Genomic DNA, 144179 nt, shown 5'->3' with positions numbered 1-144179 from the left:
AATAGTTATATTTTCATTTGAATTGGTATTTTATCACATCCAAAACGTCTTTTCTAACAACTAGGTCTATATACAGGTAGATTTATCTACATCAAATGAGAGTGGTCTAATTGGGACTTGTCATTAGTTGATCCTCCCTTGGTATTGTTGACATAATTTTTCTAACCAACAATTTGGAGCTAGAATGAGTGCTAGAAATAAGCAATTCCTCTACAATATTTCTTTGAATGTAAGTAATTCATAATAGATCCTATCTTTGGTTTAGAAAATGCTTTTAGTTTTCCCACACCTACTATAATTACCTACAGAAAGTTATTCAATTTCTTGTTGAAAATGATTTTTAATGGAGAAAATAAAATTTTTTTTTCTATAATGTTTTTGTTTTTGTTTTATTTTTATTTTTTGTTTTCTTTCTTTATGGTGGTTCACAAGAGACTCGGTGGTCGCTACATCCATAGGAAGACTAGGTAGCCACTACATGCATAGTAAAATCTAGGCATATATGATTTTTAATGGAGAAGGTAAAATTTATTATTTCTATAATGTTTTTGTTTTTTGTTCTTTCTTTATGGTGGTTCATAGAGATTGGGTGGCCGCTACATCCATAGTAAAATCTGGGCATATCAACCCCCAAGGAAATCAAAACCCTTTGACAAGAAAATTTGGGATATCAACCCGGAATGGCCGCTACATCCATAGGAAGACTGGGTGGCAGCTACATCCATAGTAAAATCTGGGCATATCAACCCCCAAGGGAATCAAAACTCTCTGACTGGAAAATTTGGGATATCAACCCCAAATCAAAACCCTCCGACCGAACTAGCAAGGCCTAACCCAAAAGGCATTGAGGAGAATTGACACTGTGACCGTCCTAGTCAACAATGGACTAAGAAACGAGAACTCAACTAGTTAAGCTAACCCTTGGGGTTAAATCCATAATGTTTCTTAATTTAGTTTTGTTTGAAATTATATATATCTATATATATATGAAATTCATATTTTGTTTATGCTTATTTTACACAAAAGAACATGTGCTTGATTTTAGGTACGATTACTTAAATCTATTCATTAATGGAAGTAGTTAATGAAATTGTTTCTTGTTCCACATTAAGAATACAATTATGACCAATTATGATTAGAATTATAAAATATTTATAAGACAATTTATAGAATAGAGTCTTTTTAAATTTAGATTTATTTTTTTTAGATTTTCTGTTTGTGAAAAACTTTTTGGTGCATATTGAATGGAAAGATTTCTCATTCTTTTATCTTTTCATGCATACACTGATTAAAAAAGATTACGAAGAACATAACATAAAAAAAGATTACGAAGAACCTAACATAAAGATAACTCTTTTCCTAATATACATGTTGCAAAAGATATTAGGTCCAATTCCTTTGAATTTATCAATAATATCGAGAATGTTGTTCGAACAATTTTATACACAATATGTAAGAATGTTTCCAAAGATATTCATACTTCCGTTATCTCTATTAGCACTACCTAGGCTGAAATAAATATCGGGGAATTGAATTTATTAACTCAAATGTTAAACCATGATAGTGATTATCGTGTATGCTCTTAAAGTTATCATTGATTATATATTGATCTTTTGTTGATGGTAATCCATATAATAATTAGTATTTTGATTTGGAAGTTCCTTTACATACAAAATGCATATTCAAAAGATAGTGAAATTGTTTTAAATGAAAGTAAGTATGAATTTTCTATTAGGACTTTTCAGGATTATGAAATAATAAATTATCTTTTTGTGGAAAGTTCTAAAAATTTAGATGGATGCAAATTTAGTTCATATGATGATGCTTGCTTGTATATAGCAAGGGGATGAATATTTGTTGATGAACCATCGGGCATTGATGACATTCTGGCACTTCACTTTACGGTAATGGTTTTATAAGTTCTCATATTATTAATTCTAAAGGTAAATTTATATAACAAGATGAGATATGTTTTACTATAAAAATGGTTGTTCATTTTGTTCTTATTAAATTCGAGATGATTTCAATTCTATTTAGAAAGCATCCATACTTAAATTTGATTTTAACTTACAACTTAGTACCTTGATAAGATATGTGATTTTCTTGCAAGTATATATTAATGCTCAATTTGATATAAACATCTCAATAGGGGCTTGTTTGCAAGAATTTTTAATAAATAGGTTTCCATTACTTACTGATGATATTTTATTTTTTGTGAATAAAAACATAGACTAAAATTTGTTAGCATGTTAACATTGATGTCAACCTACTGGTAATGGCTTCGTGATCCTGATGAATTGTTGAGGATATAAGTGAGAGACATAATGTGTTCTGCCTGAGGCTTGAAGTGAGAGTGCAATGGAGAATCAAATGAAGTATTATGTGACCTACGTGCAGAACCTTGGGCAAAGAATATGATCATGGTTTGCTCAACTAATTGGGACGAGAAGTATGCTGCTTATATATTGAGGATAAATTGTGATTGTAGGGGTTGTATTATCAGTATGCTACTAATGCATACATCTTATCTCAGGGTTCATATGTATGTCATTGTTGATGGGTGTGATACTTTGTATTTTGTATGATTGGTGCTTTTTAATGGTAGAATATTATGTTAGTGTTAGTGTTGCAGATATTGTGCTAATGATTCAGTGTATGTTAAAGGCTTCACAAGTAGATTTCCCAGTGAGAGTTGCCTTGAGTGTATGTTACTGGAATTGTTAGTATGAGTTGATGTATTGTTTGAGGCTGAGTGAGATAGTTTTGTTGATTTCTGTTGAAAAGTTTTTTTTAGCAGAGCTTGAAGTGTATTGTATGCAGAGATTGTGGATCAATATGAAATATTGTGAAATGAGGTCCATAAGAGTAGTGTCTCTTAGGTGGTATTAGCTAGCTAAATTATATAAAGAATTTATTGATTGATAATAGAAGAAAAAGAAGCAACGTAGCAGCAACATGGTGATTTTCTCCCTTGAGGGTTTCCACTAGAATCGCCTTATGCATGATTATTTTTTATGCATGTCATAGTTCATATGTGTTGATTCTTTGATGATATTATATGCTTTGATCTACTGATGTTATGCTCTATATTGGTTGGGTAATGAATTAGAAAAAATGTTTAAATAATGTATAAGTGCTATCATTATTATTCACCTCTCCCTTAGTAGTGATCCGATTCCAACAAAGTTTATGTTGGTTTATCAATCATTTTAATACTAGAGAGCACATATTTAGACCAGTCCATCGACATTTTAAACCATTCTTCCATGTCAAAATATTTTTTGAGAGAGTAATCCAAATGGTGATGTTGAACTTAAATGTGGTTCTAGATTTCCAAATCAATTCATGCTTCCATTTTTCCTATACTTGTCAATTCTTCTTAGTACATGCTTCATAACCCAACTTTGTAGTGAACTCCCCACTCCCTAGGTTACTCAACCATACTTATTATATTTTTTATTTGAAAAATCAATTACACCTAGAAATAGCAACATTATGAAATTTCCACATTCCTCTCATTGAGAACCTTCCGATTATAAATCAACATTCATTAATTGATCTTTGTTCCAAAGAACATTTCTATCTTTCTTACTAACATCACTTAAATAATACAATTTAATTGTATTATTTAAATAATATTATTATAATTTAATTGTATTATTTAATTTAATTAATATAATATAATTTAATTATTTAATTTAATTAATATAATATAATTTTATTATTTAATTTAAATAATATAATATAATTGTATTATTTAAATAATATAAATTTTAATTAATAGTATGTTATACAATTAAGAATTTATGAATTTATATTTATAATATATTTTAAGTTATTTAAGTACAAAGGACAAATTCATTATTTGTTAAATGATAATGACTTTTTCTTGAAAAGCTCACTCTTATTTATAGTTTTTTTTTTCTCGGTAAATACTAATTCTATTAAAAAAGGGGAAAAAATATGTACAGTGAGGTTAAGACCTCAGAGGAGGCCGAGGCCATTCCTCAACCAAAAATTCAGGGACTTTACAGTTTAAACTGTCCATCAGAATTACATTACAGACCTCAGAGATTTGATTTCGATCCCCGACAGATTGACAAAGTTTACCAGGACTACAATTAACATAACCTTCAGTGACCTCAAAAATACTGTAGCAACTAGCATGGTTGTCTTTAAAACAAAAATTGAAATCTGGATTGTCTGATGTTGCTAACTGAAGCATGAGATTGAAACAGACAATAACATTTAACTTCAAAAACAGAGACACAGGACCAAAATTGCAAATCATGTGAGCCAGAAGGCGAACCGACAGACCGAAGTAGAGATTAATCCGCATGGCTTGAAGAAGCAGACAGAGTCTTCTTTGCTTGGCTTGGTGAAGCAACCCAGGTTACGAGCCCTTCATCGTCCAGAACCGGCATTCCGTCAGAATCAGTAACCAAATGTAACAAACCAGCAACTTTTTGAGATGGCTCTCCAACAATGTCATTTTCCTGAGCTGGGACAGGCTGCTGAGGCGCAGCCGAGACAGGGGCGTCCTCCTGCATGCGGTCAGCATGAAACACCAACCCAGTCATATCCCCAAGAAGAATACTGTCATCCTGAGAAGGTGAGGAAGCGGGTGGGGTTGAACTGAGCTGGTAGTTTTCCTCCTCTGAGACAAAAACTGTAAAATTCACCGTCACCACAGGCCTATTGAGCCGACTCTGGAATATGAACCTGGAGGTCTGGTAAGAGTTATTAGGGATAATCCTATCTTGCTCTAAAGGCGGAGATGAGGGAGGGGCTAAGGCAATGGGTGCGACCTGCTGAGGAACAGGTGGAGAGCGACCCCTGATCCCTGACCGACCTCCACGAAGCGGGATGCCACGGCTGCGAGGCATTGAAACAGCAGCAAGAAACCTGAGAGAACGAGTGAGACAGAGTGAACCTGAGCTGGTGGGAGCACTGATGAAATTCTGCCTATTCCAGAGCCGGGCAATTGAGCAGACGGGAAAGATCAGACAAGAGCACTGAAGCGGCATCGCTTCATAAAGAGCAGAGGCATTAACTGCAGCATCGGTGTTGAGCCGATCCACGTTAATGAGCCGGACTGTGAGCAGAGTAGCCATGCTCGCATTGAACTCCATCGCACTTCGAGACTGAACAGACCTTAATTCGCTTACCGTGAACCTGAAATATCCTCCTGCACCGCGTACCTGGTAGATCTTCCGCCTGCCATCCGTCAGGCCAGGTGTCTGCTTGGTGTGGTTTGTCATTATATGCGGTTGTGATCACCCGCATCCGGGTCACTCTTATTTATAGTTACATCAATACAATTTTTTTATTAATTTTATTTTGGTACAACTTTCCAATTGAATTTAACTATGGTTACATAGAGTGTGGTGCAAAAACTGAATTGTAAATTAATAAATATTATTTTATTGGTTTAGCTATTATTTTATTATTTCCTTAGGAGACCCATTTTAGACCTCAAAATTCCCATAATGGGATGTCATTGGAAGAAGTTATCTTCAAGTAATATCAACCTCTAGAGAGTGGTTCATGCCTTCTTCCTTGAGTCTCTAAACCATTTGTAACATTTTCATAATTCTTCCATTCCAACAAGTCCCTTCTTTAGAGAGAAAGTATTTCAAATGAAGTTTACCAACTTCATCCTTCTAAGCTAAGGACTTCACCATTCCTTGACCCATATTCAAGATTTCCCAAGTTGTAATGGTCTTCTTTTAGAAGTTGGAAAATTTATAAAATGAAAATACTATATTGTTGCAGCCTTCAAGAATCCTACAACAATAATTATTTTATATCTTCTTTAATTCCTCCATTTTAAGCAACAAAACTTTCTTAGACTCTAGGTATTTTAATGGTGTTTGATCCTGATTTGAGAAGATTCCAACTAAATTTTGTTAAAAAATAAATCAGATTTTGTCTTCTATCTCAACAAGTTCTTCTTCATTTTTTTCATGTTCCATAAGCCACCTTTTAATAACACCCTTTCCCCTAGAAGGATTATATAATACATGATTCATAGTTGAGTCCTCATAATTAGAATCTATATGATTCCATAGAAAAATAATCAACATCTTTAAATCCTCCTCCTACAACTAGGAAAGAGTAAAATTGAATTGATAGGGGTTTTCAATCACATTTCTCCAACTTCAACAAGATGAGAAAATGATTTGACATCCCATGTGATCTAACGTAGGATTTGGAAGGAAAATCTCACCCTATAGATTAAAGAAAAAATAAATCATTAGTATGGCTAGATATACCTTCAACACCCTTCCTAGAATTTCTCTAGGTAGGGAGCAACTTAATCAACTCTATATCTACTAGATCCTTTTTCTAAAAATCATGAGAAAAATAATCGTTTAAAACTTCGTAACTAGCATGTGCCCCAAATGCTTCACTGGGAAAGAAAATTAGGTTTATGTATCCCTCAATGATAAAATTTAACAATTCCAACTTCCCATCCCTCATCAAATTCTCCCAGTAATATATTATTTCTATAGAGAACCCATTATGTATTACTACCATTATTCTTTCATTTAAATCATTCACATCTAGTTCTAATTTAGTTCCATAATGAAACAAGGATGGTAAAGGACCCCCCAAAGATGTGCCCTAGATTTCCCCTAGATTGTAAGTAGATATTCAAACATACCATATGAATCTATTGAGAAAAATACCATTCATTTAAAAAGAATGAAAAAAAGTCAATAACATTGCTTCCTAAACACATAGTCTCATGAATCGAAATAATATAAAATTTATAGACCTTGATCAATCATTTGAGGGTTATCTATATTTGAACAATCGTGACATTTCTTGTGTTGAAAGATAACACAGTCATGGGAAAACACTTGAAATGAATTTTGATGCTCTAAGTACCCTTTGAATGGTTAGCTACTTACTTCCTCTAAGCTCCTTCCTTGTCTATTGTTTAGCTAGGCATACATGAGCCTTCTTAGGAACACCTGAAGCTTGATTAACATACAAATTTAGACTTCCAATGACTACTATTCCATATTTTACCTTTGATTTAGATCTTATATGATATCCTAACATGAATGAAACATACCATTTAAATATTTTATATTTTCCCTAGTCTCAGAGATATACAATAGGTGCTCCTCAAAACTGTTCTCCTCCTTAAACCTTGGGAAAAAGACATATTTAAATGATAACTCCATAAATGATTTTAGAGGTGTAGTAAAAAACTTTGATAACAAAGAAGATGACACTAACTCATCTCTATTAAACCATATTCACAATGCCTATCCTCCTCTAGACAAAACGATCAAAAAATTTATTCAACAGAAGTAATATAAATAATGAGGAAACCATAGACTTAAAACATTTCTCAACCCCACTCAAGCAAATAAATGGGGAAATGAGGCTTGCTAGATATAATACATATGCTATAATGGGATTTCACCTTCATATTAGGGTCCATGGAGTCCTTGATTAATGGAAACGTGATGCAAAATATGATATCAAAAATATTCATAACTATCTAAGAATCCATTGAAACCATAAACTTTAGGATGTCTACAAGTAAGAGATGTATCATATTTGCACTAGGCCCTAAAATGATTAAATTCATGGATGAAAACAATTAAAAGGTACTCTTCTAGTGTTAATTTTTTTGCTTGAGGATCTAATAACCATAGACAACATCAATTTTAGTCAAAATAAATTTCCTAGAATATACTTTTAGAGCAACTTGTACTCACTATTGATCAACCTGTTTTTCCAAACAAAGAAAACACCAAATTAAATCACTACATTTATTGGAAGTCCTTTCTTCGAAATATGCCAAGGTATAGTAGGAAGGATCTCCTATAACTTATGAATAATACAGGACTCTCTTCTAGGATTAAAGTTTAACTTTGAATTCTTTAAGACTAGCCCAGATGACCCCCACCTCTAATATAAAATCAACACCTTATCCATCTCTTATTTACTATGAAAAATGAATCTAATCCAATTTCTTTCCAAAATATGGTAAATAGGAATGAAACCAAGAAACATCTCCAAATTTTCTTTTAATAATGTTTTTAGGAAAGACCATGATACCACTTTTCTACACAATTTACAAACTACTACTTTCTTCATCAAGTCTCCTACTTCATTCATCTAGATGTCGTTTCCTATAACTACTCTAGATTTTCCAGGCTTACATGAATGCACATGATCTTCTTGAAACTTCACTTTTTTTTATCACCATGTCAACTGCTTTATACACTAATTGTTTATCCTTATTTGTAAGAAAATACTTCTTGAATTTTCGATTGACAAACGTCCTTAAAAAATGGTGGTTCTATAGTAAACTTACTCCCTAATCCTAAAATGTCATTTAGAGAAATGAGATCATATTTCGGAACCTCTAGCACCCAATCCAAGTGCTCACCTAACAACTTATCACATTCACATGATATAACTCACATTTCTTTTAGCTGGTAAAAATGGCTTCAATATCCAGGAGATTGTATTCATAATCAATGTCATTCTCCTGCATGTACATTTTTCCTATCCAAGCTAGTAAGCAAAAATAAATAAATTAGTATCACTCTCAGTATAATCACATCAAATGTAATAAAACATGTAAATACAATGAGTTTTGTCTCAAAATAGGTGAACTATATTGGACACTCAGTCACTTGGTTGGGAGAATGTCTCAACAAAATGCCAATCTAAGAGACTAACTAGTTAGAGAGAATATCTCAACCAACTAAGCCTAAAAAACCTTGTAACTAAGAGAAACATACTCCTTCTCATAGAGGCTAAAACTCTACCTGAATATGACCACACACAAATGACAAGCAGTAGTTACATATTCTTACACTCCCCCTTAACAAATACTTGTATTAATTTTCATCTATTGAGGTATTTTTCTGCATCTTCTTTGTAGCACACAGTCCCAAATATCTTCTTGTTCAAAAAATTATACATTTTTCCCAACCTAGCACTTTCACCTTGTACCTCGATCATGCATACATCATCAAACTATTGATTTCTATATAAAGGAACAACCATCCATAGCAATGCATGGGTATCCAACTATTGTAAGTGTTTGTATAGTAGGAAGTCCTTCATGTACATTCCTCATCCAACTTATTTATTAACTCCCCTTGAATGTAAAACTTAACCTTACAGAGTCTAAAACAAATATGGTCCACTCAAGTGTACCCAACACACGATCCACTCTTCATAGTGTTAAAGAACTCCCTAATAGATTCTACATAAATAAACTAGTAAAGAAATGTCATGTCACTAGGGAACACATGACAAAGGGGTGTGCATGCCTATCTATGTCTTACAATAACATGAAATTTTGATGTTACATAAATCCATGTACAATGCACTCCAACTTATGCAAACACTAGGTACATCAAAATTCAAGGACCCACACAAAACATCATATCAATACATGAAATGTAGACATGCTACAACTACAATGTTAGAGCTTCCTTAAACATTGCTAGAACCTGAAATCCTTGAAATTGCAAAGATCTCATGACCTCTGCTTTCATTATCGGAGAAAATGAAACGTGGACTTGGCCCTCTAAATACCCTATAAACCAATTGTGTTTCTACAAAGCAATTGGCCAAGAAATTTAGAGGAACATCTTAATAAATATATAATGCTAGGTGCATTTGCTTGGTAAATTTTCAAAGACTCCTCCTCATCCATCCTAATATGAGGACAAAGCTCTCCTTACAACACAACCTAATGCACATTTACATCAATGATAGCTCCCTCTCACATCAAAACTCCTTCATCTAAAGTAACATGCTATCTAATTTTTCTTTAGGCTTGTCATGGATTCAAACAAATATTGGATAGTGTCCAATACTATATTTCTCATAAAATGATTACTTTTGCACCTAGAACAACTTTACATGCATTCTCTATCTTTTACAACAATCAAAACTTTTCAAAACTTAAAAATGTACGAGGAATAGTCACACCAAGATTTATCACCAGAATTATAACTCACATTCATAAACATTTTCTTGAAAGTCCAATAAGACAACCATCTCTAGATTCTTTAACTCACAAAATGCCCACAAACTTCACATTAAAATCTATCTCCCTTTCTGTACCTTCTATATATATATATAATTTTAATGATTTTCTTATTTTTAATAATTTAATAAAAATTTATGATTTCTATATGTTAAATTACTTTTAAAACGTATAACCATTTTAGAAACACTAATATTAATTATGAAATTTAATTTAATTTAAAATTAAATTATATATATATATATATATATATATATATATATATATATATATATATAATTATATATATAATTTATGAAATTTTATTAGTTTATGTAAATATATCTAGTGTTTAGAATGGCTACAATGCCTTATAAATAATAGAATGAAACACAAAATAACTTTCACATAAATCTTATTCTCACAAATCGCAGGAAATATTCAAACCGTTAGGAGACAACAAACACCATGTTTATGCTCAAACCGAAATGGGAAAATTTTGAATAACTTCCCTCTTTCAGTGTAAAAAATGTTTGGTTATGATGTAGGATCCCGTGCTATATATAGGTAATGGGGACGCAGGTTATAATCTTTTATTTTTATTTTTTTACATTTTTCTGTCATTCATATATATATATATATATATATTTTAATTATTCCATATATTTATTTTATTTTAGGTATGGTTGAATTATTTTTCTTTGTTTTATGTTTTTATTAATTGTTAAATTTGTTGGTGTGTATTAAGTTATATAATCATTATCTTATGTTTAAATTTTTTTGCATTACATTTTTTCATTGAAAACATTTTTGGTGTCTAACGGTTTAGTCAAAACTAATTTGGATCATTTTTCTTTTATCTATTTCTTTTGAATCTAGCCCTATTTCTAGCTATTGGAAACCACAACAACTATGGCTATTAGCTCTAGTTATGAGCTGTAGTTTTGGCTATGTCTTTTGTTGTGGCTCTTGGATTGATTGATTCGCATTATTGTCATCTTCTAATTGATTCTCAACATTGAGCTATCTTTAGATCTAAACTATTCAATAATAATTTATTCTCATCTATAGTGTGCAAGTCCCTTTCACTTTTAGAGTTATACATAGTCTATGTTGGTAGAAACTAGATATCAAGTCAAATTATGGTATTCTTTCTGAAATGATATCGTATCAAGAATTTTCCATCACGAAGAAAGTGTACAAAAAAGGTGTGTTTTCCCCCTTCTTCTAATATACATGACTTTATATATGGAAACAAATATGCTTAATGGACACTCCATCTCTTTAGCAATGCCAATTTGAATGAAAATATTTGTGCGCAAATATGACCTTCATGACTTATTTAAAAAATATTTTGTTTGATAATTGTTAGGGATTTCAAAGGAATCCCCAAGGGAATTTAACTCCATGCAACACTCTTAAATACATGTCAAAGAAGGGAGTCCTCTTCTAGAGGACAAAGGAAACAATTGAATAAGGGCTTGCCAAAATGTGAGCATTAAGTTAATTTTGACATTAACCGCTCGTGCTACTATAGCTCCCTATACAATATTTTCTTGTTGGTTTGAAGATGCATGTAACTCTTCATCTTATTAACTTTTAATTGGGAAAAAACTTGTCTTCTTTTTATATATTTTGGGTTGAAGCTCTAGCTAAGGCCTCCAACACTCTAGGTTCTAATTCCATTATATTTATATGTTGGGAAAAGGTCTTAATATATATTACTTGACATAATTTCTCTCTCCATATTATGTTTGGTTTGATATTAGATTAGGGAAGTCTTATTTCAATTCTTCCTCTAAAAATAATCTAGCTTGTGCCATGTTGCTTACTTCTCCTAGCAAGATGTCTCAAGATGGTCTTTCTTCGCATAAAATGAACTTGCTTATGAACATCAATTTATGGAAGCTCTATGGACTTTCTCCTTGTAGTAGTTACCTACAAGGGATACCTTAATTGATCCATACCTCTTGGTACTCTTTAGTATATATATTGACCAATTCCTCTAAGTGTTGGTGTGGGTTAAATTCACAATTTTTTCCTTACTACCCTTCTGCACTTTGATACAAGAAGGATGGAGTGGTGGTGTGCTACCACCATTACTTGTTACTATATTTTTCTTCAAATGGATAGGCTAATTCTACCATGTACTTTGGTTTTAAAAATGTGATATTTTTGGACATTTATTTCTTCCATGAAAACTTAGGCCAACATGATTGACACTTAGTTTAAACTATAATGGGACTTGAGATTCCTAGTCTTCTCTTTCTTAACCCTTATCCATAGTAACATGTCTAGTTTAACAACTTCAAACCAATGCCTCTTGTATCTTGTCTAATATTATATCAACATGTTCTTAGGGAAGATTGGGAAATGATGAACATGTCATTCTCGATTTCTTCATGGTGTTGGATTTTGTATTGCAATAGAAGGAGCTTACTTAGCGTCTTGGATGAATTCTTAGAGCTCGGCCAAGGCTTCCTGCTTTTATGTCAATTTTCGTTATAGCTATCCCATCATTTTAGTGGATATCTCCTCTTTCCAAGCATCTAATTCAATAGTTTTCTCCCCTAACTACATAACCTAAACTATGAACTCATCTAAATTAACTATAACAACTACCAATGTGTCTTGACATTTCATAAACTCATTCTTTGGCAACGGAGCTAGTATTGTAAAGGCCTCAAAGAGTTTTTTCATTTCAGTGCCCGTTCTCCTCTTAAATGTACACGTTCGTGGCCTATAAGTCTTCTAAAATTTCTTTACTTTTCACTTTACCCATGAAAAGTCTTTTTTTTCTTCAAACTTTTGGTACCTGCATCACCCTCAAAGGTTCAATTACTTTGATACCTATTATTCTATTCACTATCATGGATAAATTGCATAATTTAACTGTGCCCTATCTCCCTAATACATACATACATACATACATACATACATACATACATACATATATATGGAAACAAGACCTTCCTTCTCAATGCAATTTTGAGTGAATACTACTCCTCAACACTAATTTAATTGGTGAGAAGCCATTCCTCTTGCATACAACTAACTAGATGAAAATCCTAGTAACAATTAGGACTCTACAATTACTTAGTGTATCCTACACACAAGAAACTACTAGGATTCTATCAAGTAGTTGACACTACCAATAGAAACTAGGATTCTATCTCACTAAGAATATGTCTTTGGTGAAACTCTTATTAAATGTGAATATCCAACCATATTAAATCTAGCAAGGGAAAAAGTCCAAAATATTACCATGTCTTTGAGAGTGTGTTCAGTTCCAATTATAGTAGTTTGTTTGATCAATTGAAGATTGTCCCAAATGTCCAATGCTTTAGGTAAAACATCATAGGAGATTATGCTACCTATTGATTAAGCTTATTAAAGTTAAACATAAAACACAAAACTTCATACCAACATGTTTATAATTATATGCTTAAGCATAGCATGCTTGATATGTAATTAAACTCAATTCAATTAACCAATGCAGCATAATGTTTATTTATATGTTTATGTCTTCCACCTAAATAATAATATTGCAAATCAAACACTCCCATAAAAAAAAATATAAAACACAATGACATTTCTAATATAATACACAATGATCACACTAAAAATAATGACATATTTCTTACAACATCTCCTATATTTACTTTTGTAGAGGAATCTATTTTGGAATAGAGATTTCAAAATTTTAATTGAATTATCAATAATTATTAGGTGGAAGGTTAGAATTTAACTTTTTTAGTAGTTTTCACAAATTAAATGTTGAGATTTACTTCAAAAATAGTTATTCCATTTATGTTTTTTTAATTAAATTGGTTAATTAATTTTTTTCACATAAACAAATATTATATAAAATAAATTATGGTTTTTAAACATGTGATATAAATAAACTATAATATTATAACCAAACCTATTTACAAATTAAGAAAGTTCATGATAACATGGAAAATGTAAATATCTTTAACTTAAATATTAATTTTATAATAATTTAATATAAAATTATAATTTGATTAAATTTGAAATTAATATTTATTAATATTTTCAACTTATCCTGGACATTTATCTACCTTTCCACTTACATACCCATTCAAGCAGCATATATGAATAGGTAGCTGAATAAAACACATGTAGAAATGTTCCATATAGAAAACATATAAAATATTACAACTTTGGATGGTCATACAAATTTGTGCCACGGGCACTATATAGCTTGTCATGACAGGCTAGGATAGCTAGACAAGACAAGGTAGGTTCTGGATATACTCGTGAGGAGTTCTCTTCAGAGTTAGAGATTAAAAATTGCTATACAGCCACTATTCAAATTATATTTCGAAGGTTGCTGTACAAGCCACTATGTTCCAGACTCACTTTCAGAGGTAAAGATTGAAACGGGGGCCACCATTCGCGCCCCACAGTCACAATTTATGTTTTATTTAGGAGGTTGCTGTACAAGTCACCAAGCTGCTACTGAGACGGAAGGCACTTAAAGCGGAGATAACGTAGCGTGATGATTGAAATTGGTAGTGAAATCGGTATCATAATGAGTTGACAGATTGTGCCAGTTAGCAGGCACCCTAAGTTCATCTTTAAGTAAATTACAGGTTTTATTAACGAGAACATAAGCCGGCTTTGCGTTGGGCCGAAACGGAACCCTAGAGCTTTGAAAGCCATCCACTAGGTGCAGATGGGCTTCCAGATTGTGACAGCAACTCACACCAGCATTCTCTTTTAGATATGGAGAATCCAAGGGATTGATTCTCAGCTCAGCACCGACATGAGTAAATGACATCCTCTGCATTGCTTCCGCCAATGCTCTTGAATTTAACATTTCATGACACTTCTTATGTAGCCATTCATTCATAAAAATTCCTGGCATTTGAGGGATCCAATCATGGGTATTGACTATTCTCAACGTTTTCACGCCCATATCCTCAAGCCTGTGTTTGAAATCATGGTTTCCAACTCTTGGTCCCCTAAAAGAGAACACTGCTATTGGTGTACTATCTGAGCTTGATACCAAGTTTTCTCCAATCTGGTATGCACTCAAGAGCGCCAAAGCTGCTCCTAGACTGTGCCCTGTAATGGTAATACTCAACTCCTCGCCCTCGTATAATTCTAACAGTCTCTGCACCTCTTCCAGAACCTGCTCAGATGCGCTCTTCATGCTATTATTATGAATGTCACTATGGTTGTTGCCCTTAGAAGTATACAGACTTAAAAATCCATTTTCCACCCTCGGGTTAAGATCAGCGTGATGAATATTATCACAGAGTTTAATTGGTTTTAAATCTGTCTTGAGATTTTCAGCCCATTCAAGCGGAGTCATGGTGCCTCTCCATGCAATAACTATATCTCTTCGACCTAATCTTTTGATCTCTTCCAAGCTATCACTCACAGCAACAAATCCCATCCAGTTAGACTTCTGACAATTTAGGGTATCATTCGATAGTTTCGCCAGCCAAATGGGAACATGGACATTTGGAGTTGCATGAAGATACTTGGTCACTCTGTAGCCAGTGTTCCTCAAGCCCACTCTTTAAAGAAATGAATTAATTTCACCACATGGGATGCAGCAGCCACCATAAGAGCTCGACTGGGGGTCGGAGTTAAAAGCATCATAGGTAGCCTGCGCAAATTCTCCATACTTCACAATCTCTCTTCTTAGATTTTCATCAAGGGGATCCAGAAGTTCTCTCCCTCGTTGGCACCATGATATTCCCTCCATTTACCCGCTTAGGAGAAGGATTGGGTCTACCAAGTCTGCTCGTCCAATCGCCACAGTTCCAGGAATTGCGTATGTCGTTGGATTTCCTCCGATTTGAAAGCGGGGAGTCTAATATTGTTTTCCTGTTAGGACTATGAATGTGGCGTCAATTAGGGATGTGATTTCCAGTCGTTTAGACCAAAGCTAATCTCTTTTGTGAAGGGTTCTTCACCAGATTTAGAGTGGATGAAGAACCTCTAAGAGTGCAGTTCGTATAATTCTAACATGGACATTTGGAGTTGCATGAAGATACTTGGTCACTCTGTAGCCAGTGTTCCTCAAGCCCACTCTTTCAAGAAATGAACTAATTTCACCACATGAGATGCAGCAGCCACCATAAGAGCTCGACTCGGGGTCGGAGTTAAAAGCATCATAGGTAGCCTGCGCAAATTCTCCATACTTCACAATCTCTCCAGAAGTTCTCTCCATTCGTTGGCACCATGATATTCCCTCCATTTACCCGCCAGACTCTGCTTAGGAGAAGGATTGGGTCTACGAAGTCTGGTCATCCAATCGCCATAGTTCCAGGAATTACGTATGTCGTTGGATTTCCTCTGATTTGAAAGCGGGGAGTCTAATATTGTGTTCCTGTTAGGACTTCTAGGACTGGAACCCCTGTCAAGTAGGGATGTAATATCCAGTCGTTTAGACCAAGCTAATCTCTTTTGTGAAGGGTTCTTCCCCAGATTTAAGAGTGCAGTTTGATATATTCTTGAGGCCTGTAGTGGAGTTGTGTTTTATGGCTGGTAGGGAAGATAAGGAAGCCTGCTTCAAAGACCCAAGGAGTTCCATATGCTGTTGAAAGGATTGACAAATAGGGACTGTCTTTGGGGGATTGCAATGAAGTGTGAAATTAGGGCAGCCATGCCACTGATTATATATTCCCAGTTCGCGTTCCAACAGTAACTGTCCTTTACTCGCATTTTACTCGCTTTTAAAATCGTTCGCGTAAGGATTCAGTTCGCTTTTGAAAACCTGGCGGATGAACGCGGTAGAGGGAATAAAGTGGCACGCGGTGCCGACCACACCAGTGATACTGTAAACATAAATTTGAGAAGAAGCCTATGTACTCCACATGTGATCAATTTTTAATTCGAAATTTTAGTGTTTCCGGTTTTATTAAATTTTTATTTCTTAGAAGTAATCATAATTAGCTAGTTTTCTCGAGTTAAATCCATTTCTAACTCGATCTATAAAATTTGAAAAGATTATGTAATAATCCTTAAGGAGATATTGTATTAATTAATTAGAGATAATTTCTGCGATCATTTTTTAATTTGAAGTTTTAGTGTTTCCGGTTTTAAATTCTTATTTCTTAGTAGTACTTATAAATACGTTAAATATGTTAATGTGAGCAGTGTGGCTAAAGTTAAACAAACTTCTTTCACGTTGACATTCTGTATGAGATTCGTATGGTAGGTACTGGAAAGAAGTGGAGAAAGCAATCATTACGGTTTGTGTATGTGTATATGGTTTATGTTTCTATTTTTTTTTAAAGTGCCATGTTTTGTGTTAGAAATAGGGTAATTATATCGTTTATATTTTTATTTTTAAAAATGTCATATTCAACCATAGTATTTATTTAAATTTGATAAAAGAAATTGATTTTTTTTAGAAAGAGTAAATTTTAAGAATATGATGATGTTTAACGTTTGTTGAAACCAAACAATGGTCTATCGGACCTAAAGAAACAAATTATTTATTTTGATTTAAGATTTTATTCTTATGCTCAAAAAGCTTGGAGAGAAGCCTCCCGAGCTCACTATAATTTTGACATTGTAAAAGGCTAGGAAGGTCAGTATTGTAACAAAGATTGTGAAACTGAGATCTAATGTGATTGTACGCGGGGCACTCTAAGAGGAAGTGGTTTTCATCCTAGATGTTCCTATTCTCACATATATGGCAGATCATTTCCATCCATGGCGTTTAAGGAACTGCCCAACGACCTGTTTCACTATGGAGCTCATGAGAATTCGTTCTAATCTTTGCTATATTAATTTTCTTCTTTGAGCTAGTTAAAATAGAGAGATACTTTTGATCTTCTAGGGTGGGGTTGATGACCTTCTTATAATAACTTAATTTTCTTTTAGCCGCTAAATCTTTCTCACACATATAATATATATGCATATATATATTATAATAGAAACATAAATAAAATAGAAAGAAATAATTTAAATGATATTTTTATTTAATTAAATTATTACACAATAAATATTTTATTATTTTTAAATTATAAATAAAATTAAAAAAAGTTTATTTAAATAATAAACTTTTCACAATCTTTGTTACAACACTGACCACATTAAATCTCAGTTTCACAATCTTTGTTACAATACTGACCTTCCTAGCCTTTTACAATGTCAAAATTATAGTGAGCTCGGGAGGCTTCTCTCCAAGCTTTTTGAGCATAGGAATAAAATCTTAAATCAAAATAGATAGTTTGTTTCTTTAGGTCCGATAGACCATTATTTGGTCTAAGCGGACGTTAACTATCATCATCATCATCAATAAATTTAATGAATTAATTTAATTAAATCAAAATTAATTAAATTAAATTAAAATTAAATTAATTTTAATTTGATTAATTAAATTAATTTTAAATAATTCTAAATAAAAATAGAAATAAAATAAAATTACTCAAATAAATAATAATAACCTAGAAAATTAACTGAAATAAAATGAAGATTATAAATTAATTAATTAATTAATTGATTGATTAGTTAAGACAATTAGGGCTTTTATAAGCTAAATAATGAAAAATGATAAATAATAATAATAAAATAAAATTTAATTAATTAATCAATTAAATTTAAATTAATTAATAAAAATAAAACAATAGAAAGAATTATAAATTTATTACTTAATTAATTTTAAAATTAAATTTAATTACATTAATTAAATCAAAAATTAAATAAATTAATTTAATTATTTAATTATATTGATTTTAATTAATTCTAAATAAAAATTAATAAAATTAGTCAATTTATAAACTAAAACAATTAATAATAACCAAAGATTAACATTTGATTAATAAATAAATAAAAGATTATAAATTAATTAATTTAATTAGTTAATTAATTAATAAAAAATTATGGCTAGATGAAAAATTGGTAAATAACAATAAATAAAGTTAATAATAAAGAAATTTGGATAGAATTAAAATTAAATTAATTAATTAATCAATTAATTTCAAATTAATAAAATAAAAATAAAAACAATTAAAAGGAATTATAAAATAAATAAATTAAACCTATTTATTAATTAAGCTTATCAATTAAAATATTTTTAGGTTCTAGGTAAAACAATAGGAATAAATATATTAATTAATAAAAATTTTATAGAACTATTATATAAAAATAAAATAATAAATAAAAATAAAATAAATAAGAAACCATATATATGTCGACTTCTTTATAAAAATTAGGGATCTAGGTTTATTTATACCGAGGTCAGTAGATTCTTCTCTCAATAAGCTTTCATTCATATTCTATCTAATTTAGTCCTGATGATGGACCCCCTTTGGGGTTTGACCCCCTTTGGGGTTTGAAACGTCGACAGAACGAACACCAAATTGTGGATAATCCGGATCATGCAACTGCAAAAAACTACCACAGAAGCTTAAAATCTAACATTAATTTATTTGTTATAAAATTTTGAAAAATTATTTTTTTAACATTTTCATTTGTACTTATTTTAATAATACATTTATATATTAAATTTACTTCCAAATTATATATATAAATAAATTTGATACCCAACTAAAATATATTTTAAAGTTTTGTTACTCGAGTCATTTAAAGCTTAAACTCCACTTCCTTAAAAAGGAAAAGGGATCATCTTAAAAACTCTTTCTTAACCAATAATTAATATATTTATCAAATTAACCAATACTTTCACTTAACCCTTTTTTTGAAATCACTAACATCCCCTATCACTGTCCCACTCTTAGCACTAATTTCCTTCCTATATTTTCATGGCATGACTCATCATGATTTATCCATAAAAAACAATATTAAAATTATTTTTAAACCTTGCAAAAACATTTACTTATATAACTTTTGTGCAAAATCCTACATTGAAAAAATTGCAAAGTCAATCAAAATCTATCTCAAAGAAAACATAGTTCATACACTTCATGATTGTATCACTAAGACAACTATTATGGAGCACCACAAAAGGTAAATTGTAATGAACCTCCTTAGCCTACCTAGGAATTTCACCCTTAGGCCCCTTAAATTTGGGATTTGGTCTCACCACAGTTAGAGTTTAACCTTATTCATTAATCTAAACCACTTCATGAACACTAGTATTGAGTTCCCTATTGCATGCTATAACATTTTTGGTTATAAGATTTTTCCTGTTAGTAAGATTAACAACCCTTAAGTTCTTTGTCCAGCATGACTCCTAACATGTAACCCATAACATCTATTAATTGGTTTCCCCATGAACATTGAATAACTTAATTCTAGTACAGTTAACGTGTCAATGCATCAGAATCACAATTAACTAATATATGACTACCCAACCTTTATGGAGGGCATAGAAACCCATTTCCTTGATATAGTTAAACGTTACATCATAATTCAATCGCATGCATAAGCATTTATCATCTAACAGTAAGGTCGGCTATATCCTTAATTTAAAATTATAATCATGTTAGATTCAACAACTATCTAAAATATTTATGAACATATAATAACAGGTTAATGGAAGTAGTTCTTTTCCTTTTGATGGCCCCGTGCGAAATCTATCAGCAATAAGATAGTTCCATAGCAACAATGATAGGAACCACCTAATAATCCTCTACCACTAATTTTACTTTTGAAAGTAATAGCATAACATACATAAGGATGATATCGTTGCTATAGTACAATTTACATTGTCGACTTAACTTATGTAATACGAATACAAATTCATTATCCAGATAGCACATAAGTTAGGAGTAATGCATAACCATTATCCCCTACTAATCGACATGCTATACTCTTCTACTAATTTAAATTTAAAACCATAAACACCATATGCATAAACTACAATTTCTTCCATGCCAATATATATCACATCATTTACATAAATGAAAAAAATAATCAGAACATAAGGGTAAGAGTCAAACATACAACCATTCCATGCATATAACACCTACTAAACCTCACTTGGAGGGAGGAGCAACACCACCCAGCCATGAATCACCTCGGATTCCCCCCAAGCCAAAGATCTTGCCAAGGATCAACTATCCTCAATTGACCAATGCACTGGCTATTTAATACCCTCTTTCCTAATTTAGTTACCATTAGCGGCATCCCACTTTATGGATTTCCATTTTCCTAAGTCTTATCCGGAAAAGCTCGTCTTTATCTCCCACAACGCTTTTCCACATAAAAGCTTACCTTTATCTCCTGCAAAGCTTTTATGTTTGATGGATCTTTATCTCCCATACATCTGACGGATATCCAATCCATCCAAGCTTATCTAGAATCACATCTAGAAGCTTATCATGAAAGATTCATCTCTATCCTATTCCTCATGGGATTTGGCAACAATCTCCTCTCTCTTGGTGCTCCACCCTCTAAGTGATTTATTTTATTAATTTATTTAATAATACATTTTCTTTTCATATTACATATCACCTAGCTTTCCTCAACTTAGGTGTAGAATAGTTTAACCATAAAGGATGGTATCAAACCTAGCTTCCCTCAACTTAAGTTTATAAACATTTAACACACCAGGGAGGATATCATACCTAGCTTTAACTTAGATTAGGTTTACAATAATGTAGTACACAAGGGAGGGGTGTTACATACTCCCCCCGTTAAATTTTACACCATCCTCGGTGTATCACTTCATCATATCCTCGTTCACAAGTAGCTGGTTTCCATATCAACAGCTTTCATGGTTCTACCATCTGATGAAAATTTTTCCGATGTACATCTTCCATGAGGAGTGCTCCAAATATCTCTCCTTCCATAGCTACATTGCTCTCAAGGAGTGCTACAGGCATCTCTCTTGCCATAGCTACCTGTCACACATTTTTTTCAAACTATTTGTGAGAATTATTGATTCAAAGTTTAACTATGATAAATATAATAATCTGTTAATATTAAAACAACTATTGCTTATTGTTTATTTTACCTGAAGAATGCATGTCCTCTGCTTGCATTACTACAAGAAGTAGGTGTTCTTGTCGAACACCTGCTTCTTGTAGTCTCTCTGCATACAATACATCAGTTAGCATATTTTCCACTTTAATATGCCTCCAAGCTCATAATAGATTATTTCATATAACAATATGTTTTCATATACATATATTCATCGTAATTGTATGTATGCCAAACTGTGATGAACCATAGTTATTTATACCAAACTTACTTTCCTTCTTTAAGGAAATCTCCAGGTTTGTTTACCTGGCGAGACATCCATCTAATGGCTACTACATACCTACACACAAGGTATGTTATAGACACCAATACACATTTAATTTTTCAAATTTGTAACATATGTAGTCATATGGTCCTATATGTACTGTTGTACATTGTTCAACTATGGTACAGCCTATAATACCATCCTCATGGTATCACCTGCATGAAATAAACTTTATCCACATATTTTTCCACCATGTTAGTATCCTACCAACATTCATTTATGATGGTTCATCTATGTAATTAAGAAAAATTTCATGTCATGTGTAAATCAATTCCAGATGTCATGTAACAATATAACAGTCATCATGCGCACTATAACTCAATCATACCCATAACTTTCAGTTTTGGGATTAAATCTCTCACCTGTACCAGGTTTTAACAACCATGAAATGTACCATAAGGCAGACTATTGACTATGATACTTAGCCTATCATAGATATTTAAAGTCTCATGATGACCAGAACAAATTTGGCTAGTTCTTAACAATTATTCCACACCTACACAATTTATGTCATAGGATTGACCATTGTTTTTATTTTTATACCTATAGATCTTGTTGGTCAAGCATACTTTGGTGTAGGTATGTCCTCATTCAATAACAATATGCATCCGCATACACCTCCCATGTAGAATTTATAACTGAAATCTATATTATTCATCACTTCACACCCTTTAAATTTTTATGCAAGGTGTGACCCAAGAGTATTTAGAAATTAGTTCCTTAAATCACCCTTATACTCAGAGATCAGTTATGAATTCATGGTTTATGCAACAATCATTAGGCCACCCTGAATTGTTCTCATGCATCAACCCCATCATGTTCAATTCCAGGTATACCTTACTTGGTTACAAAGATGTTGATCATTAATAATGCATGATGCCATATAAAATATATTGTATTATATCTCTGCACCTACTTCACAATCTCATCCCATAAATTGATATGTTCTTTATGCGTCTTTCATATCTAGGTTAAGTTATTAACATACTTAACTAGAACCCCTCAAGTTCCAAACTATGCGCGCTTATGCTTAATGTCCTGATAAGATTTTGTTTCCTCAAACAATCTGTAATTAAATCATTTTCTTACTAGAATAATTCATATATTGACAAACCATATCCAAAGTAATTTAAATCATTACATTGCATGTGAGCTAATCAACACAGCCACATTAAATTTGAAAAACAACTTTAAGGTATTTAGTCTTATAAAAGAATTGGCTTTCACATCCTCTATCCCTTCTTGGGGTCTTTTACACATAACTTAATTTCCTTAAGTTATGTTCTTAAATAGAAACCATACAACTCATCATTTGATTTTGAATACAATTAGAATGAGGTGATGATATTACTAATTTACCTCAATGAATTTGTATTGTATTACCCTTTTCCTTTACATCGCGCTCATGCCATCTTAGAAGAAATATGAGTAAAATATTGACCATATTCACTAACTAATCATACCATTAACATAGGTGTATTGATTAAATCTCCACTTTGCCTTTATACATAGGCATCCATTTAGAGGTTTGTTTAATGATTTTGAAGATAAACATAGTTTACTATTTGACCTCAATTACACCACATATGCAAGCGTATCCATGCAGCTCATCGCACCCTCACAATGAGATCTATATGCAAGGCATCCATGTATTTGTGTACTTAAGTACTCACTTCTTTTTGTACATGTAGTATTTGTTATCAAGATTTAGTATGCATTAATATGATGGACATGCTATATCATGGTTACCAATTTTTTAATTATCCTCTATGCATATCTGCAATCATCACTTTCCAATCATGACATATAGTCATTGTGTCCTCATAGGAACGTTCAACTATAACTTAAATTTTGAAACTTTCACAATATATGATAAAATTTTAAGCTCCTTATCTTAGAAGGGGACTCCATAAAAGTAACTTATTACCCTTAATAACATGTTACTTCTTCACTTAGCAATGTTTTATGCATGTAAACGTACCAAAAACAACTTCTGGTAACCATATACCAGATAGGCTCCCCTTTGAGCATCAGTTGATCATTACTAATAATCAAAACATATTCGCTAAAGAATCTATATGATAGCAACAATAAGTTAAACATCAACAATACTTATGTTCACATTACATATGACCATATGTGAGACTCCTCATTGTCTTCTATCAACCCTATGGCATCAAGACAACTTTAATATTCACAAATCATAGCGATATGCAATGATTAGTATTATTCCACAACACTAGAATTATTTATTCAATCTTTTAATACCACAATCATACTTATTTACAACCATTTCTATCATATTAAACCACATATACATCATGGTATATAGTTTTTAAAGCATCAATAACAACTTAAATCTATTGTTTTAAACATGAGAGATGCTCATAGTCTTGTCATGCATACCATTTCTGCTTATATTAAAAACATAATAAGCCATACAAATATGTACAATGAGGCTACAATACAATCTTTCAAGGATTAATGTAATTCAATCAATTCAATAAATATACATATTATTAAAACAAGGTGGTCTGTTTTTTTTATTATTTAGTATCATAATAACCATCAGTGCCGATATGTGCAATTAATTTTATACTGATGGTTTAAACCAAATCCAATCCTTGCACATACACTGCAGTTGAACATAATGATATAGTGACACCTAATGCAATGTATAATATACCGATGCAATTTATTTCTTATCTATGCCCGTACTAATGACCTATGCAACAGTACCTGTGAATTAACACATACATGTAACATGATACATGTTATGATGAATTTCCACCATAGTTAACTATTGCAACAATATGTCTGACAATACATGCGTGTGGTGCATATTTACATGAATGAATTGTGTATATTTCCATATATTGAATAAACTATACACATAATAAATATGCATATTGAAATATATAAGTTATATGCTAAGTACTATGATATTACATGTGACTTCTTCAACTATATATAATTACTGTGAATATACTTGTGTAGTGATTGTAGGTGTGAATGCATAAGTAAAAGATAATAACAATGTACACAATGAAATTGTGATACATGAATGAATAGAATTAGCATGGTGTAGTTTGACGATATTACTCAGGCGCATATATTAGTTTATCATGGTTTTATGTTTAAACATAACAATTTAAGGAGGCATCGATACCATTTCATTTGCATTGGATTGGCCTTGGGGTTTCTAAAAACCTTAATTCCCCATTATGATAGTGCAAAAAATCCACTTTAATGTGAGCAACGAGATATTTTAACGTTGCACCTCTCTCAAACAAGCGCAGAGCTATGGCCAAGCTCCAAAATTCTTATTCATTCGAGTTGTCGTGTAGTGTTCTTCCGTTGAAAGCCATCTGTTTGTTGCTTGGTTTCATTGGTATGATAAAGAAACCACGAATTGGTGCTTCGTTCCATATGAATTTTAACGCTTGATAGCTGCAGTCACCCGTTTTTATTTGAATCTTGACATATTTGACTTCAGTACATTCCAAACAAAAAGAAAAAAGATACTTAATACCATTTTTTATTTATGTTTTGTTGATAAATAGTTACACCACCATTTTAAATATGTGTTCAACAAATATATTATTTGTCGTCACCTTTAACAGTATCTTAATACTGCTTCAATGTCTCCTCATACCTGTTGTTCTGAGCCCTTAATATGCATACCCATTTGAAAGGCTTCCAGAACCTAGTCAATTCCAAGTTGCGTTCGAGTTTTTATCAAAGAAAAGGATCGATAACTAGATCCTCTTAGTCAAGATAGACAAGAATATTTAGATATTACCCATATGTCACATAATAGTTCTAATCAAATCTCTGTTGCACCCTCAAGCACAAATTCTTCTACAGTTGCCCCCACAGGTTAGCTTAAGGCCAGAGGAAGCACTAGTGCAAAGGAATCAAAACCTCAGTGGAAAACTACATCTTGGACACAAGATGAGAAAGAAAAGTTTATTGAAATAATAAAGTAGCATGGTAGGGATTGAATTCTTTTATCGGAAAGTCTTCCAGAAAAATCTATGATGCAGATCAAAACATACTTTCAAAATTCCAAGGCAAGGAACAAATTCAAGACGTGCGGCAAAAAGAAAACATAAAGCGAATGATTTAGAATTAACCAACATAATTTATAATATTACGCATTGTTAGGAAGCATCATTATCAGATGAATCTAGCCTAAAATCTGACCAAAATGTAAAGGGTAGCATAAGTATGATGCTTGGCACATCGGGGTCAGATGCTTTATCATTTACATTATTTGATAAGGGGAAATGACAGGCTAAAGATCCTAGATGGCAGCCATGCTAGAGCATATAAAAACGAGCTTGCACGCTTATTTATACATTCTATTATCACACTCATGACTGTAATGGTAAGAATTATCCCATCTTCCATACTTATCCATTCATGCCTCAGAGATAAAACTCGATACTTGGTCATCCTTATCTGCAAATAATCATCCAATCGCAATTGGATAGGTACCAATCTAATTAAAGAAACAACGTTAAATATGTATATTATATTTTTTATGCCAGAAAGGCAACCCACCGCTTGCTTTTGCCAATTCGCTATGATATTAAACGTTTTTTTTTAGAAAGGAAACAATATTATTGGTTTTTTTCTTTTATTGCATGCTTCCAATTTTCACCTGAGAGTAGAATTTACCAGGAAAGTAAAACATCAGAAACCTGAAATAAAAATCACTCTAATTAGTCTATGACAGGATATTGGCATTTATGTAATATCTAGATTACTCTTTCCAACTTTGATAGTACTATGATTGGCTAATTGGGTGAATTCTTCTGCTTTTCTAGGATGCCTGGTGCAATCTGTAATGTTGATCACATCCAAGCGACATGGAAAAACTTACTTAAGAAGTTCGTTCTTATCAGATTATGGTGAAACACCTAAAGGTGCCTCTTGTGGCTAGTTGTTAAAGGCCTCTTCCTGGCTTGTTAGGCTTGAACACAAGTCTCTTCTCCTTGAAAATAGTCCAAGAGCCTCAGCTCTATCACTTCAAGAGTACTTTGCCATCATTTCAAGGAATGACTCGAGCTTTCATCTCTCAAAGATGCAGAGGTGGCGAGGTCATTATCGAAGGCGACTGGTGGCATCTGCACATGTTCCCAGGCCCAGACTGCAGCTCACGTCTATAATGCAGTCATGCCTGAGCCGATTCAGTAGGAGATCAAGGGGGATCTTTGGAACTTCATTGAACTAATAATTGTTATATATAAATCTCTTTGTATGCATGTCTTAATAGAAAAGTGCCTTACCTTCTACTTTTAGCATTGCCCCATTACAAATTTCTTTCCAGGGTATTTTTTTCAGAGAAGGCTTGTATTGATGTATAATTTAGATGGCCTGCGATTTAAATATGTAGACACAAAACCCCACCGAGCACCAACCAATGCACAACTTTTGTTTATTCAGAAGTCTTCCATCGACATTATTTAACCTCCTTGTTTCTACCCAGCTGATGCATGTAGCAAGAATGATGCATGCGTCCCGAACTTGTCATATGACCCATCTCAAGTACATAGAAACCACCAATTTTTTTTCTTCAGTATTTCCACGGAGTCCTTTACCAACTGCACTGAACTTTGGGATCGAGGTTTCTAGATTTCTGCAATATATTAATTTAAACACAACTACATTAGCATCAACACCGTTTTCTCCAGGAGGCAGAAATATATGCTTATATTGCTTTCATGGTGCGTAATGGAACAAAAACCCATTACCACATACCGGGTGAATACAATGCATAGTCAAACACTAAGACTTATTAAATTCAAAGCGCAGTCAGGCTTGATAATGATTTACTAAAGTCGAGGATAGAGTACGTACAAGGAACGGTTAGGCAAAGTACCCAATCGACTCATTGCTATTGAAATTGTTAGTTTTCACATCCCATTGAAGGAACTAGAAAGATTCAGTCATGGTCATAAAATCCCCTTTGATTTTTAATAAGTCCTTGTACCTTGATAATGTATTCCTTCTTGCATATAATTGCACTAAATTATCACCATAATGTGACATGGAAGTATGTGTATTCTGATCTTTTCTAAGTGGCTTTCGGCCTTAGGCCACCAATTAACCATTAAGATACTTGTTATCTTAAAAATCATTACATATAAGTGAAATTTATTTTAATTATTGATTCCCTCAATAACCATGGTTATGCTTAGATTCTTCTTCGAAGAGTCTTAATTTCACTTGGTGGGGAGAAACCATATATGCTTAATATTTATCAAACCTATCAGTAAACTTTATGGAGATAGACGAGTCCATAGGCGGCAAGGTTTGAACTCAATGCTTTGATACCATTTGTAACGAACCTCCTTAGCCTACCTGGGAATTTCACCCTTAGGCCCCTTAAATTTGGGATTTGGTCTCACCACAATTAGAGTTTTAAAACCTTATTCATTAATCTGAACAACTTCATGAACTCTAGTATTGAGATCCCTATTGCATGCTATAACATTTTTTGTTATAAGATTTTTCCTATTAGTAAGATTAACAACCTTCAAGTTCTTTGTCCAGCATGACTCCTAACATGTAACTGATAACATCTGTTAATTGGTTTCCCCATCAACATTTAATAACTTAATTCTAATGCAGTTAACCTGTCAATGCATCAGAATCACAATTAACTAATATATGACTACCCAACCTTTATGCAGGGCATAGAAACCCATTTCCTTGATATAGTTAAACGTTACATCATAATTAAATCGCATGCATAAGCATTTATCACCTAACCGTAAGGCCAACTATATCCTTAATTTAAAATTATAATCATGTTAGATTCAACAACTATCTCAAATGGAAGTAGTTCTATTCTTATTGATGGCCCCATGCGAAATCTATCAGCAATAAGATACTTCCATAGCCACAATGATAGAAACCACGTAATACTAGTTTAGCCCCATTATTGTTATTATTAGTGTAGCCCCCTTATTTTTATTATTACTGTAGCCACTTATTGTTATTTTTATGCCCATGTAGACCCCATACTATTATTGTTGTGCCCCATAGAGGCCCATTATTGTTATTGTTGTTTCCAAACATTATTATTGTTATGTAGACTTTGATTATATTGTGACCCCTTAAACTCCTATATATAGCAAGGAGGCCTTGTCATTTGTATAATCCAAGAATTGTTCATTTATGTGGTGTAAAGGAGGTTTCCCCCTCGAAGTGTCTAATTTTCAAGTTGTTGATCTATCTTTTCTTCTGTTTTGTGATTTGGTTATATAACAGTTGGTGTCAGAGCTTTGGATTCTATGGTTATGATGCTTCAAACAAATCATCTTCGAATTTTCACTATAACTTTTTTTCTATTAATTTTGAAAAACTGAAATTTTAACTATGTGGAGCTGAAATCTTAGTGGAATTCATGTAGAAATATCAGATCTTGATCGCTATATTTTCTGAGATATGGTTCGAAGAAATTAGGGTTTCTACATGCTCCAGAATTCAGTCTGAAACATGTGACCTAGGGAAAATTGTCATAACCTTCATTTAAAGCATCAAATTTGAATCCTATAAAAAATTACTAAAATTAAATGGACTATATTTTCTCTTGTATAAATGTTATTGCCTAGAGTTGAAACATTAGCATGTGACATCCAATATAAGTTCCTTCTACTAAACCACTCCTTAATCAGGTCACCATTGGAGATTTGACATAAATTGATATTAAAGAATCCAATCTTGGTATGACTTGTGGCGTTGGAAAGAAAACTCAGAGTGATACCACAAGACCAAATTTGAGACCTTGGAAGGATGAAATTTCGGAGATACAATAGTTTCAATATCAAGCTCAAAATAGAAAGATAAAAATCTGTGTATTTTTAAAATTTGCATAACTTTTGTTTGAAAATGTTGACACCTAATCTTCATGATTGGGGGAATTTTGTGTAAATAAATAAATTAGGAATGTCAACAGTCATCGGGAGATGAACTGAACAATCACTCCTATTGTATATAACAATGACCTACCTATGGAATAATATACAAATCAGTTTTTGTTTTGTGGAGTTACCGCCTGGCCTGACATGGTATCAGAGCCAGCTCCTTTTTAGCTCTTGTTATTTGTAACTCCCTTCTGCATATTCTGCTCATATTCTGCCCATGTTCTGCAGGCTGACATGTCTGTCATATCCCTGCGAAATCTCAGTCATTGTTTAATATATTCGTTGTGTGTGAGTTCCATTTTGCTATGTGTTATACGCATGGATTCATTGTGAGTTTCAACCCAAGCATGTGCCCGACTGACATTCACCTGAACGATGAAACATTCCTCTGACTGTTCTTCTGAATACATTGATTGCTCTCTGGCTGTCTTGACATAAATGTTTCATAATGTTTTTAGCGCTGTCCTTCATGGTACTGCATCTGCTCCAGGTTCTGAGAAGTGTAAATGCGCAATCTCTGCCTGTTTGGGGGTGACCCATGTGATTTTTCAGAGCCTGCTCATTCTTTTTCCGACCCACTGCCAACATCTTTACATCTCTGTTAAAAGAGCTCAAACAACTATATCCAGAATGGTTGCTGCCCAAAACTCAGATCACACAGAACTGTAGTAACGCACTCCTGGTCACGTTACTATATCGCTGGTCCGACCTACTCCGTGGTTGCCTACCCTCTGTGGCTAAGATAGTCATATCGAGTCTGGTGGAGATGCAGGGTATCGTGGAGATGCCATGAGCTTGGAGTTCGTGAATCCCAAACCTCGTTTTCGTTTAGAGTCTGGTGAAGATGTGACTTCGAATGGAGATGCGGTGAGCATGGAATCCAGTGAATACGTGGTTTACAGAAATGTTGTGTTAAATGCTGCTTTACAGAAACACTGCTTTATATATAAGCGTTTTTCATGTCCATTTCACATATATACGCTGTTGACATGAACGCTGGTCTCAGAACCCGAGATTTCGGGCCTTCTTTGAGTGGATTGAGGGGATGAGCATGTTCTTGGAGGTCTCTCTCTAACTAGATTGCGCCTTTGACACAGCGTTTGAGTTTTTAATATTGAATGCGTTTGAATTATTGGACGTTGTTTTAATATTAACGCTGTCCCATTGAACTATGTTGAATGGTTCTAACGCTGTCTAGTTTTCCTATTTTAACACTATATGGTATTGAACTGTGCGGTTGAAATGGTATTTGAAACCCTGAACTGCGGCTTTATTGAGTGATATACACCGCTTATGAACTGCATTTGAATCCGTTGAATGGTCCAGCGAATGGTCTAGCGTATATATATTGAATGGTTTCCATTTGAATCCTTTGTTGACTTTATATGTGTGTGGAGCTCTTGTTTAAAAGAAAAAAAGGGAAGTGATATGGAAATATTATATGAGGATGTTTTTTATAAACATTGGAGGGATTTGAAGAAAACATAATGCATAAAGTATTTGAAATATTTTTTCCCTTTTGAGTATTTTTTTCTATCAGCAAAAGTATTTTTTTTTACAGAATGCATTCAATCATCTCTATGGTAGGAATAGTTCTCACTGGCAAGGAGAACTATCCTGAATGGTCCCAGATGATAAAACACACCCTCATCTTCAATGAGTTGTGGAAAGGAGTGTGTGTCGGAGAAGGAGACAATGACCCTGTACAGCCTACCTCAGACAAAGAGCTCGTCATTTGGGAAAACAAGAACAACAAAGCCTATGCATTAATCGCAGCATCTATAAATGAAGAGATGAGTCGTCATATTTCATCATATTCAACTGCCTTTGAAGCCTTACAAAAGTTGAAAGAACTCTATGACTCACATTCTGCACTTGAAGTTGTTCAGCTCATGATTAAACTCTTCACTCTTGAACTGAAAAATAATGATCCTCTTTCTCTTGCATCTGAAGTAAAGTCTATAATGCATTATATCAAATCCACTAAGGTTGAGCTGGATATCCCTCTTATTGCTTTTCTCAAGGCACTCTATCCTACTTACTCCAATTATCTTGAGTCTTTACAAGCAAATGGAAATCTTAAAGATATAACCTTTGACTCTCTTGTGAAAAAGTTTGCTGAAAGAGAGAAATCCTTTGGAAAGAAGACAACCCCTGAATCTTCTGAAGAGACTTTGTGCCTTTCTCATAAAGAAAAGCATCCTGCTCAAGATTCTACAAGAGGAAGAGGTGGACGAAGAGGAAGAGGAAGATATTTCAGAGGCAGGGGGGCAGACATTCTCAAGGAGAAAAGACAGACTTACACTACATTCGCTGCAAAAGAAATGGATCACATGATGCCTATACATGCAAGCTACCATGGGACAAAATTGAGCAGAAAAGAAACCAACAGAAAGGTAGAACTGATGATACAGGCAAAGGTAAAGCACCTGAATCTGCTCACTATATTGAGGCACAATGTAACATTGGAGTAAATGAAGATTTTTTTAATGCTTCACTTGCTTCTTCGAAAAATGATTGGTTTCTTGATTCAAGAGCAACCTGTCACATGACTCATAGATAAGATTTTTTTGAAGATTTCACTGATAATGTTGATGGAGCAGTATACTTTGCAAATCAGTCAAAAATCAAGCCATCAGGGCTTGGCACAATCAGGCTTAAACTGCCTAGTCTTCCAGACTTTCTTTTGGATCATGTTCTATATCTCCCACAGCTCAAGAGAAACTTGTTTTCCTTGGTCCACATCCGCCAGCAAGGTCACTCCATTCATACGTTTGATGGCACGCTTGAGGTAAGAAAAGCTTCTGACCACTCACTTGTCACGAGGGGAATAGAAGAAGAAAGGCTCCTCAAACTGCAAGGAACTTCTGCTCATGCACAACATTTCTCATATATTTCTCATCATGATGAAGGTAAACTTCCATCAAGTTTATTATGGCATGCTAGATTTGGACATTTAGACTATGAAAGTCTCCGCTTATTGAAGAAAAATGGTGTTGCTAGTTTGCCTACAATTCCTAGGAAACATAAGCAATGTGATGCTTGCATTCTAGGAAAGCATAGCAAACAGTCTTTTCATGATTCACATTCAAGAGCACATAGGAAGCTTGAACTCATTCATTCAGATTTATGTGGTCCAATGCATGTTCCTTCTGCAAATGGAAATAAATATATCATGACATTTATTGATGATTACACCAGAATGTGTTGGTTTTATTTATTGAAGAACAAATCTGATGCCTTTCAAACATTCAAGAATTTTCATAAATGGATTGAAAATGATGCACAATCTCATAGTGGGTCTATTCACACTGATAATGGAAAAGAATATACATCAAATGAATTTGAAAACTATCTTCGCCAACATGGGATCAAACTATCTTCGCCTTATAATCCCCAACAGAATGGTGTAGCTGAAAGAATGAATAGAACAATCTTCAATATGGTACGATCCATGCTTTTCTTCAAAAATGTAAAGATAATTTTTTGGGCTGATGCTGTTCTATGTGTTGCATATATAAAGAATAGATGTCCATCTAATGCTATAAGAAACAAAACTCCTTATGAATTATGGTATGGACATGTTCCTGTGGTAAAACATCTCAGGATCTTTGGTTCCACCTATTATGCTTTGATACCAAAGGTACATAGAAACAAACTTGGTGCTAGAAGTCATAAGTGTATCTTCCTGGGGTATTCAACAACCTCCAAAGCATACCGCCTCTATGATGAAGTAAATAAAAAATTTGTTGTATCTAGAGATGTAATTTTTCTTGAATCATCCAAATCTGACAATGTTGTTGAGCGGCAACTTGATCGCTTGGATAGATTCACAAAAATGAAATCATTTCAAGAATTTGATAATCAGATTCCACATCTTGAAGGGGGGATTCCTATACTAGATCAACATGTGGAATATTCTTCTGAAGAACACTCTCCCCCGACTGAAACTCCAACCACGGATGATGCTTTAAGTGATGTAATTGATAGAATTGGGAGACTCAATCTTGATTCAGTCCCAACTCAATCAACAGAGCAGCCTGGACCATCTCAGAAAGGTCCCCCAAAGTGGCTGAAAAAGACACTTGAAAGTGTTCATCATGATGAAATTGGAAAAACAGGAACCAGAAATTCAAACCGACAAAATGGAGGTGATGTAGATGACTCTAATTCACCTGTTGATATGGATGTTTCTTATGATTATGAATTGAACTTGTCTATAGATTTTGAACCAACTTCCTTTAAAGAAGCTGCTTCTCATGATGAATGGAAAGAAGTGATGCAAAAGGAGTATGATGCCCTCATAAAGAACGGCACTTGGAAGCTGGTTGATCCTCCATTTGGAACCAAACCAATTGGCTGCAAGTGGGTCTACAAGAACAAGTACAAAGCTGATGGCTCACTTGACAAGCACAAAGCTAGTCTTGTGGCAAAAGGTTTTGCACAGAAGGAAGGGGTCGATTATGAGGAAAATTTTGCCCCCACAGCAAAATAGGCCACCATCCGGACACTCTTTGCACTAGCAGCTCAGAACGGTTGGAAAGTCCATCAAATGGATGTAAAAACTGCCTTCTTGAATGGAGATCTAAAAGAGAATGTTTTTATGTCCCAGCCCGAAGGATTTGCTGTGAAAGGACATGAACATAAAGTATGAAAACTTGTGAAGTCCTTGTATGGCCTCAAACAAGCACCACGAGCCTGGTATGAAAAACTAACTGAGCATCTTATGAAACTCAACTTCAATCATTTTGATCTTGATGATGCAACTTTATTTGTCAAGAAAGTTGCCAAAACAGTTGTATATCTTGTGGTATATGTAGATGATCTTTTAATGACAGGGAGCAATGAAAGCTACATTGCATCCATAAAGAAGGAATTGGGGAAAAGTTTTGAAATGACTGATTTGGGCTATGCTCATTACTATCTTGGCATTGAAGTAACCCAACATCCAAAGTCCATATTTCTTTCTCAAAAGAAATACATTGGAGATTTGTTGAACAGGTTTGGCATGACAGAGTGCAATCCTCTTACTATTCCAATGGAACAAAACTTAAATCTCACATCTATTGAAGGAAAGGAATTTGAGGATGCAACAAAGTATAGACAGCTTGTAGGAAGTCTCATCTACCTCACTACTACCAGACCAAACATTTCATTTGCTGTTGGAATCCTCTCCAGGTTTATGCAAAATCCTTGTGAGGGACATTGGTCTGCTGCAAAAAAAGTTCTAAGGTACTTGAAGGGAACTCAAGACCTTGGAATCAAGTATACACAGGTGGATGACTTCAACTTGATTGGATACTCTGATTCAGACTTCGATGGAGACAAAGAAACTGGGGTATCTACTTCAGGATATGCTATGAGTCTTGGATCAGGAGCTGTCTCCTGGAGATCACGCAAACAATCAGTTACAGCAGATTCCACAACAGAAGCAGAATACGTGGCAGCAGCTAAAGCAATGAAAGAAATTGTGTGGCTCAAGAAAATTTTTGAAGATTTGCAGGTAAAACAAGTACAATCAACTCCACTCATGATTGACAACACCTCTGCAATAAAGTTGGCCAAGAACCCAAAGTTCCATGATCGAACAAAGCATATCAATACTAAATATCATCTGATTTGACATCATGTTGAGGCCAAAACAATCCATCTCCGTCATTGTTCCACAAATGAGCAAATTGCAGACATCTTCACCAAAGCACTTAGAAGGGAAAAGCTTGAACGATTCAGAATGATGCTTGGACTCACCAACATCCCTTTAGATTAAGGGGGGAAATGTTGACACCTAATCTTCATGATTGGGGGAATTTTGTGTAAATAAATAAATTAGGAATGTGAACAGTCATCAGGAGATGAACTGAACAATCACTCCTATTGTATATAACAATGACCTACCTATGGAATAATATACGAATCATTTTTTGTTTTGTGGAGTTACCACCTGGCCTGACAGAAAATTTTGGTTCCAATATGCATCGAAATAAAAAAAATAGATACTCTCAGTAACCAACCAGAAAGCACTACTATGACACATGAAGAAGAGGAAGAAATGCAACATGATATATCAAGATTATGTGACCAAGTACAATGAATTTCACTCTCACAAGGAGTAACCAAAAATGAAATGGAAGCTAAGATGGATGGTTTGAAGAATATTTTAAAACTAGACATGGAATGTTTGAAGGATGGATTAAAATAAAACAGGAAGCTAATATGGATGGTCTGAAGAATGGTTTAGAAGAAGACATGGAATGTTTAAGGGAATGTTTTTCATAGTTGTTACAAGAAATTCTTCCTAATGGTGAAAAGGTGTTCCGCGAAACACATGATGAGAACAAAAGGAACGCTAATCGTGATTTCAGAGACTCTAACTTTGGATTGAATACCAACCACATTCCAATGATCGATATGAGGAAGTTTGATGGTAATGATCTGGTAACATCGATACTACAGATGGAGCAATATTTTGATTTGCATGATATACAACACACATAAAAGACATGCATTGCATCTTTATATTTAGAACCCAATTAGCTTGTATGGTATATATGGCTTTGTTCTCGTAAACCACTTGTCACTTGGTCAATTTTTATGGAATAAATAATAACACACTATGAGGATACAAAGAACATCACTTTCTTTAGCCAATTGATAAATCTCAAACAAAATGGTTTAATGAAAGAGCACATTAAGGAATTCCAGAAATTGAATATTAGGGTAATTGAAATTCTAGAGGATAATATAATTGATGTATTCATAAAGAATTGAAAGGGTAACATCCAACATGAAGTTTTCCTTTGGGAATCTGATTCATTGGAGAAGGCATTCAAGGTGGAAAGAAAAGTTGAAAGTAAAATTATGGCAACGAGGAAGTATAACACTCACAACTATAAAGATAGAAGTGTTGTTGTTCCTAGACTTCCACAATCTACAAGTTTGACACCACAATAATTGGAGGAAAAAAGAGTAAAAGGGCTTTGTTACAGTTGTGATAGAAACTACACTAAATGTCATAAGTGCACTGAGAAGAAATTATACTACATATATTATGAAGAGGAGGAAGAAAAGAAACAAGAAACATCAAAAGAAGAGGATGTACACCAAGAACCAACCCTAAATAAAGAAGAAATTAAGCCAACCATATATTGTAATACATTGGTAGGAATTACTACTGCTAAAAATCTCAAGATAGAAGGATATATCAAGAAGAAAAAGGTAATAGTGTTGATTTATTAGGTTAGTACCCATAATTTTATGTTCTCTTGACAAGCTAGTAAAAATCAATAAAGTAATCAGAAATGTTCATATCCAAGGGCCATAATACATCAAATAAATAAAAGAGAAAATTGAAGTAGAATGTATAGTATATGCACCCAATGCATTTTGGAAAAGAGAGCAATACTTTGTGGATCTTCCCTACAAAGAAAATTATTTTGGGACACCTTAGAAATCATCAACAAACCAAATGTTCCCACCAGAGTTCGAACTCTGTAAAAAGGAGATTGATGTACTGTTAGAAAGAAATTTGATCGAACGAAACGGAAGCCCTTGGACTTGCCCAACATTCTATGTCAACAAGCATTCAGAGCAAAAGAGAGGTAAATGTTGGATGGTGATTAACTATAGATATTAAATGATGATTTGTTTCCTATCAGATATCCTCTACCATCTAAAGAAGCTTTGTTTTAGAAAATTAGTAATAATAATGTGTTTAGCAAACTTGACCTTAAGAGCGGATTTTGGAAGATACGGATCAAACCATCTGACAGATACAAGACTGGTTTAGTGGTACCACACAGGTAGTTCCAATGGCGAGTAATGCCCTTTGGATTGAAGAATGCACCCTGTGAATTCCAAAAAAGAATGGAAGATATTTTTGGGAACTTGAAATTTGTTATTGTTTATATTGATGACTTATTAATATGTTCTTTTGATTTAAAAGAACATAGAAAGCACTTTGAGATAGTTCATCACAGGATTTTTAAGCATGGGTTAGTCCTTAGCAAGCTTAAGCTTGAGTTTGAAAAAACTAGAAGTGAATATATAGGAATAATCCTATTCCAAGGAAAAGTTGAATTACAAGAACATGTGTTGAAAGCTTTAACATAATTTCCAGATGCCATTTATGATTGTAGACAATTGCAAAGGTTCTTAGGAAGCCTCAATTACATTAGGCAGTTTTATGAAAATCAAGCCAAAGATGTCAAGGTGCTACAGAAGAGGCTTAGAGGAATAGAATGCACCCCATCTATGCTTATTGCAGCTCAAATTATTAAACGAAAGGTCCAAAATTTTCCAAGACTGGTTCTTCCAAGACATGAATTTCCCTATGTTTTAGAAATAGATGCATCCAATGAAGTATGGGTGGGAGTTTTTATGCAAAACCATGAAAAAAGGGAAGAAGTTTGCTCATATGCATCAGGATGTTTTAATGACACTGAACTCAGGTATCCATCTTTTCATAAAGAAATCCTTGTCGTAAAAAATGGAATCAAGAGAATCAGGTTGTTCCTAAAGCCAGTAAGATTCATTGTAAGAATAGACCTCAAACATATGACCAGAATGCTTAGAAACAAAATATTGTTAGAACAAGGAAATAATAGGATACTAAGATGGAGGTTATGGTTGGAAAACTTTGACTTTGAGATTGAGTATAAAATGGAAAAGATAATTGTTTAGCATATTTTCTTACAAGAAAAGCATCTCTGAAAGAAATCAAGATGTTAAGTTGTTTATGAGCTTCAACTTCATTAGTACCTCCCTCTGCTCCAAAGGGTTTTCAATGGGTTCTAATATGTAAATATTATCATATGTCATTTTGTTTTCAATTTATCATAGATAGGGTTAAGGAGAGACCTACATATGAATACATCCTTGAAAAATGGGCTAATAGTATCCATAGTAATGTAAGTAATATTATGTATTTTATAGAGTCACCCAAAATGTTTCAACGAGCCATTAGATTTGCACCTTTTGTAGCACAAAGATATATTTGTCTGTATGAGACATTGTTAGGCCCCTATAATAGTAGTGATTCCCCCATTACGATTGTCATTGTATCCCTTATTGTTATTATTGTGCCCTTATTGTCCCATATTGCTATTAGTATGCCCCATAGAAACCCACTATTGTTATTTTTGTGCCCTTATGTTATTACTATTATGTCGGCTTGATTACATTATTACCCCTTAGACTCCAATATATAGAAGAGAGGTTTAGTCATTTGTATCATCCAAGAAATTTTCATTTCTGTAATCTAAAGGAGGTTTCCCCCTCAAATAGGATGAATTATAAGGCATTGATCTATCTTTTCTAACTTTTTGTGAGCTGGTTTCCTAACATTTGGTATCAGAGTTTTGGATTCTAGGGTTTCACTGTTTGTGGAATTTTCACTATAATTTTTTTTTGCGACATTCCAAAAGCTAAAAAAACACATTTGGGCCGAAATCATTCTAAACTTCAGGTCCAAATTTTAGAGCTTGTCTCGCTATATTTGCAAAGATATGATCTGAGGAAGTTGGCAATTTGCAAACTCCCGAGTTACATTCCAAACTGGTGAACTGGGGAAAATCGTCATAACTTTTGTTTTGAGCATCATATTGAAGTTTCGTCAAAAGTTTCAGAAAGAGGACAACCTATAGTTTTTTGTGTATCATTTTAGGTACTAAGGTCGAAACTGTGACACGTGGCACATCGTATAAGTTCGCTATACTGAACTATTCTATAATCAGGTCACCGTGGGATATTTGGAATAATTCTTCTTTGGAGAATCCAATCTTGATCAGATTTGCAGGGTTAGAAAGAGGACTCAAAGGGATACCATAGGATGAGATTTTAGATATTTGATATTCGCAGTTACAGAGATACAACAAATTCAATATAGAGCTCTTACAAAGTGAAAAAAAGGTGTGTAGTTTTTTTTTGAATTTTGCATAAGATTGGTTTGAAAAACTAGTTTGAAGGAATTCAAAGGGAATAGTGAAGAATTATTAGCATTAATTAATGCCCCAAAGAAAGAAAATGGAAATTCCTAGTAAGCAACCTAAAAGCTCTAGCATGACTCGTGAAGAAGAGGAAGAAATGCAACATGATATATCAAAATTACAAGGCCAAGTACAACAAACTTCACTTTCACTAAAGGTAAATGAAGCCAAGATGAATGGCGTGGAAGCTAATATGAATGGAATGCAGTTAATATGTATGGCATGGAAGCTAAGATGGATGGTTTAAGGAAAGGCATATAAGCTAAGATGAACGACATCGACGCTAAGATGAATGGCATGGACGATAAGATGGAAGAATTGAAGATAAATTCGAATAAGTTGCTACAAGAAATGGTCACTAATGGTGAAAGGGTAGTAAAGGAAAGTCATGATGAGAAGAAATGAAATGTTAATCAAGATTTCATAAAATCTAATGTTAGATTGAAGACCCACCATGTTCTAAAAATCGATATGAGGAAGTTTGATGGCAAGAATCCTGAAACATGGATACTGCACATGGAGCAAATTTTCGATCTCCATAATGTGAAAAACACACAAAAGGTACGTATTGCAAATTTATATTTGGAACCAAATCAATTTGTATGGTTTCGATGGCTTTGCTCTTGTAAACAAATTGTCACTTGGGAAATTTTTATGGAAGAAATGATAGCACATTATGAGGATAAAAAAAGAAACACCTTTTTTAGCCAATTGATAAATCTCAAACAAAAGGGTTCAATGATGGAGCACATTGAGGACTTCCAAAAATTGAACATAAGGGTAAAAGATATTCCAGAGGAGCATAGGATTGATGTGTTCATAGGGACTTTAAAGATTAATATCCAACATGAGGTTCACTCTTGGGAACCTGATTCATTGGAGAAGGCATTCAGGTTAGCAAGAAAAATGGAAATCAAAATTATGGCAACGAGGAAGCCTACCACTCACAACTATAAAGATGGAAGTGTTGTTTCCCCTAGCCTTCAACAACCTACAAGGTTTACAACACAAAAATTGGAATAAAAAAGAGCAAAAGGGCTTTGTTACAGTTGTGATAGCAAATACACTAAAGGTCATATGTCTTTTGAGAAGAAATTATTATACATAGATTATCAAGAGGAGGAAGAAAAGGAACAAGAAATGTCAAAATAAGAGGATATACTCCAGGAACAAACCCTAGATAAAGAAGAAATGAAGGCGACCATATCTTGTAATGCATTCTCTGGAATTACCACTCTTCAAAAATTTCAAGATAGAAGGACATATCAAGAAGAAAAAAGTAATAGTGTTGATTGATTTAGGAAGTACCCATAATTTTATTCATTTTAAGAGAGCAAAGGAATTGAATTGCTTCCTATATCTAGCACCAAAGTGTCAAGTGATGGTTGCAAGTGGACGAACCATAAATTACTCTCAAAAGTGTCATAATATCAAACTATCCATGGGAGAATATGTATTGAATAGCCCAATGCTTTCCATTCCAATGGGTGGTGTTGATGTTGTACTACGAGTCCAATGGCTACAATCATTGGGTACAATAGCTTTTAATTTTCAATAACTTTTCATGAAATTTTGTGTGAAAGGAAAGGAATTTGAATTAAGGGTTATTGCAAGGAAACCAGGAAAGATAATTATCTCTAATGGTATGAAAAAGCTTCTAAAGAAGGAACAACGATGTGTAATTGCACAATTATGTTCGCTAGAGTTTCCCACATCGAAATCATCTATTTCTCTAGATATCCAAAAAGTCTTGGACAATCATTCCAAGGTATTTGAGACTCCCAAAGGTCTCCCACCTATTTGTGATCATGATCATGCTATTCATTTTATTCCCGGAAGTGTTCCTCCAAACAACAGGCTGTACATATATCCCTATGCCCAAAAGAGTGAAATTGAATGTATGGTTGCATAAATGTTAGAGGTTGGTATAATTCAACCTAGTCAAAGTTATTTCTCTACTTCAGTAGTATTGGTGCAAAATAAGGATGGATCATGGTGCATGTGTCCAGATTATAGGGAGCTCAAAAAGCTCACTATTAAAGATAAATTTCCCATTCTTGTCATTGATGAATTAGCGGATGAATTTCATGGACCAATTTACTTCACCAAGTTGGATCTTCATTCAGGATATCATCAAATCAGAATGAAGACTGAAGACATTCTGTAAACAACATTTAGAACTAATGAGGGTCATTATGAATTTTTTGTCATGCCTTTTGGCCTTACCAATGCACCTTCCGCGTTTCAAGGTTTGATGAATTCCATTTTCAAACCCTTCCTTAGAAAATTTGTGTTAGCATTTTTTGATGATATACTAATCTACAACAAGTCTTGCAAGGATCATGTTGAACATGTTGACAAGGTGCTCAAACTATTGAAGGAGAAACAATTATATGCAAAAAGCTCCAAATGTTTCTTTGGAGTACAAGAGGTGGAATATTTGGGTCATATTGTATCTCAAGAAGGTATTAAGGTATACCCTAGCAAAATTAAAGCCATTAAGGAATGGAAAATCCCCACATACATAAAAGCATCTGCGAGGATTTCTCAGGTTGACAAAGTATTATCACAAGTTTGTTAAGAATTATGTGAGAATAGTAGCACCTCTAACAACATTATTTAAGAAAGATGCATTTTCATGGACTCCAGAAGCAACGAAGGCCCTCGAACATCTTAAAGAGGCAATGTGCCAAGCATTGGTCTTAGCTATGCCAGAATTCACAAAATCATTTATTGTGGAATGTGATGCTTCAGGAAATGGAACTACTGTTGTTTTAATGCAATATGAAAGACCCATTTCTTTTGAAAGTCGTCCAATCAATGGAAAGTATTTACACAAAGCTATTTATGAGAAGGAAATGTTGGCAATAATACATGCACTTAATAAATGGTGACCCTACCTAATGGGAAGACACTTCAAGGTAAAAACAGATCATGATCTAGTCTTAAATGCTTTTTAGAACAAAGATTATCCTCTAAAGAGCAACAAAAATGGGTCATAAAGATGTTGGGTCATGACTTTGAAATCATCTACAAAAAAGGGAAGCAAAATGTTGTGGCAGATGTACTCTCAAGAAAGGATGAGGATGTGGAAGCATTGTTTTGCGCCATTTCTATTATCCAACCAGATTGGATAAACGAAAATGGAGGAATGGAAGAATGACGAAGAAGTGTGATCACTCATTCGAAAACTACAACAAGATCTAGTTACGTCTGATACATTTAGCTGGAAAAATCATTTGTTATGGGACAAATATCGCTTATACCTATGTAATAATTCCCAACAGAAACAAAATATTCTTCTGGATTGAACACTTCTCCCTTAGGAGAGCACTCAGGATTTTTAAAAACTTACCAAAGGGTTAACAGGGAATTTTTTTGGGATGGCCTTAAATCTAATATTCAAAAGTTTGTGGCATAATGTTTGGCTTTCTAACAAAATAAAGTTGAAACAATTAAGACCCCAGGTCTATTACAACCTTTATCCATTCCAAGCGAACATTGGGAGGAGGTTTCAATGGATTTTATAATAGGTTTACCCAATTTCGAAGGAAAGAGTGTCATCATGGTGTTAGTTGACAGACTTACCAAGTATGCACACTTTTGTGCATTATCACGTCCATTTAAAGCTAGTACAGTTTCTGCTACATTTATGGACACAATTCAAAATATACATGGAAACTCAAAGATTATTGTAAGCGACAGAGATCCCATTTTCACTGGAAATTCTTGGACAGAATTATTTTCTTGTCTCAGTACTCAGTTAGCTCATAGCTCATCTTATCATCCTCAATCTGATGGGAAAACTGAGATAGTAAACAGATGTTTGGAAGGATATCTTCATTGCTTTGTATCTGATAAATAGACACAATGGGTCAAATGGTTGCCTTTGGCTAAATGGTGGTATAACACTTCCTTCCATACTGCAGCAAAAATGACCCCATTTATGGCACTTTATGGATATCATCCACCATCCATCACATCATATTTAAGAGAAAATTCTAAAGTTCAAGCAGTGGAACATCACATCGAGCATCAACAACAAGTTCTGCAACTATTAAAGGATAACCTCACGTTGGTGCAGAATATAATGAAATAACAAGCAGATCAACATCGCAGCAAAAGAAATTTTGATATAGGTGACTAGGTATTCCTATGGCTACAACCATATAAACAAATGTCCCTCAAGCAAGCTAATAAGGATAATAAATTATCACCAAAGTATTATGGTCCATACAAGATGTTGCAAGAGATTTGTACTATGGCATACAAATTGGATCTTCATGTAGCTTCCCAAGTGCACCCAGTTTTCCATGTTTCATGTTTGAAGAAGTTTATAGGTGACAAGCTCCTAGTTCAAACAATATTGCTAGAACTTGAAGAGGAAGGAAAAATCATATTGGAACTGGAAGCAGTCACAGAAACAAGAACTCGACAGCTACGAAAATCATCAATTTCGAAGTATCTCATCAAGTGGAAGAACTTATCCACTGAAGATTCCACATGGGAGGATGGGAATTTTATATAGAAGCATCTAGAACTACTTAAGCATTGAGGACAATGCTTTTCGGAAGGAGAGGGGCATGTAAGGCCCCTATAGTACTAGTGATTCCCCCATTATTATTGTCATTGTATCCCTTATTGTTAATATTGTGCCCATATTGTCCCCATATTTTTATTAGTATGCCCCATAGAACCCTACTATTGTTATTTTGGTGCCCTTATGTTATTACTGTTATGTCAGTTTGATTACATTGTGACCCCTTAGACTCCTATATATAGAAGGGAGTTTTAGTCATTTGTATCATCCAAGAATTGTTCATTTGTGTAATGTAAATGAGGTTTCCCCCTGGAAGAGGCTGAATTCTAAGGCGTTGATCTATCTTTTCTATATTTTTGTGAGCAGGTTTCCTAACAGCCATGGTTGAGCTATGCAGACTATTGTAATATCTTGTAGTACACCAAATATGCCAAGAGAGTTTGGTTGATGTTTGAATGTATTTCTATGTGTAAACCCTATAATCACTGGTTGCCCTGGTTCAAAATACTTCTACATGAATGGTTCCCAAGAGAAGGAATATCCTAGACCATCAAATGACATGAATTTATTGATTATCCTTGAGAAGATATCAAAACAACAGCACAGTCCAAGGCATGGTTTTGCTTCTAGATAGAGTATTTGTTTAGCACACTTAAAGGACATAGTACTCGGCCACTAGAGAAACCCATCTACAAGGAAATATCTTAGTTCTTTGGATCAATTTGTAATCCAATATATGAGAGGGTACCTAGGTTGTATGGATCTCCTTTCTTTCCGTGCTATAATATCATGCCACCTCATGCAAAAGCTCATTTTTTACCTAGCCCGCAACATCTATATTACTCAAGTGACAGTGATAATTATGGTTATCCAAGCGTCTGACAAAATCTTTCTAAGGAGTCATGGTGGGTTTTATTTCATTGTATTCCATGTCTAGTCACCTGACAGTGAGTGTGACCGATATCGTGGGATTCTGATAAGATCTCCACTGTGTAAATCTTAGAATATATATATATATATATATATATGAGGATAGCTTAAATGACTAAGTCGAGGGGTCTATCCTCCAAAAGTAAAAATCTTAGGTTAACCTTCCAGATGAATATTTGAAACTCAGAGCACTTCTTTGACTTTTGGTGGGACTTGAACCATATTTCAGAGAATCTATGGAAAAGTTTATATTTGAGATCTATAGTTTGTACACTTTATGAAGACAATTCAAATTTCGAGAAGACATTGGGTGCTCTCTTGAAATCTTATAAATAAAGAAAATGTATCGCCATTTAGGCATTCGATTCATGGGAGCGCTCTCTTTTTACAAGCTCTCTATCATTCTATCTTAGGTTGAGTTTGACAAGCCTGCACTTTGATGTGTATGTGAACCTAAAGTGGCAAGACTCTTAGGAAGTATTGACTCTAAGAATTTTATAAGGTCAATCTGCACGCTCCGAGTTTTGCTAAAGTCTATGAATCTAGTCTGTAATTATGATGTAAATTATACCATATTTACTCTAAAAATACATCACTTGCACTAGACTGATACTCTTGGTACCACTATATCTATCTAAATTTTATCTAATTGATTTACCACTAGATTTTACAGACTTGCAGGACAAAGATATATTTTTCTGTATGAGCCATGGTTGAGCTATGCAAACTCTTGTAATATTTTGTTGTACACCAAATATGCAAAGAGAGTTTGGCTAATGTTCGAATGTAGTTCTATGTGTAACCCCTATAATCACTGGTCACCCTGGTTCAAAATACTGCTACGTGAATGGTGCCCAAGAGAAGGAATATTTAGGACCATCTGAAGACATGAATTTATTGATTATCTTCGAGAAGATATCATAGCATCATCACAATCCGAGGCACGGTTTTGCTTCTAGATAGATCATTTGTTCAGCACACTTAAAGTACATACTACTCAGCCACTAGATAAACCCGTCTACAAGGAAATATCTCAGTTCTTTGCATCAATTTGTAATCCAATAGATGAGAGGGTACCTAGTATGTATGGATCTCCTTTCTTTCCGTGCTATAATATCATATCACCTCATTCAAAAGCTCATTTTTCACCTAGCTCGCAACATCTATATGACTCAAGTGACAGTGATAATTATAGATATCCAAGTGACTAACAGAATCTTTGTAAGGAAGCATTATTGGTTGTATCTCATTGTATTTCATGTCTAGTCACCTAACAATGAGTGTGACCAGTATTGTGGGATTCTGATAAAATCTTCACTTTGTAAATCTTAGAAGATATATATATATATATATATATATATATATATATATATATATTTAGGACATTTTAAATGACTAAGTGGAGGGTTTTGTCCTCCAAAAGTAAAAATCTTAGGTTAACTTTCCGGACGAATATCTGAAGCTCAGAGAACTTCTCCGAATTTTGGTGGGACTTGACCCACATTTCAGAGAATCTATGGAAAATTTTAGAATTGAGATCTATAGTTTGTACACTTTATGAAGATAAGTCAGATTTTGAGAAGAGATTGGGTGCTCTCTTAAAATCCTATAAATAAAGAAAATGTATCTCCATTTAGGCATTCGAGTCGTGGGAGATATCTCTTTCTACAAGCTCTCTATCATTCTGTCTTAGGTCAAGTTCGAAAAGCTTACACATGTTCACTTTGATGCATATGTGAACCTAAAGTGGTGGGACTCTTAGGAAGTATTGAATCAGATACTTTGCTAAAGTCGATTTGCATAGTCCAAGCTTTGCTAAAGTTTGTAAATCTAATATGTAAATATGGTATCAGAGCCAAAAAGATTGCATTGTAATAGGTAGAGTCTGTAACGAGCCAGAAAGCCTTCGAGCTCTTAACAGTGTTAGCTTTAGCTTTCTTGTTTTAATCTGGTTGATAAATGCTCTTATAGTCAATCTATGTATTTATAATGTATCTATTGTAATAATTTTGATTAGTCAATAAAAGTTGTGCCTTTTCATTCTGTGAGTTGTCTTTATTATTTGAGTAAGCATTCTGAGCCATATTAACTATCAATATAGCAAGCGATATGTGGTTAGTAGCGTGAAGACGTTATACGAAATCCTGTTGCAACAAAGATTGTTGGTGGACTGTGTCTCTAGATAATTGAAGCCAAAGGAAGGCATTGTAATTCCGAGGGAGTCTCATTCCTCAGGTGCATAATATTTTACCTTCATGTATTTATTTTCCTTACCTGCTTGTGCAACACTGAGTAGTGAATTGTAGTAAGAAATGGCCTCAAGTAGTTTTGATTTCTTTGCTGATATGAAAGCTTCAAAGAAAACCAATTGGATTGGAAGGATATTAAACAAATCTGAGCCCTTGTATCATACCAGGGTAGTCATTCAGGAATTTACCCCTACTCCTAATTGGTAGCTTCCTCATATATCTCTTAATAATATTTATGACCTTCCTATGTTTAAGTTTTTTGCTGCCAATCTTATTCGATATGCCTTTATAAATGTGCATATCATTCTTACCCAGCCTATGTATCAGATGCCTCTCATAAAACTAGAAGATGTCCAATGGGGACTAGAACAAGGTTATAAGTATGTGCATCTTGGACTAATACAATTTGGCATTAACCCTCTTGTCAGACCTGGTTTGAATGTATCTTGCTTAGCTTGTGTGTTTGATTCACGCCATAATCAATTTACTGATGCCCTGCTAGGTGTTTTTGAGGCCCCTTTTAACAATGGTCTAGTTTGGTCATCCATCATCCCACGATACCAAGTTTCGTTAATTGATCCCCATATTAATGAACTACTTAAAGAATACATCCATTTTTCTAGATTTAATATGGCTAAGCAGTCTAATATTGCCCAGTTACTTTCCACTGTTTGTTTAGGATTTTTCTCAACAGCTCTGCCAGCATTCAATCCTCAACTTACTTAGAGAGCCACAGTAGAATGAGTCGTGGTTGGACCTAGTAATGTCACTCCTTTCACAATAGGTTTTTCTCAATTACAAATCCCTAATGAGTGGACTGCATAATACCATCCATTTTCTCAAAGTTATTTTCCAACTCCAGAACCTAAAAGATTGTCGATTTCTGAGTCGAGTAGAGGACCAATCATTAGACTAAGGAATGAAACCACATTACCCAAAATCCCTGTTAGAAGTCACTCTCTCAGAAGCCACGATACTTCATACCTCAGTAGGCATCTGGCAAAACACAAGTATGGATCAACCTCTCAATGTAAGTTCTATATTGCCTCTAGAAGTCCAAGTTCAGATAAAAAATTTCAAGTCTTCATAGACCTGAGTCCACCTTGAAAGAGGAACATTTGGGCCAACATACAAAATGTTAGGAATGTTTACAGATTTCCTCTCTGAGAGATATTGAGTTCATGAGATACATATGGCCTAGAGGAAAGGCAGAGGGAAGATTTAGAAAAGCTTCTACTCCTAGAAAGGAGGCTTGCTCCTGGCAATTTTGTGCAAAAATTCAAAGATGGGAATGTTGTAGCTGATGCGTATTTCCTACATGATAGGAAAGTGATATATGAGAATCCCAAAGAGATTATAAGGCTTCAGAACTACAAAAATTATCAGCTAACATGTGTAGCACAAGATTTAGATGACCTATCACAAGAAGTACTGAAAGTACAGTCCCATGTGTTAGGACATCATTCTAGTTTAGATGATTTGAGTCAAAAAAATTCTGAGCATTTTGATATGTTAAAAGATGTAAATATGAAGTTAGAGAAAATTATGTAAGTATTAGTAGATTTAAAGCCGAGTCTGGAGAAAGGAAATCTCGAGTTAGAAGAAGCACATAGTACAACAAAAGTTCATAGCTAGACATTCCAGCTAGAAGAAAAGAACCCTGAAAAGAAAAATACTCCACTGTTTCTCGAACAGTTCTTTGTACATAATCCCAAAAGTTTTCAATTTGAAAATGTTATTTCATTTTCTAGAGAAAAATTGGCTCTAGCCCAATCACAAATCCCAGTCTTTGATATGCTACCATAGAACAAATCAGAAATAAAAATGGTAAAAGAAGAGAGAGGAGGATCCATTAAAAGACCAGAAGTGTAGATAGTGATAGATAAAACCAACCTTTTTAATATGCATGGGAAAAGTAGTGTGATGCTAAGTATGGTTCTCCTGGGAAAACTCCATATGATGCTTCAAACACTGATGAGTTCCATACTCTTATTCAAGCTAACATAGATCAAGATCCATTGAGAAATCTGAACTGCAAATCTAAAATGAAATCCTCATGGAAATCCATACTTGGAGTGCATGGGCGAGTACTCAAAAGTCCATTCGCAGAAACAGAGCCTCATGGTCAGAATTAGCTTTAAGGATAGCTTGGGGTTTCCAAGGTAACTTAGAATTATAGTGGTCTAGAATGCATGAATATGACAAGCTCAATATTATGAATAGTGATTAGCCAGTCGTTGAAATTGTCAAGGAAGTTCTCCATGAGTTTTATGGAGAAATTAAGGTTCATGGCCATCATTATGCATATATGTTCATGAGCCTAGTTTGTGATATAAAAGAACTTCCTGAGTTCTTCTGTACAATGCAGGATCTGCTTTATAAGGAAAGAGACCCAAAGAATACAACTTGATTGAGAAAATATTTGTCTGCAATGCCTGTCAGGATCCCAGACCTTGTCAGGGCTAGATTTGAAGCTGAAAATATAAATGTTAATAATATTTCTCTTGTAGGGCTCCATGAACAAATTGTGTTTACTCTACAGAAAGAATACGTCCGAAAGAAGACAACCAAATCAGTGAAGAAAAAACTCGACTTCAATGCAAGTGTTTGTGATAGCTATGCAGAAACCAATCATTTTGGTTGAAAAAGAAAAAAAGAAGAACACTATAAAAGGACAATGTGGAAGTGATTGTCAATGTTGAAAATGCACGAAGAAAAGATGGCCTAGAAGGTTTTACCCTAGAAGACAAAGGTTTCAGGGCCCGAGAAAAGGATATTTCAAAAAAGGCAAGAAGGCGCCCAAAGAGCACAATCAAGAACTTGTTTCATTTGCAAGAAGTCAGGCCACTGGGTAAGTAAGTGTCCTTTGAAGGGTAAAAATCATTTCCAAAATAAATTGTTTGACATTTTTTCTAATATTTATGATCCGACTAAATGGGAGCAAGTAGATTAGACCCCAAAAAATGAAAAATATTTTTTAGTCACAGATTCAAATGAGTCCAACCCTCCATCTCCACATCTTGAAGACTCATTTTGCTCTGAATCCACCTCACATCTTGACTTCATTTTCGATGTCAAGATGTTTCATTTAGAAAATCCTGCAAGCCTACACTTTGAAATTACATCTATACAATCTCATATTACTTCTCCCACACCAGGAGATTTCACCATCTTATACTGACCCACGCAATGTCTCTCAACCCTCTAGCACCAACTTGCCAAAATCACGCAACCAAGCATGGTGAAATTGGTGCCTACTATCCAAGTGACACATCTGCACAGATTTCCTTTACACCCTCATCCAACATTCTACCAAAGAAGCAATTTCCCTGCATGTCTATTGTAAGCAGAGAAGAAGTAAGCTTTCTTCATCGGAGGAAATCCTATGGGTTTAAGAAAGTGACTCCCATAATTGAGAATCTCACAGATGAAGAATAAGAATCAGACTAGGTTCGTAAACTACAAGGAGAAATATTGCATCTAGAAAACACCATTGAATAAAAATGAGGTTTGGTTAAATAAATTCTAACTAGTATGAGATTTGATCAAAAGTAATTGGCCAAAAAATAGAAACAACCCAGAAAATTGAAAGATTCAATGATGATAGAAGAATCTGAAGATATGTTCAAAGAAGAAGAAGATCATAAACAGGAGCCGCAATAATTAAATTGCATACTAGAAGACCACCAGCTAGAACCAGGTACATCTATTCTCCAGATGAAGGGATTTGAAGAAAGGGTTGTTATTAGAGTAGATGTCAAAGTAAGTGGATACAAACAATATTCTTTGGATGCACAACTAGACACAGGAGCTATGAATTCATGTGCAAAACCTAGTGCCATTCTTGAATACTATTGGAAACCCACAAACTTGCAGTTCGTAGCCATAAATAAGACGTTAATGACTATCAGATCTATGCCTCCTGATTTCCTGATTATTCCTAATGGAATTCCTACTTCTGTAAATTTGTACAGCTTTGATACATGTAGTGATATTTTCTTGGGACAAGATTTTGTGAGGAGACATCTTCCTCTTGTTGTAGAAGTAAGCCATATTTGCCTCAACATCTAAGTAAGAACTATAGAAATATAGAGCAAGTCGAGATATGTAAATAGAATTGTAGACCCTATCCCAAATATATTTGAATGTTCTCTTGACAAGCTAGCAAAAATCAACAAAGTAATCAGAAATGCTGAGATCCAAGGGCCAGAATGCATCAGAGAAATAAAAGAGAAAATTGAAGCAAAATGTACAGTAGATGCACCCAATGCATTTTGGCAAAGAGAGAAATACTTTGTGGATATTCCCTACAAAGAAAATTATTCTAGGACATCTCAAAAATCATCAGCAAACTAGATGTCCCCACTAGAGCTCAAACTGTATAAAAAGGATATTATTGAACTATTAGAAATAAAGTTGATCGAACCAAGCAGAAGCCCTTGGGCTTGCCCGACATTCTATGTCAACAAGCATTCATAGCAAAAGAGAGGTAAACCTCGGATGGTGATTAATTATAGACAATTAAATGATGCTTTATTTCCTATCAGATATCCTCTACCATCTGAAGAATCTTTGTTTTAGAAAATTAGTAATAATAATGTGTTTAGAAAATTTGACCTTAAGAGCAGATTCTGGAAGATAGGGATCAACGATCTAATAGATACAGGACTGGTTTTGTTGTACCACATGGGCAATTCCAATGGCGACTAATTCCCTTTGGATTGAAGAATGCACCCTCTGAATTCCATAAATGAATGGAAGGTATTTTTGGGGACTTGAAATTTGTTATTGTTTATATTGATGACTTATTAATCTATTCTTTTGATTTAAAATAACATAGAAAGCGCTTGGAGATAGTTCACAACATGATTTTTAAGCATGAGTTAGTCCTCAGGAAGCCTAAGTTTAAGTTTCCAAAAACTAGAATTGAATATCTAGGACTAATCCTATTCCAAAGAAAAGTTGAATTACAAGAACATGTGTTGAAAGCTTTAACAGAATTTCCAGATGCCATTTATGATCGCAGAAAATTGCAAAGGTTCTTAGGAAGCCTCAATTACATTAGGAGGTTTTATGAAAATCAAGCCAAAGATGTCAAGGTACTATAGAAGTGGCTCAGATGAATATAATGGACCGCATCTATGACTATTTCAGTTAAAATTATTAAACAAAAGGTCCAAAATCAGCCAAGTCTGGTTCTTCCAAGACATGAATTTCCCTATATTTTAGAAATATATGCATGCAATGAAGTATGGGCAGGAGTTTTGATGCAAAAGCATGAAAAAAGGGAAGAAGTTTCCTCATATTGACGAGGATGTTTTAATGACACTGAACATAGGTATCCATCTTCTCATAAAGAAATCCTTGCTGTAAAAAATGGAATCAAGAGATTCAGGTTCTTCCTGAAGCCAGTAAGATTCATTGTAAGAACATATCTCAAACATATAGCTAGGATGCTTAGAAACAAAATCCTGTTAGAACAAGGAAATAATAGGATACTAAGATGTAGCTTATGGTTGGACAAATTCAACTTTTAGATTGAGTATAAAAAGGGTAAATATAATTGTTTAGAAGAATTTCTTACAAGAGAAGCAACTCTGAAAGAAATCAAGATGTTCACTTGTTCATCAGCTTCAACTTCATCAGTACCTCCCTCTGCTCCAGAGGGTTTTCAATGGGTTCTAATATGTAAATATTGTCATATGTAATTTTTTTTTCAATGTCTCATATATAGGATCAAGGAGAGTCCTGCATATGAATACATCCATGGAAAATGGGTTAATAGTAGCCATAGTAATGTAAGTAATATTTTGTATTTTATAGAGTCGCACATAATGTTTCAATGAGCCATTAGATTTGCAACTTTTGCAAGACAAAGATATATTTGTCTGTATGAGCCATCGTTGAGATACGCAGACTATTGTAATATCTAGTTGTACACCAAATATGCGAAGAGAATTTGGTTGATGTTCGAATGTAGTTCTATGTGTAACCCCTATACTCACTGGTCACCTTGGTTCAAAATACTTCTACATGAATGGTGCTCAAGAGAAGGAATATTTTGGACCATTAGAGGACATGAATTTATTGATTATCTTCAAGAATATATCAGAATACTTCTGAGGCATGGTTTTACTTCCGGATAGAGCATTTGTTCAACGCACTTAAAGTACATACTACTCAGCCACCAGAGAAACCTATCTACAAGGAAATATCTCAGTTCTTTGGATCAATTTCTAATCCAATATGTGAGAGGGTACCTAGTATGTATGTATCTCCTTTCTTTTTGTGCTATAATATCATGCCACCTCATGCAGAAGCTCATTTGTCAGCTAGCCCACAACATCTACATTACTCAAGTGACAGTGATAATTATGGATGTATAAGCGACTGACAAAATCTTTGTAAGGAAGCATGGTGGGTTTTATTTCATTGTATTTCATGTCTAGTCACCTGGTAGTGAGTGTGACCCGTATATATATATATATATATATATATATATATATATATCTATATATATATATATATATATATATATATATATATATGATAGTTTAAATGACTAAGTCGAGGGTTCTATCCTCCAAAAGATAAAATCTTAAGCTAAATTTCCAAATGAATATCTGAAACTCGGAGCACTTCTTTGACTTTTGGTGGGACTTGACCCACATTTTAGAGAATCTATGGAAAATTTTAGATTTGAGATCTATAGTTTGTACACTTTATGAAGACAGGTCAGATTTTGAGAAAATGTATTGCCATTTAGGCATCCAAGTCGTGGGAGCTCTCTCTTTCTATTAGTGTCGGTATCTTCATCCCTCCGTAAGAGATCAAATCCTCTTGTTGCATTGCATATTAGGTGTCTCACCCAGTCAGCTACATTCCATTAGGCGCATGGATCATCTGACGGTAGTGGCTTCTCCTACAGTTCTCCTCATATCATTTACCTGTTGGCTCATGTTTATTCATCAAAAATTGTATACAGTCACCCTTTTTTCTTAAAGATTGCAAAAGTATTTTCTAGGGTTTCATTGTCATTTAGGTCTAGGGTTTCAATAGGGTTTCATCAAAAAGGGTTTCAAAAAGTCCAATAACAACCAGCAGGAACATGAGGAGGTTCCAGCATCAATAAATTTCATAATCAAGTGTTCAGAGATGTGTTTTTCCTCAAAACTCTGTTTTGAGGGAAAACAGGGTATTTTTTTATTTTATTGTACAAGTTCATTTATTTTCATTCCCTTCATATGTAAATTACTTCACCTGCAACCCTGGTCACTTTTCCTAGCCTTAGTAGCTCCAAACCCTTGCAAAGCAAACAAGACACAGGTCATTCGGTTCATCACAAGCTCAAAGAAAGTGAAAAAGCTCAAAAGCAGAGTTTGAAAAATAAAGTCATTTTCCCAAACATTGTAAAGTGGGTTTTATAAACCAAAAAATTAAAAGCTCCTTGTATATAAGTCATTTCTTCCATTGAAAGGTTCACTTGCATATCAAAGACAAAGTTGGGCAAAGCAAAGTTGTGTTGGTGAGCAAGTAAGACAAAGTTGGAGAAATATACCCAAAATCAGAGGCACGGCGCACATAGCAGGCGCAGCACATAGGGCCATGATTTCCAGTTCAAATTTACACGGGCGCAATGCACACACAGGGTGCAGCGCGTTGGTTTTGATGCACGGCAGATATAGCTGCCAGGCCCGAAATTTGCAACAACTTGCTCCAAATCATCCAAAACATTCAGATGTTCATTTGTGCAAGTAGGTTGAGCCTCTATCGTTGCTTTTCATCCAATTTTTGGTGGTTATTTTATGGTGGTTGTGTGAACGAAAAACAAACCCTACCTCTTGCATCTTTCAAAGGAAACAGTGCCTAGGGTTTGTACTGTTGTTTTGGCTACCAAGTCATTCCCTCATCTTTCCACTCCCTCACTTATTTTCCTAGTGTATTCCCCTATTACCTAATTCCCATATTCCAAAAACAAAATCATATATCCCTATCCCCACTCCTATTTTTCCCAAAATCCCAAATATAATTCCCAAACCCTAGTGCTATACCCAAAACTCCTAAACATTTCCATAATCCCCTATTTCCCTAACTAAACCCTATCCCAACAGTCCCTAAAATCCCTCATTTTTCCCTCCCTCTACAGTCCCTCATATCACTTTTCCCTTGGTGGCAGAAGTAAAAAAACATCATAAATCACCTACTTCTCATCAAGACAGCTCATCCACCTAGTAGAGATGGAATCTGATCCCTCATATGCTTATGAAGAGGAGACACACAGTGACTCACCTATAGAGGTACATGCACCCAGGAGGCCTCATAGAGGTGGCAAACATATTCGAGAAGAACCAACCACTCTTACTGAGTTACAGGCCTGCCCTCTTGCCATCACTTGTTTCCAACACCAGTCCTGCTATGAATTTTGTGAGATGGTTGCTAGAATTCAGTTTCATCATGAGTTGTCTTGTTTGTTTGTGCTTCATTTACATGATGGTCAAGCCACTCTAGCTGGTGTCACATTCACATTAGCACTAGAATCTATTTCACTAGCAACCAGTATTCCTAACATTATAGAGAAATGGAACAAGAGGCAACAAATTGATAGGCAGCATTATGAACCATAAATCAAGCCCAGTTATTTGAGACGACTGAGCAGAGTGTTTCCTTCCAATACCTCAAAGATTCTTATGCTCCTTTGATGAAATTGATAATGAAGTATTTCAACTGTGAGGGTCGGCTTTCCTGTTTATATGCTTATCATATCAGGCTGCTGATGCATTTCAGCATGGTGAGGATGATGAACCTCCCCTACTTCATGTGCCAAAACATTGAGAAGATGACCACCCTAGTATAGCACAAGACTCCTCAGCAGCAGTTCAACAGTATATATCATTTTGCTCTCGTTAAAATTGTAGTCATCCATTAGCTTGGCTTACAAGGCATCACTTGGAGAGGAAGTTAGAAAAGGCCATCAGTGAGAAGAGTATCTTGAGAAACATGGCATATCATTATTTGTCAAGGAAAATGGTGTGCCAAGCTAGAATCAGGAGCTTGAAGGCAAAATTGAAGAGAGCATCAAGGACGCAAAAGGAGCATGAAGGACTTCAGATATTGGTTCAGGCTTCCTTGGCCCAACACAATGCTTGTTGAAGAAGGCTCAACCCAAATTTCAAAGAATTTGGTGCACTTTTTGCATTTTTGGAATTTTTGGCACAAAAAACAGGATTTTCTGCTCTATGCACCGCGCCACCTGGCGCTCGCTTTTGATAAGAGCCTCCAAATGACAAAAAATTAGCATTTTTGGATTTGGCATAAAAAAATATGCTTTCCTACCAATGGCCAAGAAAGTTGGACAGGTTTTGAGCCCTCAAAAAGGTCAAAAACACTCAAAAAGTGACCTCACTGCCCCTATTTTGACACGCAGGAAGCATTGTTGGGAAAACTAAATTTTGGAGGGGGCAAATTGAGGCCAAATTAGAAAATTCCACTTGGGTTGGAAAGCAGACAAGTAGACCTTTCCAACAAGCACACTTTGAGTGAATTTGGACACCACAAAGGCCTTCAAAAGTGGCTCCAAATAGGCTCTATGCATAGAGAATCAGGGGCGGCGCATAGAGGAAATTTGGCCCAGTTTGACCAGGAATGCTTTGTTTTTTGCCTATCTTTTTCCAGTTTGACATTTTCACCTTCTTAGTGTCAAATTTGTGATGTAATTCAATGTACATGGATGAATCATGATGTAAATATGTCAAATTTTCACTTATGGAGGTAGATTCATCTGTTAAAAAGTTGTTTGAAAATTTAATGAATCAGTTCCCTTGTTTCTAGAGGCATGTTGTCCTGTTGCATGATTTCTAGTTCTCAGTTTAGAATTAGTTGAAAAAACTCCTAAACATGTGAGCTCGACCCCTAGAGGCTAGGATGAGCTATGGTTTGTCTACATTATGTAGTTTTTCAATCATTAGCATGGTTGGACTCTTGAGAAAGCAAGGAGCTTCATTGTACACTCATATCAGCATTTTGGCTAAGGAATTGAGACCAGGGTTTGCAGCACTCTTTGGGATCCCTGTGGCATTTGTTTTGGTACAGTGCTTTTCTATATAATTGTAAATTTACTTATGTGTTATGTATGACATTATCTATCTTGTTTCTTCCTAACTAAATCAAACAAGAGTGTAAGTAGAATCCATTGAAATTGCAGTGCTCTACTTGAGGTTTGCTTTAGTTTCTTGATGTTTTTAGCTGTTTGGAGAGGATCCATGGCTTCTATTTCCCTCTTCAACTCCTCACCTATCTAATCCCTCCACCTCATTCGATTTGAAGTGCCAAAATTAGTTGCCTACCTTGCCCCATTGAGATCTCTACAAAGCTGAGCCTCATTCCCCGCACCCAAAATCCTCTTTTCCATTTGAGCCAGCAAAAACATCATTTTATGAAATAAAACTCTTTTTCACACATACCTAGCCTAAGATCAGTACTTATTTCAGTCATCTCAAGCCCTTAGTGATCGTATTTTGCTGAGATTGACCCAGAGAGAGCCCTCTCTTGACCTGGTAGGGCTAGCTACCAGGTTAAGCGTGGTTTAATGTTGGCCCTAGATCCTACCTTTCTTAGCCTAAGTTAAATCTAGGCACTAACATAGTGGCGACCATACTGGGGAAGAGATTGTTTGTCTGTTAGTGTTATTCGTTTTATAAACTACAGACGGAGTCTGAAGGTTAGCCAAGTAGCCTTTGAAACACTTTTGCTTTGCATTAGCGCAAGTAGATAAAAGCTACTTCAGTCAATCTCCGGTCTAGTCTTATAAACGGAATATCTAACTTGCAAATCACCCCAGTACATCTCATAATTCTAAGCTTTTGGATGATAAGTTTAGGATTTGATAGGATGAACAAGTTGTTAATGTCCATTTGATTTCTTGGAAATAATAGCAGAATGGCTTCCAGAAGATATACCTGAGCTAATCCAAATCCAAATCCCCCTCCTGTGTACGAAAATCCCAATCTTATTCTGAGAATCCTTCACCAAGAAAGTTCTGTGATTCTCGTGTTCAAATATCATTCATGTCCTGTCGTTTTTTAGTATCTCGAAGATCTTGAGTTTGATGAGCAGTTCAAGTTGTCTTTGTTTGAAACCAAATCTGAAAGCGTTGTTACTTCAACTACCTTAAATCCAGAGTTTTTTAAAGATCTTGAAACTAAAAGGGCCAATAAATCCATTGATGATTATATCTTGAATCAGCTCCAGACTTTAATTGTGGCTTCTAATATCGCTGATTTCTTAGAGACTGCATCTGCAACCCTTGGGTCATCTGCAATAGCATCTAGCTCAGAAATTCCCATTGAACCTCCTTTCATTCCCACCATTCATGTGCAGTCTACTATCTCTGATCAAAAATTTGCAGTGGTGTCACCCTCGTCTACTCCTTCTAACCCTCAAGCATCCAAAATTTCTTCGCCTCCACACACACCTCCTCATATTCCCCATACATTAGCTACACCCACTCCCCCAACATCCCCAAGACCGATTGCAAATCCACCAAGAGCAATGGCTGCTCGTTTTGCACCCCTCATGCTGCCTCAAAATTTGGATGATATGCCTGCCGATTATCAAAGTAAAATTCCATTGTTTGACGGCACTCCTCAAAGTGTTATAGCTCAATAACATGTGGAAAGGATGACAGATTTCTTTAAACTCCATGAGATTGATGTAGAAAATGTGACCATGAGACTGTTTGTACAAACCTTTGGTGGTGAAGTGAGGAAATGGTTTAGAGCTTTGTCGGCTGCAAGTATCACTACATTGGCTAATCTACAGAGACAATTCTTGGATCGCTGGGAAGTGAAGAAAAATCCTCTTCAAATCCTTTCCGAATATGAGAACATCAAGTGGAATGTTGGTGAGTCTATTCAAGATTACTGTATTAGATTCAATTCAGTTTACAATGCAATTCCTGATCATATAAAGCCACCTATGGGGTTGGCCTTGATTAAGTTTTCGGACGGTTTTGATACTGATATGGCCTATCAATTAAGAGAGAGAGATCCAACTACTTTAGAAGACATGCAGAAAATTGCAGTTAGCATTGAAGCTAATCTCCCTGCCAACAGAGCTAGAGCAAAGGCTGAAATAAGGTAATAATAAAGGAAGAGGTTTCCACTTCAAATCAAGTGCTTCGAAAGATGGAGAAGATGTTTGACAGATTGATAATTGAAAAATCTGAACCACAAGTCAGAAATCCTAACTTCCATGGCCAACAGTAGCCCCAATTTAGGATAAAACAAAGAGAGCAGTGAGCACAAGATCAAGCAACGCAGCAACACGTGAAGACACCCTTGCAGCAGAATTTTGTACATGGTCCAGAATCAAATGAGGAGGAGAATGTAATTGGTGAAGAGAATCATTTCTTTACGCCCGATGATATGCCAATTTTCTGTAGAAATTTTGAATAATATAACACTTATTCATAGAGATTATCCCGATTATACACTATTTGTGGAATGCATGCACAATACATAACCTCCTCTACGTTGATCATCAATTTTGCGGAATTAAAAACAATGAAACATCAATCGCATGTGCACATTAACATAGTATGTAATGGGGAAAGCATACAGCTGAAAACCCTGAACTATCTGCATATTATAATGATTGAGAACATGTAACAATACATAGTACAATACTCCTCACAAGTACTCAGTACTATCTCCACCTGTTACACACAAAACTAGCTCAGATCTAAATCAATCACAAGTTCAAATCTCCTCCACTGCTTGCCTGCCTCCACTGCACAATCCTGCATGAGAATAGATGAGAATGGCTGATCCAAACTCGTATTTCCCTTGGCTAAACCATGCAATTCTCATTGGCAATACTCAATCCATTGATTGTGCAAATCTCATGCACAACTATAGTCACAACTGACAACTATCTTGCCCTTTCACTCACCTCTAACACCTGTCTCCACTGAACTGTCCATGCACTGAGTTAACTGATGTATTCTTTAGTTTATTTATGAGTTAATAATTAGTGAATTAATTAATAATTAATTCACATCACTCATCACTAGTGTATTCTACAGTTAGACTAAATACAACTAGTTCAACTAAGTCAAAATAAACACAACTCCTCAATCAACTCCACCAAACTCAATCACTTGAGTTCTAACTGAAGTCCATCATGAAATAGCTCAACTGACCCATAAGAAAAGCATATTTCCTTCTGACAGCTGCATGTGCCACATCCGTAGCTCGAACTGAAGTGCTCCAAGAGGATAAGATAATGTTTATAGTCCAAATATTATTAAGAGCTAATAATATTCTACTATTCTATTTTTTGCCTGGCAGTCTAAAAATAGACTCTGCCCATATGTCTAAAAATAGAAGTCCATCTATTTTTACCAACATGACCAATCATCCACAAATAGCATCCTGCAACTCATATACCATGATCCATATGTCTAAAAATAGACATAGTCTAAAAATAGACTTTGCGCCAAAAATAGCATGCGTGCCCACTTAGTGAAGGCGACTCCTTTCTACTAAGCTCCATCATCTTGTTGCATTTTCAACATTTTCATCACTGAAGATGAGGAGTACTCCGAGAATTTAGCTGAACAAAGGGATGAAAATTTCATTTTGGCAAATGAAACAGTTCTTGAGGAAGAGTCCGATGAATACCAAAGAGGATACATAAATGCTTTGTCAGCTCAGTAGTGACAATATTCACTCTGAAGTAGAGATGTGCCCGTAAATCCAATTTAGAAAAGGAAGGAGGCAGCAGCGTCAAAAGATGATCCTCCCATGTGCAGAAAAAGGGAAAAGAGACAGTTGATCCTAACACCAACAAAACGCCATCAGCAAGTCAAAGACCCAATTGTTGGGTTGTGTTATATTCTTTCCACGTAGTTAATAGGGGGTTTGAAGGGCACCCGTAACCCCACTTTATGGGGTCCGGGGCAGTGCCCCGGAAAATTTTGGTTTTGGACCATATGTTAGGTTGGGCGGACCCAGCTATGGTTTTGTGCATGATTTTTGCACATGTTTTTTGGACGCGATGGTTTTCGGTCCATGGTATTGGATGCTTCGGCATGTATAAATATGTATTGTAACATTGAAAGGAATATAATGAAAAATCAAGCTGGTAGTCCCGGTTTTGGGATCCAGGGAAAAATATCTGTGCATATGTGTTTTATGGGTTATGCTCTCGCATTGTTTATTTTCTTTGTTTAAGAATTCGTATGCAGGTAATTTCTGTACAGGGTTAAAACCTACATTTGGTATCAAAGCTGTTTTGGCTTCAAGGGGACGCCTTTGTTGCTGAGGGGTTTCGCTCGGGCCTGTGGTAGACCCTGTTCAGTGGGAGATCTGCGAGATCGATTCTGGTGGTGAAAGAAGATGGCTAGCAGTGGAAAGATAGAGATTGAGAAGTTCAATGGTCAGAATTTTGAGTTGTGGAAACTCAAGATGGAGGATTTGTTGGTGGATAAAGATCAGTGGATCGCGGTAGATCCGGGTACTAAACCATCGGAAGTGACCGATGAAGAATGGAAGAAGTTGGATCGGAAGGCAAAGAGCACAATATGATTATGTGTCTCGGATTCAGTATTGTTGAATGTATCAGGGGAAGCTACGACAAAGGCTTTGTGGGTCAAGTTAGGGACTTTGTACCAATCTAAGTCTCTCGTGAATAAACTGTTCCTGCGGAAAAAGCTGTATAACCTGAGGATGAAAGATGGAGACTCGGTGACAGAGCATCTGAATGCGTTTAATACTGTGGTAAGTCAGTTATTATCTGTTGATATTAAAATTTCGGATGAAGATAAGTGCATCAGTCTGTTGTGTTCTCTACTAGATTCGTGGGATAGTCTGGTTATTGCAATAGGTAGCAATGCAACTGCTTTGCAGTTTGATGAAATAGTCTCAGCCTTGCTAATGGAGGAGATGAGACGGAAAAATATGGACAACCAGAATGGTGATGCCTTGTTTGTACGAGGACGGTCCCAGAACAGAAACAAAAATAAGTCATCGAGTGGGAGATCTAAATCTAGAGGGAGATCTAAATCTCCAGGAAAACCTACAAAGGTGGTGTGCTGGAAATGCGGAAAGGAAGGGCACTTCAGAAGGGATTGTAAATCTAAAGCTCCTGATAAAGGAAAGGGATCTGATGATGCTCCTTCTGCAGAGGCGAAAACCACCTCAGATGAAGGTGGGGATGTGTACTTGGCTTCTTCAAGTACACATGTAGATCATGAGGCATGGTTGATTGACTCAGGTGCATCCTTTCACTTCACTCCCCATAGAGAGTGGTTCTGCGAGTATGAGAAATACGATGGTGGTGATGTCTTCTTAGGAGATGATAGGAAGGCTAGAATCATTGGTCGGGGAAAAGTAAAGTTGAAGTTGCAAGGTGGAAGGGTTAGAACACTTCCGGGTGTTCTACATATTCCTGCATTGGCCAGAAATCGGATTTCTGTAAGCAAGTTGGATGATGCAGGTGTAAAGACGGTGTTCGAGAAAGATACCTGCAAGATGGTTTGAGGAGCACTGATATTAATGCGGGGAGTTCGGATTGGAACTATGTACAAGCTGCAAGGTAGCACTGTTGTTGATGGGTGCAATAGTTCTATGGTTCCTGAAAATGGAGTAGAGAATCTAGTGGTCTCTGGAGAGAAGACCATGTTGTGGCATCAAAGGCTTGGACATATTGGAGAGAAGGGCCTTCGAATACTTCATGGTAGAAGGTATGAATAATAGCTCTCTGGATTTTGATTTCTGTGAAAATTGTGTATATGGGAAGCAGAATCGGGTGAGTTTCCCCTCTGGTGGTAAGAGGACGAAACAGATATTAGAGCTTGTTCACAGTGATGTGTTTGGACCTATGAAAGTTCCATCACTGGGTAAGTCTATGTACTATGTATCATTCATAGATGATGTTGGGTCCCCATAATACTAGTGATTACCCCATTACTATTGTAGTTATACCCCTTATTTATATTGTTGTGCCCCTATTACCCCCATATTGTTATTTCTGTGCCCCATAGAATCCCCCTATTGTTATTTTTGTGGCTTTATATTATTATTGTTAGGTCGGCTGGATTATATTGTGACTCCTTAGACTCCTATATATAGAAAGGAGGTTTTGTCATTTGTATCATCCAAGAATTGTTCATTTATGTAATGTAAAGGAGGTTTCCCCCTCGAAGAGGCTGAATTCTAAGGCATTGATCTTTCTTTTCTATCTTTTCTTGAGCTGGTTTCATAACATTTGGTATCAGAGCTTTGGATTCTAGGGTTTCGCTGCTCCAAACAGGTCATCGTGGCATTTTCGCTATAACTTTTTTCTGTGACATTTCAGAAGTCGCAAAAAAAACCCATTTGAGAAGAAATCGCGCTGAACCTTGGGTCCGAATTTCAGATCTTTTCGCGTGATATTTGCAGAGATATGATCTGAGGAAGTTGGTCTTTTTGCAGACTCCTGAATTACATTCAAAACAGGTGACCTAGGGAAAATCGTCATAACTTTCTCTCTGGGGATCGGATTGAAATTTCGTAAGAAGGTACAGAAAGAGGATGGACTGTAGTTTCTTGTATATCTTTTTCAGAACCAAAGGTCGAAAATTGTGACACGTGGCACTTCATACAAGTTCACTCTTCTGGAAAGGTCTATAATCAGGTCATCTTGGGAGATTGTGCATAACTCTTTCTTGGAGAATCCAATTTGGATCAGACTGGTGGCATTGGAAAGAGGACACAGAGAGCTACTACAAGTCACAATTTCAGAACTAGATGATTGGAAAGTACAGAGATACATCAGAGGCAATATCAAGCTCCTACAAAGTGAAAAAAGGTGTGTAGATTTTTTTAAATTTTTGCTTAAGCTTGGTTTGAAAATTTATTTTGAAGGAATTCAAAGGGCATAGTAGAGCATTATTATCGGTAACTGATGCCCCGAGGAAAGAAAATGCAAACACCTAGTAAGGAACCTGAAAGCTCTAGCATGACTCATGAAGAAGAGGAAGAAATGCAACATGATATATCAAAATTACAAGACAAGTGCAACAACTGTCCCTTGCACAAAAAGGAACAGAATCTAAGATGGATGGTTCAAAGAAAGATGTAGAAGCTAAGATGGATGGTTTAAAGAAAGGTGTAGAAGCTAAGATGGACTGTTTAAGGAAAGGCGTAGAAGCTAAGATGGATGGCATGGAAGCTAAGGTGAATGGCATGGACGCTAAAATTGATGGCATGGATGATAAGATGGAAGAATTGAAGATAAATATGAATAAGTTGCTACAAGAAATGGTCACTAAGGGTGAAAGAGTACTAAAGGAAACTCATGATGAGAAAAAAAGAAATGTTAATCATGATTCCATAGACTCTAATGTTGGATCGAAGACTCACCATGTTCCAAAAATCGATATGAGGAAGTTTGATGGCAAGGATCCCGCCACATGGATATTACAGATGGAGCAATTCTTCGATCTCAATAATGTGCAAAACACACAAAAGGTACGTATGGCAACTTTATATTTGGAACCAAATCAGTTTGTATGGTATCAATGGCTTTGTTCTCGTAAACAATTTATCACTTGGGCAATTTTTACGGAAGAATTGATAGCACATTATGAGGATACAAAAAGCAACACTTTTTTTAGCCAATTGATAAGTCTCAAACAAAAGGGTTCAATAATGGAGCACATTGAGGAGTTCCAAAAATTGAACATAAGGGTAAAAGATATTCCAGAGGAGCATAGGATTGATGTGTTCATAGGGTCTTTAAAGGATAATATCCAACATGATGTGCGCCTTTGGGAACCTGATTCATTAGAGAAGGCATTCAGGTTAGCAAGAAAAATGGAAAGCAAAATTATGGCAACTAGGAAGCATACCATTCACAACTATAAAGACGGAAGTGTTGTTGCCCATAGTCTTCCACAACCTACAAGGTTGACACCACAACAATTGGAAGAAAAAAGAGCAAAAGGGCTTTGTTACAATTGTGATAGCAAATACACAAAAGGTCATAAGTGTGCTGAGAAGAAATTATTCTACATAGATTGTGAAGAGGAAGAAGAAAAGGAGCAAGAAAGGTCAAAAGAAGAGGATATATTCCAGGAACAAAGCCTAGATGAAGAACAAATAAATCCGACCATATCTTGTAATGCATTGGCGGGAATTACCACTCCTCAAACCATCAAGATAGAAGGACAAATCAAGAAGAAAAAGGTAATAGTGTTGATTGATTCAGGAAGCACCCACAATTTTATTCATTGTAGGGTAGCAAAAGAATTGAATTGCTTCCTATATCCAGCACCAGAGTGTCAAGTGATGATTGCAAATGGAGGAACAATAAATTGTTCTGGAAAGTGCCATAATATCAAGCTATCCATGGGAGAATATGTATTGACTAGCCCAATGCTTTCCATTCCAATGGGAGGTGCTGATGTTGTACTAGGAGTCCAATGGCTACAATCCTTGGGTACAATAGCTTTTAATTTTCAAGAACTTTTCATGAAATTTTCTGTGGAAGGAAAGGAAGTTGAATTAAGGGGTATTGCAGGGAAACCAGGAAAGATAATCAGCTCTAATGGCATGACAAAGCTTCTAAAAAAGGAGCAAAGAGGTGTAATTGCACAATTATGTTCGCTAGATGTTTCCACATTGGAATCATCTATTTCTCCAGATCTCCAAAAAGTCTTGGACAATCATTCCAAGGTATTTGAGACTCCCAAAGGTCTCCCACCTATGCGTGATCATGATCATGCTATTCATCTGATTCCAGGAAGTGTTCCTCCAAACATCAGGCCGTACAGATATCCCTATGTCCAAAAAAGTGAAATTGAACGTATGGTTGCAGAAATGCTAGAGGCTGGTATAATTCAACCGAGTCAAAGTTCTTTCTCAGCTCCAGTAGTATTGGTGCACAAGAAGGATGGATCATGGCGCATGTGTCCAGATTATAGGGAGCTCAACAAGCTCACTATTAAAGATAAGTTCCCCATTCCTGTCATTGATGAATTACTGGATGAATTGCATGGATCAATTTACTTCACCAAGTTGGATCTTCGTTCGGGATATCATCAAATCAGAATGAAGATTGAAGACATTCCGAAAACGGCATTTAGAACTCATGAGGGTCATTATGAATTTTTGGTCATGCCTTTTGGCCTTACCAATGCACCTTCAACATTTCAAGGTTTGATGAATTCAATTTTCAAACCATTCCTTAGAAAATTTGTGTTAGTATTTTTTGATGATATACTAATCTACAGCAAGTCTTGGAAGGATCATGTTGAACATGTTGACAAGGTGCTACAACTATTGGAGGAGAAACAATTATATGCAAAAAGATCCAAATGTTTCTTTGGAGTCCAGGAGGTGGAATATTTGGGTCATATTGTATCTCATGAAGGAGTTAAGGTAGACCCTAGCAAAATTAAAGCCATTAAGGAATGGAAAATCCCCACATCCATAAAGCATCTGCGAGGATTTCTTGGGTTGACAGGGTATTATCGCAAGTTTGTTAAGAATTATGGGAGAATAGCAGCACCTCTAACAACATTATTGAAGAAAGATTCATTTTCATGGACTCCGGAAGCAACAAAGGCCTTTGAACATCTTAAAGAGGCAATGTGCCAAGCACCGGTCTTAGCTACACCGGACTTCACAAAAACCTTTATTGTGGAATGTGATGCTTCAGGAAATGGAATTGGTGCTGTTCTAATGCAAGATGAAAGACCCATTGCTTTTGAAAGTCGTCCAATCAAGGGAAAGTTTTTAAGCAAAGCTATTTATGAGAAGGAAATGTTGGCAATACTCCATGCACTTAAGAAATGGCGACCCTACCTAATGGGAAGACACTTCAAGGTAAAAACGGATCATGATAGCCTTAAATACTTTTTAGAACAAAGATTATCCTCTGAAGAGCAACAAAAGTGGGTCACAAAGATGTTGGGTTATGACTTTGAAATCATCTACAAAAAAGGGAAGCAAAATGTGGTGGCAGATGCACTCTCAAGAAAGGATGAGGATGTGGAAGCATTGTTGTGTGCCATTTCTATTATCCAACCAGATTGGATAAACGAAGCAAAGGAGGAATGGAAGAATGACGAAGAAGTGTGGGCACTTATTCGAAAGCTACAACAAGATTCCAGTACTTCTGATACATTTAGCTGGCAAAATGATTCGTTATGGTACAAAGATCGCTTATACCTCTGTAAGAATTCCCAGCTAAAACAAAAGATTCTTATGGAATTGCACACTTCTCCCTTAGGAGGGCACTCAGGATTTTTAAAAACTTACCACAGGGTTAAGAAGGAATTTTTTTGGGATGGCCTTAAATCAGATATTCAAAAGTTTGTGGCGGAATGTTTGGTTTGCCAACAAAATAAAGTTGAAACAATTAAGACACCGGGTCTATTACAACCTTTATCCATTCCAAGCCAACGTTGGGAGGAGGTTTCAATGGATTTTATCACAGGTTTACCCAAGTCTGAGGGAAAGAGTGTCATCATGGTGGTAGTTGACAGACTTACCAAGTATGCACACTTTTGTGCATTATCACATCCATTTAAAGCCAGTACAGTTTCTACTGCATTTATGGAAACAGTTCAAAAGCTACATGGAAACCCAAAGATTATTGTAAGTGACAGAGATCCCATTTTCACTGGAAATTTTTGGACAGAATTATTTTCTTGTCTTGGTACTCAGTTAGCTCATAGCTCATCTTATCATCCTCAATCTGATGGGCAAACTGAGATAGTAAACAAATGTTTGGAAGGATATCTTCGTTGCTTTGTATCTGATAAACAGACACAATGGGTCAAATGGTTGCCTCTGGCTGAATGGTGGTATAACACTTCCTTCCATACAGCAACAAAAATGACCCCATTTATGGCACTTTATGGGTATCAACCACCATCCATCACATCATATTTAAGAGAAAATTCTAAGGTTCAGGCAGTGGAACATCACATCGAACATCAACAACAAGTCCTCCAACTCTTAAAGGATAACCTCGTGTTGGCACAAAATAGAATGAAACAACAGGCAGATCAACATCGCAGTGAAAGAAGTTTTGATGTAGGTGATTGGGTATTCCTACGGCTACAACCATATAAGCAAATGTCCCTAAAGCAAGCTAAGAAGGATAATAAATTATCACCAAAGTATTATGGTCCGTACAAGGTGTTGCAAAAGATTGGTACTATGGCATACAAATTGGAGCTTCCTGCAGCTTCTCGATTGCACCCAGTTTTCCATGTTTCATGTTTAAAGAAGGTTATAGGTGACAAGCTCCCAGTTCAAACAATATTGCCAGAACTTGACGAGGAAGGAAAAATTATATTGGAACCGGAAGCAGTCACAGAAACAAGAACTCGACAGCTACGAAATCGATCAATTTCAGAGTATCTTATCAAGTGGAAGAACTTATCCGCTGAAGATTCCACATGGGAGGATGAGAATTTTATGCAGAAGTATCCAGAACTACTCAAGCGTTGAGGACAACACTTTTTTGAAGGAGAGGGGCATGTTGGGTCCCTATAATACTAGTGATTACCCCATTACTATTGTAGTTATACCCCTTATTTATATTGTTGTGCCCCTATTACCCCCATATTGTTATTTCTGTGCCCCATAGAATCCCTCTATTGTTATTTTTGTGGCTTTATATTATTATTGTTAGGTCGGCTGGATTATATTGTGACTCCTTAGACTCCTATATATAGAAAGGAGGTTTTGTCATTTGTATCATCCAAGAATTGTTCATTTATGTAATGTAAAGGAGGTTGCCCCCTCGAAGAGGCTGAATTCTAAGGCGTTGATCTTTCTTTTCTATCTTTTCTTGAGCTGGTTTCATAACAGATGACTTCTCAAGGAATACATGGATATATTTTCTTAAGAAGAAATCTGAAGTCTTTGACAGGTTTAAAGAATTTAAGGCTCTGGTGGAAAATCAGACAGAGAAGAAGATAAAGGTGCTGAGGACAGATAATGGTGGAGAATTTTGCAGCAAGGAATTTGAAGAATTTTGTAAGAAGTGTGGTATAGCACGACAGAAGACTACTCCATATACACCTCAGCAAAATGGAGTCGCAGAAAGAATGAACAAGACGTTGATGGAAAGGGCAAGAAGCATACTCAGTGGTGCCGGGTTAGGACAGGAATTCTGGGCAGAGGCGGTGGATACTGCATGTTACCTGATCAACAGATCACCTTCATCAACGTTGGAGGATAAGACTCCACAAGAAGTATGGACTGGTAAGAAACCCTCTCTTTCACATCTAAGTATATTTGGATGTGATGCATATGTACATGTTCCAAAGGAGAAACGAACCAAGTTGGATAGTAAATCTGAAAAGTGCATCTTTATTGGGTATAAGGATGGTTTAAAGGGTTATAAGCTTTGGAACCCAGTCACACAGAAGGTTGTGTACAGCCGAGATGTGTTGTTCAGAGAGGTAAAAGATGTTATTCAACATGAAGTCCAACCAAAGGAACCTGAGAAGATAGAGTTTGAGCCAAAGGAGGAAGAATCAGACTCTGCAGCAGAGGAGGAATCAGAAGATGAAGAGCCACAAACTTCAGCTATGAGAAGATCAGTTCGAGAAAGAAGGCAGCCAGAAAGGTATAGTCCATCTGCTTTCAGTTAAAATTTTGCTTTGTCTGTTACTGATAATGATCCCAGAACTGTGAAGGAAGCAGTGGATTCAGAGGATGGAAAACTCTGGAAAGAGGCCATGGTCGATGAAATGGCATCTTTGCACAAAAATGAGGCTTGGGATCTGGTGGAGTTGCCGACTGGAAGGAAACCCATTGGCAGCAAATGGGTGTTCAAGAAGAAGACAAATGCAAAAGGAAAGGTGGAGAAATACAAAGCTCAGTTGGTAGCAAAAGGTTATTCCCAGGTGCCGGGAATTGATTTTGGTGATATTTTTTCTCTTGTTGCCAAGGTAACTTCTATTAGATTACTTTTATCTGTTGCTGCTGCTTTTGATTTTGAGGTAGAACAGATGGATGTGAAGACAACATTTCTTCACGGGGATTTGGAAGAGGAAATCTACATGAAGCAACCTGAAGGCTTTGCGGTGAAGGGTAAGAAAGAACTGGTATGCAAGTTAAAGAAGTCTCTGTATGGGTTAAAACAGTCACCAAGGATGTGGTATCAGAAATTTGATACATTTATATGGGGACTTGGCTTCACCAGAAGCAAAGCAGATCATTGTGTGTATTTTAAATTAATTGGTGACCGTATTATTTATCTGGTCTTGTATGTGGATGATATGTTGCTGGTTGGAAATGACAAAGAAATTATCCAGGATTTGAAGACCCAATTGTCCTCCAAATTCGACATGAATGATCTTGGTGCTGCAAACTATATTTTGGGCATGGAAATTAAAAGAGATCGGTCAAAGAGGAAGCTCTGGTTAAACCAGAGGAAGTATGTCAAGACAATACTCCAGAGGTTTAATATGCAGGATAGTAAACCGATGAAGGTTCCTATTCCTGTAGGTGTGAGGTTATCTGCTGAGCAGTGTCCCAAGACACAAGAAGAGGAAGAGGACATGTCCCGTGTTCCATATGCAAGTGTAGTGGGTAGCCTGATGTATGCAATGGTCTGTACTAGACCAGACATTGCACATGTAGTGGGAGTATTGAGCAAGTTTATGTCAAAACCTGGGAAGGAGCACTGGACAGCAGTGAAGCGGGTTTTTAGGTATTTGCGTGGCACTAGTGATTATGGTTTGTGCTACCAAGGAAGACCAGGATTGGACAGAGTGTTGGATATTCATGGCTTTTTTGATGCAGACTGGACAAGAGATCTGGATCAGAGAAGATCTACAAGTGGGTATGTGTTTAACCTATTTGGAGGTGCAGTCAGTTGGATGAGTAAGAAACAATCTGTAGTGGCACTATCAACTATAGAGGCAGAATACATGGCAGCCACTCATGCAAGCAAGGAAGCAGTTTGGTTGCAGAGATTGTGTTCAAGTATGGGGTTAGTACAGGGAGCTATAAGAATAGACTGTGACAGCCAAAGTGCAATTTTCTTCGTAAAGAACCCTGCTTATCATTCAAAGACAAAGCACATTGATGTTCAGTATCACTTTGTGAGGCATATGATAGAAGACAGAAAGGTGTTGCTGGTAAAGGTGGACACTTTGAAGAATACTGCAGATGCATTGACAAAATCTGTGAGCTCTGAGAAGTTCTCTTGGTGTAGAGAAGCAATGGGAATCTCAGGGCTGAAAAAATGACTAAGCTCTCCTGTGGCCCCCTGTGGAAAGAAAACAACAAGTGGGAGATTGTTGGGTTGTGTTATATTCTTTCCACGTAGTTAATAGGGGGTTTGAAGGGCACCCGTAACCCCACTTTATGGGGTCCAGGGCAGCGCCCCGGAAATTTTGGTTTTGGACCATATGTTAGGTTGGGCAGACCCACCTATGGTTTTGTGCATGATTTTCGCACATGTTTTTTGGACGCGATGGTTTTCGGTCCATGGTATTGGACACGATGGTTTTCGGTCCATGGTATTGGATGCTTTGGCATGTATAAATATGTATTGTAACATTGAAAGGAATATAATGAAAAATCATGCTGGTAGTCCTGGTTTTGGGATCCAGGGAAAAATCTCTGTGCATATGTGTTTTATGGGTTATGCTCTCGCATTGTTTATTTTCTTTGTTTAAGAATTCGTATGCAGGTAATTTCTATACAGGGTTAAAACCTACACCAATCAGCCAATGTGTCAAAGGAGAAAACGGAAAAGAAGGATGTTTCAGAGAAAGAGGTAGAAAAAGTCTCAATTTTTAACTTAGAAAAGTAAATTGCTAAGTTAAAAATATCCATTCCTTTGACTGAGTTGATGAAGAACAGTAATTATAAAGGTCAGGTGTCTAAAATTTTAAATTTAGATCCATCATCCAACATGGTAAATGTGGAGGATGATAGTCCCGAGCTGATCTTTGGGCCAGCATTGGAAGGTCAGTCTCAAGATAGTGATGTCGCTCCTTTTTATATCAGTCTCAGGGTGCATGACTTTGTGTTACATAATGCTATGTTTGATTCTGGAGCCTCTCATAATCTCATGCCTAAGGCCATCATGGAGAAATTGGGATTGGATATCACTAGAAAGTATCATGACCTTTACTCTTTCGATTCCAGTAGAGTAAGGTGCATTGGTCTTATCAAGGATTTGGTGGTCAGTTTGGATCAGATTCCAACTAAAAATGTTTTGATGGACGTGGTGGTGGTGGATATACCTCCTAGATTTGGCATGCTTCTTTCCAGATCTTGGGGAGCAAAGATTAAAGGGACAATGCAGCTTGATTTCTCCTATGCTACCGTCCCTGTGTTCAGTCAGATGAGGAAACTATACCGGGAACAGAAAATGAAGTACATGATCACTAGTAAGGAGAAGCCAGTAAATCATCCAATCAACTATGTACATATTGATTTAGAATCATTTGTTTTGTATTCAGATAGCTTTAATGATGCAAATAGCCAAGTAGTTGAAGTAGAAGACATTCCCGAGATCACTGAAAATTTCAGAGAAGTCTTAAAGAAAGAAAGGTAAAGACTTGAGAGTACCGCTAAGAAATCAGCCTTCCGACAGCAGCAACATATTGATGGACAACAAGGAAAAGAAACAAAATTTCAGCATTTGGAAGAGGATGAAGCAGGCCTCTGGAGCATGGATTTTGATGGCATGGTAGGAAGGGAAGGTGATGGAATTGGCATTTGGATACGCAGCCTTGTTTTCGCCCCAAACAAAGTGCCAAGCAATGTAAGGGTCTATTCTTATAAACTAGCTTTTGACTGTTCAAAAAATGAGGCTGAATATGAAGCTTTAATTGCTGGTTTGAAAGTTCTTAGAAAATTCAATGCTAAAAGGATTTCAGTGTATGGCAACTCCAAGTTAGTTATCAAGTAGGTGAAAGGGGAATACCAAGCTAAGAATCCTCGAATGCGGGCCTACTGCAGTGTGGTGTTGGATATCTTGAAAGTATTTTCTGATTATACTTTAACCTCTCGTGCTCAGAATGTCATTGCAGATTCACTTACAACAGCAGCAAGTAATTTGAAAATTCCGATGAATGCAAACAAAAAGTTTGAGATTCACGTGAAGCATCGCCCAACTATCCCCAACAATCAAAGGTATCAAGGCAAGTGTTTCAAGATGATGATGAGATCGATGAATTTCTGCAAAATAAAGGTAAGTTCAAAGACACTTCTATTGATGTGGAGTACGATGAAGGTGAAGCGGATATAGAAGTCAATCAAATGGAAGTTTTGCAGCTCAAAGACAACATCATTCCTAAAGGTATAATACCTTTAGAGGAGCTGTTCGATAAGGATGATGTGGCCCGGAAACTAAGCTTGCTACCAATCGAAAAAGGAGTTGAGGATGTGAACATTGGATCAGCTGAAAATCCTAAGATGGTGAAATTAAGAAAGACATTGCCTCCACAGGTAAAAGAAAAGTATATTAGTTTGTTAACCTCTTTTACTGATTTATTTGCTTGGGATTATTCAGATTTGAAGGCATATGACACAAGCATAATTCAGCATGTCATTTCGATCAAGCCAAATCAAAAGCCTTTTCGTCAGAAGCTAAGAAGAATAAATCTGAAGCTGTTGCCCTCAATTGAGAAGGAAGTGAATTAGTTGTATAAAGTTGGTATCATAGTCCCCATAAGATTTTCAAATTGGATTTCAAACTTGGTGCCCATCCGTAAGAAAACAGGTGAGATCCGGTTATGCATTGATTTTAGAAATCTGAACAAAGTATCCTTGAAAGGCAACTATCCATTTCCTAAGATGGATCACATACTTCAGAGAGTAGTTGGAGCATCCCGCATGTCTCTACTCGATGGTTATTTGGGTTATAACCAAATTCTGATCCATGAGGATGATAGAGACAAAACAAAATTCACCACTCCGTGGGGAACTTTTCATTATGTGAAGATGCCTTTTGGATTGAAAAATGCTGGTGCAACCTTTCAGCGGGCGATGGATGTCACATTTGCTAATGAAAAAGATGTCTTTTTAGTTGTTTATCTTAATGACTTGACTGTTTTCTCTAATTCAGATGAAGATTACCTTTATCATTTAAAGATTGTGTTTTAGCGGTGTAGGAAGTATGGCATGTCTCTCAATCCAAAGAAAAGTTTGTTTGCCATTGATGAAGGCAAGCTTCTCGGGCATATTATCTCAAAGGAGGGCATCCGCATTGATCCAAATCAGGTGGAGGCCATTCAAAATATTGATTTCCCATGAATTAAGAAAGAAATCCAATCCTTCAATGGTAAGATAAATTTCTTATGTCGCTTTGTGCCCAATCTTGCAGAACATTTAAGAGAAATCACAAACATGCTCAAAAAAGATAGCACAGTAAGGTGGATTGAGGAAGCAGTTAAATCTTTCAATTTGGTGAAATTAGCTCTTTATTCAGCTTCGGTTTTGATCAGCCCGGACTATACTCAGGATTTTATTTTGTTTTCATTTGCCTCAGATCATACCATGACAACAGTCTTGATGCAGAAAAAACACCAGCTTGAGAAACCAATTGCATTTTTCAACAGAACCATAAGGGATGCGGCATTGAAGTACAATATAATTGAAAAATAGGCCCTTGCTTTGGTAAAAGCATTGAAAGATTTTCAGGTTTATATTTTGCATTCTCACATCCTCGCTTATGTCCCTAACACTGATGTTAAGGATGTCTTAGTGCAAACAGATCTGGAAGGGAGAAGAGGCAAATGGATTGCTGCCTTGCTGGAGTATGACGTGGAAATCAAACCGACAAAGCTCATTAAAGGACAAGGGCTGGCTAAACTAATGGCTGAGTCAAATTTGCATGCCTTGGACATTAATCTAATTGTTGCTATGTCCAAGGAAGATGAACACAATCTACCCTCTCAAGTATCAGAAATTTTCCTTCTTTCTCCTTGGTATTCAGACATTGTTTATGTACTCCAAAATCTTTCGTCGCCACCTAGAATGACTAAGAACAAAAGTAGGACACTGAAATTGAAGGCTGCAAAATTTTTTATTATGAATGGTGAACTCTATTGGAAATACCCCGGTGGTGTCTTGCTGAATTGTTTAGTAGAAGAAGAGGCAGAACAGGTTATGGAAGACTTTCACAAGGGAGATTGTGGAGGCTTTCTTTTCTGGAAGACAATAGCCAATAAAATCTTGAGAACGGGGTATTATTGGCCAACTCTTTTTGCTGATGTGTACAAAATAGTGGCCAGCTGCACGAATGTCAGATTTTTCAAGGTAAGGGGAAGTTGCAGCCTTTACCACTCAAGCCCATTGAAGTAAGTGCTCCATTTCAACAGTGGGGTTTGGATTTCATTGGTGAGATCCATCCTTCTTCTTTAGCGCAGCATAAGTGGATCCTCACAATGACGGATTATTTCACCAAATGGATTAACGCGATTCCTATGAGGCAGGCTATTGATTCAGTAATTATCTCATTTATTGAAAACAACATTTTGTCTTGTTCTGGTTGTCCAAATAAGTTGATCACTGACAATGCAACAGCCTTTAAATCAAAAAGAATGATTGACTTTTGTCATAAGTATCGAATCACTTTGGGGCACTCGACTTCCTATTACCCACAAGGCAATGGATTGGAAGAATCCTCAAATAAATTTCTTGTCAACATTATCAAAAAGTTGTTGGAAACTAACAAGAAAAGTTGGCACAAAAAGCTGGTCAATGCACTTTGGGCAGACAGGGTAAGTCAAAATAAATCTATAGGCATGTCTCCTTTTGGGCTTGTGTACAGTGTGGACACAGTCTTCCCGACCTCTCTAGCAGTCCCGGTGGTAAAAATTTTGCAAGAAGTCGGTAGCGAAGACGATAGTTTGTAGCGGAGGATCAATCAAATGATTCATTTGCAGCAAACTAGAGAGGAGGTATTTCAGAACAATTTCAAGATGCAGGAGAGAATCAAGAGGATATATGACCGATAAGCAAAGGCAGATAGGTTTGAAATAGGAGACATGGTGCTGAAATGGGATGCAAGGAATGAAGAGAAAGGTAAACATGGCAAATTTGAAAATCTTTGGAAAGGACCGTACAAGATTGTTGCATATCGGGGCCCGAATGCTTTTCTTTTGCAAGAGCTGAATGGTGAAGACTATCCTAGTGGGCCGGTCAACAATCGGCTCCTTAAACGGTATTATTTGTGAAATGTTTTCTACTATCCTACTCATCATTGTATATACCAGTTTGTTTAAATTCCATTGCAAGTGTGTACTATTTTCATTCTTCAGTTTGGGGCCCGAGGTGAAGGCTATAAAGCTGAGGTTTGATTTTAGTTTTGGTTTGGTTTGATAGAGTCAGGTCTTTCAGTCAATTTCAGTCTTGAAAATGAGTCAATTTTGAGTCACATTCAGTCCTGAAATTGAGTCATTGAGTCAAGAGTTTGGTTTCGGTTTCTCGAAGTTATTGACTCCATAGCCCAATGGACGAAGGCACTTCCTGCTTTCCCAAACATTTGTAGTTCTTGGCACCTCCAAGGAGCTACCATCCCCATTGGAGCCAATGTTAGTGTCAGTATCTTCATCCCTCCGTCAGAGATCAAATCCTCTTGTTGCATTGCATATTAGGTGTCCCGCCCAGTCAGCTGCATTCCATTAGGTGCATGGATCATCTGATGGTAGTGGATTCTCCTACAGTTCTCCTCATGTCATTTACCCACTGGCTCATGTTTATTCATCAAAAATTGTATACAGTCACCTTTTTGTCTTAAAGATTGTAGAAGTCTTTTCTAGGGTTTCATTGTCATTTAGGTCTAGGGTTTCATCAAAAAGGGTTTCAAAAAGTCCAATAATAACCAGCAGGCACATGAGGAGGTTCCAGCATCAATAAATTTCATAATCAAGTGTTCAGAGATGTGTTTTTCCTCAAAACTCTGTTTTGAGGAAAAACAGGGTATTTTTAGATTTTATTGTACAAATTCATGTAATTTTATTCCCTTCATATGTAAATTACTTCACCTGCAACCCTAGTCACTTTTCCTAGCCTCAGTAGCTCCAACCCCCTACAAAGCAAACAAGACACGGGTCATTCAGTTCATCACAAGCTCAAAGAAAGTGAAAAAGCTCAAAAACAGAGTTTGAAAAATAAAGTCATTTTCCCAAACATTGTAAAGTGGGTTTTATAAACCAAAAAATTAAAAGCTCCTTGTATATAAGTTATTTCTTCCATTGAAAGGTTCATTTGCATTTCAAAGACAAAGTTGGGCAAAGCAAAGTCATGTTGGTGAGCAAGTAAGACAAAGTTGGAGAAATTTGCCCAAAATCAGAGGCGCGGTGCACTGGGCAAGTGGCGTGGTGCACATAGCAGGCGTGGCGCATAGGGCCACGATTTCCAATTCAAATTTACACGGGCGTGACGCACACACAGGGCACGGCGCATTGGGTTTGATGCATGGCGCATAGAGCTGCCAGGCCCGAATTTTGCAACAACTCGCTCCAAATCGTCCAAAACACTCGGATCTTCATTTGTGCAAGTAGGTTGAGCCTCTATCACTACTTTTCATCCAATTTTTGGTGGTTGTTTTATGGTGGTTGTCTTATGGTGGTTGTGTGAACAAAAAACCAAACCCTACCTCTTGCATCTTTCAAAGGAAATAGTGCCTAGGGTTTGTATTGTTGTTTTGGTTGCCAAGTCATTCCCTCATCTTTCCACTCCCTCACTTATTTTCCTAGTGTATTCCCCTATTACCTAATTCCCATATTCCCAAAACAAAATCATATGTCCCTATCCCCACTCCTATTTTTCCCAAAATCTCAAATATAATTCCCAAACCCTAGTGCTATACCCAAAACTCCTAAATTGTTACATAATCCCCTATTTCCCTAACTAAACCCTATTCCAACAGTCCCTAAAATCCTTCATTTTTCCCTCCCTCTATAGTCCCTCATATCACTTTTCCCTTGGTGGAAGAAGTAAAAAAAAACATCATAAATCACCTACTTCTCATCAAGACAACTCATCCACCTAGCAGAGATGGAATCTGATCCCTCATATGGTTATGAAAAGGAGACACACAGTGACTCACCTACAGAGGTACATGCACCCAGGAGGCCTCATAGAGGTGGCAAACATATTCGAGAAGAACCAACCACTCTTATTGAGTTACAGGCCTGCCGTCTTTCCATCACTTGTTTCCAACACCCGTCTTGCTATGAATTTTGTGAGATGGTTGCTAGAATTCAGTTTCATCATGAGTTGGCTCATTTGTTTGTGCTTCATTTACATGATGGTCAAGCCACTCTAGCTGGTGTCACATTCACATTAACACCAGAATCTATTTCACTAGCAACCGGTATTCCTAACATTGGAGAGCAATGGAACAAGAGGCAACAAATTGATAGGCAGCATTATGAACCATACATCAAGCCCGGTTATTTGAGACAACTCAGCAGAGTGTTTCCTTTCCGGTACCTAAAAGATTCTTATGCTCCTTTGATGAAATTGATAATAAAGTATTTCAACTGTGAGGGTCGGTTTTCCCGTTTATATGCCTATCATATCAGGTTGCTAATGCATTTTACCAGGGTGAGGATGATGAACCTCCCCTACTTCATGTGCTGAAACATTGAGAAGATGACCACCCTAATATAGCACAAGACTCCTCAGCAACAATTCAACAGTATATATCATTTTTCTCTCGTTAAAATTGTAGTCATCCATCAGCTTGGCTTACAGGGCATCACTTGGAGAGGAGGTTAGAAAAGGCCATCAGTGAGAAGAATATGTTGAGAAACATGGCATATCATTATTTGTCAAGGAATATGGTGTGCCAAGCTAGAATCCAGAGCTTGAAGGCAAAATTGAAGAGAGCATCAAGGAGGCAAAAGGAGCATGAAGGACTTCAGATATTGGCTGAGGCTTCCTTGGCCTAACACAATGCTTGATTAAGAAGACTCAGCCCAAATTTCAAAGAATTTGGGGCAGTTTTTGCATTTTTGGAATTTCTAGCACAAAAAACAGGATTTTCTACTCTATGCGTCACGCCACCTAGCGCTCGCATGTGAAAGGAGCCTCCAAATGACAAAAACTCAGCATTTTTGGATTTGGCATGAAAAAATATGCTTTCCTACCAATGGCCAAGAAATTTGGACAGGTTTTGAGCCCTCAAAAAGGTCAAAAACACTCAAAAAGTGACCTCATTGCCCCTATTTTGACACACAAGAAGCAGTGTTGGGAGAACTGAATTTTGGAGGGGCAAATCGAGGCCAAATTGGAAAATTCCACTTGGGTTGGAAAGTAGATAGGTAGACCTTTCCAAAAAGCACACTTGAAGCGAATTTGGACACCAGAAAGGCCTTCCAAAGTGGCTCCAAACAGGCGCTATGCATAGAGAATCAGGCGCGACGCATAGAGGAAATTTGGCCCAATTTGACCAGGAATGCTCTGTTTTTTGCCTATCTTTTGCCAGTTTGACTTTTTCACCCTCTTAGTGTAAAATTTGTGATGTAATTCAATGTAAATGGATGGATCATGATGTAAATATGTCAAATTTTCACTTATGGAGGTAGATTCATCTGTTAAAAAGTTGTTTGAAACTAACGAATTAGTTCCCTTGTTTCTAGAGGCATGTTCTGTTGCCTGATTTCTAGTTCTCAGTTTAGAATTAGTTGAAACAAATCCTAAACATGTGAGCTCCACCCCTATAGGCTAGGATGAGATATGGTTTGTCTATATTATGTAGTTTTTCAGTCATTAGCATGGTTGGACTCTTGAGAAAGCAAGGAGCTTCATTGTACACTCATATCAGCATTTTGGCTAAGGAATTGAGACCAGGGTTTGCAGCACTATTTCGGATCCCTTTGGAATTTATTTTGGTACAGTGCTTTTCTCTGTAATTGTGAATTTACTTATGTGTTATGTATGACATTATCTATCTTGTTTCTTCCTAACTAAATCAAACAAGAGTGTAAGTAGAATCCATTGAAATTGCAGTGCTCTACTTGATGTTTGCTTTAGTTTCTTGATGTTTTCAGCTGTTTGGAGAGGATCCATGGCTTCTCTTGCCCTCTTCAACTCCTCACCTGTCTAATCCCTCCACCTCATTCGATTTGAAGTGCCAAAATTAGTTGCCTACCTTGCCCCATTGAGATCTCAAGCCCTTAGTGATCGTATTTCGCTGAGATTGACCAGGAGAGAGCCCACTCCCGACTTGGTAGGGCTAGCTACTAGGATAAGCGTGGTTTGATGTTGGCACTAGATCCTACTTTCTCAGCCTAAGGTAAATCTAGGCACTAACACTTTCTACAAGTTCTCTATCATTATGCCTTAGGTCGAGTTCAACAAGCCTACGCATGTGCAATTTGATGAATATGTGAACCTAAAGTGGCAGGACTCTTAGGAAGTATTCAGTCTGAGACTTTGCTAAGGTTGATCTGTGTGCTTTGAGCTTTGCTAAAGTGTATATATATATATATAAACAAAAATTTTAAACAATCTTGTATCTAACTTAGTTGGAGCTACATGATACCTTATTGAGATTTCCAATTAACAATTAATACTCAAGCTTTCAATTCTAGTTGACATCGAAATGAATGAGTTAGGAAGGAACCCAAATCAGGATATAACTTAAGTAGTTGTCTATTACCATACAGTAGAATAACACTGATCTTAAGGCCATATTCGACAGAGCATAAAAATAATGCATACAGACATCCTCATAATACTGATATAGATCCATAATTACATGAAAACTCCAGTTGGAGTCTCATAAACCACATACACGCAAATAAAATAAAACAAAGTAAATGTCTCACAATTCCTTGGGCATACACGCCTGAGCGAAAGACAACTTGAGTCAATTGAAAAAAAAAGAAAAACAGGCATATAATCCAAGGTGTTGGAAGGCCCTATGCAGCCTTTCTTGTAAAACGATACAGACTCCATGCAATTCTAAACATCAGGTTAGTGTGCAGTAGGAACCTCCCATTTAGGGCGAACTTAGCAGAACAATAACAAGGAGAATAAACTCTCGATAACCAAACTCCATTGAGGGGAGGAGGTTAGAAGCAAAATGTGACCAAACTGGAATCATAAAAATGAGAGTTAGCGCAAAGAGATCCCTAGTTGCTCATAGCAACCGTCTGAGCTAAACCCTAGTACCATCTATATGTGAAATTGCACAAAGAGAAGATACTATAATGATGAGAACATGAAAATGGTAGACAATTTCCATGAAGACATATTTCGAGCATGCATATAGAAACATTGGCTTGAAAGACCAAAAACCCTTACCTAGTAAATATGTGTCAAATTAAGGTTGTGATTGACCACTTGAGTACATGGGAAGTGGAGCTAATCAGATTCGAGGTAACAAAGTGAAGTCGACCAAGATACATCATAAGCCTTATAAAGCAAAGTATAGTGGGCAAAACTAGGTGCCTAAAACGGAAGGGGTTGAAGACCAAGTGAGATGAGTTAGTTTCCTCTGGCGATGCCATGTGTCACCCCTGCACTAGGAACCCCTAAGTCAACATAAATAGAATTAAAACTTAAACTTGAAATAAACAAGATGGGAGACAAAATAAACCAGAATTCAAAAAGATAGGGTTACCTTGGCCTATGTCGAATGGGTTCTTGGATTAACCCTAGAATTCATGGAAACTCATCAAGGAGGGTTAAGCTGTAACTGTAAATGTTGAATGGTAACAGTTCTAGACCCGAGAAAAATATGTGTGCTGAGTTTCAATGCGGTGGTGCAATGCAAAACCAAACAGGGGTAGCATTATGAAGAGCAAGGGTACGAGACGAAGTATGGAGTCTTGGAGGAGGTACATCACCTCTATCAAAGAGCGATGAGAACATATGAAATGAAGCTAACAGAGAACTTAGGGAGCAAAGAGTAGTTAGGGTTAGTATGAAGAGACCTACGTTGTCGATCAGAAACCGATGAACCGCAACCATAGATGTTCCCTCGAACAAATAAAGATGAATAAATTTTCCCTCAAGTATCCCCTTCACATGGGTTAAGACAGTGTGGAGGTTTCTCACAGGCTCGAGTGATGACAGTTGAAAACATGTCACATATAACGAGTACAAGGCTAAGCATGTGAACTGGTCGTTCATTTCGCATAAGGGCAGGTAGGATGCGACATCCTCCAGAACTGTATATGTAGTAGTGGTAATAAAGGGTCCACATCGAGAATTCACTCTAGCGGAGGGAGCACCCTCCACATGTAAGGGGGTTACGTAGTCCTCTTGCCAACATATTGAATGGTGTAGCTAGCTACGCTAAACACTTGAGGGGTTTGCTTAGGAAGATGTAAGCATAGGGAGGTTAGGTATTTATGTAATCCTCTTACAAAAACAAGTATTAAGTTGAAGGGTAAAAACATTTAGGCTATACCAATGTGGGGCAAGAAAAGATTGTAATTCGCGAATGAAAATAGGCATTATCCCAACATGTTAGGAAATATAAGCATACATATACGAATAGACAAGTATGTGAAGGTACCCTATGATGTCAACTATAATTACTTCAAATCCATGCATTGTTATTAGCTAGAAAAAAAAATATGATGCTATCAAACATTGTTATGTTGTGTTGAGGTTCGTTACATTGTTTATAAACATTTAAGTTTTGGCTTAATTAATAATAAAAAGTCAAAAGTAATAAAACTCAATTTTTTATATTATAATTTTTGTTTTATTAATAAAAATAAGAATATAGCCTAGATACATCATAATCCCAAATCTATCAAGCACTGAGGGGTATCAAATCTCTTGAGGTGAAAATCTGTTTTAAAGTGAAAAGAGTTGAGATTGATCCCTCTTGGTGCTTGATAGATCTGGTTTAAGATTGATCTAGGCTAGTTTTTATATACACATACCATCTCTCTCTCTCTCTCTCTCTCTCTCTCTCTCTCTCTCTTGCTTCCCTCCTCTACTTTCTCCATCCCTCTCCCCTTCTCTCTTTCAAGTCCTTTCTCTCTTCCCATCTCTTTCTCTACCCTATAACTCTATCAATATCTCCCTCCCTCTTGCCTTCTCTCTCTCCCCCTCTCTCCCCCCTCCATCTCTACGTTTCCCTCTGTCTTCCTTTTCCCTTCCTCCCTCTCGCCTCTTGTCTCTATCTTCCCTCCTTTCCACTCTCCATCTCTCTCTATCTCTACCTTGTCACTCATTCTATCTCTACTATTATCTCTTTATGTATTTGTTCTTCCCTCCATCTCTATCCCCCTCCAACTCCATATTTCTCTCTCTCCCCCTCTCTCCTCTCCCTCCCCCCATCTTAGTGCTCTCTCTCTCTCTCCATCCATATCATGGAAAATGTTCACTCTATGTAATTAATGCTATATGTAATGTCTAAAATATTTTACATTTTAATCTTTTGTTGTGAAATGAGTTATGGTGTTTCTGCATGTGGTATTGATAAGCCATGGTATTGACCAATGGTATTGTAACAAAACTAATTTACAAGTTAATAATATTCATGGTAAAGTTGGGTGCATATCCTTGGCTAAGAAACTTGTTATATTATATGTTTATTGTAATTATTAAGGTTTTATGTGCTTATTAATTAAATTTGAATTTACTTATGGAATCATTATGAGTCGCTGCCAAGAAAACGCTCTAACAATCAATTTGTATGTTGATCATTACTAGTTTAGCATTGACCAATGCAAACTATAATGATTAAATTTAAATATTTATTTTTCAATATTATTAAAAATAAAAATAAAAAATTTGATTGGACCATAACTTGAAGGCCTTATTGTAACATTTACACAAAATAATGTGGATATTGTTGCAATATTCATGCATGATATGGTTGTGTGTGATTGTAGTGATTTCTTATTCTTAAGGTTTGCATGAAAACCATCCAAAAATAAAAGACTTTAAAATAACTTATAGTCAAGTAAATAACATATCTATCATCAATTACTTTCCACCATAATTTAAGGAAGTCTTCCCATAAAAAATGTATATGAATTAGATGTAAAAAATATGCCTAGTCTAACTTATAGATGAAATAACCTTTATGATTTTTTATTGTTTAAAATATATTTTTGAATGCATAAATAGATTCAACACCCTAAAAAAATTGGGGGCACTAGAGATTAAACAACTTAAGCTCAAGCTTTAAAAATCTCTATGGGATTTTGATAAAAATTAACCTTAAAAATGCTCTGAGAAAATGTCATTTCATCTATAAGTTAGACTAAACAAATAAAATATACTTACAATAGCTACTTCTCACCATTATTTATGTTTTCATTAACACTTATGTAGAAGTAAAATTGTAAGTATGTATGTTTTTACTACTCACCAGAATTTATGCAAGTTTTTCTGCTTGAGCATTCAATTTACTTATCCACTTCACATCTCAATTTATTAAGACTATTTGATGATTTCTCTATCAACCATTATTAATTTAGCATTGACCAATGAAACTTATAATTATTTATGCAATTTTTTCCTAGAACATAATTTCTAACCTGAGTTGGGGGGCTAAGTTGACCTGCAAAAAAAAGTATAATATAACAAATTAAATTTTATTATTTTTAATTGAGTCTACATATAAATTTTAAACATTAAAAATTTATGCCTACACATCTACCTCTATATCAATTCTTAATTAGGGCATCAATTTTTAATTAGGGTGGACATTGCCATTAGATTAAATTTGTTATATGTTAAATGCTAAACATTTATGTTTGACATCTATCTGGGTTACGTCTCTTAGCACAATTATATTAACATATAAATAGTAGCCACACATCAAGATCTATTTCACGATATAAATTAAAATAATAATTTTGTAACCATATTTAAATTTAATTAATAAGCACATAAAAATTTAATATTGTACTCTAAAATTACAAAATAACAAGATCATTAATCATGAATATTCACCCTCACGTTACCATCGATATTATTGGTTTATAAATAGTCTTTGTAAAATGCCATCAGTCAAGCCATGGCTTATAAAAACCAAAATATTTACGCCATAAGGCGTTCCCCTTTGAAATCAACTCCCCTAGGCTACCACTCTATACCCTTTTGCATCGTTTGATTGATTGTTAGATGATTGAAAGAATTTGGGCCTTAGATCTCACAACCGACAACTGAAAAATACTTCAACGGTTAACTTCTTGAATGGTTACATAAGCATAATGAATGCATTTTTTAATCACCTCTATCATGGATTTCAAGGCGACTTGTCATTGTCTGTTACTTCTCTGTAGCTTCTTTAGACAAAATCATTGTATAAAGAGGATGCAATAGACTTTGAATTTTTAGGTTTAGGGATCATAGATGCTCAATGCCTCTCTGAAGATGATGGTTGGATGTTGTTTCGTAGAGTGGAGGAACAATGCCTGTCTGAAGATGATGGTTTGATGATGTTTTGTACAGTGGAAGAACAGAGACAGTCCTTGAGAATTCGTGGGATTTTTGAGCCATAGATGAGTAACTGTGCCTAAATATTGTGTATTTTTAGAACTATGCAATGTTTGGGTATTTATGTTTGAGAACTAGACAATATTTTTAGAACTATGCAATGTCTAGGTATTTATGTTTGAGAACTAGACAAAACATTAAACTGTGTAGTGTATGCTGATATCTGTTACATAGAGAAAATTGTATTTATTCATCCATGAGATTATGAAAATGTGCTTTAAACAAATTTCTGATATTTGGTAGGAAGATAATATTTTCCTTTTCGGAGGTGATAGACCTGAGAACTTAAAAATTGTATTGAATACCAAACTCAAAAAATGCAATCTGACTACTTTACTTACGGATAAGGAAATGATGATTACTTTATCTATTTTAAAGAACAAGAAGTTTTTCTGATAGTTCTGTAGAACTTGGAATCAAGCAACCCTCCATAACTAAGCAAAGAAGGAAGGGGTTATCGTACCCAGATTGACTCAGTAATATATTATAAAATAATATGTTACAATGCAAGAATGTATAAGTATTTAATAACCACATGTAAGCATGCTAAATTGAATAGAATAAAAACAAGAAGTCCATAGAACAACTATGTAGAGTCATAATCTCCCTTAACTAATTCCAATTAAAAGTCCGCAATTTACAAGACAGTTGTATAAAATAATATGTTACAATGGAAAGAATGTAGAAGTATTTAATAACCACATGTACGCATGCTAAATTGAACAGAATAAAAACAAGAAGTGTAGAGAACAACTGTGTAGAGTCATAATTCTCATGACAGTAAACACTGAAATAAGTTAGGTGCAAAACCTCATATGTACATGGGAAGCAACAAAAAATAGGAAATTATCTTCATTCCTATGTTAATTAAAAGTAACCGAGTAGACAAGATGACCAAGAGCTGGTAACTTTAGTATATTTGATTAATTTAAACTACTACAATTCCCGGCCAAATCTAATTCCTCCCAAACTTCTATAATATGTCACTACTTAGCTTGGAGGAATAAATCTTTAAACATGCACCTAGCATGGAAGGATATAGAGGTCCTGCCCCTTCAAACCCTCTACATAAATTTCGGCTGTAGGAATTAAACACGACTTTTTTGGTGGTGGCCATGGCGACCTGTGTAACATCCATAAGGACTTACATTAAAACCCAACAACCAGAGACATATGTTCATATATAGTGAAATTCGAGGGTTATCTTTTCAGTACATATGGGGGTTTGTAATTCAAGCTGGAGATGAAACCCCCCTTCTGAGGTAGGCAGGGTCAAGGTGGAAACCAACCATGCGATGTAGTGGAGAAACCTTGTACATTGACAAACAACCATCTCATAAAGAAAATATTCTAGAGTATGGATTTTGAATTATCTGCCTCAAAAACCAAGTGAGGGCAATGCCTGTCAAGTAAATAAGTAAAGAGGAAGGCCCAAGGCCCTGTCAAATTCAATTGTAAAGGGATTAAGCAGCTAAATCTTCCAACAAGGAATGGAAATTGAACCTCAAATAGGCCTGCAGTGCCAGACCAAATAACCCAAGTCAGTATTGGCAGAAACCTCTACATTTGGTTGTAGTAATTTTTGCATTAGATATTGTATCCACAAAGGTGTAGATAGATGCTCACCTGCAATGGACGTAAGTCCATAATACCCCAGAGCAAGCAGAACTTGGAGAGATCACAGAGCCCATCACCCTCGAAGCTCGGGGTAAATGAGTTACGGAAACTGTGGAGGGGGTAGGGTTTCATTACCATAATGACCCTCGGAAAACCTCAACCACATTCTAGAGAGTATGGATTTTGAATCATCTACCTCAAAAAACAGGTGAGGGTAATACCTGTCAAGTAAATAAGTAAAGCGGAAGGCCCAAGTCCCTGTCAAACCTGACTGTAAAAGGGAGTAAGCAACTAAGTCTTCCAGCAAGGAATGGAAACTGAACCTCAAATAGGCCTACGGTGCCAGACTAAATAACCTAAGTGAGTATTGGCATAAACCTCTACATTTGGCTGCAATAATTTTTCATTAGATATTACATCCACAAAAGTGCAGAGAGATGCTCACCTGCAACGGACGTAACTCCATAATACCCCAGAGTGAGCGGAAATTGCAGAGTGAGCAGAGTCCATCACCCTCGAAGCCTAGGGTAAATGAGCTACGAAAACTATGGAGGGGGTAAGGTTTCATTATCGCAACGAACCCTCGACAAATCTCAACCATTCAATACCCAACCTCATGATCCGACAGTGTAAGTTGGCCTGTAACTGGACTACCGACATTTGGAAGCTGTAAACCCTGGTTCAAGAATGTTCTAGGCATGATAAATGCAAGACAACTGTCTGTAGTGGGTTAAGTACTACAAGGTGTCAATTCTGGTGTATTCACCTATGTTGAGCTCTTTTTAATTTAAATACCAACTAAACTCCTATGAAGTTTAAATATTAATTGTGTAACAAAATCCCACTGCATAAGAAAAAGACTATGAAGGTGTGGCTAGTGGTTAAGTGATGTAAATATAATTTAGTAACATAGCATGTTATATATTTATATATATAATCTCGATTTGAGTCGTTAGGAAAGTGATGGGCTACCATGACAAATGGAAACATTAGTTAAAGTTTTATTTTATATTTTGTTTCATTATGTTGGTGAGATGTGTTACAAATTCCAATGTGAAGAATTTTTATTGTTTCTGAAAATCGTGATTTATTCTTAAATTTATATTCATGACTTTTTATTATTTTTATTTTTAAAATTTAACAATAAAATATATATTTCTAAAGAGATTCGGTATATTTGTTTTTAGATATATTAGAAATATGCTTGTTTTGAAATTGCTTTTAACAAATTTTATTTTTAAGACATTTCACATAGTTGTTTTTTCATTTAATTATTTGCAAATTATTTAAAATGGTTATATATAATTTTATGTATAATTGAGATGTGTATTAAATATTTTATTTTTTTAATTGTTAAGTTGTGTAAAAAATATTTTAAATTGTGATTTAATAGATAAATTAATATACTATTACATTTGAGAATAAAATTTAAATCTCAAGTAATATAAAATAATAAAATAATCACCATGTAAATTCTTACAATGGTTTTTGACAATTGTTAATATAGATTGATGATATATACAATAATTTATAATACATATTAGAATTTTGGCCACGACGAGATGTAAACCCTGTGCTGTTGATGGGGCAATGCAAAATACTAAAATAATCTATGGTAAACTCTGTGCAATTGAGGGGGCAATGCAAAATACTAAAATAATCTGTAGTGTTAGCGCAATTCAAAATGTGTTTCTTTACAATTTTAGAGATAATGATATCTGAGGAAACATTCGAGATACGTTGCAGATTTTACACCAAAACCTATGAATAATTGGGAGCTGATGTTTGACTCATTTTCATGATGTTTGAAATTTGTTAGGTTGTGATGCAAATTTATATTTAGAAAGATACCCATCGTATTCTTCATGAATTAGTATTATTTTGTTGAGGGTAAACCTTGTGTTGTTGAGGGGGCAATGCAAAATACTAAAATAATCTATAGTTTTAGTGCAATTCAAAATGTTTCTTTACAATTTCAAAGATAATATTCTCTAAGGAAACATTGGAGATATGTTGCAGATTTTATGCCAAAACTTATGAATAATTGGGACCTGATGTCTGACTCATTTTCATGATGTTTGAAATTTGTTAGGTTGTGATGCAAATTTAGATTTGGAAAGATAACCATCATATTCTCCATGAATTAATATTATTTTATTTATCTTATATGATGTCATCTACTACCTGTATTTTTTCAAAATCTATCAAATATTTTCTATTGGAACTTGAAAAACCATCTTTGAAGATTAAGAGACAATCTATGCTGGAAAAGTTATAGAATTTGTCAATTCATTATATGTGACAATGTTTTCCTATCGAAGTTGACTCATTTTCATGATGTTTGAAATTTGTTAGGTTGTGATGCAAATTAATATTATTGTATTTATCTTATTGGTGTCATCTACTATCTATATTTTTTCAAAATCTATCAAATATTTTCTATTGGAACTTGAAAAACCATCTTTGAAGATTAAGAGGCAATCTATGTTGGAAAAGTTATAGAATCTGTCAATTTGGCATAATGTAAGTGTTTTCACTTTATATTCTACTTTTAAAAGGCATTTTGTTTTCTAATTTCTTCATTATATGTTACAATGCTTCTCAAATTTATGCCTTACGGTCTTTCCATTGTAACATCTGGTACAATTGCTAGGTATCATCCCTTTAAAATAATTAATTAAATATTTAATGAAAATTTATAAAATACTAACTAATTAATAATTATTATTCTCTTATAAATTTGAAGTAAACATCTAACCATATACTCTAAAACATTCTATAACAAATATAAAAATAAAAATATTTTTAAAAAGTTTGCCGAAGATAAAACTACTTAAAAAAATCTCACAACTATCTCAAACAAATATTTACATTCTACAAATTTATACTAATATTCTAAAATGATTATATTATGGGAAATAAAAACAAAAATATAAAATTATTTTAAAGGTATAATACAATCTTAAAACAATCTCACAAATATAAAACTATAAAAAAATATTTAGATATTAAATATAGCAAAAAAATATTTACTGGATATTAAGTATAGTAAAAAGGCACGATCATAATTAAGTTGAATATATACATAAAGGGGTAGTCTAAAGCGGAGGAGTTATCCGGAAAAGTTATGGAAATTCTGGTTATATTCAGAGAAAATCCGGCAAGGATTTTCGTAAATCCAAATTAGAGTTGTTAAATTTCAAAATTTTAGGTGTTTTAAACGTTTTTGATGGTGCTGAATCCATTTCCACCATCAAAAATACCATTCAAACACTGACTCTACAAGATTTTTTAAATTTTTTTTACCCAAATTGCAGCTACTTTTGACAGCCCAAGCAATTCCTCACCTCATTAAACAACTCCTATACGTAAATGCTTCAAATTTATCATCCCGTCGAAAACAATTAATAGTATACGAATAATTGTACTTTGGGGAGACGATGGATATCCTTCCGTCAACAGAAGCATATTCAAGTCAACTGCAGAGCGTGGTTAAAGGAACCTATGAAATTGCTTCCTCAACAGAACCATATCCAAATCAACTGCACCTTGTAGAATGAAAAACGGGATGCAATTCCCGAAATTGTTGGAATGATAATTTCAACCTGCCGGAAGCTGACAGTTGAACAACGACCCAACTTATTCAAAAAACAGCCATTGAAGTTTCCCTGCGATGTGATCTGGTCGCATATCGCATTTTTCCCTTGTTTCATTTTTTTTTACCTTTTGTTTTCTGCGATCGCGATCTTGCGATGCGATCAAATCGCAGATCGCAAATCTTAAACTTCTGCGTGTTAAGCTCTTTGCTCCTTATCCGCCGATGTGATGGTGCGATGTTTTGATAAGCCATGCATTAAATTCCGATAAGATATTTTCAGCCGTGCAATTAATGATATTTACTACGGTTGGTAAATGTAGGTGAAATTTTTAATTTTATTGTTTTCTATTTTTACAGAAGTATGGGCACAAGCAACACGTATTGTAAGATATTTTTGCGTTGTTCATTATATAAAAAAAAATGCAAGAGCAGATAGAAGAGTGTAGAATTAGAAAAAGAGTTGTTTTTTTTTTTCTGCAATGCACAGCAGTGCTGAACTTTTAGTTTTCTGAGATAATGAAATTGGTTTCTGGAACTGGAGCGTTCCTTATGTAATCCCTCAGAAGAGGAAGACAATTTTGTAACAGTTTTTTTTTTTTTGTATTTGAAACAGAGCGTTGTTCTCTGTGCTATTTCTTTTGTGTTTGAAATAAATAGAAATTTTCCAACATGGTATCGGAGCCAGTCTAGGCACTTAGTGAGTCAAAAACAGAGTTTATTTTTCACTGTAGGAGCTGTAAGAAGCTTATCAAGCAGAGAAAGTTTTCTTTGCTTTTTATTATACAGACAGTATCTCTTCTTTACCAATACAGGTTAAGATGGCAGATGCTGGAACAGGTTTAAAAAATTCCCAACTGCCACAGTTTAATGGGAAAAATCATAGTTATTGGTCCATAACAATGAAAGCATTGTTTGCTTCTCAAGGACTATGGGAGCTGGTTGAAACTGGCTATGTTGAACCTGCAGATGCAACAACACTGGCTGCTTTGACAGTAGCAGAAAGAGACCAGTTGAAGGGCGACAGAAAGAAGGATGCCAAAGCCCTCTTTTTCCTCTTCCAATCAGTACATGAAAGTGTTTTTCTGCGGATTGCAGCAGCAACAAAATCTAAGGAGGCATGGGATATTCTCAAAACTGCCTATCAAGGCATGGAGAAGGTGAAGACTGCAAAGTTGCAGATGTTGAGGGGAGACTTTGAAAATCTCAGCATGAAGGAATCTGATACAATAGATTCATTCTTCACTTAGGTTATTGGCTTGATAACCCAGATAAGATCTCATGGTGAGATTCTTGAAGATAGAAGGATTGTAGAGAAAATCTTGAGATGTTTACCCTCAAGATTTGAATCTATTGTGGTAGCAATAGAAGAAACAAAAGATCTCTCACAGTTCACGGTAGATGAGCTGAGTGCTTCACTTTTGTCTCATGAACACAGACTAAGTAGAGGAACAGATTCCTCATTTGAGCAAGCATTCAAGACTCAGATGTCTTTTGGCCAAAGAAGAGGTCGAGGCAGAGCAAATAACAGAGGTCCTGGAAGAAGCCAAAACAGAGGCAGAAATTATCCTGCTAGCACAAGCGGAAGGAGCTGCAATCAAAACCAAGCTGAAGGTTCAAGCAAACAGCAAGCTCATGGACAAAGGTATGACAAATCCCAAGTCCAATGTCATTATTGTAAGAAATATGGGCACTATGCCAATGAATGTAGGAAAAAGCAAAGTGACATGAATAATAGGCAGAATGCTAATTTTGCAAATGAAGAAGATAAGAACCCAAAGAACGTGTTGTTAACATGTAACATAGCACAAGACAAACAAGAAGATTTTTGGTTCTTAGACTCAGGTTGTAGTAATCACATGACTGGAAATATTGCAATGTTTGCCAATCTGGATGAAAATGTGAAATCTGAGGTAACAACAGGGACTGATGATAAGATATCTGTCAAGGGTAAGGGCAGAGTCAGTATTCGAGCAAAAAATGGAGAACAGATGATTGTGCCAGAGGTATACTATGTACCTGGTCTAAAATGTAATCTTTTGAGCATTGGACAGCTCATAAACAAAGGTTACAACATGTTCTTCAAAGATGATACGTGTACAATCAGAGACATACCTCCAAGTAAGAAAATCATTGCACAGGTGCAGATGACCAGCAATAGAATGTTTCCTCTCAAACTCAGGGCAGATTTGAAGGAAGGAAGAACTATTGCGGCTGTAACACAAGAAGTATTTCAGGAACAAGTGAAAGATGTGAATTGGTTGTGGCATTTGAGATTTGGACATCTCAATTTCGGAGGCTTGAATCTGTTGCACAGAAAGGAAATGGTAAAGGGATTGTCGTTGATTGAGAATATGTTTTAACTTTCATTGATGATTACACCAGAAAGACATGGGTGTATATGCTAAAACTGAAGAGTGAAGTGTTTGAGAAATTCCGCCACTTCAAAACTCTTGTTGAAAAGTAGTGTGGGCATTATATCAAAGTGCTCAGAACAGATAGAGGAGGAGAGTACATCTCCCAAGACTTTCTGCGTTTTTGCAGAGAGAATGGCATACAAAAGCAGTTCACCACAAGATATACACCTCAGCAAAACGGTGTTGCTAAAAGAAAGAATAGGACCATTCTTGACATGGTCAGAAGTATGCTGAAGGCAAAACACTTGCCGCATGAGTATTGGGCAGAAGCTGTCACTTGCGCAGTTTACATCTTGAATAGATGCCCAACCAAAGCTGTCATGAACAAAATACCAGAAGAGGCATGGAGTGGTCAAAAACAAACTGTCACTCACATGAGAGTATTCGGTTGTGTGGCATATGCACATATACCAGATCAGCTAAGGCAAAAGCTTGATAGTAAGGGGGAGATGTGTGTCTTTATTGGCTATTGTGATGAGTCAAAAGCATACAAACTCTATAATCCATCCACCAAGAAATTGATAGTAAGCAGAGATGTGCAGTTCATTGAAGATGAAGCTTAGGATGGAAGCTTAGAGAAGACAGTGAATGTGAAGACAATTGTGTCTCACGAAGAAGAAGAGGAAGGGACAGCAGCAAATAATCCTTCCTTGGTGGCTCCTCCTCCACCACAGCAAGTACAACAAACCACACCACAAGCTGGAATTCGAACAACCTTGAGAAGTCAAGGAAGTGCTTCTCCAAGCACATCACAGGGATCAGTAATACCCTCAAGTTCGGATGGAACTCCTAGCACACCAAGAAGACCAAGATTCAGAGATCTGAATGAGATTTATGAACAAGGAGAGGTAAGTAACAATACTGGTCTGAATTCATTATTCGCTTTGTATTGTCATGTTGATGACCCAGTTCATTTTGAAGATGCTGTAAATGAAGATAAATGGATTAAAGCAATGAATGAAGAAATTGGTGCAATTGAGAAGAGTAAAACATGGGAGTTAGTGGATCTCCCTGAAGGCAAAGATGCCATTGGAGTTAAGTGGGTCTATAAGACCAAAAGCAATGCTGAAGGCAAGATTGACGGGCATAAAGCAAGACTTGTTGTGAAAGGCTACAAGCAACAACAAGGCAAAGACTATGATGAAACCTTTGCACCAGTAGCACGGATGGAAACAGTCAGAACAATGTTGTCTATTGCAGCACAACACAAATGGAAGATTTATCAGATGGATGTTAAATCTGCATTCCTAAATGGAGTATTAAAAGAAGAGGTTTATGTTGATCAACCTCCGGGCTATGAAGTTGAAGGCCAAGAGCATAAAGTTTGTAAACTGAAGAAGGCTCTTTATGGGCTAAAGCAAGCTCCAAGAGCATGGTACAGCAGAATAGATGCTTATCTGATTGAGAATGGGTTTGATAAGTGTGATGGTGAACCCACACTCTACATAAAACAAAATGACGGTAAGATTATTATTGTTGTTTTATATGTAGATGATCTGATTTTTACTAGCAATGATGCTTCTTTCATTGCTGATTTTAAAGCAGTCATGAAAAGTGAATTTGAAATGACTGACTTGGGCTTCTTAAGATATTTTCTTGGAATTGAAGTAGACCAAAGTGAAAATGGTGTTTTCATTTCTCAAGATAAATATGTAGAAGCAGTGTTGAAGAGATTTAACATGCAGAACAACAAAGCAGCTGTGACTCCAACTGTAGTGGGGTTGAAATTGACCAAAGAAGACAACAGCAAATATTTTGATCCAAAACTGTACAAGAGCATAGTTGGCAGCCTTATGTACTTGACTGCAACTAGGCTGGACATTATGCACGCTGTGAGTTTAATTTCCAAATTTATGGAAAGACCGAAAGAGACTCATTGGCAGGCAGCCAAGAGGATTCTAAGGTATGTGAATGGAACGAAGGGGTTTGGTATTTTATACTCCTCTTCTGAAAGTTTCATGTTGACAGGTTACACTGACAGTGATTGGGCTGGAAGTGTTGATGATAGGAAAAGCACATCTGGATATGTGTTTCATATGGGATCGGGAGCCATCTCATGGGCTTCCAAGAAGCAACCAGTAGTGTCTTTGTCAACAGCAGAGGCAGAGTATGTGGCAGCAACAACAGTAGCATGCCAAGCAGTATGGCTGAGAAGAGTTCTCAGAGATTTGTGTCATGAACAAGGAAAGGGCACAACCATTTCCTGTGACAATAGCTCAGCAATAGCATTGTCTAAAAATTCTGTTTTTCATAAAAGGACAAAGCACATAGACACCAAATTTCACTTCATACATGAATTGGTTAACAATGGTGAGACTATTTTGCAGCACTGTAGAATAGAGGAACAGTTAGCTGACATCTTAACAAAACCATTGGGAAAGAAAAGTTTTGATCATTTCAGGAAATGTCTGGGTATGCAGAAAAAACCCAGCAGTTGAAATTAAAGGGGAGTGTTGGAATGATAATTTCAACCTGCTGGACGCTGACAGTTGAACAACGACCCAACTTATTCAGAAAATAGCCATTGAAGTTTCCTTGCGATGTGTTCTGGTCGCATATCGCATTTTTCCCTTGTTTCATTTTTTGTTACCTTTTGTTTTCTGCGATCGCGATCTTACGATGCGATCAAATCGCAGATCGTAGATCGCAAATCTTAAACTTCTACGCGTTAAGCTCTTTGCTCCTTATCCGCCGATGCGATGGTGCGATGTTGTGATAAGCCATGCATTAAATTTCGATAAGATATTTTCAGCCGTGTAATTAATGATATTTACTACGGTTGGTAAATGTAGGTGAAATTTTTAATTTTATTGTTTTCTATTTTTACAGAAGTATGGGCACAAGCAACACGTATTGTAAGATATTTTTCCGTTGTTCATTATATAAAAAAAAATGCAAGAGCAGATAGAAGAGTGTAGAGTTAGAAAAAGAGTTGTTTTTTCTTCTTCTGCAACGCACATCAGTGCTGAACTTTTAGTTTTCTGAGATAATGAAATTGGTTTCTGGAACTGGAGCGTTCCTGATGTAATCCCTCAGAAGAGGAAGACAATTTTGTAACAGTTTTTTTTTTATTTGAAACAGAGCGTTGTTCTCTGTGCTATTTCTTTTGTGTTTGAAATAAATAGAAATTTTCCAACAGAAATTAATGAGCTCTTGTCAGGGGTAGTGCAGGATGCCGTTAACCCCTTTGGAGATTTGTTGCCTACGATAATGCAATCTAAATTAAAAAAGTTAAAAACAAGATCAATATCTCCTAACTAATGGTCATGACCATGCAATATAATGTTGTATAAGAGTAATTTATGATCCCTTTCCAAACAAATAATAGTATCTTAGTTCTTAGTTGTTCGTGGAGTGGGCGAAGTGTGGTGTGCGTGTTTCTGGATAGGAAGCGTATCCAATTCAACTGTAACTGCAACTGCAACTGCCTACTTACATCATTCCTCAACCCGTGAAGAGTGAAAAACGGGGAGAGGAAGATGTGAAATTAATGGAGGGCGGGATGCAGTTCCTCATCAATGTATATATATGTGTGTCTCTACAGCCTAACCACAGATAAATCGGCAACTTTGAGAATATAAATCAGAGATATTATTTGTTCTGTGAGAATGGAAATGATGAGGCAGCAGATTAAAATCAGCAACTTTGAGAATATAAATCAGAGGATATTGATTTGTTCTGATGATTGAATGGAAACTGATGAGATGCAGTGCTAAGTGATCATGAGAAATTATCTGTCCATAGAGATTGAAATCAAAATAATCTGCGGATTAAAATCTGTCCAGAGATTGAAATCAAAATTCTGGTTGCCCAACAAAACATATGCAGGCCCCTCAGTTTGATAAACAAGTACTGCAACCACCAGGTTGGAAAGGAAGAAAAGCAGTGCTCGTCCATAAATATTCAGAGAATCAACGCACCGGCAAGTGCAGTGTGGTCGGTTATTCGAAGGTTCGATCAACCTGAAACGTACAAGCCCTTCGTCAGCAGCTGCTCCGTCAAGGGAGATGTCAAGGTGGGATGCGTCAGGGAAGTCAAAGTCGTATCGGGGCTTCCAGCGAAGAACAGCATTGAGCGCCTCGAGATTCTAGACGAGGAGAATCACATTCTCAGTTTCAGGGTGTTGGGAGGAGAGCACCACCTTCGGAATTATCAATCAGTGACGAGATTGAATGAATTCGTGGAGGAGGGAAGTGTTTGGACTAATGTTGTGGAATGTTATGTGACAGATATTCCAGAGGGGAATTCTATAGAAGATACATGCAATTTCATAGATACCATCGTCAGATGCAACCTGCAGTCCTTGTCAAAGTTATTCCCACGGCCCACGTCTCAACAGATTAATAAATAATTGTTTTTATATTATGATCCTAAAGAACAAATTGTATTATTAAGCTCATTCCTAAAGTAGCAGAGGGTAGTTGAGGACATTATTAAGTTGAAAAATGTAAAATTGAAATTGAATAACAATTGTGTTTTTAATTCAAAAACAATTTAAAATTGAATAACAATTTTGTTTTTGAATTCAAGCTTTTGTGATTCATAAACAACATTTTATTTATGTTTTATAAAAATGAGTCTGAAACAAATATAACAATATTTTTTTGGCAATGGTCCAAAATCTTTAAAGCATAATCTTCCTTCAATCAATTGAAAATTAAAGACAAAGTAGAGATATAGATGCCTCCATAGATCTTGCAAAATCTTTCGTATTTATGCTACTTTGATTTTCAATAATTCTGCACATGCTCCAATGTCTCTACAACATCCTTCGTATCCTACTTTATTAGGATTTAAGGCATGTCAACACACACAACAGGTTAAATTTTGGAATTGGATGTCGAGACATCGAGAACTGAACAAGAAAGTAGACGTTATCCTGATAGAATTGAAACCAACGTTACACGAAATGGCTTTGTATGCAAGGTTAATCACTTGTTCGAGACCCCATAGACCCTGAAGAAGATGAAGTATTGTAGCCTGCTTTGAGAAACATTTTCAGTCACCGAATTCAGGGGAAGTTTGAAGGAGCTATTGATTCTTAGCTAGTGTTAAATAAAAGCTAAACATTTTTGTTTTGCTCTGTTCATTTTTTTTGCATCTAATTACGTCGTAAGGTGTTACTCTTTGAAAATAACTTTCTAATGTGCGAGGTGTACCTTTCTACACCATCAGATCATATGTTAGACGATTGAACTATCGTCATCCATCGGATTATTTTGTTAGTTTGAAAATTATGTTGTATTTTGTTAGTCTACAAATTATGCGGTTTTATTATTGTAGTTTTTCCATTCAGTTTCAAGATCCATGTGTTGCTCTCTCTGGCATCTAAGGGCAGAGATAATTCATTGAACTACAACAGGGGAATGGTTGATAATAATTCGGAGCAACAGATACTAACCAGCATGAAGTTTCAGGAGCCTCTCTTGCGATACCTCATCAAAACCTTGGAGTGCTTGTAAGTATACCAACCCTCTTCGTTAATGCGGTCTTTTCTCAGAATTAGTACTGAACTCTTGGCAATTCCATGGCCCAAAAAGAAAATTTACTTATCTAAAACAAATACCCAAAATTCTTAAATCTAGAAAACTATTCGAACCCTTGAATGAGCAAATCAATCAAAATTTACCACTAAAACCCTAACAATTGAATGTGGGTTGTATATTCATGTTAGAGTTTGGGAATGAGGTGACTTTATGGAAATTGTACCAATTAACTGCACACCTTACCATAGCATTTGGTAGTAAAGTCATAGGGTTTCTTGAAACATTCCATTTCTCATATATCCTCTCAACATTGCATTCCAATAAAAGAGATTTCTCGTTGGAATTTTTTCAAAGAGTAAGCGTTCATCTGGCAGACTATTGCACATGACATATAGGTTCACGAGTTTCGTACTAAAGAAAATATTAGGCTCAAAGATGCTCGAAAGCATGTGGGTATAGACTATTTTTCCCTCTGAGAGAGCCTTGTTTCCAGTACATAGCTGTAATAAAGAATTATAGGTAACAGGTTTGAGTTGAATGCCTCAGTGGTCTGGAAAATTCAGGATTCCTATTGCCTCCTTCATTCGCCCTTCTCTGCAAAGCCATATTATATCTACATTGATTCTCTGCAAGGATAATGTTTCCTAGAGAGCAGTTATGGCACTCGCTGTTATGGTTGAGGTTTTAGCACTCATTATTTTGATGATTTCCTCAGAAAAACACAGTATTGTGTTGAGTTGGGTTGAATCCATTCATCACATAAACCATTTGCACAGTTTTTGCTTCTGAGGAAAGCATCCTTACAAAGTCTGGGAATTGTCGCAAAAGCGTCCATGGCAAGCTAAACTAAGTAGTGCAAGAACTAGATGCTAAAGAAAATATCAAGGTCAAAGCCACTCGAAAGCATGTGGGTATAGACTTGTTTTCCCTTTAAGAGAGCCTTGTTTCCAGTAAATTGTTGTAATAAAGAGTTATAGGTAACGGGTTTGAGTTGAATGCCTTGGTGGTCTGGAAAACTCAGGATTACTATTGCCTCCTTCATTTGCCCTTCTCTACAAAGCGAGATTATCATTGCATTGATTCTCTGTGAGGATGATATTTCCTTGAGAGCACCTATGGCGCTCACTATTATGGTTGAGGCTTTAACACATTATTTTGATGATTTCCTCAGAAAAACACAGTATGGTGTTGATATGGGCTGAAGCCATTCCTCACTTAAATAGTTTGCACGGTTTTGGCTTCTGAGGAAAGCATCCTTGCAAAGTCTAGGAATGGTTGAGAAAGCATCCGTGGCAAGCTAAACTGAGTAGTGCAAGAATGAGCTTATGTCCTTTCGTTGGCAACATATTTGTGGTAGGATTAGAATGATTTAGATGGCGGTTGGTCTGGTAATTTTCTTCAAAGACTCGGTAATCTTCTTCAAAGACCCTCAAAAGAAAGATCTCAAATCTAGTTATAAATGTGATTCTTGTATTAGCTTGGCCACTTGATTGCGTTCAAACACTCAACTCAGCCAATGCCAAGAATAATGTCGAAGCTGGAGCTTTCTTAATCGCTAACTGGGTGGGACTCTAGTCTATTTTACCATGAACGCCTGTCACTATCAATCAAGTTTAGCGCCACCCCCTATAATATAATAGAAGGAAAGGGGAAATTAAATAGGCTATTCGTGTTATCCGACATATCCATCAGTAATAGGAGAAAGCACTGACTTTCGCTGCCAATAGGTAGGTGTAAAACCCCGGGGTTTATCAAATATTTTGATCCCTCACTTGTAACTCTAGTATTTGGCTATGTTTGTAATAAATGCTTTTACACCTCATTTTGTATCATAATGTCGAGCATAATGTCGATGCTGGAGGAGATTGCAAGTCTTTCCCGGTTCAGTTTCAAGAAGTCTGAAGACTGTAAGGTGAAGTTGCAGGGGATGGAGCAGGGGCATTTTTCTATTGACACCTAGATTTTCGAAGTCACGCCCTCGCTCTTCATGGTGGAGCTTAGGAAGATCGGAGGGGATTTGCTGGAATACAGTAATTTCTACAGTCACGATCTAAATCCTGGCCTCAAAGACATCATCTGGTCATGGGAAGGCAACCGATAATAAATATATATTCATTGTGTATGTTGCATGACGATTGTTCACTTTAAAACTATTTTTGAGTTAAATGATTGGTTGAATCTGTTGCTCTATGTTGATTGTAAATATACTCCTGGCAGAATTGATAGGATTGAGATGGAGTTGTTTCTGTCCTTTCGTTGTCAATATATTTGTGGCAGGATTAGTAGGATTTAGATGGCAGTTGATCTAGTAATCTTCCTCAAAGACCCTGGGAAGAAAGATCTCAAGTCCAACTATAACAACAATTCTTGTATTAGCTTGGCCACTTGATTGTAGTCAAACCCCACCCCCTTTTAGCGTTGCCATAATGTGTTTGGAAGCCTCATTTGCTATAGGATTCATCTAATTGCTCCAAGCTCTTAAGATATGATAGAATTCTAAATGCTCAAAGTAAATGGTTCTAACAAATTTGCCATCCACTAGAGATGAGCACATTAAAACTAAGATTGACTTAAAGTTGTTATGTTGTGAATTTTCTTCATGAGTTTGAGGAAATTCTAATGCATTATTCACAGAAATAAGGTTGAATATTCTTATGGGCTAATTGTTTACACCATCCTTTAATGGTGGAAAATATTTCAAACAAATGTTTTTTGAACTGGCTTCCTCTTATTTACCTTTAGCACCATTCAATTCAATGACCTTCCACTTAGAAGTGGTGAGTAGGGGGTGTATATTCTTCTCCTTAGAAGTGGTGAGTAGGGGGTGTATAGTTCTTTGCAAAATAACCCTGATAATGGGAATTCGAGGACAACCACCACTATGGAGCTAAAGCCAATTTAAGGACACATCAACTGGATATTTGAAATGGGTGCAGAGTAAGAGTTTGGCTTAGTGCTTAAGGATGAGCACCAAATGGGGTTTATCAAACCTTTTGAGATGAGGAATCATTCATTCTCTCAAGATATAATAGGTTGTAGTCTAAAGAGGTAATTTTTTTCCCTTTTCTTAGGCTGAATTTTCAGTTGATTTTATTTGAAATTTAGTTAGAACTTGGGAAAATTATAGTTGCAAGTTGTTGAATCTATTCATTTCAAAATTTGAAAGCAAAATTTAATTAACAATGCTATAAGATTAGTATTTCCTGATTACGTAAAAAAAAACCAAAAAAGTGGCAACATTTGTCTAGCTTCTATAGTCGCTTTCTTCCAAATGATAGCCTTTTGATTTGAAGACCTTGTTTGACTCTCTTTCTCTGGAAGAGGGAGCAGGTTAGCAGGGAAATTTTTGCATTCAAAGAAAGGCAATTTCCTGGTGTCGATGGTATTCCTCCAGGGTTTATCGAACTAATTTTGTTCTAATTATAAATGGTCTGCTATAATTTTATGAAGAGGCTATATTTGGCAGTACAGATTTTATAAATTTGTTCTAAAGCCAAATCATAAATTACTGTGAATTGCATAGCCATTACGTTGCTTCATGTCATCTTATAAAAATTTTGTATTCTACCAAAGAGGATGTATTGAAATTCTAGGAAGAGGCTATATTTGGTGGCGCTTTGACTAGAGGTCTTAGTCTTACTAAATATATTCCCAAGCCATATGATGGATTAGTTAATGTTTCTAACAAATTTTAAATGTGTAACCCTCGGTGATTATTTTCTGTCAAAGTGGCTTTGTTTTTATGATATTATTCTTTTAGGAACTCTCATTCCTAGTTAAGAGGAAATGTATTAGGTGAAAATTTTTTATTACAATGTTGCTTTAATATTGATAGATTTTGAATAACATTTTGATATGATTAAATAAGTTTTTTTTTTTTTAAATGCTAGGATACAATATACTTAATATTTGGAGAAAATTTTACCGTGATCATATTTACTTTAAGGATAGACTTTATTGAATCTAAAATATAAGATTTAAGATTTGAAGAAACTTTATAATAATGATTAGTGTTTTGTTCAAAGATGTTTCTACTCATTTGGAAATTAATGACAAGTTACTAAAAATGTTTATCTTCAAAGATCAATCAAACACTGTTGTCTTCTTATTTTAGTGTTTTCTTTCATATGTTGAAGCTCCACATTATGTCTCAAGAGATTTATTTTTAGGGCCCAAGTTTATTCTTACCTAATTAGTGAGAGCTCCTCCCCTACTAATTTAGATAGAAATGGATTACCCTTCTATATATTACGCCTATGATTGTTTATTTAAGAAATTTGATACAAAACTTACTAAATGGTATTAAAAGGTATTTTAAGTGGCATAAAGATTTCAAGCATGTTTAGAAGTGATATAATCTTTTCATATTAATTGTGCTTCTTGTTGGTTTTTAACAATTTGTCATTTTAAAAATCAACAATTCTCATTATGGTCATTTTGAAAAAATAATAATGAACTATTTTATTTAATATTCGGTTGTTTTGTTTCAATTTTCTGGGTCATGGCCTTTCTCAATAAAGGCTCTTGGATACTTGCTAGATTGGAAAGTTCACTAGGTAAGGTGAACAAATATCTATTTCTTGGGTCAAATGTCAAAGACCTAAGTCATGCTCACTTTGCAAATGATCCCCCTTCCTCACAAGAAAAAGGAGATTGAGTGTTTAAAAAATGTGATGAAATTCCTTGTTATCTTTCATATATCCTTAGGGTCTGAAGATTCCATGGACCAAAACTATGTCATATAAACAATGCTAACGAGATTATAAAATAATTAATGTAAGTTGGTTGTAGATTCAATTTAGGTAGATCTTTAAATTTCTAGGTATCCCTTTTTTTTAGGCCTCAACAAAAGAGCTGTGGCAAGTTCTAATTCAATGAAATGAGCAAACTGTGGCAAAATGGATTATGAATATATGTTCTCAGTAGTTAGACATCGAATTTATATGAATGTCCTAGCTTCTACGCATGTTTATTATTTCCTATGTTAGTGTTCCTTGGCATTGATTTATAGTATATTGGAAAAGGTTATGAGATATTTTACAATCTTAAGCCCAATGCATGCCTTGTCATATAAAATCACATTGTCCAAGGTAAATCAGTATGTCAAATAAATTTTGTATCTTTTGGGTGAATTATGTTAGGCGAGGTAGAATCTGTCATGCATAGCTTCTCTTGAAATCTTCAACATGCAACCATAAATAACTATGCTAGAAATACCGTCTATATCAATGACATATGATCACATGATGTGTCACCATTGGCATACCACCCAGCACCACCAACAGCACTGCATTATGAAAATTGCTAGTAATACTATCCTCAATGTATATTCAACACCTTTTGTAAAATTATGTTCGATATGAAGAAATGAATCAGGAAGAAATTCAATATGTCTTATGAAAATGTCACTAAATATCCAGGTATGTTTTTGCTATGTATGCACCCTAGATACACTGAACAAAAACTGATACACATCAAATATTTTACTAATCCCCTCTGCTTTTTCATTTGTCCATTTTTCTCTATCAAACACATGCTTGTCACAAAAGGCAAGTAATTTCTTATGCTTGCAGTCACACGGTTTTGTATGAGATGATTTGCAATTAGCGTTACAATAATCAGTGCAAGAATAGAGTCCATTCGAGAAACAATGGAAACAATTTGCATCTCTCACAACAATTCCCTTCCTGGTGATCATCAGAATGAGCTTTGTGGCATTGTGGCAACGCCCACAAATGTGAAGGTTCTTGGTAATCTGGATAGTTGATTTAGGCATCTGTTGATAACCAAAAGCAATGGCAAGCTTCTCGATGTGGCCATAAATTATTTGCTCCTTGTCCTAATCATCTACCTCCTTGACAGAGAGAGACCCTTCTTGTGATTATACCGAACCTTGATCACTATAGTCTCACTGAATTTCTCATTGTTGTACCGAGACAGAGTTTCACCCTTGACAGTGAGACAAACCTCCCATTTTCTATTGCCACTCATGTACTAAACAATCTCATTGCTTAGTTTGGTCATTTGGCAGACATTAATAAACTTATATTATCTTATATATATTTATTACTATGCAAATGCACATATAGCATGGGGCATGTACTTTATAAGTGATATTTCTTGCCTTATCCATTATCTCAAAAGATTCATATCTCAAGGCTTTGATTTTCTTCTATGGTCTTATTGACATGGGAAAAGGTTTCTTGTCAGCTTCATTCGATTATTGGGCAAAAGGCCCAACTATTGAAATAGCAAGCTTGTTGGTTATGGAGCAACTACCATAATCTAGGATTGATGGGCTAAAAATGAAATGCAACTAATAATGCAATGCAAGTGTGCAATATGAAATGTAGCCTAACTAAATCCTATGTAGAAGTAAAGAATAGGCTAACATGAAATGAAATTAAATACAAATGCTAAAAGAAACAATCCACTCACTGCAACCTATGATGATGAGGATGGTTGGGCGATGCTCGTCATGAAGCTCGTGTAATTGGTGCATCTGGTAGAGTGGGTGTGGACAACTTTCTTGCTTAAAATCATCTAGAATACCTACAAAAAAGACGTGATTCATTTTTTTATCTCGTCATTTGGTTTATAGTTTGTGGGAACTTTGAAATTGAACAATTGCACGCTTCCATTGCGGAGGCTCTAAATTTAAGTCTGGAGGAAACTACGAATGTTGATATTAAAATGATGAAATTGACTACATCTCTAGAAAGAAAGAAGCGAGCATTAAATCTTCCCGAAAGAATATGCAGGTATGGTTGAGCGATGGTCGTTGTGAAGCTCGATACAACCTCCATTTAACCAACTCTAATTTTAACTCGTCCTCCCTAAATATCTATATCCAAACTTTCTTCCTAGATTCCAGGAAGAAAGAGTTTACATAGTGGATATTGTTTTGCCTCTTAAAGTCCCCTCGCCATGATCTCATGTTTGCCTCTATGGATTCCCTCACCTAGATCTAAATCAGTCGAAGAGGAAAAACATATATGGATTTATATATACATACGAATAACATGTAGATTGGTTCTAAATGTTATCTAGTAATTTCTATCCTATAAATTTTTTACCATCATGTAGGCTCAATATAGCATCATTCAAGGCCAATATACATCAACCTTAAACAAAAGTACCCACACGTTTCCCATGTAAAGTATTAATGTATTAACATGAGGCTTAGGCATCACTGGTGAAGCTACCAACAAAATGGAGATGAAACCTTGGATGAATAGTTGATTAATGAGCTACCTCCTAGCTTTCATGATGAGATTCATTTATAGTTTTTAGGGATCTTTTCCTTCTATAAAAAAATTGAATGGAGGCATGAAATTTGCAATTGAAACTACAAACTTAATTTTGCTTAATGTCAAGCAAGCAAACCTAATGGAAATGACACTGTTAAGATAGGAATAACATAGGTTACTGGAGAAACATTTTTTTGAGATGACACAAATTAAAACAACAAAAGGAGAGGATACAAAATTTCATGAATCAAGACTCTTAGTATAAAGTTTTCAAACATATTGTGAATGAATTTTTCCTTTACTTTCACAATTGTGAGGAACCAATTATGCCACTTATTATTGACTTCTTGAATGATATTCTCACGAACAAGGATTATGATGCCAATATCATCATGGTAAAATAACAATTAGAATGGGGAATTTCACAATTGTGAGGAACTAAGTGTGCCACCTATCATTGACTTATTAAATGATATTCTCACTAACAAGGATTGCGATGCCAATATCATCATGATAAAAAACAATTAGAATGGGGAATTCATAAGTGGCGAGAAAGATTCAAGATTTAGATGACATCATCAAATGGTAAGAGCAATACAATTTTACCCCAACCAATGTACACTCCTTTCTACAAAGTGAAATATATTGGTTTTCTTCCAACATTTATTAAACCAAATTTATGAAATGCATTTAAACACATTGAGTCACTATGGAAAAAGAATGATGGGCACTTAGTCGAGAATATGAAAATGATTGAGTTAGATAAAATACAATGGTCTTAAGAGACAAAAAATAATACCATTCTTTTATAGTTTGGACATTTTACACTAGGGAAATAAGGATAAGAAGCAACAAGGAACTAAATTAACAACATTTACTTTGTTATGAAATGTTTGATTTAAATCATTTACTTATAAAGGTTCTAGAATATTAATGAAGAGCATTTTCATAAATCCTTCACTTTGAACATATCTTGGTTGGAATCTCCCTAAAACATAACATATGATAAAAAAGAAACACCAGTAAAGAAACAAAATTGCATAAAATTTTGACTTCTTTCTTCTATGTTATTGTTTCTTATGTCATTGCCTTATGGGGTTTCCTTTGCAACATGTGGTGCAAATGCTAGTTTAATTTAATTTAATTTAATTTAAAAATATTTTGTGGTGAGAGGTTTTGTAGCCTAGTATGGAGGTGATGTTTTAATGATGTAAATTTTTGTATGATTCAATTAATAATAAAAAAATAAAAGTAATAGAATTCAATTTGTTATAACGTAATCATGATTATAATAATAAAATTAAGGATAAATTTATAACATATGAATAGTAGCTATAAATGAAGATTCATTTACCATACAAATTAAATAATGATTTTGTAACATATTTAAATTTATTAATAAGCAAATAAAAACTTAATACTTACATTAAAATTACAAAATAACAAGATTTTAACTATGGATATTCATCCTCGCCTTACTAGGGATATTATTTACTTTTAAATAGACTTTGTTCCAATACTATGGGCTAATACCATGGCTTATCCATACCAAATGCCCAACAACCATAATACATTTCACAATCAAATATTTTATTTTTTAATAACATTTTTTTAATTAAATCCAAAAAAAAAAAATCATTAGTTTTGAAATATATCTAAGTCATATATGGTCATTACTACTAAAAATATTTCATCAATATTAAATCGGGTTTTAATAAAATTAAAAATGAAAATAATTTTTTATATATAGAAATGGTGAAATTTATATAATTGAAATAATATCATTAAAAAACCATGGATCAAAAGATCTACCGAGTTGTAAGAAAAATCCAATTTATGTAGGAGCATTTTTTTCTTCAATTTTTGCACTCAAAAAAACATTTAAATCTTAAAAGATATGATCCTAAAAAAAACATTTGAATCTTTAAAAAATTGGTCCACTTAAAATTAAAATTAAAATAAATATATGCTAGTTTTAAAACTAATCAATCATAACTATAAACATTTATCAACCATTTAATTATTACTCAACTACTAATAAAATGCCTTAAATTTATATACTGCTTAAACCACACATACCATACCATATAGGAATTGGTAGTTCAATAAAACCTGTGAAAAATTGTTATTTACACAAAAACATATACAATATTCAAACGCAGTTGTCTATAATGCGATTTTTTGGAGGGTTTTCTGGTGGGTTTTTCCGGTCAAAATCCGGCAGCAATTTATTGGAATCGCAAGTTTGATAGCTAGTTTTTGCACAATCAAAGCGTCCCAAGGGTTTTTCAGGGTGCTGAATCCAAATATGCAGTTAAAAAACCATTTTAAATAATACAAATCAAAGTTTAACCTCAATTTAACCTCAATTTTTCTGCCAGTGACGAAATCTCCAAAAAAAATCAGACCACTCCTACTCAAACTTTGGATGGTCGTACAATTTTGTGCCACGACCACATATAGCTTGTCATATAGTCTCGGATGGCTGGATATGGTAGCTACTGGATAGATCTGTGAGTTTACTTCAGAGGTAAAGATTAAAGGGGTCCACCATTCGCACTCGAAAGCCACAATTCATATCATATTTCGAAGGTTGCTGTTGCAGACTCACTTTCAGAGGTAAAGATTAAAAAGGGGGCCACCATTCGCACCCGAAATTCACAATTCATATTATATTTAGACGGTTGCTGTCGAAGTCATCAAGCCTCTTCTTACACAGAAGGCACTTAAAGCGGAGATAACATAGGGCGATGATTGAAATTGGGACTGAAATCGGTATCATAATGGGCTGACAAATTGTGCCAATTAGCAGGCACCCTAAGTTCATCTTTCAGTAAATTACAGGTTTTATTAACAAGAGAATAATCCCGCTTTGCGTTGGGTCGAAATGGAACTCCAGAGCTTTGAAAGCCATCGACCAGGTGCAGATGGGCTTCCAGATTGTGACAGCAGCTCACACCAGCATTCTCTTTCAGATATGGAGAATCCAAGTGATTGATTCTCAGCTCAGCCCCCACATGAGTAAATGACATCCTCTCCATTGCTTCGGCCAATGCTGTTGAATTTAATATTTCACGGCACTTCTTATATAGCCATTCATTCATAAAAATCCCTGGCATTTGAGGGATCCAATCATGGGTATTGACAATTCTCAACGTTTTCACGCCGATCTCCTCAAGCCTCTGTTTGAAATCATGGTTTCCAACTCTTGGTCCCCCAAAAGAGAACACTGCTACTGGTGTACTATTTGAGGTTGATGCCAAGTTTTCTCCAATCTGGTATGCACTCAAGAGCGCCAAAGCTGCTCCTAGACTGTGCCCTGTAATGGTAATACTCAACTCCTCGCCCTCGTATGATTCTAACAGTCTCTCCACCTCTTCCAGAACCTGCTCAGATGCGCTCTTCATGCTATTATTATGAATGTCACTATGGCTGTCGCCCTTCGAAGAAGTATACAGACTTAAAAATCCATTTTCCACCTTCGGGTTAAGATCAGAGTGATGAATATTATCAGAGAGTTTAATTGGTTTTAAATCTGTCTTGAGATTTTCAGCCCATTCAAGCGGAGTCATGGTGCCTCTCCATGCAATAACTATATCTCTTCGACCTAATCTTTTGATCTCTTCCAAGTTATCACTCACAGCAACAAATCCCATCCAGTTAGACTTCTGACATTTTAGGGTTTCATTCGATAGTTTCGAAAGCCAATTGGGAACATGGACATTGGGAGTTGCATGGAGATACTTGGTCACCCTGTAACCAGTGTTCCTCAACCCCACTCTTTCAAGAAATGAATTAACTTCACCACATGGGATGCAGCAGCCACCATAAGAGCTCGATTGGGGATCGGAGTTAAAGGCATCATAAGTTGCCTGCGCAAATTCTCCATACTTCACAATCTCTCTTCTTAGGTTTTCATCAAGGGGATCCAGAAGTTCTCTCCAGTCGTTGGCACCATGATATTCCCTCCATTTACCCGCCAGACTCTGCTTAGGAGAAGGATTGGGTCTCCGCAGCTTGCTCATCCAATCATGACAGTTCCAAGAATTGCTTATGTCGTTGGATTTCCTCTGATTTGAAAGCGTGGAGTCTAATATTCTGTTCATGTTGGGACTTCTAGGACTGGAACCTATGAATGTGGCTCCTAAGCCCCTGTTAATTAGGGATGTGATTTCCAGTCGTTTAGACCAAACCAATCTCCTTTGTGAAGGGTTCTTCACCAGATTTAGAGTGGATGAAGAAGCTCTAGAAGCGCAGTTTGATATATTCTTGAGGCCTGTAGTGGAGTTGTGTTTTATGGCGGGTAGGGAAGATGAGGTAGCCTGTTTCAAAGACCCAAGGCGTTCCATATGCTGTTGAAAGGATTGACAAATAGGGAATCTCTTTGGGGGATTGCAATGAAGTGTGAAATTAGGGTAGCCATGCCACTGATTATATATTCGGAGTTCGTGCTCTAACAAGATCTGTCCATTACTCGGATATTTCTCGCTCTTAAATCGTTCACGTGAGGATTCAGTTCGCTTTTGAAAACCTAGCGGCTGAACGCGGTACAGGGTATAGAGTGGCACGCGGTGCCGACCACACCATTGATACTGTGAACATAAGTTTGAGAGGAAGCCTGTCTACTCCACATATGTGGACCAACTCTTTTATGAGCTCCATCCTCCGCTCAAGATCACTTCCACTACGCTGGCAAACAGTTTGACATACAAATAGCGGTGCCCACCTTATCAGGGTACCTGCTGAATTATTTGTTTGAAGTATCTCCTCAATTGAATCATCCGTTTTCATTTTTGTTGGTTGCGTGTCGAAATCTAAATGCATTTAAATTTCATGAGAGACACTTTTCTGTCTCATAAACACGGAACTCTCAGTTTGTGGATATAATATTTTTGATAATTTAAATTTAACTTTTTCTACAATTAAGTTATGAAGTAGTTTTTTTCTGTCTCATAAACACGGAACTCTCAGTTTGCCGATATAATTTATTTCATAATTTAAATTTAGTTTTTTTTAAATTAAGTTATGGTGTAGTTTTCAAATGTTAATTTTTAGGTTGATAGGCTTTCCTATGCATCAACTTCTTCATCAACATTTTTACCCTGCTCAGTGCTCAGTTGGATAGGTGTGACACTTTCAACCGTTGTTTAGAAGTGTGACTGTTTTTTTCAAATATCGGTTGAGTTGCCTTCTTTTCACCTCCGAATTCTACTATGCACTCAGTGGCATGGGAAGATATTTTTACTGCTTTTTCCCATTCTTTTATGTCACTCTTGAAATATTTTTACTGCTTTTTTCCATTCTTTTATCTCACTCTTGGCCTCAGAGTTAATTAATTATTTCTTTGATTCTTTTATGTATACCTGTCCCATAACGCCAAGATCATGCTTTGTGGCTCCTTAGCCCAGTGAAAAGGAGCGCAAATGTGAGAACTAGTGCAAACATCCCATTTCCAAAACGCCATGAAGGTTGGAACTGAGCAAGATTTGGATCTTCCCCGTGAGGAATACGGAATTCATCAACAGCACCCTGTAGCAGGTAGTTTAATGCACTGCATCAGTTATCTTCCAAAGTTAGTCTTGATCTTTCTTTACTGTATTCTAATATTGAAGGGTTGGAATGTTTCAGCTAATCTATAATTCACGTTTCGGATCTTATTAAATATATTCTCCCAAGCCACTGTAGAAACATATTATCAGGACTTTTTTCTCAGTTTTCTCAATCTGTAAGCCTTGGATTTAGAATTGACAGCAATTATATTTCCAAGTTATTGAATTCTTCACACATGAAAATGGAAGTATGTTATTAAAGATTTATAAGCGTTTGTATGTATGCTAGACTCTGAACTGTGTTATTCTTAAGATTGATAGGAATAGAACATTCTGTAATCTGCAATATCCATAGAACCTTACAGTTATTGCCTGTTGCATGAAGAGCATCGCAATCAGCATACCAAAAAGTTCACCAGCTATGCGGGTAAATCTGTTAATAATTGAGCATGCACCCAGGATTGCAAACAAGATCAACAAGAATGATGTCCAGACACATACCCTGCACACCAAAGAGCGGAGAAGCTATCTAGTAAAAAATACATATAATACACAGGAACTGACAGTTGACCCCTGAAAAGCTTGGCAAGATAAATTTATAGCCATCAAACATGATTCGTCATCTTGTTTGAAATAACAAAGGTCTATAGGGAGATCTAGATTCTATACCATGCTACCCAAGCCAAAAACAATTTTGGGCCCAAATCTGCTCTGCCTTTGGCAAAATTATACATGAATGTATACATTATTACAGTTGGCTTAGCCACTCCAGGAATTAGCAACGGTTGACCTCCAAATATTGAATGTATGATTCCACAGATGGCAGTAGAAGCCAAGGTCTGAGCTCCAGTCAGGATGCCACCTGCAAGAACCAAATTCAGATATTAAATTTCAAGTTGCTGAATTTTATTTCGTCTCGTGCTTAATTAATTAAACTGGTCCAAACATTTCTTAAGCAAAATTGTCCCGAAAGGTTTGTAATTATGTGAAAGGCCAACAATCTCAAAATCGCTGCAATTCCTACCTGTACTCCTGTGCAGTTGCTCTCCAAATGATATCACGGGAATGGCTGATGCAAAGAATATGTAAGTTGTGGGAGCAAGGATTCTGAATGTGACAAAAAATCACCAGTTAGTGAGTGCAAACAAATTTGTCTATCGATATGGATATTTTGGAATCAGAGATCCGTTCTCAAGTTTGTTAAGTGCTGTGACCAAAAAATTGAAATGTCTTCTCTTCATTTTTAAACCCATGTAGCTGTTAGATTGTAAGCTTCAAAGAGTTTAGGAGGCAGACCAAAACAACTGTCCAAGTAAATATTAACTTTCAAATTCCAATTCCAGAAAAAAGAGTTTTTCTAGCATAAGAGGCCAACAAAACAATCACATATTGCAATTCAAGTATTTCAATGTTTAGTATCCTCTTCAAATCAAGATATAAGCACAAAATGGAGACAATAAATTGCAGGGTGTATCATGTAGGCACTTGTATCCTGCAGTGAAGCCACCAGTCCAGTCTTGCTTGTAACACAGTAATCTTCCTTTCAAATCATTCTTGATATCTCGAAATGGGACAAAAGTTTCCGCCATTTCAAGAAGTAACAAGTAGAAGATGGATATAAATTCTTTTCTTCAGCGATTGAAACACGGAAAAAGGGTTTAAGAAAGTAACTCAGAACCTAAAAACATCTATATGGAAGTCAAGCAACTGAGATGACAACTACATTGCTATAAGGAATTTTTTTGGACAGCAGTTCACCGTATTTGTTAAAGCCTCAATAACTACAGGAAAAAAATGACCAATATTAGCAGCATCAAAAAGCCTCTTATATCAGATACAGGACAAAACTTGGATCTCCATCTAGACATCAAAATTGAAAACTCAAAATATTTTAACAAAACTGTATAATTACAGATTGAATTGTATTACTTGTACAAAGGGAACTCTTTGTATTATTTTGTTCCACAGAAGTATATCCTCTTTATATTGTTTCTGAAGCTAAAAGATCAGAAACATGACTAACCAACTTAACAGCTGAAACATGTCCTATACAGAAAATAATAAGCTTCTCCAGAGAAATTCTGGGGTCAAATTTACCCTTGGGAACAAAAATAACTAAAGATGAAGGGGGGCAAATGTGTCCTGAGCCATAGTGTGATTCAGCCAGAAAACAGTATGTGAATTTTCTAGAATTACTTGGATTCCATAGCTGAAGACATACAACAAGAATTTGACTCTCTATATTGGACATCTGCTGTCTGAGACTGCAACTAACGAGAAGCCATCATGTCAAATTGTCTAAGATTGCAACTAACGAGAAGCCATCATGTCAAATACCATAGGCATGGATGCAGAGAAATTAAGGGGCAAAGATGTAGGCTTCAATTTTGATGGGGATAAGATTCAGACTGAAGATTTCTGTCCAAAATCCATTTTCCTTAACAACTCCATCAAAAGTACTGGATATGAAGTCCATCTAGATTGGAAAGCTGTGGGTTTTACATGCTGATTTTTCTAAGAAAATGCAGAAGTCAACGTTTCACAGCTACTGAATTCTGAGGCATAACAGGGGAAGTTAAGGAGCCAGTTTATATGTCTCCATGACAATCTTTTCACATGTACCCAACAGAGAACATGATAATTTAAGGCGCAAAGAACGTACTCTGCCCCATGGAGAAACGAAGGATGGATTCCTTATATCTTACTTGTTCTTATCAAGGCAGAGAAAAGGATATATGGGTTATAAAGTAGAGGGCGCATAAAGTACCTGGCCCTGTTATGCAAAAACTCTGATCAGATTGCCACTCAGGAAATCTTAGGCAGATCCTATTTCTGGAACTGGGTTGTCCAATTTTGTTCTGCCGCAGGACAACGTTGCAGCTTTTGAAGTTGACATTCTTCTTTATGTGTGCGAGCATGAAGCCTCCCGGGCAAAAGGCGGCCGAAGAAGGCCAGAAAAAGGGTCACTATCATCTCCTTAACTGGTCATCGTCTTTATTTTCTTGATTTTTCAGATGGCAATGATTGGTTTACGCAGTCAAGACTGTGGAACACTGGCGTTTATATTTGCTACTTCTTTGCTTTTGAATGGGGATAATGCTCTGGCATTGCAGGGCTGGTTTTTTTTTTTGTGGTTTTGTTATGGCTCATGCATGGATGTGTTTATGGATTGAAATTTAAGGAAAATATGGGTTCACTGTAGCATATGAATGGGATGCACCCAAGCATTGAAATTTCAGAAATTGGGTTTATTGTGCATATGAAATGGCATGTGTTCATGTGTTTGAAATTTTACTAAGAGAAAAGAAAAGATGGATTTGGTATTGCATATGAATGAGATGTATTCTTCGTATATGCTTGGCAATCTATAGAGGTTTCTTGATTTTAGGTAATTAACTTAATCTCTTGATTTTGGGTAATTAACTTACTCTAAAATGAAATAAGACATTCAATGTGTTCCTGAAAAGTAATTGCACAATGATCCAGTGCAACAAAACAAGGATTTCCACAAACCAATTAACTCTTCTAGAAAAATTCAACAATTCCAATTTAATAATCCTATCTGCCTCTCTTTGTACTTTTTGGGACAATTGCTAGTGTATTTACATATATATTTGTATTTAGATAAATCGGCGATTAAGTTGCGCTGGTACTAATAAATTGAGCTACTATGGAAACTTATTGATATTTTATTACTTCCACAATATAAATGAAATTTAAAATAAAATTAAACAATATTTTTATTCAATTAAATTATAATAAATTAAAAAATATTATTGTTTTTTTAATTATTAAAATATAAATTATAAAAATTTGGTTTAAATAATATTTTTATTTACAAAAGAGTTGTTATAAAAATTATGAAAAATAATTTTTTTATTATTTTTCTCTATAATTATTAGTCTTGGTTAAAGTTAGATTTTTATAATAAATTTGGCTACATTGAGCAATGCAAACTATAATATTTAATTTTGAAAAAAAAAATATTGATTTTTTATATTATTAAAAATATTATTTTTGAAACATTTGATTGGACCATAGCTTGAAAGTATTATTTCAGCCTTAGCATAATATAATACCATGTGGATAACTATTTGACATATTTTATGTTATAATTGTTGGAGGTTTGACAACTAATTATGTAAATTGGGTAACTCATTATGTTAATTAGTAACAAGTAAGTTTTATACCGAAGCGTTGGTTATGTAACTGAGGAGGCTCGTATAAAACTGATGAATGCCCGAACTATTGTATGGCGAATCATTTATTGATTGAATAGAGATTCCAATCCCTTGCCCCGTGGATGTTTCCTTGACACCCTATTAAGGTTTTACCACATAAATCCTAAGTTGTTACTAGTGTGTGTATTCAGTTTTCCTGTTAGTTATATTTTTTTCTTGATTAGTGTATAACTGCAAATTCCTTCTTTCTTGATTGATTAGTAACTCATTGAACTACAAATGATATCAAAGCGAGTTAGTAGACTTTGAGTTAGTAATCTGCCTGTGGAGAAAAAAAGGGGGGGGCAATCTGCACGTGGACCAGAGTGGAAAATCGTGAGAGTGGAAAAGCGTAGAGTTGTTGTCTCTGCATGAAAGCTCAGGAAGCTGTTGTTGTCTCTACGTAAGAAGCAAGGAAGTCGTTGTTGTCTCTGTGTGAGGAGTGTGAAGGTGCCTGTGCGAAGGCTCAGGAAGCTGCTGTTGTCTCTGCGTAAGGAGCAAGGAAGCTGCTATTATCTCTACATGAGGAGCGTGAAGGTGCTTGCGTGAAGGCTCTGGAAGCTGTTGTTGTCTCTGCGTAAGGAGCAAGGAAGTTGTTGTTGTCTCTGCGTAAGGAGCGTGAAGGTGCCTGCATGAAGGTTCAGTTGTGCAAGGAAGCTGCTCACTGCCCCCGTCGAGCAGAACCAAAGTGCCCTCTGCGTGTTGGTTGGTCGAGGAAGAGAACCCAAGAAAAGTGTAGAACGACATGAAGTGATAGGGAGGCCGTTTGCTGCCTGAAACCTAGTTCTACGCTGCCAGAGCTGTTTGCTCTCTACGTGGCGGTCTCTCTGCTCTCTGCATCTACGTTGACCAGAGCGAGGAAACCAGAACGTGCTGGACCTGCATGTGAAGGGAGCCCTGCGTGGCTGTAAAGAGGCCCATTCTCAGCGTGCTGGCCACCTACGTGTGAAGGAGCATATGAAAGCTGCCCCTGCGTGAAGGGCAACACTGCTTTGGTGGAGGACCCTGCGTGCTGCCAGAGGCCTGGCTTGTGGATCCGGGTAATTTTGCCTAAATTTAAGAGAATTTTTTTCTAGAAATTTGATTTGGAGGGAAGAAAATCAAAGAAATCCAAGAATTTTTTTTCCAAAAATTTGAATTTGGAGGGACTAAAATCAAAGAAAAACAAGGGTTTGGAAAACAAGGGTTTTTTCATTAATTTGAAAGAAAAATCTATTGAATGGTTGTTTTTTTGTTTGAAAAAAGGGGAATTATTTTTTGAGTATAAAGAGTTTTTTCTTGAAGGGAAATGAAAAAAATAAACCCCAGTTGAAAGACTAAAACCCTAGTAGAAAAAAATGGCCAAGATGTCGAATGCAAAATTCGAGGTGGAGAAATTCACCAGCAAGAGTAATTTTGCTCTTTGGAAACTGAAAGTTAGGGATCTGCTTGTGCAACAAGGGTTGCACAAGCCACTGGATGGGGCAACTAAGAAACCTACAACCATGACTAATTCAAACAGGGAGGACTTGATGCCTGAGCTCTCAGTACCATCAGGTTATGCCTAGCAGATGAAGTTCTCTTCAACATTGTTGAAGAGAGTACAGCTTCAGGTTTATGGGAAAAACTAGAAAAACTCTATATGACAAAGTCGTTAACCAATAGAATTTATCTGAAAAGACAATTGTACAGTCTTCAAATGAACGAGGGTTCAAAAGTTGCAGAGCATTTGAATGTTTTTAATACACTCATATGCCAATTAATAGATATGGAAGTTAAAATTCAGGAAGAAGACAAAGCTATAACCTTGCTATGTTCTCTGCTCGAATCATGGGACCATTTCGTAACTTCAATCAACTTGAGCAATGCTGATTCTTTGAAATTTGAATCAGTTGTGGGAGCTCTCTTGTCTAAAGAAGTACGAAGGAAATCCAGTACTAAAACAGCTACATCAGAAGCCATGATAGCTAGAGGGCAGTCAAAGGAAAGAGGAGAAAAACAAGGGGGTATTCTAGATCTAAATCGAAGGGAAAGAAGTGTAAGGCAAAATGTTGCATTGCAATAAAATTGGACACCTGAAGAAAGACTGTTGGGAACAAAAAGAATCTGATAACCTGAAGAAGGAAGCAAATCAAGTCGATTCAGGTATGATAGACGAAGTTTTATCTGCTGAAGAATTATGTATGATAGATGAAACTCACCTGAATGTAATGTCTCTCAGGGTTTAGAAAGCTGGTTGTTAGACTCTGGTGCTTCTCATCACATGTGTCCACACAGAAATCGGTTTACTTCGTATGAAAATTTAAATGGTAGTTTTGTGTTTATGAGTAATAATGTATCATGTCAGACAGTTGAGATGGGAAATATCAGGATTAAAATCTATGATAACACACTTAGAACATTAACTAGTGTTAGACATGTACCTGATTTGAAGAAAAATTTGATTTCTTTGGGAGTTTTGGATTTGGATGATTATAAGTTTATAGGTCAGAATGGTGTGCTGAAAGTCTTTAAAGGCACCCTAGTTGTTATGAAAGCAGAAAAGGTCGGAAATATTTACAAACTCAAAGGAAGTACTTAGGTCAGTGAAGCAGCGGTTGTGTCAAAAAAGGAAGAAGCAGGTACTCATCTATGGCATCAACGATTGGGTCACATGAGCGAGAAAGGTCTTCAGATACTGATGAAACGTAAATCTCTTCCCGATCTGAAATCTTTGAAGTTATATTTCTGTAAACATTGTGTGTATGGAAAATAGTGTAAACGAAGATTTAAAACTGGAAATCATAATAGTAAAGATATTTTAGACAATATTCATTCTGATCTATGGGGACCATCTCCTGTTGTATCATATGGAGGTGCTCTATATTTTTTAACATTTATTGATGATTTCTCCCGTAAAGTTTGGGTCTTTATGCTAAAAAATAAAGTTGATGTATTCAATGTCTTTAAACAATTTAAAGCAATGGTAGAGAAAAGAATAGGCAAATCAATTAAATGTTTAAGAACTGACAATGGTGGTGAATTCACTTCAATAGAATTTGAACAATACTGTAAGGATGAAGGAATTATTAGACACAAAACTGTTGTTTATACTCCTCAGCAAAATGGTGTTGTTGAACGTATGAATCAGACTCTTATGGAAAGAGCCAGAAGCATGATTAGCAATGCTAACTTGCAAAAGGAGTTGTGGGCAGAAGCAGTATCCACTGCTTGTTATTTAGTTAATAGATCACCTTTAGTAGCAATTAATTGTAAAATTCCTGAAGAAGTTTGGATAGGTCAATCTTGTGATTATTCACATTTAAGGATATTTGGTTGTGATGCTTATTCTCTTATTCCTAAAAATCAGCGTTCAAAATTAGATCCAAAATCGAAATGTTATGTCTTTGTTGGGTATGACTATGCAGTGAAAGGATACAGGTTGTGGGATCCTACATTGCGGAAGATAGTCATTAGTAGAGATGTAACATTTGATTAATCTTCTCTTTTAAAATCAAATGTTGAAAGAATTGAACAGGAACATGTATCGCCAAATCAACAAGTTCAGTTGGAGGCTAGACCTTTCAGTGACAGTCAAAAGGAAGGAGAGACTTCTAGAGAAAAAGGTGTTGAAGATACAAAAGAAGCTATTGAAGTTTTTGAACCAGTTCAAGTTTTTGAACCAGTTCAGCAACTAGTCACTCTAAGAGGTCTACAAGCGAAAGAAAAAATCCCAAAAGGTATGAAGATTTTGCTTTATCTTTTGCTTTTATTACTAAAGATGGGGAACCTTCTAGTTATCAGGAAGTAGTAGATGATATAGATAGCAAAAAATGGAAAACGACTATGAAAGGAGAAATGGATTCCTTGGCCAAGAACAATACCTGGGATCTTGTAGAACTTCCTGAAGGGAAAAGTGTTGTTGGATGCAAGTGGGTCTTCAAACTGAAACGGAAAGTTGATGGAAGTATTGAAAGGTATAAGGCGAAACTGGTAGCAAAAGGTTATTATCAAATTATAGACTTTCATGAGATTTTTTCACCAGTTGTAAAACTTGTTACTATTCGTACTGTGTTGGCACTAACTGCATTAGTTAACCTTGAGTTAGAACAATTAGATGTTAAAACATCTTTTCTACATGGTGATTTGAATGAAGAGATATATATGGAACAACCAGAAGGTTTTGTACAAGTTCGTAACAAAAGATTAGTTTGCAAACTCAGGAAATCATTGTATGGTCTGAGGTAGTCTCCCAGACAATGGTACAAGAAGTTTGATTCCTTCATGGTGAGCTAGAACTTTATAAGAAGTGAGTATGATCATTGTGTATAATTCAAAAGTTTCAATGGAATATTCATTATCTTTGCTTTGTATGTTGACAATATGCTTATTGCAAGCAAAAGCATGGAAGAGATCAACAATTCAAAGGCTCAACTCTCTAGGACGTTTGATATGAAGTACCTTGGAGCAAAAAAACATATCTTGGGCATGGAGATACACAGAGAGAGGAAAAATGGTAAGCTTTGGTTATCACAGTATAAGTATGTGGAGAAAGTACTTGAAAAGTTCTATATGAATAATGTGAAACCTGCTAATGTTCCCCAGAAAATGGTACAAGAAGCTTGATTCCTTCATGGTGAGCCAGAACTTTATAAGAAGTGAGTATGATCATTTTGTATACTTCAAAAGTTTCAATGGCATATTCATTATCTTAGCTTGTCATGTTGATGATATGATTATTGCAAGCAAAAACATGGAAGTGATCAACAGGTTAAAGGATCAGCTCTCTAAGATGTTTGATATGAAGGATCTTGGACTAGCATAACATATCTTGGGCATGGAGATACACAGGGACAGGAAAAATGGTAAGCTTTGGTTATCACAGCAGAAGTATGTGGAAAAAGTACTTGAAAAGTTCTATATGAACAATGTGAAACATGTTAATGTTCCATTAGCTTCCCATTTTAAGCTTTCATCTGTTTTGAGTCCTAGAACTGATGAAGAAAAACAGTATATGTTTCATGTACCATATGCAAATGTTGTAGGCAACTTAATGTATGCGATGGTATCTACAAGACCTGACATTTCACATGCAGTTGGAGTTGTCAGCAGGTTCATGGCAAATCTAGGTGAAGAACATTGGCGAGCAGTGAAATGGGTGTTTTGATATCTAAGAGGCACAAGTGACCATTGCATCATCTTTAGTGGTAGTGAAGGATTAGTCTGCATATATGTAGATGTTGATTATGTAGGTGATTTGGACAAAAGAAGATATACTACAGGTTATGTCTTTACTCTTGCAGGTGGAGCAATTAGTTGGACGTCAAAGCTTCAAGAAACAGTTGCATTGTCCACTACCGAAGCAGAATATATAGCTGCTTTAGATGCCAGTAAAGAAGCAATCTGGTTAAAGGGTCTACTTGATGAGATTGGAAGGACGCAGGAGAAAGTGAATGTACTTTGTGACAGTCAAAGTGATATTCATTTGGCTACAAATCTTTCTTATCACAGCAGAAACAAGCACATCGATGTAAGGTATCATTTTCTGAGACATGTGATCGATGGCGGAAAAGTAGCTCTTCAAAAGGTCCATACACGAGAGAATTATGCAGACATATTCACAAAGACGGTTACAGTAGAGAAGCTGCGATGGTGTTTAGCTTCTCTTGGCTTGCAGAAAAGATGATGAATGGGCATGGGCAAGGGATTAGGAAAATGTTGTCAAGGTGGAGTTTGTTGGAAGTTTGACAACTAATTATGTAAATTTGGGTAACTCATTATGTTAATTAGTAACAAGTTAGTTTTATACTGAAACATCGGTTATGTAACTGAGGAGGCTCATATAAAACTGATGAATGCTTGAACTATTGTATGGAGAATCATTTATTGATTGAATAGAGATTCCAATCCCTTGCCCCGTGGATGTTTCCTTGACACCCTGTCAAGGTTTTACCACGTAAATCCTGAGTTGTTAGTTTTGTGTGTATTCAGTTTTCCTCTTAGTTATATTCTTTTCTTGGTTAATGTATAACTGCAAATGCCTTCTTTCTTGATTGATTAGTAACTCATTGAACTACAATAATTGAAGGATATGGTTGCAACATTGATGCATAATTTTTAGATACTTGTATAGTGATATTTTATTCTTATGTTTTCCAATTAAGCCATCCAAAAATAAACTATTTGAAAATAGCTTATATTCAAGTAAAAACACACTTATTATAAGTTGTAAGGCACTCCATGATGTGAAGTCACCGGGGTGATATATTGGCCATGATGAAGATGTTTACTATAAGTTACTTCCCACCATAATTTAAGAAAGTATTTCCTTATTCGCTAATGTTCATGGATTTCATGGAAAGTACCCAAAACTTCCTATTGAAATTCAATAGGGGCTCTTGATTTATTAAGGTAATGATAAGTAAGTCCATTTCCCACCATATAAATGGAATTATAAAAAAATTAGTTAAAAAATTTTTATTTACAATTAATTTGTTATAAAAATGATGAAAAAATATTTTCCTTTATAATTATTTTAATAATAAATTTTGTACTCACCACTATCAAAATATATTCTAAACTCTTTGTTACTCAAGTCATTTAGAAGTTCACTGTGACTTCTCTAAATAAGAAAAGAAAACAACTTAATAACTCCTTCCTAATCAATAGTTAATCCATATCTTAAATTAACAAAACTTTCACATAACCCACTCCTTCCACTATCCTACTCCTAACACTAATTTCCCTCATGTATGGAATGGCATCACACATCGTGATATTTAGAAGATTATTAAAATAAACATTGAAATTATTTTTAAACCTTGCAATTTTTTTTAAGTAGATAGCTTTTTTTATATTAAAAAAACTCGAAAGCCAATCAAAATTTATCTCAAAGAAAATATAGTTGATATACTTCATGATTGAATCACTAATTCAATTATCTAGGAGCACACCAAAAGTTTAAATAGATAATTTATTATGATCAAATGAAAATCCTAAAATGAAGAACCTATTATTCTTATTTTATAATTAATTATAAAAATCTCTTAAACCAGAAAAACAACTTAAGCATTTTAATTGAGAAGATAACTACAAGTCTAGTCATTCTTAGAATTCTATTATTAATTCTTGACATCAAGAGACCCTCTCTTTATTTTTTATTTTTAATTTTTTTTAGTAAATTCTTATTTAGACTTCTTTTTTCTAATTAAATTAGATTTCTAATTTTATTTACACTCTCTTTCTTTTATTTATTGAACTTCTCTCCTTTTCTTATTTTCACATTATAACTAATTTATTAATTCTTTTAATAATATAAGTTATATTTTAGAAGGAAAATCCATAATATAATTTTTTTTTTAAACATTTATGTTAAAGTTAATTAAAATTTATATCTAAATATTTTGAAATTATATAAAATATTATAATATATCCTATGAAATTTATTTTTAAAATTAATTAAAAATTATGTCTATATATTATTAAATTTTTGGACAATTAAAGGCTTTCCATATTATTCAAATAAATTGTATGAAATATTTTTTTAAATAATCTATATAAATTTCTAATTATATAAAATTGAAGTTGGCTAATTTTTGTTATATATTATGTAGATTTTGTTTTTACATTTTTCTTTTTAATCATATCTAGTAGTACAATAATATTTGATTAATAATACATATATATTTAAAGATACAATGTATTAATTAATTAAAGATAATTTCTGTGATCATTTTTTAATTTGAAGTTTTAGCGTTTCTGGTTTTAAAATCTTATTTCTTAGAAGTAATCATAATTAGCTAATTTTCTCTAGTGAAATCCATTTCTAACTTGATCTATAAAATTTGATAGGATGAGGATCTATGCATCCGAATTCCTTTTTAAAGTTATGCTAATGTGACATATATAACAAGGGAGCCACTCTCATAGCGATAGTCCCTGTCGGGGTTGGGAAACTCGAGTTCTTTGAGTTGCCACAATGACATTGGCAGTGATTTTAACATGTTCCAATTTTACACTTTCAGTCAGGATTACACTGATCAGTCTTGGGCATCTCAGTTCCCTTGGCATACTTGTAATTTTATTGCGAGAAATTGAGATTAAGACAGATTTCTTCTCTGGAAACATAATATTACATGGCATCAAGTTCAACACGTTGTCTTGGAAAGCTGTAATCCAAAACATGCCTGCATCTGAGAAAGATTACTGACTGTTTCAAGTACATGTTCTTATGAAGAGTGCTACAGTGTAAGGACTTTAGAAATAAAGAAAAGTTGAATAGAATATAAAATGCAGCGCATTATGAAAAAAAATAAGACATAACCCATTTTTTGGTAAGACGGTGAAATGTGCTGTATAAAACATAGTTTCTATCTTAAGCTATTCCCATACAAAGAACTTTCATAAACTTCAGCTTAATGAATCCTAGAATTCCAATTCAGAACATATTTATATAATCCTTTGCAACTGGTAGGGAATTTAGGGGTTTTATTTAGTTTTCTGTTTTCTTTTGCTCGTGAGAGCAGCTTCTCACTGGATGTAAATTTGAATCTCTCTTTTTGGCTAAATAAAATGTAACACAAGGGACTGAGCAGTTTATCGATTGGCTGGAGATTGCAGAGAACTAATTCTGAGTGTTGGCTATGGTTCTAAATGGATCCCGAGGTGCGAAAATAGCTTAGTTTCCTTATACGATTTACCTTGATTTGGGTCTAACCTCTATTGCTTTCAGAGGTGAGTAGCTTGGGAATTGAAATAGGGTTTAACAAAGAGACATGCACTTTTTAAGGAGGCAATGCCCGCCCTCATTTAAATTGCAGAGAGATCAGTATTAAGTGTCACTTGTGCATAGTTCACATTGGGCATTGGGCGTCGAGTTATGGAAAAAGAGGGACAAGTGGTGATTTATATTGGGCGCTGAGTTATGAAAAAAGATGGACAAGTGGTGATTTATATTTCATTCAATTGTCAAATTTTATTATGCCATGATCTATGCATGTATTAAGCTGCATATTTCTAAATTTTGTTTTGAATAACACAATAAATATTACTCCATTGTTTAACTTATTAAGTCATGGAGTGATATTACATTACAACCATCTCTCATTTGAACGATTGGTGTCCAGTTCGGCATGCCACCTATCTCCTTACCACATTGTTTTATAGTGTGTGTCCACTTCACCCTTTTTCACATGGTTTTCACGTGAACTTTGGATTGAATGATTGAGATGGTTTGGGAGAACTCTAATGAATATGGCGATTAGTGTTTTCAGGAATACGATAAACTACCAGTTTTAGCATTCGAGCATATTCATTGACAATTTCTCTGTTTTTTCCTTTTGTCCTTTGCCGATTTCCATCCTTAAATACAACTGCTCATAGAACCGAATTTGAAGAAGAACATTTTATCCTTCAAGTATGTTTTTCAAAATAGTCATTTGATCTTTGTTGTGCGAGATCTTGCAATCAATGGTATGCCAGTGTTTGAATTGAAGTTGCTTAAATGTTAAAGAAAATTGTGTGAGAAAGAGCATTCAAAGTTGAATTTGCAAAGGTTGAAAGTGCTAAAATCGTCGGGCCATCTGCTGCGTTTGGGGCTAATTTGTAAAGAAATATTTTCTTGCAATGCAGAATCTTGCAATCAACATTATGCCAGTGTTTGAATTGAATTTGCTTATTTGTTAAAGAAAATTGTGTGAGAAAGAGAATTTAAAGTCGAATTTGTAAAGGTTGAAAGTGTCGGAATTATTGGACCATCTTCTGCGTTTGGGGCTAATTCGCAAACGAATATTTTCTTACCATGCAGAACCTTGCAATCAACGGTACGCCAGTGTTTGAATTGAAGTTGCTTATTTGTTAAAGAAATTTGTGTGAAAAAAGAGCATTTAAAGTTGAATTTGTAAAGATTGAAATGACTTGAAATAACATTTAAAGCCGAATATATCGAATATCGGAATGGAAAGAAAAAAAACTCAAGTATCGATATATATTTTTTTCTTTTCTGATCTTTTCAAGATCAAGAATATTGAACTGGTTTTGACCTATTTCTGGTTTAGGCTCTGTTCTTTCTTTAGTTAAGAATGAAACATTAATGACAACACTCACATTGAGAAATTTAATATTATTCGTCAAAAAAAATAAAAAATTGCATCATCAGAGTAGAGAAATTCAATCCTCTTTATCAAAAGAACGAAAACTAAAGAATGCCACTTAAGGCGAACAGATCACAATATACCACTTGGACAAAAGAATTCATAATGCATAGCTCTTGCATTTAAACGAGTGTCTAAATTATCAAAAGGTTCGTGTGTTCTTTTCATATCTTTCAGTAAATGTTATCCAAATTTTGGTAAAGTTTAATTGAAATTGCAAGTTTTGATTGATAATTTGCTAAGTGAAATATAAAGAATTTTTTTCGTGAACTCTATATATATATATATATGAAAAAACAAAAAATCACACTGTAGCCAAATTTCCAAATATTTTATCCATAACATAGAGAGTACACTTTTAAATGCAAATGATGGTCTTTTAAATGAAAATGATGGTCCTGGCAAGCCATGCTAATGATATGCGTATTCCTGTGCAAATTGTGCATGGTTAAACAAACACTTCCAAACTAGATGAAATGTACCCTTTCCTACTAATAATAATAACATCAAGATTTATCTTACCAGACAGATATTAATCCACCGCACTCCAAGACGCAAGCTATAAATTTCTTCTGGCAATGAGATAATGGAAATAAAAGAATGGTAATTAAAAAAAATAAGAAAGGGTGCACCCCAAAAACATAGAAACGTATTGCAAAACAACCCAGCAAGAAAATACCAGAAAGAAAAATCATTGCCAAAGAAGAATAAGATGCCAGAAAGAAAATCATTTCCAGAGAAGAATAGAAATGTAAGAAAAACATTTCAAACAAAATCACTACTATACTACTTGAACAACTACTATGCCACTGGTTCTCGTTTTGCTTACCTTGCTTACCTTGTCTTATGTGGTGCAGGTGCAGATGAAAGAAGTCTCCATTTCTGCCACTCCTGCCATTGCAAACTTTGGCGAGGTTTTTAGAATGAATTTATCTAGGTTAGTTCATGAAAGTCTTCCGCATAATTTCTGAACAATGCTTCCATGTGTTTGCTTTAGAATCAATTTATCCATTCTTCTGAAGGTTAGAACTTCAATGCATTAGGACACTTGGAAGAAGCTGTGGCAGCTATACATGCAGCGATAGCGGTGATGGTTATCTGATGTGTGTCTCTTACCATATACAGCCATACCTCGAACTAGTTATCCAAAGTTTTTGGAAAAGCATAGAGTTGAGCCCTAAACTCTTTATCCTAAGTTTTGAGAAATGTATACAGTCGAGCCGGCAATAAGAGGTCGAAACAAAAACATTGGATAAAAGTCTGTTGCACAGAACATTTTATTTAAAACATTGGTTTAAACCTGAAATGTACAGAATATACTATTTGGTCAAAACGATTTAATAGTTGGTCAATGCCGGATCGATCGCAATAGTCCCTGCTATGCCGGAGGTAGGGACTAAAAATCGTGTATTTCATTTTTTTCATGTGGAGTACAGTTGAAGTTAAACAAAATTTCTTTCACGTTGATATTTTGTATGAGATTCGTATTGTAAGTACTGAAAGAAGTGGAGAAGGCAATCCTTAGCATGCCAAATACACTCATGGCCTTTTAAAGGGTTACGCATATAAGAGATGCACAAATTTATAGGTAATAAATAGGTAATAAATCAATTTTTGTTTCATGGCAAATATATATATATGTATATATGTATATATATATATATATATATATATATATATATATATATATATATATATATATATATATATATATATATAAAGTTTTTATTTTCTAAGTAAAATTAATTCTTTTATAGTAACCGTAAAATTACAATGAGGCTCTGGCCTTTGCTAGTCTGGAACAGAGATATAGCAAGTTTAAACATCAAAAAACTGAGTCAAGACTACCCCAAAGGGGAAACTAGTCTGAAAAACAGTGGAAAAGGCTACTCGCACAGGGGTGCTATCTTTTAAATCAAAATAGTCCATTATAGCAAGTTCAAAAAATGTCCACATATTTTGAAAGAGAAAAAAAAAACATTAAAATAAACCATCAAAAAAACCGAGCTAGGTGGCAAAACCTGTCTACATGGATGTGCTAGGTGTCAGTATGCGGTGGTGGCTCCTCCACAATAAAGCATCTGTATTCCTCCCAATCATACTCAACAACCTTCTTGCCACCCGGAGTGTCATCAGTCTCCTTACCTTTGCCCTTGCTGGTGTCACTGCTACCCGAGGCTTTCGGCTTGCTTGTTGCAGGCTGCATCTGAGCCATCTTCTGAGTGCTGGCACTTGATCTCTCCTGTGTAGAGGTGGGAGGTGTTTGAACTGGGATCTTCACAATGTTTTGGGCTAGGACGGATTGTGGGTAGGTCTCCTCTCTGAATTCCACAAAGACGGTGGCTATTATTGCGGGTCTGTTCAAAGTGCAGAGGAAGCGAAATTGAGCAGATTGATGGGGTTGGTGAGGGGACATAGGGAGATTGACCATCTGGGTAGCGATAGTGACCTTATGAGCTTTGCTAGGATGAGCGCGACCTCTTCCGCTACGGGTGGCAGGGTAGTAGCTCGTGGATGGAATGGAGGATGGGGAGGACGAAGGAGAGGCCGACGCAGAGGGGGGTGGAGAGGGAGGGTGGATAGCTCAGCCTCGATTTCTGCCTTGCCTGGAGCACATGTGATGATAGAGCAGCGGCATAGTGTTGTGGGTTGGGTGGTGCAAGCTGGTGTGGGCCGAGAAGACTGAATTGCTAGTTGTGAGCAGGGAATGGGCGACAGACTCTACGCTGAAGATAACAGGATGTCCCGAACCAGAGATGGAAATAGGTGCCAAGGAATTAAGTTGTAGGGTGCAAAGAGTAGTATGGGAGAAATGAATTCCATTCCCCAAGTCTACACAACTCAGGATACTCCAGCGCCTTCCTGTGGCAGGGTGGCAAGAGTAGTTTAATGGAGGCAGAACAAGGTGTTGAATAAGATCTGGAGCCATGGTTTTAAAATTGCAGGGGAGGTCTCGACCCGCGCACCAAATTAATGGCGTCGACCAGGTGACAGAGGCACTCCTTAAATCACCGCGAATGAGAACACAGGTGGTTCTATAGCCAGGCCACCTACCAGCCCAACATCTCATCCACATTAATGCAGTCTTAAACACCCGCAGCCGGGGTATATATAAGTTTTATTGAATTACGAAATTTTGTTAATTTTTTATGAATTTTTTACTAAATTAGAAAACACTATAAATTTTTGGAATTTTTTTTAGAAAATTGGAAAATATTGTAAAATGTTTGTTAATCATTGATAACCATATATAATAATTATAGAAACATTCATTAAATTTGTAATATACTTGTTTTTCATGTTTTGGAAAAGCAATGTCATGGGTTATGTTTGTTGAGCTTTCTAGTATACACAATGATAAATCTCTTTGTATGTTTTAATCATTTTTTTCAGGCAAAGGTCTTATTACCACCTAATGGGAAACTAGATGGGCAGGAACTCCCAAAAGTGTGTGACCTAAACTCCATAAGTTATTTTGCTAAAACTAGGAGTTGACACATCAAACTAGATGGGCAAGAACCCCCAAAAGTGTGTGACCATAAACTCCAGAAGTTATTTTGCTCAAACTAGGAGTTGACACATCTAACTTACTTATATTCCATGCAATTCATATTTTAGAGGCTTTCAATGAAAATAAGGTATATTATTAGTTATCTCAAAATTGTTAATCTTAATATCAAATTATTTTTTCTTTCTTATACATTGCTTCTCTAACAACTAGATACTTATCCAATTCCTTGGTTTCGAATAAACCAACAATTTTAGGATTTGGTGCTTTGTCACCATTTGTAGGTACTTCACCTTCATCTTGGCTCCTAACTATTTTTGTAGCTATTGCATTTTATTCCACAATTCAAAACTCTAATAATGTTTAATCAACAAACAATTGCTTAATAAAGAATAAAAATGAAAAATAAAATTGAAGAAAAAATAAATATGCATTAATTTTATTTATTTTTAACGAAGAAGAAAAGGTCATGAAAAATACACAATTTATGAGTTAAAAAATATAACAAACAATTCAAAAAACTACTCTCCCCATATTGTTTACTTGGTAGAAAATGTCACAAATGAAATAGTGCACTAAATATTTTGTCAGCCTCCACTCATTACATGTGATGCTATTTTAGTGTCGACATCAAAAGTATAATTACTTTGAAGCAAATCCAGTCTCTTGATAATAAGTCTCCTATGATCAACACTTTTCTTAGTTATGAAATTTATTTCCTTTTTTTAACAACCAATAAACCCCAGTGAAAAAAAACAATGTAGACATAATAGATTCTAAAAAGAGAAAAATTAAAATATTTCAATTATGCCACGATAAGAAAAAAATAAAAGCATATTTCTTTGAATCATTAAATATATTAAATAATAATAATAATAATTAAAAATATTAAATCCTCTAATCATTATATATTGATCATAATACCACATATTTCTCAAATAAATACATAAAATGTAAAAAAAAAAACGTGTTTACTCAACAAAAGTTGAATGATTAATCATAATACCACATATTTCTCAAATAAATACATAAAAATGTAAAAAAAAAAACGTGTTTACTCAACAAAAGTCTTCAACTTAAAGTTATAGTAATTATTGGTTGAATGATATTTATAAATATATGCTTTTAAACTAACCTATTATCTTATTTTGATATACAATTATACTCAATTCAATAAAACCAACAAAAAGTAACCACGTTGGTAACTAAATAAAACACGTGTAAAATTGTTATTTATAGAAAACATATAAAATATTACAACTTTGAATGGTCACATGATGGTGTGACACAACCACTATATAGCTTTTCATCACTTTCGTCTTTACGAAAGGGGGCCACCATTCACATTCACAAATCACAATTCTTATTATATTTCAAAGGTTGTTGTGCAAGCCACCATAGAAAATTTACGGGTGAATGTTTACTTTTTGGCGAAATTAAAGGGTTTATATTTTTAGTGGGCAAATATTTTGTATCATAGTATATTTTTACAAATCAACTCAAATAGCCCACCTTATTTTAAGGGAGGGTAAAAACGGTAAATTTAGCCCTTGAAATTAGGAGTTACAACCTTCCATTGGCCCATTTTCAACAATAGGTTTTATTTAAGTGAATCCTATGGGCCAAAGGCCCAAATACCATATTTATAAAAGAGGTATGGTAAATAAATAAAACATTTTTTATATTTACTCCATAAGTCACCTTATATACATGCAAGGGTATAAACAAATAAAAATATAAGTAAAGTGGAGGTATGGTAAATAAATAAAACGTCTTTTTATACTTACTCAAAAGGTATGGTAAATAAATATAAATATAAATAAACTAGACGCATGGTAAATAAATAAAACCTCTTTTTATATTTAGTCCATAACCCTCATTCTATTTATGAAGGCTCAAGAAAGAGGTTTTATTTAAGTGAATCCTATGGGCCAAATACCATATTTGTAAAAGAGGTATGGTAAATTAATAAAAATATAAATAAACGAGAGGTATGGTAAACAAATAAAACGTTTCTTTATATTTACTCCATAAGTCACCTTATATTTACAAACACTCAAAAAATGCATTATATTTAGGTGAAACCTATGGGCAAAATACTATGGGACAAATACCATGGACTAGATTGTTATTAATACCATGCAAAAAAACATTATTAACCCTAATATTAGTATTAATAAAAATAAAAATGGCACATGGTATTGACCCATGTTATTCACCAAAATGGCATATGGTATTGACCCATGGTATTCACCTAGAATGTAGCCTATTTAAATGGGGGAATTAAACCAACATAGATCCATCTTTACTCTGGATCTACTAACCCCCGAGAGGTATCAAATATCGTGATATGCAAACTAACATAGAGTGAAAAAATATTTGATCCGATCAAGAGTAAAAATGGATGTTGTAATTTAATGTATGTTAAACATTTTAGCTTGGTTAAAATAAAAAATAAAATAAAAATCAACTATTATGATAACGCATGGTATTGACCCATGGTAATACCATGGTATTCATGTGAGCATAGACTATTTAAAGGGGAAATTCTATCATATCCATCTTAGTTCTGGGTCTACCAAGTGCTCAGAGGGATAAATAGATTTCATCCCCCTAAGAGTGGTAGATGTGGAGTTAAGATGGATATAGGTTGGTTTTTATGATAATGAAGATATTAAATAGACTTAGCAAATTATATTGTAAAAACATCTTAAGGTGAATGGTTAAAGCATAGACATTGGACAAGTATATTTGTATACTTCTGTTTTAAATTGAAACAAATCCAAGGCTAAAAGGAATGGATTGATTGCACTAGTCATCCTTCTATAACTTTCCAACATATGCTGGAGTAAACAGATTGTAATTTGGGTAATTTTTCTAATTGCAAACAGGAACATACTTGTGTATTGGCAGGGTGGTTATGAGGTCCCTAGAAGTGATGAATTTGAATTTTTCTTGGTTTTATATATAGTATTAGATTTTTTCTCATGCTTTCTATGAATGGAATGGGTGAATTTTATCCTACACCCACTAGGTTATCGATATTTAATTTCGGTAATTTTGATTTCAAAAGATATTTTAGAGAAATACAATGATTTCATTTGTGTATTCAATAAACCAAGATTTTATAATTGAGTAAAATATTCACCATGCCTTGTGAGAGATTCGCCAAAAAATTATATATACATATCATATTATTGATAAAATTGCCTTCCATTTTTCCTATATACCATGGAGATTCGCCATTTATTATACATGTAAATTTAGAGGGGGTTCTTAAAATTTTCCCTGCAAGCCACCATGTTTGAGCCTCACGTTCAGAGAGAGAGAAATATTAAAACGGGGGTGCCATTTGGACCCGAAAGTCGCTATCCATATGATGTTTCGAAGGTTGTTGTACAAGTCACCGAGGCCCTTCTAAGACAGAAGGCACCTAAAGTGGATATCACGTAGGGCTATGATTGAAATTGGAACTGAAATCAATATCATAATGAGTTGAAAAATCGTGCCAATTATGTAAGGCCCCTATACTACTAGTGTAACCCCTTATTGTTATTAGTACAACCCCCTTATTATATGGTTGTACCCATGTAGTCCCCATATTGTTATTATTGTGCCCCATAGAAGCCCACTATTGTTATTATTATGCCCTTACATTATTATTGTTATGTCGGCTCTGATTATATTATGACCCCTTGGACTCTTATATATAGAAAGGAGGCCTTGTCATTTGTATCATCCAAGAATTGTTCATTTCTGTAATGTAAAGGGGGTTGCTGCCTCGAAGAGGCTAAATTCTAAGGCGTTGATCTATCTTTTCTATCTTTTTTTGAGTTGGTTTCATAACAAATTAGCATGCACCCTAAGTTCATCTTTAAGTAAATTATAGGTTTTATTAACCAAAACATAATCCCACTTTGCATTGGGTCGAAATGGAACCCTAGAGCTTTGAAAGCCATCGATCAGGTGCAAATGGGCTTCCAGATTGTGACATCAATTCACACCAACATTCTCTTTTAGTTATGGAGAATCCAAGTGATTGATTCTCAGCTCAACACCGATATGAGTAAATGACGTCCTCTGCATTGCTTCCGCCAATGTTGTTGAATTTAATATTTCATGACACTTCTTATGTAGTCATTCATTCATAAAAATCCCTGGCATTTGAGGGATCCAATCATGGGTATTGACTATTTTCAATGTTTTCACGTTGATATCCTCAAGCCTCTGTTTGAAATCATGGTTTCCAACTATTGATCCCCCAAAAGAGAACACTGATATTGGTGTACTATCTAAGCTTGATTCCAAGTTTTCTCTAATCTGGTATGCACTCAAGAGCACCAATGTTGCTCATAGACTATGCCCTGTAATGGTAATACTCAACTCCTTGCCTTCGTATAATTCTAACAGTCTCTGCACCTCTTCCAGAACCTGCTCAGATGCACTCTTCATGCTATCATTATGAATGCCAGTATTGTTGCTGCCCTTAGAAGTATATAACCTTAAAAATCCATTTTCCACCTTCGGGTTAAGATCACAGTGATGAATATTATCAGAGTTTAATTAGTTTTAAATCTATCTTGTGATTTTCAGCCCATTCAAGTGGAGTCATGGTGCGTCTCCATGCAATAACTATATCTCTCCGACCTAATATTTTGATCTCTTCCAAGTTATCACTCACAACAACAAATCCCATCCAGTTAGAATTCTAACAATTTAGGGTATCATTTGATATTTCTGCCAGCTAATTGGGAACATGGACATTTGAAGTTGCATGTAGATACTTGGTCACTCTGTAGCCAGTGTTCCTCAACCCCACTGTTTCAAGAAATGAATTAACTTCACCACGTGGGATGCAGCAGCCACCATAAGAGCTCGACAGTGGGTCAGAGTTAAAAGCATCATAGGTTTCCTGCGCAAATTCTCCATACTTCACAATCTCTCTTCTTAGGTTTTCATCAAGGGGATCCAAAATTTCTCTCCCGTCGTTGACACCATGATATTACCTCCATTTACCCACCAGATTTTGCTTAGGAGAAGGATTGGGTATACGCAGTCTGCTCATCCAATTGTCATAGTTCCAAGAATTGCTTATGTCATTGGATTTCCTCTGATTTGAAAGAGGGGAGTCTAATATTCTATTCCTGCTAGGACTTCTAGGACTGGAACCTATGAATGTGGTTGCTAAAACCCTGTCAATTAGGGATTTATTTCTAGTCATTTATACCAAACTAATCTCTTTTGTGAAGGAATCTTCACCAGATTTAGAGTGGATGAAGAGCCTCTAGGAGTGCGGTTTGATATATTCTTGAGGCCCGTAGTGGATGAAGAGCCTCTAGGAGTGTAGTTTGATATATTATGCATATTAGAGAGTGCAAAACATCCAAGGAGACATGGGACACTCTCAAGACGAAGACTACAAATTGAATATTGTCTTTAAAGAGTAAGCTTCTTTCAATTAAGATGGAAGAAAATGAAAGTGTCCGTAATTTTATTTCTAGAATTAAGGATCTGGAGGATAAATTAGGTGACATTGGTGAAACCATATGTTGTACAGACTTGGTTACTCTGACATTGAATAGAATTCTTGATGATTATCAGATGCTTATCACTGGTCTTTCAGCTAGAGAGAAGGCTCCTACTTTTGATGATTTGGAAGGTATACTTATGTAGGAAGAAGAGCCAAGAAGAAGTATTAAACAAAAATCTCCCAATTTAGATTTAGCATTGATGGCTAAAGGAAAGTAGTCCTTCAAAGGCAAACAGTGGGAGAAAAATAAAGGCAAAACACCAAAGGTAAAATCATTTCAAGGTACAACTTTACCAAGGACAAATGCCAAATCAAGTAGAGATGATGTGTGTTATTACTGTGGAAAACCTAGTCATTTTGCTAAGAATTGCATGAAAGGAAGGTCTGATCAATTTAAACAAAGAAGACATTCAGGAAACTTTGTTGATAAGGATGAAGCAATTAGTCATGACTTTAGCAATCTTAAATTGTTTGTGTCCAATGCTGCTTTATCAGCAGAAAATGATGATGATAGTGCTTGGTTTATAGATTCTGGTGCATCAATGCACATGTCATGCAAAAGAGTTTGGTTTGACACTTATCATGAGATTAATAATGGTGGACACGTCTATTTAGGAGATAATTGTAGGAATTTATAGAGTAAGTTCCTCAGACAGAACACCAAAGGACACTGCTCATAAACAGATCACAGATCAATACACCAGTATTCTTGATGTGGTTAAATCCCACAAAGAGGGAAATAGTCCACGGCCTGAGCCAACATGGCCACTTTAGGCAATTTATTAATAAAAGAATGAAAATTTACATAAGCTTCTCTCATGAACAGTTACCCTAAAACTGACCCTCCATGCTCTTTAAGTACAGATAATGGAGCAATCGAGTGTTAAGCCACGGATCAAGTTTCGGTAATACCAAGGAGCGAATGAACCATCGGGTCACTACATATCGTGACATCGGATTGTAAGTTATAAAAGCACATAGTAAAGAAACACACTTTACCTAACTCTGCACTAGACCAAGTTATACTTAACTATTTCCTATGTGTCGGAATATCCTAACATCCCCCCTTAAGAACAACTTGGGATAGGATTAAAGGATGTACACATGTGACACAATAGGAGAAGGAAGGAAGCATTAGAGCCTATCGCCCCTTAGTGACAACTTCCTAAACTCCAACCATAAATCGAAGTTTAGTAAACTTTGCCTCTATGAAAGCCTTTGTAAAGATGTTTGCAACTTGATCATTTGTTGAACAATATTACACTTGAAGAAAATGGTCGTGAATGAGCTTTTTGATCAAGAGCATGTGCAGTTCAATGTGTTTTCTGCGCTGATGTTGGACCAGTTCTTTGCATAGTTGAATGGCACTTTTATTATCACACCAAAGTGTAGTCGGATGTTGCTACTAAAAGCCAAACTCTGACAAGATCTGACGAAGCCACAGGGCTTCCTTACTAGTTTCTATGACACCATGATACTCTGCTTCTATTGAAGAAAGAGAAATGGTACTTTGTTTCTTGCAAGCCCATGTAATAGGTCCTGAACCAAGAGTGAACACATAAAGTGGCAGTAGACTTCTGATCATCAGGGTCACCGGCCCAATCGGAATTAGTCAAACCAACTAATAGAGGAGATGCTTCTGCATTGTAATGAATCCCAAACTGAACTGTACCTTGAGCATAATGAAGTATTATTTTAGTTGCTTTCCAATGAATTTCATGTGGGTTTTGCATAAACTGAGCAATAAGGCCAACAACAAAGGAAATGTCAGGACGAGTATGGGTCAGATACAAGCATTTTCCTACAAGTTGATGGTATAAGGTAGCATCAACTTTAGGGTAAGTACAAGTGACTCAAAGTTTGGCTCCACACTGAAAGGGAAAAGGGGTTGGATTACAGTCTTCCATGTGAAAATGGCGTAGAAGATCATAGACATACTTGGACTGGGAAAGGGAAACACCTTCCTTGGATTGCATGACTTGAAGACCAAGAAAATAATGAAAGTGTCCTAAGTCTGTCATTTCAAACTTAATTTTAAGGCTAGACTTCACATGGTTTATAAGGTTGGGATCACTACCAGTAAGGATAAGATCATCAACATAAAGAACAATAATGATAAGAGACTTTCCCACTTTCTTGGTGTAGACAGTATTGTCAAAATGACACTTAGGAAAGCCAGTTTCTAAAACAAATCTATCCATTTTGGCATACCAAGACCAAGGGGCTTTCTTGAGACCATAAAGGGATTTCTTAAGCCGACATACAAGGCTGCAGTCTGTTTGTATAAAGCCAGTAGGTTGTTCCATATAGATTTCTTCATACAAGTCCCCATGCAAGAAGGTAGATTTAACATCCATCTGATGGACTTCCCATTTGAAATAGGGAGTAAGGGAAAGAACAAGGTGGATAGAGTTCATTTTGGCAATAGGGGAGAAGGTTTTAGTATAGTCAATGCCTTCTACTTGTGAAAAACCCTTAGCAACAAGACGAGCTTTATGTTTATCAGCTTTTCCATCTAGTCCATACTTGGTTCTATAAATCCATTTTCATCTAGCAAGTTTTCATCCCTTTGTTAGAGGAACAAGATGCTATGTATCAATTGCCAATAATGAACGATATTCTTCATTCATAGCTGCGTCCCAATTTGGATGGCCTAAAGCTTCTGCAAAGGTGTCAGGATCATAATTCGCTAAAGCTTGAGCCAGTAAAGAAGAGGCTCTATCAAACTAAGAATGTGTATGTCGCTAATCTGTAGGATCACTAGCAAGAGCACCTGGTGCATCCCGAGTAGCACAGACACATTTTGAAAGTTGAGGAGCTGAAGGAGGATCCTGAGAACGTGGGGGAGGATTGTCATCCTTGCTATCATCATTTGAGGAAGAAATATTTTCAAAAGTAGAAGGGATAGAGAGAGGTGGCACATCTGCCGAACTAGGCTCGTAGTCTGATATATTTTCAGCAAACTTTACATCTCTTCTAATGATAACATTTTTGAACTTAAGTGGAATAAGTCTATATCATTTGACATCTTCAGAATATCCAACAAAAATACATTTTTTCACTCTTAGGTTCTAAAGCTTTATGTTTCTTACTGGAATATGGGCCCATGCATCACTTCCAAAAACACGAAAGTGACTTACATCTGGTTTAATTGAGCTCCATGCTTCTTCTGGAGTGGTATTCTTTAAAACCTTAGTAGGAGTGCGATTTACTATGTAATTTGTACAATTTATTTCTTCTGCCCAAAAATTAAGACTAAGTCCTTTAGATTGAAGCATACAATTAGCCATTTCCTTTAAGGTGTGATTCTTCCTTTCAACTACACCATTTTGTTGTGGAGTATATGGAACGATATGTTGCATTTGAATTCCATTCTCAATGCAAAAGTTGATGAATTTTTTGTTAACATATTCTCTGCCATTATTAGATCTTAGCTTAAGAATTTGATGTCGAGATTGTTTTTGAACAAAGGCCTTAAAGGCTAAGAACATGTTAAGTACTTCACTCTTGAGTTTTAAGAAGCATACCCAAGCACGTCTGGAGAAATCATTAATGAAAGTTAAGAAATACCTGTAGCCAGAGAATGAAACAACTGGAAGTGGACCACATAAATCACTATGAACAAGCTGTAAAGGGGCTGAGGCATGCCAAGAGGCACTTTTTTCAAAACTATCCCGATGATGTTTTCTAAGTACACATCGGAACAAATAGCATCTCTGCAAGATACCATTGGAAGACTTGTCACCATACTTTCTTTACATAGATTCTGAAGGGAGTGATAGTTTAAGTGACCAAATCGCTCATGCCAAAGTTTGCTCACTTCATCATTATGAGCAAAAAATACCTAGGGAAGATTTGATGACCCAAATTGTTAAAATTATACAACCTTGTAGAATCATCAACAATGCTAGTAGCTAAAATCTGTCTAAGATCTCTTAGGTCATTAATTACAACACCATGAGGTGAAAATTCAACGATTTTACCTTCACCTGAATGAGTTATCTGATATATAGATAAAAGGCTGCAGGATAAGGTTGGAACACATAATACATCATTAAATTGACCATTGTCTATATGGACAATTGCAGTCCCTACGACACTAAGATATCTATCATTACCAACATATATATTTTTGGTTTTACAATCATTTAAAGAAGAAAAAATGGCTTTGTTTTTGGCCATGTGATAAGAAGCTCCAGAATCAATGAGCCACTCATGAGAATGAGAAGAAGCAGATACATTTAGTGCATATCCAGACCGAGATTCTTGACAACCACATGCAGAAAGTGTTATTCGTGAAGATGAAGTTGAAGTTGAAGAGTGCTCCAAATGGATGTTATGCTTCTTCACTTTTGCTTCCAAGGCTTCCATCTTCTTAAAGTATTTGGATTCTAAGTGGCAATCTCGATTACAAAAATGGCAATGTCTATCAGTGTTCTTCCCTTTGTCTTTATTTTCCTTATCATTTTGTTGAAATGGGTTTTCATTTTGAGATTGAAATTGCTTAGGACTCTTGTTTGGTTTAGGACCATTCTTTTTAGGATATGACTTCTTAGTATTGTTTCAATTTGGTTGTTGCTGGGAGGCTAAGGCTTTCTTAGAAGAGTTTCCAAGATTAAGAATACCAAGATGTAATATTTTTTCTTGTTGTCTTATTAAAGAATCATAAAAGGCATCAAAGGAAGGGGACTTGTAGTATTTTCCTTGAGAAAGGAAGGCTTCTCTTATAGAATGGGAAGTGGAAACAAACACAAACTAGGTTGGTCCCAACTTAGTAAGAATAGAATAGATAAGGCTACTATATTCTTTCTTAACCTTAACACCTTCCAAGAGAAGTCTAAGGGTCTTGAACTTAGACAAAAAATATTCAATGGAAGAAAAATTATTGGGGTCCAATGTAAGCAACTCATTTTCAAGTTGATGGGCTCTAATTTCATTTTTAATTCCAAAAACTGTAGTGAGTTGTTTCATTGCTTCATTAGGGGTACCAAGTTATGCAATATGGAATCTAAGGTCTAGAGAAATAGACACCCTATCAACCCATGTGCTTGATCTTGCCTATTTTCCCATTTGGATGCCTTATCTTCATATTTAGGTTTGGTTTCTTAGCCTAAGGATATTCTGTAAAGACCTTTACTTCTAAGTAAATCCACAATATAGGACCACCATTGGAAGTAATTGGTGTTGTCAAGAATAACTTGGCATGGAATTTCCATTTTAATAGAAACTGAAGTTGTAGATGTTGAAAATAAGTGTTCCAATGAAAAGATCTCGAAAAAATAGGCTGATTAAAAAAAAATAAAAATAAAAATGGCTCTGAAAACGGCTTCTAGATGAAGAAGTTATGGATTTTTGAATAAAAGTTGTTGAAGATGCCAACAATGTGCATGAATGTGTGGAAATGAATGATAATGTTATATTAAAAAAAAAAACCTTTTCTAAAACTTAATCTAATTAACTCACTTAAAAAAATTATTTTATGTGACTCACTTTTATAAATAAGTGAAAGTCACTTTTACAATGGTACTTTATGAGCTACCCACTAAATTGTAACTTAAATAATAGATAAAGAGACTTTAGAATTATAAGTGACTCACATTTTCCTAATGGACAAGAAAAGAAAATTCAAAATGTGGTGTATGTTCCAGGATTAAAGAAGAACTTAATTTCAGTCTCTACTATTGTAGATCAACATTTAAAAGTTGGATTTGTGAAATCACATTGTTTGGTAAAGGATGTGCAGGAAAACTACAAGGTTGTTGCAAAAGGAATGGGAGTTGGAGGATTATACAAGTTGGATGTTATGAAGAATGGGCATCAAGCTTTTGCATTAACAGACACGTCAAATATAGAGCTTTGGCATCAAAGGTATGGACACTTAAATTATAATGACCTAATATTACTACAAAAGAAATTGATGGTAGAAGGTCTTCCAAATATTAAGGGTGGACACTTTGAATGTGAAGGTTGTGCACTAGGAAAACAACATAGGGAATAATTTCCTGTGCATGAAAATAGAAGAAAACGTGAAATACTTGAACTAGTGCATACTGACGTATGTGGTCCAATACAAACTAAGTCACTTGGTGGATAATATTACTTTCTTATATTTATTGATGATAACACTAGATACACCTAGGTGTACTTTATAAGAAGCAAAAGTGATGTGTTTGAATACTTTAAAGAATTCAAGAGTATGTTTTAAAAGCAAACATGAAAGAGCATTAAAATTCTTCGATCAGATAAAAGTGGTGAGTACACTTTAGGAGCCTTTATCAAATATTGCGAACAAAATGGAATTATGCAACAATTTACAATACCATATACACCTCAGCAAAATGGAGTAGTTGATAGAATGAACAGAACATTAGTTCAATGTGCTCGTAGTATGTTAAAAAGTAAAGGAATTTCTAATAGTTTTTGGGTTGAAGCCGTGAATATAGCTGTATATCTTAATAAAGAAGCCCTACTAAGTATCTTGAGCACAAAACACCATTTGAAGCATTTTATGGTTTTAAACCTAAAGTTAGTCATTAAGGATATTTGGATGCAAGTCCTTTGCTCATATTCCTAAAGAGGATAGGAGAAAGTTAGATGCCAAAGCCATCAAATGTACTTTTATTGGATATTGTACTGATCAAACGGCATATAAAATGTATGATCCAAGTAATACAAGGTCTTTGCAAGTAGATATGTTATATTTCATGAGCATGTAGATAAACAACTAAAAGAAGATGAACATAATGTATGAAAACCTCCTTATGAAATCTTTAAGGAAGAAGAAGAAGTTGTGGAATGAACTCAAGTTCAAGAACACATGGACATTCCAAAAGACATATCAAGGAGTCAAAGTCCACAAAGAAGTGATGAAGGCACTCCACAGAGAAGAAGAAGAGGAGAAGGTACTCCAAAATGTAATGAACATCTAATAAGTCAACATGACGGATTCAAACCCCTATCAGGTATAAATATTATGCTTTAATGTCTCAAGTAATGACTATTTTTTAGCCCTCAAATTATGAACAAGGTAAAGATCATAAAGAATGGATGGAAGCTATGAAAGAAGAATATGAATCTATTATGAAAAATGAAAGTTGGGAATTAACAAAATTACCTGAAAATAAAATCCCTATAGGATCAAAAAGGTTGTACAAGACAATATTTACTGCAAATGGTAGCATAAACAAGTATAATGAAAAAATGGTTGCAAAAGGTTATTCACAAAAAGAAGGTATAGATTATGAAGATACATTTTCCCTGGCTGCAAACATGAATACAATCAGAATAATGATAGCATTTGCAACTAAATATGATTGGAAGCTACATCAATTAGATGTGAAGTCAACTTTTCTAAATGGTGACTTAAAAGAAGAGATTTAACTTGTTAAACCAAAAGGATTTGTAAAGAAGGGACAAGAACATCTTGTATGCAAGTTAAGAAAGGCCTTATATGGACTAAAACAGGCATCGAGATCTTGGTATGAGAAAATCGACAAATTCTTCTTTCAGCAAGGATTTAACAAAATAAAGAATGATCCTAATTTGTATGTCAAGATAGATATAAATGGGGATATAGTATTACTCTCTATATTTGTTGATGATCTAATAATAACAAGGAATGTTGATAAATTGATTAAAGATATAAAAATGAAGTTATCAAAGGAATTTGAGATGAAGGATCTCGATCAGATACACTATTGTCTAGGCCTTGAAGTATGGAGAGATGTTGGAAGGACTTTAATCACACAAAGAAAATATACAAATGACGTACTAAAGAGAGTTCATATGAATGGATGTAAAGCAGTGAGTACTTCATTGGAACAAAATATCAAATTAAGAAGTGAAGATGAAACAAAAGGGGTGAATGGAACATTGTATCAACGATTAGTGGGAAGTGTAAATTATCTCACTACCACTAGACTAGACATTGCTTATGTAGTAAGCATACTTAGTCAATTCATGGCTAAGCCTCATGAAAGCCATTGGATAACTGCAAAAAGGGTCTTTCGATATTTAAAGGGAACTATCAATTTTGGTATTGAATATACTAATGCTTGTAATGTTGAATTGATTGGTCATTCTGATTCTAACTAGGTTGGAAATCCAGATGACAGGAAATCCACCACTGGATTCATCTTCAATATAGGATCAGGAGCTATATCATGGAGCAGTAAGAAATAGGCAACAATTTCCTTGTCATCAATTGAAGCAAAGTATAAAGCATTATGTAATGCCATCCGTGAAGCTATATGGCTCAGAAGAATATTTTAAGATGTTGTTGAAGGTCAACAATAACCCACAATGATCAGATGTGATAATCAAAGCACCATCAAACTAGGAAACAATCTTATATGTCATGCAAGGTCAAAGCATATAGACACACAATATCATTTTGTAAGAGAAAATGTCCAATCACAAGAAATTGCCCTAATATACTGTAATACAAATGAGAATGTAGCTAACATATTCACTAAGCCTCTTGGGAAGGCAAACTTTGAGTTTTGTAGAAGTAAGTTATGCGTTGTAGAAAATCAAGATTATGTTGTAAGCCTAACTGAGACTTAGACTAGCAGGCATGAGAATTAAGAG

The 144179-nt window shown here is 35.4% G+C and overlaps 2 pseudogenes; one reads left to right on the top strand and one right to left on the bottom strand.

Moving 5' to 3' along the window:
• Positions 1-14513: 14513 nt before the first annotated feature.
• On the bottom strand, positions 14514-15440 carry LOC149200649 (phospholipase A1-Ibeta2, chloroplastic pseudogene; annotated as a pseudogene).
• A 15500-nt stretch (positions 15441-30940) lies between these two features.
• On the top strand, positions 30941-98289 carry LOC149200648 (abscisic acid receptor PYL12 pseudogene; annotated as a pseudogene).
• Positions 98290-144179: the final 45890 nt, after the last annotated feature.

Source organism: Pinus tabuliformis, chromosome 2_1 (assembly GCF_031772625.1).
Source record: "Pinus tabuliformis cultivar Carrire ecotype Pingquan chromosome 2_1, CPIR1, whole genome shotgun sequence".
NCBI lineage: Eukaryota > Viridiplantae > Streptophyta > Pinopsida > Pinales > Pinaceae > Pinus > Pinus tabuliformis.
The sequence above is the reverse complement of the archived record's forward strand: the minus strand, read 5'-3'. Positions and strand labels throughout refer to the sequence as shown.